This window comes from Notolepis coatsorum (assembly GCF_963971535.1).
Source record: "Notolepis coatsorum genome assembly, chromosome: 2".
Taxonomy (NCBI): domain Eukaryota; kingdom Metazoa; phylum Chordata; class Actinopteri; order Aulopiformes; family Paralepididae; genus Notolepis; species Notolepis coatsorum.
The window spans coordinates 121135046-121279224 of NC_140166.1; the positions used below are offsets into that span (position 1 = coordinate 121135046).

General features: G+C 43.9%; 4 protein-coding genes across 4 annotated transcripts in view; 2 read left to right on the top strand and 2 right to left on the bottom strand.

Moving 5' to 3' along the window:
* Positions 1–475: 475 nt before the first annotated feature.
* LOC311224381 (uncharacterized protein F13E9.13, mitochondrial) lies at positions 476–54344 on the top strand (the record flags this gene model as incomplete). The annotated part of the gene is made up of 6 exons (XM_084309350.1): positions 476–548; positions 627–709; positions 1738–1918; positions 2696–2846; positions 8627–8754; positions 54154–54344. The coding sequence occupies 6 exons, from the start codon at positions 476–478 to the stop codon at positions 54342–54344; spliced, it is 807 nt and encodes a 268-aa protein (XP_084165476.1).
* Positions 54345–57175: 2831 nt separating this feature from the next.
* Positions 57176–66503, bottom strand: LOC311222835 (tumor protein p53-inducible nuclear protein 1). Its single transcript, XM_084307470.1, has 4 exons — positions 66390–66503; positions 62250–62413; positions 61080–61218; positions 57176–60549 (listed from the first exon to the last, which is right to left on the bottom strand). Exons 2-4 carry the CDS (start codon positions 62371–62373, stop codon positions 60324–60326), a joined length of 489 nt encoding a protein of 162 aa, XP_084163596.1. The 5' UTR covers positions 62374–62413; positions 66390–66503; the 3' UTR covers positions 57176–60323.
* A 13521-nt stretch (positions 66504–80024) lies between these two features.
* mthfs (5,10-methenyltetrahydrofolate synthetase (5-formyltetrahydrofolate cyclo-ligase)) lies at positions 80025–119890 on the top strand. Its single transcript, XM_084307942.1, has 3 exons — positions 80025–80404; positions 82549–82813; positions 119215–119890. The coding sequence occupies exons 1-3, from the start codon at positions 80294–80296 to the stop codon at positions 119439–119441; spliced, it is 603 nt and encodes a 200-aa protein (XP_084164068.1). The 5' UTR covers positions 80025–80293; the 3' UTR covers positions 119442–119890.
* A 7642-nt stretch (positions 119891–127532) lies between these two features.
* grtp1a (growth hormone regulated TBC protein 1a) overlaps positions 127533–144179 on the bottom strand; it is a 66009-nt gene continuing 49362 nt past the window's right edge. The window contains exons 5-8 of the mRNA XM_084309304.1: positions 139337–139433; positions 133400–133572; positions 130107–130292; positions 127533–129935 (exon numbers count right to left, since the gene is read on the bottom strand). Coding sequence (XP_084165430.1) covers positions 129843–129935; positions 130107–130292; positions 133400–133572; positions 139337–139433 — 549 coding nt within the window. The 3' untranslated portion in view covers positions 127533–129842. The remainder of the gene's footprint in view (positions 129936–130106; positions 130293–133399; positions 133573–139336; positions 139434–144179) is intronic.

Genomic DNA, 144179 nt, shown 5'->3' on the forward strand with positions numbered 1-144179 from the left:
GGCGGGTAGCTCTGCTGGGGCGCCCTGTTTAATTCAACTACACGTGACATGGGCTGTTGCCACCCCAGATAAGTGCTACTCGAATATACAAACACAGACCTGTTGCATTGAAAATGAGGGTCCCTGATGTAAACAAGACAAACGCCTTTCTCTGGTCTGCATCCCCTTAACAATTGTATGTATTGAGCCGTACTGTATTGTACCCATTCTGCAATCTGTTAAATAAAGTTTTCATTCATTCATTCATTCATTCATTCATTCATTCATTCACCTGTTGCATTGCCCAGGACATTTTCAAAGCGGATGTTGGACTAATGCAATACAAACGGGTATTCATTACATACATGACACACCATTGTTTGGATAATTCCTTTAGAACAGTTCAAACAAACTTGGACCTTGACCAATCACGTGACAGCAAGCTAGGGCGAAAGGGACATTTTCTGCTGCGTGGTTACTTGTGGACAACAGGACAATGAAGTTTCTAGATCTCTTTGGGCGTCTTAAATCTGTGGTGATCGGAATGATTCATGTCCAAGCCTTACCAGGTAAACACTCTTGTCATTGAGTTAAAACCGCATCGTCAAATAAGCTTGTTTTAATTGTGTTGATATGTTCCAATCCAGGCACACCTTTAGGCTGTATGAAAATCCCACAGATCATCGAAGCAGCTTGTAGAGAAGCAGAGATCTATCAGAACGCAGGGATTGTAAGTACACTCCTGTACTATCAGAGGTTCCCAAACCTGTTCCTGTCAGTCACGGACCCCCAACGGATAAGACTCACAGGGACCCCTTAAAATATTGTTGGACATGATCTAGCTCAGAATTGCATATAATTTGAGGTAATAATGGGGAGAGGGAAAGGTACGATCAAAATAGTCATTCTTATTTTCTATCATTGTGATAACTAGTCAACTAAAACAGTGGAAGTAGCTTAAATGTTTCCTCTTTTTGCCAGAGACTACCGTTAAGATCCATGATCCCAGACCCAACATTGGCAACTATTCATCTAGATTGATTGATTCATGGTTAGATGATTAGATCTACCAAAATATACTAATGTTTGCATTTAAATCAACATAATATTGATGTTGACTCAATGTCAGATTTCAGTGTTATTTCAGTTTAATAGTCAGTTTGCTGAGACATCTAAGATCACTGATGATACCTTAGGAGTAATAAATAACTGTATAACTGTCTGTCTGTCTGTCTGTCTGTCTGTCTGTCTGTCTGTCTGCCTGCCTGTCTGTCTGTCTGTCTGTCTGCCTGCCTGCCTGCCTGTCTCTGTCTGTCTGTCTGTCTGTCTGTCTGCCTGCCTGTCTCTGTCTGTCTGTCTGTCTGTCTGTCTGTCTGTCTGTCTGTCTGTCTGTCTGTCTGTCTGTCTGTCTGTCTGCCTGCCTGTCTCTGTCTGTCTGTCTGTCTGTATGTCTGTCTGTCTGCCTGCCTGCCTGTCTCTGTCTGTCTGTCTGTCTGTCTGTCTGTCTGCCTGCCTGTCTCTGTCTGTCTGTCTGTCTGTCTGTCTGTCTGCCTGCCTGTCTCTGTCTGTCTGTCTGTCTGTCTGTCTGTCTGTATGTCTGTCTGTCTGTCTGCCTGCCTGCCTGCCTGTCTCTGTCTGTCTGTCTGTCTGTCTGTCTGTCTGTCTGTATGTCTGTCTGTCTGTCTGTCTGTCTGCCTGTCTGTCTACCTGTGCCTGCCTGTCTCTGTCTGCCTGTGCCTGCCTGTCTCTGTCTCTCAGGATGGGCTGATCATCGAGAACATGCATGACGTCCCCTACTCCTTCTCGCTGGGGCCAGAGGTGTGTGCGTCTATGACAGCGGTGTGTTCTGCAGTGAGAGGCCTCTGTCCATCCCTTCCTCTGGGAGTCCAAATACTGTCTGCTGCTAACCAGCCTGCGCTGGCCGTCGCTCTGGCCTCAGGTTCATATTCACCCTGCATGCCCCGCCCACTTCCAGTGCTGTCTGTTTAATAAATAAATTGGTTGGAGAAAATTGTGACAAATGGCAATCTAGAGTGACGTTAAGGTCACATGAAAGACTGTTCAGACTGAGGTCGCATTGCAAAAAAAGACATGTGTCTGATTTAGGACCACATATGAAAGTGGCCCAAATCAGAATTTAAAAGATCAGATTCCATGTGATTTGTGCTGTTCACACTGTTGTGAAAGATCCCCACATCTGAGTCACATATGAACCAAAAAAATAATCAGATTTGGGCCACTTTCACCTGTAGTGTGAACGTAGCCTAAGACACACATTGTTTTCTTTCCTATTGATTTGTCACTCATTCATTTAGATTACGATTATTTTATTGTCACAGTTTTTTAAATCTACATACATTCAGAAAAACGTGAGATGCTTGTTTTTTCCGTGTGTGTATGTGTGTGTGTGTGTGTGTGTGTGTGTGTGTGTGTGTGTGTGTGTGTGTGTGTGTGTGTGTGTGTGTGTGTGATAAGTGTGCTTGTGTGGTGTGTTTGAGAGTCTGTTTGTCAGTAGTCTGTTTGCCCCCTGGTGGAAGTACCTGTCCAGTGTTCTCTTGCTTGTGGACCTGAGACTGTGGTACCATCAGCCAGACGGCATGAGCTCAGACAGTTTGTGGTTCGGTGGCTGGGGTCTTCCAGGATCCCTTGCTGACGCACCGCTCGGTCAGAAATGATAATGTTCCCCAGGTATCAGTATGTTGTGTTTGTGTTGAAGGTCTGGATTTCATCAGAGCCGAGGGCTTCGTCTTCTCCCACGTGGCTGACGAGGGCCTCCTGGACGCCTGCGCCGGCGACCTGCTCAGGTACCGCAAGCAGATAGGTGCTGAGCACGTGCAGATCTTCACTGATATCAAGAAGAAACACAGGTGAGACCACAGTCAGAAGGTTACAGATTCATCTGTCACTAATACGTACGATTTTAAAGGGGCACTTAACCTAATCTGCACAATGCAGATTTATGGGGCGCCCCGGTGGCGCACCACGTATATATGCTCAGCGTAACCGCAGCGTCCTGGGTTCGAATACGCATCATCTCACACATGTCCAAAAACTCTAAACAGTGGCTCAGATGGTAGAGCAGTCGTCTGGTAATCAGAAGGTTCCCGGTTCGATTCGAGGTGTCCTTGAGCAACACGTAACCCCTAACTGCTCCCGATGAGCAGGCTGGCACCTTGCATGGTTGCCTCCGGCATCGGTGTGTGAATGTGTGAGTGGTGAATGGTTGAATGTGAGGCATAAGTTGTAAAGCGCTTTGGATAAAAGCGCTATATAAATGCAGTACACATTTTGCACACATTAATTTCGTTTGACAGTTATTGAGAGTAAATTAGTTTGAATATATATATTATTGTTGTGTTAATTAGAGCACCATAAAATGGTGTAGATAAAGAAAATACCAATACCTTGTCTTGTAGGGACTGCTACCTTATCATTTCATTGAGCTGTAATTAACACAACACAAGGATTCAATGTCCCCGATGACATCATCTAGTGGCTCAATGTTGTCTATAGCACCTTTAAAGATCCCCTCCATTCAGGAACATGTGTTTTTCTTCTGGTTAACTGCTCTTGGAGGAATGACTTTGACTGTTACCAGTCAAACAAGTTACAAATGATGACAGTGACAAGGAATTGTTGACGAGAGGTGGGTCTCTGGCGTGTCGCCTGTACATTTACATTTTACATTTAGTCATTTAACTGAGCGCTTTTATCCAAAGCAACTTACAAGTTGTGTGCAACAAGTCAGCAGGAAGGGTACAACTTTGGCAGCTAAGGGTAATTAAGATTGTTTGTCAAACAGTGTAGAACTTGAGTGCTACAGTCTTGAGTGCATAGTAGTATAGATATATTAGCATAGTAGTTAGTATAGGCACAGTAGATTACTTAGTAGAAAAGTGCATAATATTAATAGTAAAAATAATTATAAAATACTTTTCTTTTAAAATTGAAGAAGTGTTTTTAGTCAACGGCAGAGAAATGGGGACGTTTCCATTTCCATTCTACATTTAGTCATTTAGCTGACGCTTTTATCCAAAGCGACTTACAAGTTTTGTACGACAAGTCAGCAGGAAGGGTACAACTCTGAGTAACAATATTCATCAAAGTGCTGAGTGCTACAATGTAGGTTTAGTATATTAACCCTTTCACTGCCACACAACAGCCGGTTAACCCTTTCACTGTGACAATACAGAAGGTTAGCCCTTTACTATCACACAACCGGTCCGCGGAGCTAATGATGCTAATGATGGAGCATCGCCGTCGGTTGTGTGATAGTAAAGGGTTAACCTTCTGTCGTGTGGCAGTGAAAGGGTTAAGTGCATGACAGAATGGTTAGTTAGGGTTCGTTTTTTTTTTTTTTTAGGTATTGATAGAAGAAGTGTGTCTTTAGTCGACGGCGAAAGATTGGTCGGCTTTCTGCTGTCCTAACTGTGGTGGTAAGTTCGTTCCACCATTGTGGGGCAAGGACTGAGAACTTGCGAGAAGAGGTTTGGTGGCAGTGGTCGGGAGGCCAGCAAGCAGTGCATTGCAGTAGTTGAGGCGGGAGATGACTGTTGATTGGACGAGGAGTTGGGTGGCTTCTTTTGTCAGGAAGGGGCGGATCCTTCTGACGTTGCTCAGGAGGAATCTGCAGGTTCTGGTTGTCGCTGCAATGTGAGCGGAGAAGTTCAGCTGGTCATGAAGGACAACACCAAGGTTCTTGGCGGTCAGGGATGCGGCCACAGCTACATTCTCCATCTCCACTGTGATGGAAAGGTCAGTCAGGGGGGAGGATTTGGCCGGCAGGTGAAACAATTCTGTTTTGCTTAGGTTCAGTTTGAGGTGGTTGGACGTCATCCAGGCGGAGATGTCGGACAGACAGGCCGAGATCCGCTCAGCAACGTGGATATCCGAGGGAGGAGAAGAAGAGTTGAGTATCATCGGCATAGCAATGATACGAGAAGGCATGAGACGTGATAATGTTACCCAGAGATTTGGTGTAGAGGGAGAAGAGGAGGAGTCCAAGGACGGAGCCCTGAGGGACACCCATCTGCAGGGGGCGGGGGGCCGACAGGGACCCTCTCCATGACACTTGGTAGGAGCGGTCGCTGAGGTATGATGTCAGCCATGTCAGCGCAGAGCCAGCCACTCCCATTCCTGCGAGGGACGCAGTTTCAGCTGTCCAGAATGTGGTGGGGAAGTCCATTCCACTATTGTGGAGCGAGGATCGAGAATAGAGGGACTGAGAGACCCATGTTACTGACCAAACACTCTATACTAGTGATGGCTGTCGGAATGTAGAGCTATTTAAGAAAATACCACTCATAGCACCTTTAATAATCGACTTGTAAAAAAAAAACTAAGCAAAAACAACATACATTCAGATTCGATTCCCCTCAACTTCCCACGTGGGCCTGAATGCGCTGCATGATGTACAGGAGACACGCTGCGTCACTTTCAGCCAAGTGAAAATAAAAATAAAGAAATCACTTATTTTTAACCAAAACATACCACTTACAGCACCTTTTAATTTGAATATAGAATATTCATTGACAGCCCTAATACACACACACAAGCAGAGGGAGAGAACAGAGAAAACAACATACCAATAATGACTCAGGGTCCTAACACTATTCAGATTGTTATTTGTGAACCTGTCAAGGGCAAACCTCTCATGGTAAAATATGTGGTAACTTGACACCTTTAGCTTCAGCAGACGCAGAACGCTGAGGAGGTACTGACATGTCATGAAAACATTTATAAACATCATCGTCAAACATCGTCAAACTCTAGGCAAAAGAGCCGTGCTTGGTATTGCACTTTGTTTACAGTTTTTGTTTTGTGGGTTGGAGTTGAGTAGGGATAGGGGGAGGGGCTGCTACTGCTGGCCACACCTCAGGCTCTGCCAAGAGAGGTCTGGAGAATATATATATATATATATATATATATATATATATATATATATATATATATATATATATATTGTTTATGTCTGTCTGTCTGTCTCTGTCTGTCTGTCTGGATAATCTATCTATCTATCTATCTATCTATCTATCTATCTATCTATCTATCTATCTATCTATCTATCTATCTATCTATCTAAGCTATTCAGATTTTGGCCATCATTTAAAGATAGTATTCCTGAATCAATTTCATAGGTTCAATAGCTTGTTTAAACTTTTTTCCTTGCTAAAAGTAACCTATGCAATATCCTGAAAAACGCCAGGGGAACAGCTAGGCAACCGCCTACCCTCAGCCCCATTTGCAAATGAAACAGAACAACACCGATGACAATACCAGAGCCAATGCGCTGGGCATGAGGTAATAAGCATTTGTATAGCAAGTGGGATGCAGTGGTCACATCCACCTCCTCCTCAGCCATTTGCAGTTGAAAAGCCAATTTGCATGTCCCTGACCGCCCCACTCAGCCGCTGGCCTGCCTCTTCTTTTGATGATCGTGCACCATCTCAAAAATGGTGTCACACACGCTGCTTACCTTTTTACGTGCGTGCACGAGTAGGTCACAGGATCTGCTCTGCCTTTCAGCTGTGCTGTGAAGCTTTTAACTGGGGCCATGGTATAAACGTTATCTCCTGTACAGCAAAGAAGATATTCTTTCCATCACTGCAAATGTTCTGTATGTTCTATTTCTATTATTACTGCATATTGTGACACTTCTCAGATTCTATTTTTGACCTTCGCCTCTACTGCATTTGTACACCACTTCTTTTATCATTTCTATTTTTTATTTCTATATTTATTTGTATGTGTTGTTTTTGTCGTCTTTGTGTGAGCAAGCACCCATCCAAATTCCTAGTAGTGGAAAGAACTGTGTACTAATACCTGAACCCCGATGAAGGCACCTTGCTGAAATGCATTGTTTTTTATGTACTTGTATCAATAAATACTTATTGGTTTTTATATACTTTTATCAATACATATGTGTTGGTTTTTATGTTATTTTATCAATACATACTTACTTAATAATAATAATAAACTTTATTTGTATAGCACCTTTCATACAAGAATTGCTTCACAGCAGCAAAAAAATACATATTTTGTTTATTTAAAACTAATCTTTCTATTCTAAGATATTCTTTTTTGTCTGCAACATAAAATACTACTGTTATTATGCTACTGTACCACCATTCTAGAGAATCAATTTGTGGTGGGCCTGTCTGACGATGTGGTCGGCCACCACAAATATATCTATGTAGGAAACACTGGTATGTGTGTACACTTGTTTACCTTGTTTTACAACGATTCCACGCTGCTAGTGCTAATGCTAATGTCCATACAGTACATGTATGCCTGTATTGTCTACTATCTATCACATGGCTCGCATTAGGGTGACCAGGTGTCCCCCTTTTGGTTGTACTGTCCCACCATTTGACCGAATGTCCCGCGTCCCACATATTGAGAGGATGTCCCTCTTTTCGAAGCAAAAAAAAAACATTGGTCTAAAAGCCCCTCCCTACAGTAAACGTAGCAACCCGCCTCTTGTCCACACATATTGCTCTGCTCGTGACGCTACCTCATATCACAGATCTGATTGGTTAGGTAGTAATTTAGCGCTCTGCTCGTGAGAGTCGTGATGCTACCTCATATCGCAGATCTGATTGGTTATAGTAATTTAGCGCGCTAAATTGTCGCGCACTGTCAACGTTTAGCTAGCTGTCAAAAAAGAAAACACAACAACATTACAAGCGAACTATGAATCAAGATGGAAAGCAGTAAAAAGAAACGGACCTGCAGTTACAACCAAGACTGGCAAACGACACATGCCTGGGTGAGGCCGATGTCACGCAATCCTCAGGGGAGCTTTCTGTGTTTTGTGTCATAGTTCGTTTTCAATTGCTCATGGAGGAGAATACGACTTGAAGCGCCACAGTGGACGTGAGTCTCACATGAAAGTGGCTCACCAAAAAGAAACATCCAGATCTATGGATATGTTTCTTCTTAAACCAAAAAATTATAGCCAGACGGACAAGGTCACTGCAGCGGAGATAACAAGCGTCTATCACACTGTACAACACTCCCATTCATACAGGTCAGCCGACTGTGGTAGCAAGCTAGCTCCTGTCATTTGGCCAGACTCAGATATTGCAAAAAAATAAATGGTGTGGTCGTACAAAAGCTACATCCATAGTTATTCTAATAGAGAAACACAATTTATTTGTATTATTATTTTTGTTCCCTAGTGTTCCCTAGTTCTGTGTTAACAGGGAATATCGAACACAAGACATTCCTGTCAAGTGATAAAGTTTGAATATTTAAAACAGATGTTAGGTGGTAACAAGCCGGCTGCCAGTGCCAAAATTAATGTGGAGAGATATAATTTTGTATTTAATTTGTATTTATTTTGATTTAACCTTTATCTATTCGGTGAAGACGAGTTATGCTAATAAAATTTTTTACATTATCTATCTGTCCCACTTTGTCCCACCAAAATCTTACTGTTGTCCTGCTTTTGGACTTTTTGCATCTGGTCACCCTAGGCTCGCTGTACCTGTAAAATGTAAATGTACCTGTGCCCCGTTGTCCTCGTGCCTACGGTATGTGTTTGGTCGTACTGTGGAACTTTTGTGAGTTTTGTCTCGGCACCGTTCCTCTACATTCATTGTGTTTTGTTGAAGTGTTCCTGATTGAGCTCGTTGTTTGTCTCCAGTTCCCACGCCCTGACGTCGGACGTGAGCGTCGAGGAGACGGCCAGAGCCGCCGAGTTCTTCCTCTCAGACGGCCTCATCATCACGGGGACCGCCACCGGGGTGCAGGCCGACCCGCAGGAGCTCAGAGGTACTGCAGGAACACTTCTCAGTGGTTCCCAAACTGTGGTGCGCGCGAGCGCCCTCTAGGTGGTGCATGACATGAAAAGGCTAATGGCGGTGCTATGGTGTTATTTTACTAATAAATATGACTAATATACATTATTTCAAAATGGGGATTTTCACTGTGTAAATCATGAAATTCAAGAAACGTTTTAACCTGTTCCACCCCCCAGGTACCGACCCCTAAATGACATTATGATCATAGATCCATATTTTTCAGTGATGCAAAAAAATGTGCGATTTTAAAATCAAACGTTTTCAAGTATTAACATCACTAACATGTCACAAAAGCATGTAGAATGTATATTCTCATCAATACGTTAGTTTAGCAAAATGTTAAAAGTGCCAAAAGATAGTTTTAAGTTTTCGATTTGCGATCGTCTGGCCAAGCCGAAACCGGAAATGGATATTTTGAACTATGGGAATTGTAGTCTTTTTGCAGCCATTTTGCAGAGGACATACATAGCTGTCGACCAGCGAATTTTTCCGAACTACACTTCCTGTCACATACTGTAGTGGTTCAAAGTTCAGCGTTCTGAATGAATCATATCAATAATTGTTATGATTCGCGATAATAAGCCACAAAAGGTAACGTTTTTGACAAATATTGAAACGCAGTTAGTTTCTCCTCCCTATTGTTAGCATGTAGGAACAATTAGATCTGAAATTAGTTTCAAAACGGTTGCACTGTGGGGAAAATAAAAAAGTACAGTAGATTACAGTAGATATCATTATTTGTTCTTATGCATGCCTGGTGATACTAAATCCAAATTGAACTCTGCATTTGAAAGATAATATATGTATATATATATAAATGTGCGAATTGGCTATAATAATGTAATGTATAAGCATCTATTCTATATTCTATAATAATATTTCAAATTGCATTGGTCCGGATGGGAGAATTCAGTACTGTATCTACAGAACCTTCGGTTTTATCATCTTCCCTTTATTAATTTCCTTAGATTTTTTGTACACATGATCTCAAGAGGGTACTGACCAAGATTAGTGGCAGTTTTTTAAGTTTGGTCATTATTATCATGGTGTTATTCACTGTCAAAGATGCAAAGAAAAATCATAATTCATATTCTCCTTTGTTTCATCACAATTTAAGCAAGCCTAGTAATAGACACAATATTTCTGACACTGTGAATACATTCCCTGAGGTCCATAGATGTACCTAGATACAAAGAATATGCAAATAGCCCTTGTAGAAGTGGAGCAATATTCCATTTACCTAGGTATATATTTTATGCAGATTTTCACATTGTGTGGAACAGGTTAATAAAAAACGTACGTTTTAATAATAATAATAAACAATAATGTCTCGGGCGTGTCTGACACAGGTGTGCTTCATCTGTGCACGGAGACCGGCAACAATTTTTTCTAACGGAAACCCATTGGGGGGTGGTCAGCTAGGTCGGGAGGTGACAGGGGGTGCACGGCCAAAAAAGTTTGGGAACCGCTAACCTAGAACATAGAGGAGCTCAGAGGTACTGCAGGAATACTTCACCTAGAACATAGAGGAGCTCAGAGGTACTGCTTGATTGATTGATTGAAAACTTTATTAACAGATTGCAGAATGGGTACAATACAGTACAGCTCAATATACACAATTGTTAAGGGGATGGAGACCAGAGAAAGACTTTTAGTTTACATCAGGGTCCCCCATTTTCAATTCATCATAACATATATGACATACATGACATACAGATAGACAGTACTGCTACATCTATACATTTATGACATACCAGATGCAAATACAGTACTGTTTGTGATACAAAAAGAGTCCAGAAAAGGGAGTGTATACATTTGACGTAAAAACTGTACATTGGAGGAGGTTGGGTGGGGTTGTGTGGGGGGGGGTTGGGTAGGGAGGGGTTGGGGGGGAAACACTGTACAACTGTACAAGCAAAACTGTACATTGGGATATTGACAACCATACTAATTTACATTGGAGGGGGTTGGGGGGGGGGGGGGGGAAACACTGTACAAACAAGCAAAACTGTACATTGGAATTTTGACAAAACCATACTAGGTAAATTACTGTACATTGGAGGGGGTTGGGTTAGGACATTTACAGGGGCCAGTTTCGAATTGCAGTCTCCCTTAGGTGTTCCTTGAGAGTGGTTTTGAAAGTGGGTAGAGATTCACATTCCTTTACAGCTTTGGGTAGGGCGTTCCACATTGATGTGGCATAATTGCGAAACGTGTTTAGTCCCTTGTTTGAGCCGAATCTGGGTTTAACATGATTTGTGGAGCTCCCTCTGGTGTTGTGATCGTGGTATTCACTGACCTTTGGGAAGTATTTTGACATGTACATGGGTACCTTGGTTGTGTAGTGTATCTTGTAGACCAGGCCCATTGCAAGTTGCTGTACTCTGTCGTCTACTCTAAGCCATCCTAGGTTGTCAAAGTGGGCAGGGGTGAGGTGGGTTCTAGGAGTAAGGTCAAGCAGTAGTCTGACCAGTTTGTTTTGAGATGTTTGTAATTTTGTTTTTAGCGCCTTTGAGGTGCTTTGGTACCATGAGGTTTGTTTGTTTGTTTGTTTGTTTATTTACACATATAAAAACAATTACATATATAATACAATATAATCCACAAGGATCTTGCATGTGGCATTCACCCCCCCCCCCAAACAAACAAACACACACAAGCAGGCCTACATAGACACCGAAGCAGGCACCCATGCCATACGATTTCTGGTATAGAGAAAACAATTAATGACAGGAAGAATATATAATAAAACGAAAATACAATAACAAAATACAACAAGCCATCAGACCACAGTTTGTAAAGGAAGTCCATATGGGAAATATTGGTGATCTAGGAGATGAGATTTCAGTGCTTTTTTGAATTTCAGAAAAGAAAATTCCAAAATATGTGGAGGCAAAGAGTTCCACAACTTTGACCCTCGGTAGAGCAAACGAAACTGAGATTGGGAAGTGCTTTGGTACCATGAGGTGCAAGCATAGTCGTAGTACCCTTGAATGAGTGCTCCTGCCAGAGTCTTCAGGGTATTCTTGTTTACCAGAGAGGAGATCCGGTACAAGAATCGAGTTCGTTGGTTGACTTTTTTTATTACATTGGATGCCATTTTGTCACAGGAGAGATTAGCCTCTAGGATGGAACCCAGGTAGGTAATTTCATCTTTCCTTGTGAAAATATTGTCACCCACTGTAACTGTCTTGCTGAGTTTGTTATTTGAACCGAAGAGAATGGACTCCGTTTTACCCAGGTGTAATGATAGTTTGTTATCAGCGAGCCATATGCAGATTTCGCCTAGTTCCGAGCTGAGGGTTTTTTCAACCTGTAACTTGTTCTTGTCAGAGACCAGCAGGGCTGAGTCGTCCGCAAACAGGAACAAGTTGCAGTCACAAGCTGACGACATGTCATTTGCATAAATTAGGAACAGTAGCGGTCCTAGTATGCTTCCTGCAGGAATACTTCACCTAGAACATAGAGGAGCTCAGAGGTACTGACTGCAGGAACACTTCACCTAGAACATAGAGGAGCTCAGAGGTACTGACTGCAGGAACACTTCACCTAGAACATAGAGGAGCTCAGAGGTACTGACTGCAGGAATACTTCACCTAGAACATAGAGGAGCTCAGAGGTACCGACTGCAGGAACACTTCACCTAGAACATAGAGGAGCTCAGAGGTACTGACTGCAGGAACACTTCACCTAGAACATAGAGGAGCTCAGAGGTACTGACTGCAGGAACACTTCACCTAGAACATAGAGGAGCTCAGAGGTACCGACTGCAGGAACACTTCACCTAGAACATAGAGGAGCTCAGAGGTACCGACTGCAGGAACACTTCACCTAGAACATAGAGGAGCTCAGAGGTACCGACTGCAGGAACACTTCACCTAGAACATAGAGGAGCTCAGAGGTACTGCAGGCAACATGACACCTAGCTCTACTAGAGCAGTCTGACTGTTGGTCACCGGGCAGCTCTACTAGAGCAGTTGGGCATTCGGTGCCTTGCTCAAGGGGAGAGTGACGCTCATTCTCTCTCCCCACACAGATTTCTTTCAGTCAAGCCTGCTTCTCTGACCTCTAGGTACCGTCACCTCAGAGATTTAAAAATGTTAAACATAACGAATAAAAAGGTTGTTGTATCCAGTCCAGGTTCAAGGTTTCTTTATTAGTACTAGTGCTGTCAGGCGATTTTTTTTTTATCTAATTAATTACAGGATTTGTAATTAATTAATCTAATTAATCGCATTTTAATCGCATAACCATTTTATGCCTGATATTCTATATTCTATAATCATATTTCAAATTGCATGTGTCCGGATGGCAGAATTCAGTACTGTATCTACAAAACCTTCTGTTTAATCATCTTCCATCTATTAATTTGCTTAGATTTTTCAGGTCTGGGGCCCTATTCCCCGTACCTGGTTCAACTAAGTCGATCAAGAGTCCCATTATCCAGATTCAGTTAACCCGATGTTTGAAGCCGGGATTTTCCTGTTCCTCGAAGGTGGATTCAGTCTCGTTAACTCGAACCAGACTTGAGACCCAGGATAAGTGCGCGCGGCCGCTTCAGTTGAAAAGCCAGCACGTATCGATAGCAGAGATCCTGATTTTCTAACGGCATTGATTGATTAATTGATTTAAAACTTTATTAACAGATTGCAGTACGGCTCAATAGCCTCGCCGACAAGTTAAATGCATGATCTATAGGCTAATTTTAAGTCCCTCATTACCCCAATCAATCAGATTATATTTCTTTAAACTTGCCTGCTGGCAGTAGGTTTATGGATTGAATAATCAAATGAGATCTTGCTAGCGAAAATAATTAGTTTAACTGTTATACAGAATAAGGATACGGCTCTCTTACCCATTGATTGATGTATGGTGGATCTTTTACTTATCTGCACTGTGGTGTAACGGTTTGTGGTTTTGACTTTCACGCAGACGGCCCGGGTTCGAATCCTAGTCTTTTCCTTCTTTTTGCAATGTAGGAATAATTCAATTTGGTGCACGTTGAGAGCTATATAAAGAATGACATCCTCAATGCATGTAGATTTATAATATTTTAACTTAAAACTAGGCTACTTTTGCGTATAATCATTAATATTATATTCCAAAAAAATTATATTGGAAACGCGGGGTTTCGAACACCGGTCGCCCGGTTGCCAGGATTCAGCACTAGCCGCTGCGCCACTGTGGCAGACAGGATAAATTCATTGTTTATCCATTAATGGACGAGAGACCCGTGTTTAGAATATTTTACTTTTGAATGAAGTTTTATCTCTTTATTCTCAAATGCATTAATGTGACGTCAACGGCTCATTCAATTTCTCAAATCCGTCAAACAGCGCATCTCATCAGACATTTTAATCCCAGTTACAATATCACACAAAAACCACAATCCCCGCATAGACACTTCAATTTTATGCTTGAATGAAACACAATCCGGGCGCTCCGTTAAGCAAATCTACAGCGGAGAATATATGAAACTAATCAGAGCCAAACGGCCGATAGGTTTCATTCATTAAAAATATCCCAGCGGGATTCACATTTGCAATGCGCCGTTATTAAAATAACCACATGCAGCGTGTATCGCGACTCCGAGCGCCGTATATGACGTGCATTATTTTATTTAGGACAAAGTAAATCTATAGGCTCAATATGATTTATTATCAGCATTTAGTTCTATTATTATACATTTCAAAAGCCCCCTCTAGGAAAACGAAGCACAGAAACATAATTCAGAATGGTATAATGCAGATCCTAGACTGTGAGAATCATTTCAGGAAACGAGCTGTCACTTCTTTGCGGGGGCGTGGCCATGGTTCATCCGGCTAACTGAAGTTAACCCTGCTCCCGACCAGGCTCAAACTTTTTGATCTGTTGTCATGGTGATTTAGACAATCGAGCGTCGGGGAATGGGAAGGTCCGGCTTAAGTCAGGCTTGACTGGAAATTATCCGGCTAACTCAGTTATCCAGGTACGGGGAACGGGGCACTGGTCAATTTGAGCATGGTGTTATTCACAGTCAAAGATAAATAAAAAAAAATGTATTGATATTCTCATTTGGTTCATTACAATTTACTCAAGCCTGGTAACAGACACAGTATTTCTGACACTGGGAATACATTCCCTGAGATCCATAAATGTCCCTAGAATCAGATACCAAGAACATGCAAATGGACCATATTAAAAAAAAGTCTATAAATGTGTATTCTACGTTCTTATGGAATGAATGAGATAAAAAGAAATTCTAAAAATTAAAATTAAAATTAAATATTATTTTTTTGTAATAAATTTTGAGGTAATTTTCATAACGCGTTAATTTGCTGTGTAATTAATTAATCTAATTAACGCGATAAACTGACAGCCCTAATTAGTACCCACAGGTAAATGTGTTGTGCAAACGGGATTCAGCATTCCAAAGTCAAAAACAAGACATCACAGCAAAACAAATTCAAATAAATTGTTTAAAATTGATGTTTATCATGAGTGAAAAGTAGAATAGTAGATCCAAGTTGTACTTTGAATTGATTGAATCAAACCTGCTCCGTTTAGGTTTAAACCACAACATTCTCTCCTCCCATGAGTCAGTCCCCTGTCGGGCCACCAGAGGGCTCCCTACTCCCAATCAAGACAGGGAAAATGGGTGGATGACCAGGTTAGGAAGGTTACTCTAAAATGTGGCATTTTATTACAGATTACCTCTTTATTGTAATCAGTGTGAGTGGTTCTCAACCTGTGGTCCAGGGACCCCCAGGGGTCCTTGGGAATGTTCCAGAAAAATGGGGGATAGCTTTGCACTATTTCATCCACTAGAAATGAGATAATCCACTAGAAGTGGGATAATAATCTACAGTGTAAGAGTGACTATTCTGACTATTAGACTGATCACACTGTAGGCCTCACTTTCTCCACTGTTATCTCAACTACAGTAGACAGATGGTTTTAGTATTCTGGACTGGATTATATCAAACAACCAAAATCACCTTAGGGACATATTCTCTGAGACACAGTCTTATCAAAAGGAGACATGCCTAACACGTATAGATTTGAGGACACTGGTATTAATCCATTACTCTAATAAATTAATTGAATTACTTTCAGAGTGACTTTCCCTTTGATATCTATAGAATATGAAGTAGCCCAAATAGAATTTACTTCACTTTTAAAGAAATATATATTTTTACAGTAATTCCAACGGTGTTATTGTCCTCTGACATCATTATTATGGTTTCAAATTATGTTAATATAAAAACTAAAAGGGCACTCCCAGAGATGCTTACACTTGTGTGTAGGCGTCACTCCCCCCATCTGGGCAACATCAGCTATATTAAACTACCACAGTGTTACCATCTCCTCATTATATAAACTGTCTCTGGTTAAACTACCACAGTGTTACCATCTCCTCATTATATACAGTCTCTGGTTAAACTACCACATTGATCCATCTCCTCATTATATAGACTGTCTCTGGTTAAACTACCACAGTGTTACCATCTCCTCATTATATAGACTGTCTCTGGTTAAACTACCACAGTGTTACCATCTCCTCATTATATAGACTGTCTCTGGTTAAACTACCACAGTGTTACCATCTCCTCATTATATAGACTGTCTCTGGTTAAACTACCACAGTGTTACCATCTCCTCATTATATAGACTGTCTCTGGTTAAACTACCACAGTGTTACCATCTCCTCATTATATATACAGTCTCTGGTTAAACTACCACAGTGTTACCATCTCCTCATTATATATACAGTATCTGGTTAAACTACCACATTGATCCATCTCCTCATTATATAGACTGTCTCTGGTTAAACTACCACAGTTACCATCTCCTCATTATATATACAGTCTCTGGTTAAACTACCACAGTGTTACCATCTCCTCATTATATAGACTGTCTCTGGTTAAACTACCACAGTGTTACCATCTCCTCATTATATATACAGTCTCTGGTTAAACTACCACAGTGTTACCATCTCCTCATTATATAGACTGTCTCTGGTTAAACTACCACAGTGTTACCATCTCCTCATTATATAGACAGTCTCTGGTTAAACTACCACATTGATCCATCTCCTCATTATATAGACTGTCTCTGGTTAAACTACCACATTGATCCATCTCCTCATTATATAAACTGTCTCTGGTTAAACTACCACAGTGTTACCATCTCCTCATTATATATACAGTCTCTGGTTAAACTACCACAGTGTTACCATCTCCTCATTATATAGACTGTCTGGTTAAACTACCACATTGATCCATCTCCTCATTATATAGACTGTCTCTGGTTAAACTACAACAGTGTTACCATCTCCTCATTATATATACAGTCTCTGGTTAAACTACCACAGTGTTACCATCTCCTCATTATATAGACTGTCTCTGGTTAAACTACCACAGTGTTACCATCTCCTCATTATATAGACAGTCTCTGGTTAAACTACCACATTGATCCATCTCCTCATTATATAGACTGTCTCTGGTTAAACTACCACATTGATCCATCTCCTCATTATATAAACTGTCTCTGGTTAAACTACCACAGTGTTACCATCTCCTCATTATATATACAGTCTCTGGTTAAACTACCACAGTGTTACCATCTCCTCATTATATAGACTGTCTGGTTAAACTACCACATTGATCCATCTCCTCATTATATAGACTGTCTCTGGTTAAACTACAACAGTGTTACCATCTCCTCATTATATAGACTGTCTCTGGTTAAACTACCACATTGATCCATCTCCTCATTATATAGACTGTCTCTGGTTAAACTACCACAATGTTACCATCTCCTCATTATATAGACTGTCTCTGGTTAAACTATCACAGTGCTGATTGATTGATTGATTGATTGATTGAAACCTGTATTAACAGATTGCAGAATGGGTACAATACAGTACAGCTCAATACACACAATTGTTAAGGGGATGCAGACCAGAGAAAGACTTTCGTCTTGTTTACATCAGGTATTAAAGGAGCTCCCGTCTATACGGAGCTACTGAGCAGTTTGATCCCGTAGATAGACTGGCTGACGCGTCGTTCTACTTGTCTGGTCTGATACCAAACAGTCCTTTGTCCCAATGATACATGCAGGCAGCTTTACTGGGAAAATGGTATTTATTTTCCCACACCGTGCAAACAGAATGTCTTCTTAAACTGATTAAATAATAATGAATACAATAACTAATTACATACAAACATTTCGACCTGTGACCTGCGTGCGGTCAAAAACCATTGCCCTTTCCGGGTCAAAACTCCTCCTCATACAGGTGTACCTGACGCTTAAAGGGGAACTCCAACATTTTGGGAAATTAGCTTATTTAACATCTTCCCTGGAGTTAGACAAGAAGATACATACCTTTTTTGTCTCTGTGCGTGCATTTTAGCTTTGGGAATAGACGCTCCGTTAGCATAGCTTAGCTTCATCACTGGAAATGAGGCAGGACAGTAGCCTTACAGTGCCTTACAGTGTATTGCAAGGTCTGACATTGACCAAACTTGATATGCATGACCTTGGTGGGCTCTAGGTCAACTCCTGAAAAGGGGGTCAATGTCAGACTTTGCAATCAAAAGTTAGGGGGCTAATAACCCTTGCCATAATTTCAGTGCGCCCCCTAACTTTTGATTGCAAGGTCTGACATTGACCCCCTTTTCAGGAGTTGACCTAGAGACCACCAAGGTCATGCATATCAAATTCGGTCAATGTCAGACCTTGCAATACACTGTAAGGCACTGTAAGGCTACTGTCCTGCCTCACTTCCAGTGATGAAGCTAAGCTATGCTAACGGAGCGTCTATTCCCAAAGCTAAAATGCACGCACAGAGACAAAAAAGGTACCGGTATGTATCTTCTTGTCTAACTCCAGGGAAGATGTTAAATAAGCTAATTTCCCAAAATGTTGGAGTTCCCCTTTAAATAAAAGAAGCGCCACCCCCTGGTCACATAAATCCACTGCACATTAAATCCATTATGGCCGTTACATCAGGGTCCCCCATTTTTAATTCATCATAACATATATGACATACACGACATACAGATAGACAGTACTGCTACATCTATACATTCATGACATACCAGATTTACAAATACAGTACTGTTTGTGATACAAAAAGAGTCTAAAAAAGAGAGTATATACATTTGACGTAGAAACTGTACATTGGAGGAGGTTGGGTGGGGGGGGAGGGGGTGGTTCGGTAGGTTGGGTGGGGGGGTGGAACTGTATATTGGAGATGGTTGGTTGGGTGGGGGGGGGGTTTGGTAGGCGGGGTGGGGGAAACTGTACAACTGTACAAGCAAAACTGTACATTGGAATATCGACGAAACCATACTTGGTTCCAAGAAGAGGGTCTTGTGTATTATTGGGTTAGGACATTTACTGTACATTGGAGGGGGTTGGGTTAGGACATTCACAGGGGCCAGTTTTGAATTGCAGTCTCCCGTAGGTGCTCTTTGAGAGTGGTTTTGAAAGTGGGTAGTGATTCACATTCCCTTGTTTGAGCCGAATCTGGGTTTAACATGATTTGTGGAGCTCCCTCTGGTGTTGTGGTTGTGGTATTCACTGACCTTTGGGAAGTATTTTGACATGTACATGGGTACCTTAGTCGTGTAGTGTATCTTGTAGACCAGGCCCATTGCAAGTTGCTGTACTCTGTCGTCTACTCTAAGCCATCCTAGGTAGTCAAAGTGGGCAGGGGTGAGGTGGGTTCTAGGAGTAAGGTCAAGTAGTAGTCTGACCAGTTTGATTTTTGATGTTTGTAATCTTGTTTTTAGCGCCTTTGAGGTGCTTTGGTACCATGAGGTGCAAGCATAGTTGTAGTACCCTTGACTGAGTGCTCCTGCCAGAGTCTTCAGGGTATTCTTGTTTACCAGAGAGGAGATCCGGTACAAGAATCTAGTTCGTTGGTTGACTTTTTTGATTACATTGGATGCCATTTTGTCACAGGAAAGATTTGCCTCTAGGATGGAACCTAGGTATGTAATTTCATCTTTCCTTGTGACAATATTGTCACCCACTGTAACTGAGAAGCCGTCGGTTTTGCTGAGTTTGTTATTTGATCCGAAGAGAATGGACTCTGTTTTACCCAGGTGTAATAATGATAGTTTGTTATCAGCGAGCCAGGTGCAGATTCTGCCGAGTTCTGAGCTGAGGGTTTTTTCAACCTGTAACTTGTTCTTGTCAGAGACCAGCAGGGCTGAGTCGTCCGCAAACAAGAACAAGTTGCAGTCACAAGCTGACGACATGTCATTTGCATAAATTAGAAACAGTAGCGGTCCTAGTATGCTTCCTTGTGGAACACCACAGCTCACTGTGAGGGGGGGGGGGGGATAGGGTACCGTTTACCTCCACCATCTGTTCTCACCCCTCAAGGTAGGATTGCATCCAGCTCACTGATCTACTATCAAAAACAATTGCTTTTAGCTTGTCAATCAGAATGGAGTGATTGACAGTGTCAAAGGCCTTTTGTAGGTCCAGCATGACCATGCTGCAGTATTTGCCCGCGTCCAACTCTTGTTTGATGTGGTCGTTCAAATAGAGAAGGCATGTGCTTCATCTCATTATATAGACTGGCTCTGGTTAAACTACCACAGTGCTTCATCTCCTCATTATATAGACTGTCTCTGGTTAAACTACCACAGTGTTACCATCTCCTCATTATATAGACGGTCTCTGCAACTACCACAGTGCTCCATCTCATTATATACTAGAGTGTAGACTGTCTCTGGTTAAACTACCACAGTGCTCCATGTCATTATATAGACTGTCTCTGGTTAAACTACCACCGTGTCTGCTTCAGTTCCCCACCCTGGTCACATGGAATCTGTTCCCTCTATCCAAGCCTTGTTGGTTGGAATATTTCACATTCATTCCGTGAGTCAGGGGAACCCAATATGACCCACAGCTGAGTACCCGGTACTCTGTGTGTAGGAATTTATATCATGCGCTTTAGACATGGATACACACACAAACAAAACCCTCCATTCCTGCATTCACATTCACACGCATTCACATTCACACACACACACACACACACACACACACACACACACACACACACACACACACACACACACACACACACACACAGAGCTACACACTAACTCACTCACTTACTTACTTACTTACTTACAAACACACACAAACTCAGCAGCTCCCAAACTTTTTGCCTATTTCTCTACTATTTATTGTATTTGGGTTTCAACCATAACCATAATCTAACCCAACAATAACCATAACCAGGGCCGCCTGGGAGAAATGCGAGGCCCTGTGCGAGATTTAAATGCTAGCCAACATAACGTTAGCCTTAGCCACAATAGCTAGCCGGCCCGAGAGAGAGAGAGAGAGAGAGATATATCCACGGCAGGAATAGAATAGAGTGCATTAAAAACTCACCAAACGTCCAAGAGGATGGAGACAACCGCGTGGAGTTGACGAAGTTCATATGCCGAATGACCGTCCTCTTCATCTTGGCATAACAATGCTGCACGCGCTCTCTCTAGGTTAGCTAACGCTAGTTAGCCTTTAGCTAAGCTAGCTACTAGCCGACATCATCATGGCTATCCCGACTGAACCACACGTTAGCACTCGATATTATAACGTAGCTAAAGCTAACTAGCTGTCCCTGCCTTTAGCTAAGCCGACATGGCTAGCCTGACTGAACTGTCTAACATGCAACAACTTTCATCTTCAGTCCATCTGCCGAATGACCGTCCTCTTCGTCTTGGCTGGCATAACTAAGCATAACCTCAATGCTGCACGCGCGAAATAGTCAAACGCAGCTGACGCACACCGGCCGACTGTACACATGTAAGTAACCCCTCCCTTCGTTGAAACCAATAGTATGTCTGCTGCAGAGCCCCAAAGCTCCAATAGTGAGTATGTCTGCTGCAGAGCCGCAGAGCCAGGAACAAGTCAGACACATTCTACAAACGTGTCTAATGTGAAATATATAAGCATATAAGCAAAACTAGATTTTAGGTCTGTGATGAAAAAGGGCGCCGCGGGAAGGGGGGCCTCGCAAAAAAAAAAAAAAAAAAACAATAAATAAAAAATATTTATTTTTTATTTTTTTTTGTGCGAGGCCCCCCTTCCCGCGAGGCCCTGTGCGACCGCACTGCTCGCACACCCCCTGAGGCGGCCCTGACCATAACCTAACTATTAAAGGAGCTCCCGTCTTATACGGAGCTACTGATAAATGAGATGGACCTGGCTCACGCGCCGTTCTATTTGTTTGGTCTGATACCAACCCGTCAGTTCGCTGTGTGTCAGTGTTCCAATGATACGATCGGGTCCGGGCTGCTCTTCTTGGAAAACGATATATTTATTTTGCTTCACTGTGCAAACAGGATATATTGGGCTCCATAAACAGATAAATAATAATTAATACAATAACTTACTTGCCTACAAACATTTTGCCCTGCGGCATGTTCAAACAGCTGTAACCTGCGGTCAAAAACCATTGCCCTTTCCGGGTCAAAACTCCTAACTTCACCCAGTGTACCTGGCGCTTATATAACAGAGGCGCCACCCCGGGCCCATGGTCACATACATCCATTACACATTTACACATCTATTTGGCCCTTACACTAACCATAGAATAGAATCTGTATTGTCATTGTTGGTACAACGAAATTGAGTTTGGAGCATCACCACTGGCGTACAAACATACTGAATATAGCATGTGCAAAATAATAATGTCAATAATAATAATATAATATCAATGTCCCAATGTCCTCAATAATAATAATATAACATCAATGTCCCAAGTGCAATAGTGCTAGTGCAAATAAATAGTACAGTGACAGTCCAATTGAGTTAATGGATGGAGGGGGGGGGGGGGGGCATTGGCTTGCAATGGATGGAATAGTGTATAGTGCAGCAATGCAAGTCCGGTTCACAGTTATTGTTGTAATGTAGAAGTGGGAGTTATGTCACCGGGGGGGGGGGGGTTGGGGGCGGCAAGTTGATGGTGATCGTTGAGCAGCCTGACAGCCCGTGGATAGAGGCTGTTGGTCAGTCTGCTAGTTCCGGACTGGATGGATCTATACCTTCAACCAGAGGGCAGCAGTTGAAAAAGATGGTGTGCTGGGTGGTACTGGTCCTGTAAGATGTTATTCACATGACGTAGGCAGCGGGAGGTGAAGACTGTGGAGATATCTGGGAGGCTAGCTCCAGTGATCCTCCTCGCAGCCTTGACCACTCTGTGGAGGGCCTCCTTCTCTGCCCTGGTGCAGCTGGAGAACCACACCAGTAGTCCGTACGTGAGCACACTCTCTACTGCGCAGTGGTAGAAGTTGGCCATCAGTCCCTGTGGGAGTTTAGCCCATTTAAGCTTCTGCAGATAGAAGAGGCGTTGCTGTGCTTTCCCCACAGCAGAGGTACTGTTGATTCCCCAGGACAGGTCATCAGACATAGTCACACCCAGAAACTTAAATTTTGAAACCCTCTCCACCTCCTCATTTCCAATGAGGAGTGGAGAGTGGCTGAGGTCACCAGTCCTGCGGAAATCAATGATAATTTCCTTGGTCTTCGTGGGGTTGAGAGCAAGGAAGGTTGACCATGACCATCGCACCACTCCACTAGTCGCTCAAGCTCCCTCCTGTATGAGGTCTCATCGTTTCCTTTGATGAGGCCAAGTACTGTTGTGTCGTCTGCAAATTTGACTATGAGGTTAGATGGAGAGGAGGAACAACAGTCGTGGGTGAAAAGTGTATAGAGAAGTGGGCTGAGTACACACCCCTGAGGGGCCCCGGTGCTAATGGGCAGGGTGATTGATTGATTGATTGATTGAAAAGTTTATTAACAGATTGCAGAATGGGTACAGTACAGTACAGCTCAATACATACAATTGTTAAGGGGATGCAGACCAGAGAAAGACTTTCGTCTTGTTTACATCAGGGTCCCCCATTTTCAATTCATCATATGTGTGGATGTGTGCTTGCCAATCCTAACATGTTGTGTGCGATTTGTAAGAAAGTCCAAGATCCAATTGCATAGTGTGGTGTTCAGTCCGAGTTTGTGTAGTTTACTGTGAAGCTTGTTGGGTAGAATAGTATTGAAGGCTGAACTAAAGTCAACAAAAAGGAGTCTTCCATATGTGTGCCTGTGCTCTAGATGTTCCAGCAGAGTCTGCAACACAATGGTAATAGCATCCTCTGTTGACCTGTTCTTCTGGTAGGCAAACTGGTTGTGGTCTAATAACCATAGCCTAACCATAACCATAGCCTAACCATAACATAACCTAACAATAACCATAAACTAACCATAACCTCTTGATGCCAAATGACCCAGTTGTTATCTTGCTGTAACTGACAAGGTGTCAGTCAAGTTAGCACAGTGTTGGTATTTCACAGCTAAGAATGAATTTGCCTTCTAGGGGTTGTACAGTATACACACTACTGATGTATGGTCCTATTTACACATTACTGATGTATGGTCCTATTTATACACATTACTGATCTATGGTCCTATTTATACACACTACTGATGTATGGTCCTATTTATACACATTACTGATGTATGGTCCTATTTATACACATTACTGATGTATGGTCCTATTTATACACATTACTGATGTATGGTCCTATTTATACACATTACTGATGTATGGTCCTATTTATACACACTACTGATGTATGGTCCTATTTATACACACTACTGATCTATGGTCCTATTTATACACACTACTGATGTATGGTCCTATTTATACACACTACTGATCTATGGTCCTATTTATACACACTACTTATGTATGGTCTATGTATACACACTACTGATGTATGGTCTATGTATACACACTACTGATGTTTGATTGAATTGATTGAAAACTTTATTAACAGATTGCAGAATGGGTACAGTACAGTGGAGGCTGCTGACCAAATTTTTAGGTGAAGCACAAATTATTATATTATATATTAAATTATATTTTTTAAACATCCCCAACGCTGCAACACCCCCATTTCTCCCAGGTGTCAGGCTCCTCATTCGCTTCCATTCATTTTGGGGACCATGTTTAAATATCATCCTTCTGAAGTATAAACAAACTATACTGCTGTGATGATTTCAATAAAACAGACCTTTCTGAGTCAATGGTATGCAGTGGTGTTGCGCAATATGTCAGGGCCCCCCCGCAGGGCAGACCACTCCCCTAAATCAAACCAAGCAGACCATGGCTCGGCGGCCCGATCAAACCAAGCAGACAATGGCTCGGCGGCCCGATCAAACCAAGCAGACCATGGCTCGGCGGCCCGATCAAACCAAGCAGACAATGGCTCGGCGGCCCGATCAAACCAAGCAGACCATGGCTCGGCGGCCCGATCAAACCAAGCAGACCATGTACAGTATACAGTGGCTAATATACTATCAATACTACTATTGAATATACATACACTATTTGTAACTGAGGGGTACAATTCCCTGACTGTATTGATAAGTATGGTATCATTAAACCACTACCGCTTTATGTACTTTAATTACTGGCCATACAGTACACGATATATGAATATGATGAACACTTCCCACAATGAAATCGGTTCCAGTCAAAGGTATTAATCAAGTATTTAATGGAGCAAAAGGTACATAGGATACTTTACATTATTCTTTGAATGCACTTGTAAGGCAAAGGAGTATGCGTAGGCAAATCAATAACGAATGTCCATTCTCTGGTTACGCAGGAGGTAATTATACAACCTGAATCTTAGGGAATTATATCTATGGTACACTAGTAATAGCGGGAGATACTGGAAGGGGTTCCCACTGGTTGTAAGCCAGCAAGGGGGTAGAAGATCTGTCGGTAGTAGGACGTCTGGTCAACGATGACTAGGGAGACTTCAGGTACAGAAGCCGGTGCAGTAGTCTCTTGATCCACAGACGAATACAGCTTGGTTCTCTTGTAGACTGTAGCTCTACAGTGAAGAAAGCTAGGCGGCCTCAGGCTCTCTGAGCGCCGACTCGACTTGACTCCTCTCGGGGTAAATCCAACACGTGCAGGCGTCGGCGATTATCCGCTCCATAAATCATAGGACTAAAGCAAATATATTCCAGCCGCAAAGGGCTATGTAGTCGTCGGGTAGATTAATCCAGTGTACATGTCCATACGGTTCTCGCCTAGGTCTCCTCGGGTGAAAGCGCCATGCGGTCGGCCCAGCCTGGATAAGAACTCTAGCTAATACGAGAAAGCGTTGGAGATGCTGGTCACTATAGAATTCTAACCGCACGATACACTATACACAAATAGACTATTAAAGACTCAATAGAAATATGTCGCACTCGACGGTATAGCGCCAAACTCTGACAATTCAGTTACTAATTCGCACGCGGTCTCGATGCTCTATTCTGAGGCCAAACAGGCCATACTTCACCGCACGTTGTATCGTGGGTGAGGCTTCAACTTATCGGTAACATACTAAATGGACGAAGGGTACGGAGGTAAGGGGCTAAGGGGCTTCTACATTCACCTGCGCCGTATTTATACGCACGGTGAACAAATAGTGCCACTCTCATTTCTGTCGCCGTATCCCTGGGCAGGGCCGGGCAAGTACAGACATGTCGTGTCGGTGACTTTGAGCTTGGCTCCGGGGGCCGGTCCCTGGCGCCGGTGGACCACTGTCCAATAGGAGAATGAAATATTATGGGCTGGACTAAAGGGATATTCCGTGTATATGTACAAGGAATATACAAGGGATATCAAACGATATACAAATACTATGCAATATATATCAATAAATAAATATATATATTCGGTTTAATCTGATCCTTTGTAACAGCCGCCCCCTAATTAGTCCCACCTAATTAGCTAAGCAGAGACAGATTAACCGCACTGTCCACTACTCAATGTCTGCTGTGAGGGTCAGTCAGTTCACAAAGTCATGGGGTCATGGTCGTCATCGATAGTATCGGGGAGCCTTGGCAGTTCTATTAGCCTCGCCATGGGTCGGGTGTAGGTCCGCCCTTGGACGAGCACTTCAGCTGCTCGGACCTTTCCGTCGGCACCGGTGATCACTTTGCTTACGCGGCCAGCCGGCCACATAGCTCGGGGTAGTGACTGGTCGATAATCATGACGACTGTTCCTTCTGTCAAATTGTCTCTCTCTTTTACCCATTTCTGGCGGGTCTGTAGAGACGGTAGGTAGTGGAGTAGGAAGCTGTTCCAAAACTTGTCAGCCAATACTTGACTGTACCTCCACATTCTTCGGCCGTTCGCTTCTTCAGGCCTGTACATTGTCTGGGGTAGCGCGGGGTCCAGCCGCCCCATCAAGAGTGTGTTGGGGGTGACTGGGTCGACATCTGCTACATCACTTGAGACGTAACCGAGGGGCTTTGAGTTCAATACTCCCTCGATCTCCGTGAGGACTGTCATTAGGACTTCTTCCGCCACGGTCTGGGCCCCAAGCACGGCGTACAGGGCTGTCTTTATTGAACGTACTTCTCGTTCCCAAGTTCCACCGAAGTGAGGTGCGTTTGGGGGATTAAACTGGAAGTCAATCTGGGATGGAGCGAGGTGGGTCTTAAGTTCTGGGCCCATAGCTTGGAAGCTCTCTCTCAGCTCTCTTTCTCCGCCTTTGAAGTTTGTCCCGTGATCAGACAACAATATAGACGGTTTGCCTTTCGGCGATGTGAATCTTCGGAAGGCCATAAGGAATGAGTCTGTGCTCATGGTTGGAAGGAGTTCTATATGTATCGCTCGGGTGGTCATGCATTTGAATACAATACCCCACCGCTTCTCGGTGCCTCTTCCTTTCTTTATATACAGCGGGCCGAAACAGTCCATACCGGTGGAGTGAAAAGGCTTGTCGCCGAGTCGGAGGCGACAGGGAGGTAGGTCAGCCATCCGGGGTATACTGGGCTGCGCTCGCCACTTACGACAGTCTAGACAGGTTCGCTGGAAGCGCCGCACTGCTTCTCTCCCTTGCAGTATCCAATAACGACGTCTGATCTCCGCGAAGACTCTCTCTGCCCCTGCGTGGTGCACATCCTCGTCGTATTTCTTTATGATCAGCTCTGTGACCTTGTGTCGGCTGTTCAAGACTATCGGGTACTTGACGTCATCCGGTAAGTCTGGGGCTCTCCGCAGACGACCACCCACTCTGATGAGACTATGGGCGTCGCTCTCGGGTGCTAGGTGGAGCAGTCTGCTGTCTGATGGGACGGGCTTTGCTCCCTGTAGACAGTCTAGCTCATCGGGGAACGAGTCTCTCTGGGCTCGTTGTAGTAGAAGAAGTTCTGCTTCTTCGTAGTCAGCTGCTGAAATGTCAGTAGTGGGCTGAACCTCTGGGTGGTGCCACAGAAATGTCTTTAGCTGCGCACTCTCTAGGGTGAGGCAATCGTCTATGTCGGGGTCTGTGGAGACGAGTGTGTTCAATCCACAGAACATAGATTTCTTGTGGTCGGCCTCCTCTTTACTCGCCTCCCGTGGGGTGGGTGTAGGCCACTCTTCTTCCGGGAGCTTGAGAAACTCTGGTCCGTCACTGTATGGGTTGTGACGGGTGAGGTCATCCAGGGACATTCCCCGGGTGATGACGTCAGCTGGGTTGTATTTTGTGTCCACATACCTCCAGCTTGCTACTTCTGTTAAATCTTGAATCTCTGTGACTCTGACTCCCACGAAGACCTTGTATCTGCACGAATCAGACCGGATCCATGTGAGTACTGTCGTGGAGTCTGACCACAAGATTGTTCTTTGCACCGGAATGGTGAGTTCACGTTGGATTAACGTGGCGAGGTGCGCTCCTGCTAGGGCTGCGCAGAGCTCTAGACGCGGGATAGATTGTTGCTTTCGTGGGGCTATTCTTGAGCGAGCCAGGATGAAAGCAGTATGTATTTCTCCTCCCTCCTCTCGGGCACGCAAGTAGGCCACCGAGCCGTAGGCTACTTCGGAGGCGTCGCTGAAGACGTGCAGGTCCATCTGGCACGTCTCCGGCCTCACTGTGGGTGGGAAGTAGCTGCGGCGTATGTTAACACCTGGGAGTGAGCTGAGTTCCGTCTCCCACTCTCTCCATGTGGATGCAAGGTGCTCGGGTATGGGGTCGTCCCAGCCCTGGTCCTTGTCCCATAACGCTCTTACAATCATCTTTGCCCTGGTGGTGTAAGGTAGAATACATCCCAACGGGTCATATTGTCTGGCGAGTGTTCTGTATACACTCCGTCTGGTGGTCGGTAGTGCAGTCGACCTTCCCTGCTCCTTGGTCAGGGGTGTGTGTTTATAATGGAGCGAGTCTGTTTTGAAGCGCCAGACTAGTCCTAATGTCATTTCTTGGGCTTCTCCTGGGATGGTCGCCATCCAGGTCTCGCTGCTTGCTGCCTTGTCCTCGGGGGAGAGGCTGCGCAGTACTTGCGGGTCGCTGCTGGCCCACTGCCTGAGATCAAAGCCGCCTTTGATCAGGGAGGCGCGGAGCTTGAGTAGAAGGGCCTCGGCTTCTTCTGGCGTCGAGACGCTTTGCAGACAGTTGTCCACGTAGAAACTATTTTCTACACTTTTTCGGACCTCTTCATCAGCTGCTGGGTCCTCTGCGACGTGTTTTTGCAGTGCAAACGTAGCACAGCATGGGCTGCATGTGGTTCCGAAAGGGAGGACTTCCCATTGATAGATGGCTGGTTGCTCATCCCCGATCCTCTCTCTCCATAGGAACCGCAGCAGGGGCTTGTCCTCTGGGTTGAGGCTGCGCAATACTGGGGGGTCGCTGCTGGCCCGCTGCCGGAGATCAAAGCCGTCTTTGATCAGGGAGGCGCGGAGCAGCGCACGACGTCGCCAGTCAATTTTCTTTATGTGTCCCGCTGTGATTCGCTTGTTAATCTCAGCGCGGTACACAGTCTCTTGAGCGGGGTCTCTGGCTAGGCGCTGCTCTGTGTTCAATAGATACCGCTCCGTCGCTTCTTTTGGGGCGTGGAAGGTGGGCATACCCTCTCGCCTCAAGAGTGGAGTTGCGTATCTCATCACTCCGTTGACTTTGACTCTCTTTGTCCCTTGCTCGAGGAGTGCTATGGCGTAAATGTCTTCCTTGGAACGAATGTCTTTCTTTTCGTTCTTAAAGGGCATTGTCTCTAGTGTCCATAGCCTCTCGACATGCTGTAGGAGGGTGGTGTCTTCTTCTGTCACTCTGGAGTGGAGGCAGCTAGTGGCTGCTGTTCGGTTAAGAGACTTAGCGAGGGGGCCTTGTAATGTCCATCCTAGGCGGGTCTCGACTGCTGCAGGACAGCCTCTGGGCCCTGTGTGGACCCGGTCTATCGGGACTATGAGGTCTGCATGGTCGGAGCCTATCAGCAGGGTCGGGGTGGCACCGTCTATGAGCGGGATAGGTAGTTGACGCAGGTGCACATATTTATCCATCAGCTTGGCGATGGGGTAGGTGTACTGCGACAGGCCTATTTCTTGGCTGGTGAAAGCATTAGTAATCCTATACCGTCTCTCTGGCTGCCTGCTTGCTGCGATAGTGAAGGAGACATTCTCGCCCTTTATCGTCTTTAGATCTCTTCTTATTGTCCGAATCGTCATCTGGTTTTCGCTCCCCCGCAGCCCCAGCTGGGCCGCAGCGGATGCGAGGAGAAGGGTCTTCTCTGACCCGTCGTCAAGGACGGCGTAAGTGTCCATGACCTTGTCTTGGTAACTCAGTGTTACGCGGACCACCTTTAAGAGCACTCGGGCGCCCCCGCTGCTGGCGGGGTCAATGTACATAACACTTGCCTTTGTGCTGCTTGAGGTGCGGGCTTTCTTCTGTTACTGTCGTGTAGGACATCTAGGTGGGCTCCGTCACACCGACTACACCTCTTCTTTAAGCGGCACTCGGCTGCCATGTGACTGCGCGCACATCGGTAACAGCGTCGGTTGGACTTTATCCATTGACCCACTTCGTCGGCGGTCATCTTCTTGAATGTGTCACATTGTGACAACCAGTGTTCTTTCTCGCAGTACGGGCACACCATCTTCCACTTCTCTTTCATCGAGGGGGTACTGTGGTTCTTGCTGCTCGGTACTGGTTCTGATTGGTGCATGACAGTCACCAATCTTCGGCCATCGTTTGCTCTCCTAGGTCCCTCTCTGGAGCTTGGTGTGCTCCGCACGAACGTATCCAATCGCAGGCTGCTGACTTCTCTCGCCAGGAAATCGGCTAGGTCTAGGAGGGATGGCTCGGGACAGTTAGGATCACGGTGGTCTCTTTGCCGCCTGAAGCGCTCTTGTCGGGCGGGCGGAAGCTTCTCTAAAATACTCTCGACATTAGAGTTTGCGTATAGTTTGTGCATACCCTTTTCTCGTTGCGCCCCCAGCATCCCTACCAGGGATTGTACCTTGATAGACAGGTCGTCTAGTGAGCGATTGTCTGTTGCTGGGGGTAGGCGGTCAATATGCCTTATCTCTTGTATTACGTAGTCCCATATGCGTCCATATCTTTGGTCGAGTGCGGCTAGAGCCGCTGTGTATGGGGTAGTAGAGGTGGCATAGGCCAGCGCTATATTGTGCGCTCGGGGCACCTTGAGGTGCTTCAATAGGATAGCATACTTGTGGCGTTCATCAGCTACATCAGCCATCATTGTCTCTAAGCACATCCGTAGCTCCGTGTACTGTGCTCTGTTCTCATGGGTGAAGTCTGGAAACGTCGGTGTGCCAATGTATGATGCCGTAGATGGCTGGCACATCGGTGAGCGTTGGAAGAGAGGCCTCCTAGGCGAGTCTCCTCTTACGCCTCTCGGTGGGCTGGTACCGGCAGGGTACCATGGCCCGCGTATCCAGGTGCTATTCCTCGGGACTGGTCGTGCGTCAATCTCACCCGTGAATTGAGTCGGGGGTCTGTAGCGCAGAGCCGCGGGGGTAGAGCCTGGGCTGTACTGGACCTCCTGGTCCTGTGGAGTACTGTGCTGCTGTCGGGCTTGACTCTCCTCCTCTCCCTCTTCTTCTTCCTCTGTCAGGTCCTCTAGATCCTGTAGTCGTCTATTTAGCCTCTCCGCGGTGTATACCGTTCCTTCCTTGTAGCTGGGTCTCACTGGGACCGGTCGGGGAAGGAGTTCGGAGGGGGGTATAGGCTCTCTCTGGTGGTCGGGCTCAGGGTCGCTTGATCGGTTAGGGGAGGGTGCCCTTGACCCGTGTCTTGACGAGGCCCTGGAACCCCGTGCGGAGGGAGGGGGTGTTGCCCTGGCGATCAGCTGCTCCATTAGCTGCGCTTGTAATCGGTCGCGCTCGGCTTCGCGCTTGGTGAGAGCGATGTCGCGCTCTGCTTCTCTTTGGGCACCGGCAGCGGCGCGCTGGGCTTTGGCGGCGGCGCGCTGGGCTTCGGCGTGGTCTCTTACCATATTCTCTTCCGTCTGAAGGCGTCTAATCTCTAGACGTATACGATCTTCGTCGCTCCGTTGCTGCGCTTTGAGGCGTTCTCTTTCCATGGAAGAATGTTCGCGCTCACTAAGCGTCTGTGCTTGGAGTCGATCGCGCTCTGTTGAGGCTGCTAGGCTGGCGAGGAACGCCTGTGCCAGCATCTTGTCCGCCTCGCTGGGGGAAGACGCTGGTTGAGGTGATCCGCTCCTGGCAGTACTCGTTGGAGATGCGTTCTCCTGCGGGGAGTCCTGGAGCTCTATCTCCTGGGCGCTCTCCTCTTCTTGTACCGGGCAGAGTTCCATCTCTGGAGGGTTGTCTTTCTCCTGGAGCTCTCCGGGGACTACTTCTTCGGTCTTGGCGGGGGGTAAAGTCGTGTCAGTTCCCTCCTGGTCCCTACCGTGAGCTTGGTCAGTTACATTAGAACCCACTAGGGCCTCTGTTGGCGGGGTAGCCTGGTTGATAGGGTCGGACATAATTTTACTTTCTACTTTTTCCGCGTTTACCGTCTGTAGAAGGCTAGGTAGTATACTGGCAACGTAATCCTCTAAGTACTGAGGTGGCTGCCGTCTACTGCCGTGTTCATCATAGGCCATTTCAATATTAATACCACTATATTAATATTACACTAGTTACCCTCCGGCTCGAAGGACCAATTGTAACTGAGGGGTACAATTCCCTGACTGTATTGATAAGTATGGTATCATTAAACCACTACCGCTTTATGTACTTTAATTACTGGCCATACAGTACACGATATATGAATATGATGAACACTTCCCACAATGAAATCGGTTCCAGTCAAAGGTATTAATCAAGTATTTAATGGAGCAAAAGGTACATAGGATACTTTACATTATTCTTTGAATGCACTTGTAAGGCAAAGGAGTATGCGTAGGCAAATCAATAACGAATGTCCATTCTCTGGTTACGCAGGAGGTAATTATACAACCTGAATCTTAGGGAATTATATCTATGGTACACTAGTAATAGCGGGAGATACTGGAAGGGGTTCCCACTGGTTGTAAGCCAGCAAGGGGGTAGAAGATCTGTCGGTAGTAGGACGTCTGGTCAACGATGACTAGGGAGACTTCAGGTACAGAAGCCGGTGCAGTAGTCTCTTGATCCACAGACGAATACAGCTTGGTTCTCTTGTAGACTGTAGCTCTACAGTGAAGAAAGCTAGGCGGCCTCAGGCTCTCTGAGCGCCGACTCGACTTGACTCCTCTCGGGGTAAATCCAACACGTGCAGGCGTCGGCGATTATCCGCTCCATAAATCATAGGACCAAAGCAAATATATTCCAGCCGCAAAGGGCTATGTAGTCGTCGGGTAGATTAATCCAGTGTACATGTCCATACGGTTCTCGCCTAGGTCTCCTCGGGTGAAAGCGCCATGCGATCGGCCCAGCCTGGATAAGAACTCTAGCTAATACAAGAAAGCGTTGGAGATGCTGGTCACTATAGAATTCTAACCGCACGATACACTATACACAAATAGACTATTAAAGACTCAATAGAAATATGTCGCACTCGACGGTATAGCGCCAAACTCTGACAATTCAGTTACTAATTCGCACGCGGTCTCGATGCTCTATTCTGAGGCCAAACAGGCCATACTTCACCGCACGTTGTATCGTGGGTGAGGCTTCAACTTATCGGTAACATACTAAATGGACGAAGGGTACGGAGGTAAGGGGCTAAGGGGCTTCTACATTCACCTGCGCCGTATTTATACGCACTGTGAACAAATAGTGCCACTCTCATTTCTGTCGCCGTATCCCTGGGCAGGGCCGGGCAAGTACAGACATGTCGTGTCGGTGACTTTGAACTTGGCTCCGGGGGCCGGTCCCTGGCGCCGGTGGACCACTGTCCAATAGGAGAATGAAATATTATGGGCTGGACTAAAGGGATATTCCGTGTATATGTACAAGGAATATACAAGGGATATCAAACGATATACAAATACTATGCAATATATATCAATAAATAAATATATATATTCGGTTTAATCTGATCCTTTGTAACACTATTCATTTCATTTACACTATACATTTCATCAAACCAGCATGTCATGTCTCCCTTAACTGTCGGTGAAAAGAGGGAGAACTACAATGACCAGAATTGCCTGGCAATGTTTACTTCCTCCTCCACAGAGGCACTAGTCACTAGATCTGATCAGTGCAACGTACGCTTGCCTAGCCACAAGCTAGCGGCAAACATTCATTCATTTAGGCAGCACCACTAACACAATGCACATAAATATTATCTGCAGGCTGCATTAGCAGCCAGCAGCCAACGTGATACATTACATTGTGTTTATAATGTGACATAGCCAAGTTAACAACGTTGCAATCCCTTAATTAAGTCTCTAAACAATTCGACTAGCTAACGTTAGCCATTAGCAAAGAACGCTAGCATAGCCACAAGCTGGCGGCAACATTCATTCATTTACACTAACACAATGCACATAAATATTATCTGCAGGCTGCATTAGCAGCCAGCAGCCAACGTGATACATTACATTGTGTTTATAATGTGACATAGCCAAGTTAACAACGTTGCAATCCCTTAATTAAGTCTCTAAACAATTCGGCTAGCTAACGTTAGCCATTAGCAAAGAACGCGAGCATAGCCACAAGCTAGCGGCAACATTAATTCATTTACACTAACACAATGCACATAAATATTATCTGCAGGCTGCATTAGCAGCCAGCAGCCAACGTGATACATTACATTGTGTTTATAATGTGACATAGCCAAGTTAACAACGTTGCAATCCCTTAATTAAGTCTCTAAACAATTCGACTAGCTAACGTTAGCCATTAGCAAAGAACGCTAGCATAGCCACAAGCTAGCGGCAACATTCATTCATTTACACTAACACAATGCACATAAATATTATCTGCAGGCTGCATTAGCAGCCAGCAGCCAACGTGATACATTACATTGTGTTTATAATGTGACATTATAAGCCAAGTTAACAACGTTGCAATACCTTAATTAAGTCTCTAAACAATTCGGCTAGCTAACGTTAGCCATTATGATAGATTTAGTTCATTGATGCCTGGTAATATCCTATATCTGTGCTTAGGCTGCACCCTGCTCTCTGTGTCTCTCTCCCCCTGCATGTGGCGTGACCTGATGACCTCTGGCTGTAGGCTTTTTCCACACACACCCACACACACAGGACCCCTCTCCCCACACAAGACCCACACATGCACCCAGAAGCAGATCTCCTATTGATGCTTGTGTCTGACGACTGGCCGGCGCACAAGCACGCATGCACACTCACGTGCACACGCACACACACTCACGTACACACGCGCACAAGCTGTCACGCCCCTTTGAGTTATGGAGATGTTATTCTCGAGAATAGGGGCTCCCTGAGTACATCTGGAACCAATTAGCCCCCCTTCTTCTGACCAAGCACACACACACACACACAAGCACACACCACACAAACACCCATACATACACACACAGAGACATACACACACACCCCCCTCCCCTTTCTCAAGAGTGTATAAAATGACATGTAATATGGACATTCTGCCTCCTTCTTCTGGTGATGTGCCCGCGCGGGGTAACTGTCTTCTTCTCTAATGAATAAAAGCTCCGTTTGAGAAATACTCTGTCTCCGCTTCGTCTTTCGGCCGACTGGTCCACTGGCAAATCAATTAAGAATTCACGAGGGATAGGAAATCCCTAACAAATGGAGGTTCCAGTGAGAATTGATGTGGGCCAGCCCCGAGGACGGAGGAATGGAGACGCGGAGGAGGAGGAGACGTGCAGAGGATCCAGACTTTCACTACCAGCTGTCTGCAGTGCGTCTGACTCAGGGGTGAGCTACCAACGGCAGCCCCTCAGACGTCCGTGACCAGACCACCAGACGACCGGATGACAGGCAGGAGGAGACGAAGGACAGACGGGCCAGGCAGACCGGAGGAGATGGCAGCTGTGCGAGAGGCCGGAGAGGAACACCGCAGCCAGGCACCGCAGAGACCGCAGATCAATCACCGCTGATCGTCGTCTACGACAGGGGTTCCCAAACTTTTCAGGCCGGGGCCCAGAAAATAAGCCGTCAGAGAGCCGCGGCCCAATGCACATCGTCTGGCTTTTTTTTTTTTTTTTTTTTGCCAGGTGACCGATTTTTTAAGCCAAATATCACTTCAATCCTATTAAGTTAGTTCATGTTAGTTATTCATTTATATGTGCTATTTATGAGAGGGCTAACTTGTTGCAAAATAATAATGATAATAATAATAGCCTCATTAAAATACTATTGTTGCTTCGGTTGTTTTCAGCGTTTTATGTGCATAATCTGTTATTTAGTTTGAAATGTAGAAGTAGATTTTTCGTTTTTGTTTATTTATTAAGTTAATATAAAACCATATAGTCACATTTTAGAATACAATAGAATAGAATTTTAGAATACAACTAGAAACACTGTCCTGGCCTGCTTCTAAGTTCAGTGGCCTGACAAAAAAAATTAATTAAAAAAAAAAAAAAAAAAAAAAAAAAATTTTTTTTTTTTTTTAAATCATCTAGCGGCCCACCCGTGGCTGCTCGCGGCCCACATTTGGGTCGCGACCCCGACTTTGGGAACCACTGGTCTACGACACGCAGTTCATCCACGACTAGAACGGGGGAAGCGACAGCAGGAGTGACACTGAGCTGAGTTGGAGTGATGGTGGGGCCGGCCGGCGAGAGGGGGAGGGGACAGTCTGAGACACTGGGAAGGCAGCGGACCGGAGGAGGCACGTTTGCCTAGGGGACCGCACCCTGGAACGGGAACCAGCTCAGGAGGAGACCCACATCCCCTAGAAGACGGGACCAGGGGTGCACTGTAAATAGAGGGGGGGTTCCTCTGGGTTAGGTGAATGAGTAAGGGGGGTCCGACGGGGTTACGTGCTATCTTCTGTTGGGTTGCAAATTCTGTGTTTCTCTCTTTCTTCTCTCTCTCTCTCCCGCTCTCTCCCTCTATCTCTCTCTCTGCTCTCCTGATGTTGATTATCCCGTCTGGTATTGGATGTGATGCATGTAATGAGGTGACAATCGACGGATACAGATCAATGAACTGTTGTGTTTGACGTATATATTTAACGTCAAAAAGGGGGAATTGATAGATTTAGTTCATTGATGCCTGGTAATATCCTATATCTGTGCTTAGGCTGCACCCTGCTCTCTGTGTCTCTCTCCCCCTGCATGTGGCGTGACCTGATGACCTCTGGCTGTAGGCTTTTTCCACACACACAGGACCCCTCTCCCCACACAACACAAGACCCACACATGCACCCAGAAGCAGATCTCCTATTGATGCTTGCGTCTGACGACTGGCCGGCGCACAAGCACGCACGCACACTCACGTGCACACGCACACACACTCACGTACACACGCGCACAAGCTGTCATGCCCCTTTGAGTTATGGAGATGTTATTCTCGAGAATAGGGGCTCCCTGAGTACATCTGGAACCAATTAGCCCCCCTTCTTCTGACCAAGCACACACACACACACACACACACAAGCACACACCACACAAACACCCATACATACACACACAGAGACATACACACACACCCCCCTCCCCTTTCTCAAGAGTGTATAAAATGACATGTAATATGGACATTCTGCCTCCTTCTTCTGGTGATGTGCCCGCGCGGGGTAACTGTCTTCTTCTCTAATGAATAAAAGCTCCGTTTGAGAAATACTCTGTCTCCGCTTCGTCTTTCGGCCGACTGGTCCACTGGCAAATCAATTAAGAATTCACGAGGGATAGGAAATCCCTAACAATTAGCAAAGAACGCTAGCATAGCCACAAGCTAGCGGCAATATTAATTCATTTACACTAACACAATGCACATAAATATTATCTGCAGGCTGCATTAGCAGCCAGCAGCCAACGTGATACATTACATTGTGTTTATAATGTGACATAGCCAAGTTAACAACGTTGCAATCCCTTAATCAAGTCTACTGTTACGACCCTGGCTCAAGGCCCGCAACCTATGTGCAAAACCGACACCAAAACCTGTGTATTAACTCAAAGTGTTACTATATTAAGGAATTACTAGTGTAAGCTAAAGGATAAGGACTGGAAGAACGTGACTATCTGTTTGGTAACCCACACTCTTCTAAACACAGACCCTGCATGTGTGTTTCCCTGGCTGGTTTTAAACCTCCCAGCAGGTAACCAATCAGCACTAATTAACTAATTGGCAGCCCTCACCTACATGCCCCGTGACACAGGAGTGATCAGGCCTCTAGTACATAACATCTACTACAAGTATGTATTGTTCTCTAAACAGTTAGCTAACGTTAGCATCCAGGCTAATCAGGCTTTCGTTTTACAAACACTACAACTTACTTTTTTCTGATCCAGGTGCATAAGTCCACTTCTTCATGTTGCTCAGTTGCTGGTTTATACTTTGGTCCTAATGTTGGCGCAAAGTTTAATTTAGCCTACTGTGTGTTGTTACAGCTGTACTGTAAACTACTAGCTACAAGTTAGCTTGCCTTCACTGTCCAAGATGGCACGTTCACGTCAACTACAACTACACTAGTCTTCAACTGAGATAAAAAAAATATATATATCATCCAGTGCACAACAATAAGTGAACAAGTGAATAAAGATCTTAAAATATGAATTATTATATTAGGCAAATTAATGTTCTTCTTCAGGCAAAATGCACACATGAGATGATGGAACACAACTTTGACTAGAACACTGACGCCAGCCCAGCTGCAGTTCTGCATGTATTTTACCAGGCAGACTCTGATTGGATTTGCAAGGCTGCCAATCATTCAACCTCCGTGTATTGGATGTCAAGGGCTGTCAATCATTAAATCCTCCATTCAATGGCAAGAGTTTAACTGCACAGTCCGTGCTTAGATGAAGTTAATAGCCTATTTTGATTGGCTGTTATTTATTATTTATTTAACAATGGGTCAACCTGTGAAGTATTCTGCACGAATAATTACTGCAGGCAATACTGCAGTGCAGGCCTGCTCAGAGCTGTCAATTTTGGCCATTTTTGAAAAAAAAAAATTCACTGGCATTTTTTACAGAGGAAAACATTTATAATAAAAAAATAATAATAATAATAAAAAAAAATATATATATATATAGGTATATGTAAATTAATAATAATTATGAATTATGAGTGAATTTGTATTTCACGTGTTGTCATAGAGAAACCTCCACTGGTACAGTACAGTACAGCTCAATACAATTGTTAAGGGGATGCAGACCAGAGAAATACTTTTGTCTTGTTTACATCAGGGTCCCCTATGTATGGTCTATGTATACACACTACTGATGTATGGTCTATGTATACACATTACCAAAGGGGGGCAACTGTGATTTAAAAAAATATTCACAGGGGTAGATCTCGGTCAGTTCTACAACTTCCCAATGCCCTTCCATCAGCGAAAATGTCGGGGGAAAAGTTTTGCGCGATGTGGAAGGATTTGGGTGATTTTGCGCAAGCTCCCACGTGCACGCCTGTGCTTGGATCGACGCAAGATTTCTCCCGTGGGTAGAACTCGGTAGGGGGCACGATTTCCCATTGCACTTCCATCAGCAAAAAGGTCGGGGCGTGACGTGGAAAAATCTTACCGACGCCACTGCCCAATTCTACCCACATTTGGCAGGTGGCAGGTGTTAATGTCAAGCCCTGGTCCTATGTATACACACTACACTACTGATCTACAGTATGGTCCTATTTATACACTACTGATCTACAGTATGGTCCTATTTATACACTACTGATCTATGGTCCTATTTATACACACTACTGATCTATGGTCCTATTTATACACACTACTGATCTATGTTATATGTATACACGTTACTAATGGTCCTATTTAGATACATTACTGACGGTCCTAATTAGATACATTACTGATGGTCCTATTTAGACACATTACTGATGGTCCTATTTAGACCATGATTCACATTATTGATGGTCCTATTTAGGAACATAATTGATGGTCCTATTTAGACACATTACGGATGGTCCTATTTAGACACATTACTGATGGTCCTATTTAAGGCTGAGACAATATGCCATTTGGAAGAATTGATAAATCGGGACAAAATTATCGATAAATATAGATTTTTGTATTATTATGATTTGTTTATAGCGCTCAGCACGACTCGCTGTCGTGGGCCAACTACAGCATCGCAAAAACTACAGTGAGTGCACGTGACACACACACGAACTGACATTAAATAATAAAAAAGAATTCGTTTTATTTTAACAAAAAATTATTTAAAACTTTTTTTTAATTTATTATAATTTAAAAAGATTTACACATGCAAAAAAAATCCACTATAGATTTCACGCAGTTATCGATAATTATCGATAAATCGATAAGTGGTCTCAGCCTTAGTCCTATTTAGACACATTACTGATGGTCCTATTTAGACCATGATTCACATTACGAATGGTCCTATTTAGACACATTACGAATGGTCCTATTTAGACACATTACTGATGGTCCTATTTAGACCATGATTCACATTACGAATGGTCCTATTTAGACACATTACGGATGGTCCTATTTAGACCATGATTCACATTACGAATGGTCCTATTTAGACACATTACGAATGGTCCTATTTAGACACATTACTGATGGTCCTATTTAGACCATGATTCACATTACGAATGGTCCTATTTAGACACATTACGGATGGTCCTATTTAGACCATGATTCACATTACGAATGGTCCTATTTAGACACATTACGGATGGTCCTATTTAGACACATTACGGATGGTCCTATTTAGACACATTACGGATGATCCAATTTAAACATTATTGATGGTCCTATTTCGACCATGATTCACATGGCATTGCGGTGGCAATGTTGATAAGATATATTGTTCAGGCCTAGTTACTAGTTAGTGACCTTGGAGCCTGTGCGTTGGCTGGCTCCATCCCCAGTAAAGATCAACCTTTCTTGGGCAACAGATTCCTCCTGGCCACCCTGACTGGAGAGAAGTCGGCTGCATCCTGGAACTGCCCCTGCCAGCCAGCCGAAGTGATATAAATACCAACTCTGTTATTCTAAAAGCACAGTCTCAAAATGGACTTAGATTGTAAACATTGTCAGCTAAACTGGGGTCATGACTTGCTCATGTCTCGTGCAAATAAACACACACGTGCAGTCAAATATACATTTGCTTACATTCATAAACAAACATACAGGACACATACACAACACACTCCCCCTCTCTCTCTCCCTCTCACTTTCTCACTCTCCCTCTCTATCGCTCCAGATGGCATGAGACCCAATCCCTTGACATATCTGATGACCCAAGTCAGTCTTAAGTTGGCAGCTAGGAGATTTAGGAAATTTACAACGCAACTGGAAAATGTAGATGTATATAGCAAGTCTGACTAAAAGGTGGCCTTCGGTCTCATGTCTCTTCATGCAACTGGCCCCAGGTTAACCTCTATAGTGTCCAGGACAGAGTCACGACTGGCCCCAGGTTAACCTCTATAGTGTCCAGGACAGAGCCACGACTGGCCCCAGGTTAACCTCTATAGTGTCCAGGACAGAGCCACGACTGGCCCCAGGTTAACCTCTATAGTGTCCAGGACAGAGTCACGACTGGCCCCAGGTTAACCTCTATAGTGTCCAGGACAGAGTCACGACTGGCCCCAGGTTAACCTCTATAGTGTCCAGGACAGAGTCACGACTGGCCCCAGGTTAACCTCTATAGTGTCCAGGACAGAGTCACGACTGGCCCCAGGTTAACCTCTATAGTGTCCAGGACAGAGTCACGACTGGCCCCAGGTTAACCTCTATAGTGTCCAGGACAGAGCCACGACTGGCCCCAGGTTAACCTATATAGTGTCCAGGACAGAGTCACGACTGGCCCCAGGTTAACCTCTATAGTGTCCAGGACAGAGTCACGACTGGCCCCAGGTTAACCTCTATAGTGTCCAGGACAGAGTCACGACTGGCCCCAGGTTAACCTCTATAGTGTCCAGGACAGAGTCACGACTGGCCCCAGGTTAACCTATATAGTGTCCAGGACAGAGTCACGACTGGCCCCAGGTTAACCTCTATAGTGTCCAGGACAGAGTCACGACTGGCCCCAGGTTAACCTCTATAGTGTCCAGGACAGAGCCACGACTGGCCCCAGGTTAACCTCTATAGTGTCCAGGACAGAGTCACGACTGGCCCCAGGTTAACCTCTATAGTGTCCAGGACAGAGCCACGACTGGCCCCAGGTTAACCTCTATAGTGTCCAGGACAGAGCCACGACTGGCCCCAGGTTAACCTCTATAGTGTCCAGGACAGAGCCACGACTGGCCCCAGGTTAACCTATATAGTGTCCAGGACAGAGTCACGACTGGCCCCAGGTTAACCTCTATAGTGTCCAGGACAGAGTCACGACTGGCCCCAGGTTAACCTCTATAGTGTCCAGGACAGAGTCACGACTGGCCCCAGGTTAACCTCTATAGTGTCCAGGACAGAGTCACGACTGGCCCCAGGTTAACCTATATAGTGTCCAGGACAGAGTCACGACTGGCCCCAGGTTAACCTCTATAGTGTCCAGGACAGAGTCACGACTGGCCCCAGGTTAACCTCTATAGTGTCCAGGACAGAGTCACGACTGGCCCCAGGTTAACCTCTATAGTGTCCCAGGACAGAGTCACGACTGGCCCCAGGTTAACCTCTATAGTGTCCAGGACAGAGTCACGACTGGCCCCAGGTTAACCTCTATAGTGTCCAGGACAGAGTCACGACTGGCCCCAGGTTAACCTCTATAGTGTCCAGGACAGAGCCACGACTGGCCCCAGGTTAACCTCTATAGTGTCCAGGACAGAGTCACGACTGGCCCCAGGTTAACCTCTATAGTGTCCAGGACAGAGTCACGACTGGCCCCAGGTTAACCTCTATAGTGTCTAGGACAGAGCCACGACTGGCCCCAGGTTAACCTCTATAGTGTCCAGGACAGAGTCACGACTGGCCCCAGGTTAACCTCTATAGTGTCCAGGACAGAGTCACGACTGGCCCCAGGTTAACCTCTATAGTGTCCAGGACAGAGTCACGACTGGCCCCAGGTTAACCTCTATAGTGTCCAGGACAGAGTCACGACTGGCCCCAGGTTAACCTCTATAGTGTCCAGGACAGAGTCACGACTGGCCCCAGGTTAACCTCTATAGTGTCCAGGACAGAGTCACGACTGGCCCCAGGTTAACCTCTATAGTGTCCAGGACAGAGTCACGACTGGCCCCAGGTTAACCTCTATAGTGTCCAGGACAGAGTCACGACTGGCCCCAGGTTAACCTCTATAGTGTCCAGGACAGAGTCACGACTGGCCCCAGGTTAACCTCTATAGTGTCCAGGACAGAGTCACGACTGGCCCCAGGTTAACCTCTATAGTGTCCAGGACAGAGTCACGACTGGCCCCAGGTTAACCTCTATAGTGTCCAGGACAGAGTCACGACTGGCCCCAGGTTAACTTCTATAGTGTCCAGGACAGAGTCACGACTGGCCCCAGGTTAACCTCTATAGTGTCCAGGACAGAGTCACGACTGGCCCCAGGTTAACCTCTATAGTGTCCAGGACAGAGTCACGACTGGCCCCAGGTTAACCTCTATAGTGTCCAGGACAGAGTCACGACTGGCCCCAGGTTAACCTCTATAGTGTCCAGGACAGAGTCACGACTGGCCCCAGGTTAACCTCTATAGTGTCCAGGACAGAGTCACGACTGGCCCCAGGTTAACCTCTATAGTGTCCAGGACAGAGTCACGACTGGCCCCAGGTTAACCTCTATAGTGTCCAGGACAGAGTCACGACTGGCCCCAGGTTAACCTCTATAGTGTCCAGGACAGAGTCACGACTGGCCCCAGGTTAACCTCTATAGTGTCCAGGACAGAGTCACGACTGGCCCCAGGTTAACCTCTATAGTGTCCAGGACAGAGTCACGACTGGCCCCAGGTTAACCTCTATAGTGTCCAGGACAGAGTCACGACTGGCCCCAGGTTAACCTCTATAGTGTCCAGGACAGAGTCACGACTGGCCCCAGGTTAACCTCTATAGTGTCCAGGACAGAGTCACGACTGGCCCCAGGTTAACCTCTATAGTGTCCAGGACAGAGTCACGACTGGCCCCAGGTTAACCTCTATAGTGTCCAGGACAGAGTCACGACTGGCCCCAGGTTAACCTCTATAGTGTCCAGGACAGAGCCACGACTGGCCCCAGGTTAACCTCTATAGTGTCCAGGACAGAGCCACGACTGGCCCCAGGTTAACCTCTATAGTGTCCAGGACAGAGTCACGACTGGCCCCAGGTTAACCTCTATAGTGTCCAGGACAGAGCCACGACTGGCCCCAGGTTAACCTCTATAGTGTCCAGGACAGAGCCACGACTGGCCCCAGGTTAACCTCTATAGTGTCCAGGACAGAGTCACGACTGGCCCCAGGTTAACCTCTATAGTGTCCAGGACAGAGTCACGACTGGCCCCAGGTTAACCTCTATAGTGTCCAGGACAGAGTCACGACTGGCCCCAGGTTAACCTCTATAGTGTCCAGGACAGAGTCACGACTGGCCCCAGGTTAACCTCTATAGTGTCCAGGACAGAGTCACGACTGGCCCCAGGTTAACCTCTATAGTGTCCAGGACAGAGTCACGACTGGCCCCAGGTTAACCTCTATAGTGTCCAGGACAGAGTCACGACTGGCCCCAGGTTAACCTCTATAGTGTCCAGGACAGAGTCACGACTGGCCCCAGGTTAACCTCTATAGTGTCCAGGACAGAGTCACGACTGGCCCCAGGTTAACCTCTATAGTGTCCAGGACAGAGTCACGACTGGCCCCAGGTTAACCTCTATAGTGTCCAGGACAGAGTCACGACTGGCCCCAGGTTAACCTCTATAGTGTCCAGGACAGAGTCACGACTGGCCCCAGGTTAACCTCTATAGTGTCCAGGACAGAGCCACGACTGGCCCCAGGTTAACCTCTATAGTGTCCAGGACAGAGTCACGACTGGCCCCAGGTTAACCTCTATAGTGTCCAGGACAGAGCCACAACTGGCCCCAGGTTAACCTCTATAGTGTCCAGGACAGAGTCACGACTGGCCCCAGGTTAACCTCTATAGTGTCCAGGACAGAGTCACGACTGGCCCCAGGTTAACCTCTATAGTGTCCAGGACAGAGTCACGACTGGCCCCAGGTTAACCTCTATAGTGTCCAGGACAGAGTCACGACTGGCCCCAGGTTAACCTCTATAGTGTCCAGGACAGAGTCCACGACTGGCCCCAGGTTAACCTCTATAGTGTCCAGGACAGAGTCACGACTGGCCCCAGGTTAACCTCTATAGTGTCCAGGACAGAGTCACGACTGGCCCCAGGTTAACCTCTATAGTGTCCAGGACAGAGTCACGACTGGCCCCAGGTTAACCTCTATAGTGTCCAGGACAGAGTCACGACTGGCCCCAGGTTAACCTCTATAGTGTCCAGGACAGAGCCACGACTGGCCCCAGGTTAACCTCTATAGTGTCCAGGACAGAGCCACGACTGGCCCCAGGTTAACCTCTATAGTGTCCAGGACAGAGTCACGACTGGCCCCAGGTTAACCTCTATAGTGTCCAGGACAGAGTCACGACTGGCCCCAGGTTAACCTCTATAGTGTCCAGGACAGAGTCACGACTGGCCCCAGGTTAACCTCTATAGTGTCCAGGACAGAGTCACGACTGGCCCCAGGTTAACCTCTATAGTGTCCAGGACAGAGTCACGACTGGCCCCAGGTTAACCTCTATAGTGTCCAGGACAGAGTCACGACTGGCCCCAGGTTAACCTCTATAGTGTCCAGGACAGAGCCACGACTGGCCCCAGGTTAACCTCTATAGTGTCCAGGACAGAGTCACGACTGGCCCCAGGTTAACCTCTATAGTGTCCAGGACAGAGTCACGACTGGCCCCAGGTTAACCTCTATAGTGTCCAGGACAGAGTCACGACTGGCCCCAGGTTAACCTCTATAGTGTCCAGGACAGAGTCACGACTGGCCCCAGGTTAACCTCTATAGTGTCCAGGACAGAGTCACGAGTGGCCCCAGGTTAACCTCTATAGTGTCCAGGACAGAGTCACGACTGGCCCCAGGTTAACCTCTATAGTGTCCAGGACAGAGTCACGACTGGCCCCAGGTTAACCTCTATAGTGTCCAGGACAGAGTCACGACTGGCCCCAGGTTAACCTCTATAGTGTCCAGGACAGAGTCACGACTGGCCCCAGGTTAACCTCTATAGTGTCCAGGACAGAGTCACGACTGGCCCCAGGTTAACCTCTATAGTGTCCAGGACAGAGTCACGACTGGCCCCAGGTTAACCTCTATAGTGTCCAGGACAGAGTCACGACTGGCCCCAGGTTAACCTCTATAGTGTCTAGGACAGAGCCACGACTGGCCCCAGGTTAACCTCTATAGTGTCCAGGACAGAGTCACGACTGGCCCCAGGTTAACCTCTATAGTGTCCAGGACAGAGCCACGACTGGCCCCAGGTTAACCTCTATAGTGTCCTGGACAGAGTCACGACTGGCCCCAGGTTAACCTCTATAGTGTCCAGGACAGAGCCACGACTGGCCCCAGGTTAACCTCTATAGTGTCTAGGACAGAGTCACGACTGGCCCCAGGTTAACCTCTATAGTGTCCAGGACAGAGCCACGACTGGCCCCAGGTTAACCTCTATAGTGTCCAGGACAGAGTCACGACTGGCCCCAGGTTAACCTCTATAGTGTCCAGGACAGAGTCACGACTGGCCCCAGGTTAACCTCTATAGTGTCCAGGACAGAGTCACGACTGGCCCCAGGTTAACCTCTATAGTGTCCAGGACAGAGTCACGACTGGCCCCAGGTTAGCCTCTATAGTGTCCAGGACAGAGTCACGACTGGCCCCAGGTTAACCTCTATAGTGTCCAGGACAGAGCCACGACTGGCCCCAGGTTAACCTCTATAGTGTCCAGGACAGAGCCACGACTGGCCCCAGGTTAACCTCTTTAGTGTCCAGGACAGAGTCACGACTGGCCCCAGGTTAACCTCTATAGTGTCCAGGACAGAGTCACGACTGGCCCCAGGTTAACCTCTATAGTGTCCAGGACAGAGTCACGACTGGCCCCAGGTTAACCTCTATAGTGTCCAGGACAGAGTCACGACTGGCCCCAGGTTAACCTCTATAGTGTCCAGGACAGAGTCACGACTGGCCCCAGGTTAACCTCTATAGTGTCCAGGACAGAGTCACGACTGGCCCCAGGTTAACCTCTATAGTGTCCAGGACAGAGTCACGACTGGCCCCAGGTTAACCTCTATAGTGTCCTGGACAGAGTCACGACTGGCCCCAGGTTAACCTCTATAGTGTCCAGGACAGAGTCACGACTGGCCCCAGGTTAACCTCTATAGTGTCCAGGACAGAGTCACGACTGGCCCCAGGTTAACCTCTATAGTGTCCAGGACAGAGTCACGACTGGCCCCAGGTTAACCTCTATAGTGTCCAGGACAGAGTCACGACTGGCCCCAGGTTAACCTCTATAGTGTCCAGGACAGAGTCACGACTGGCCCCAGGTTAACCTCTATAGTGTCCAGGACAGAGTCACGACTGGCCCCAGGTTAACCTCTATAGTGTCCAGGACAGAGTCACGACTGGCCCCAGGTTAACCTCTATAGTGTCCAGGACAGAGTCACGACTGGCCCCAGGTTAACCTCTATAGTGTCCAGGACAGAGTCACGACTGGCCCCAGGTTAACCTCTATAGTGTCCAGGACAGAGTCACGACTGGCCCCAGGTTAACCTATATAGTGTCCAGGACAGAGCCACGACTGGCCCCAGGTTAACCTCTATAGTGTCCAGGACAGAGTCACGACTGGCCCCAGGTTAACCTCTATAGTGTCCAGGACAGAGTCACGACTGGCCCCAGGTTAACCTCTATAGTGTCCAGGACAGAGTCACGACTGGCCCCAGGTTAACCTCTATAGTGTCCAGGACAGAGTCACGACTGGCCCCAGGTTAACCTCTATAGTGTCCAGGACAGAGTCACGACTGGCCCCAGGTTAACCTCTATAGTGTCCAGGACAGAGTCACGACTGGCCCCAGGTTAACCTCTATAGTGTCCAGGACAGAGTCACGACTGGCCCCAGGTTAACCTCTATAGTGTCCAGGACAGAGTCACGACTGGCCCCAGGTTAACCTCTATAGTGTCCAGGACAGAGTCACGACTGGCCCCAGGTTAACCTCTATAGTGTCCAGGACAGAGTCACGACTGGCCCCAGGTTAACCTCTATAGTGTCCAGGACAGAGTCACGACTGGCCCCAGGTTAACCTCTATAGTGTCCAGGACAGAGTCACGACTGGCCCCAGGTTAACCTCTATAGTGTCCAGGACAGAGCCACGACTGGCCCCAGGTTAACCTCTATAGTGTCCAGGACAGAGTCACGACTGGCCCCAGGTTAACCTCTATAGTGTCCAGGACAGAGTCACGACTGGCCCCAGGTTAACCTCTATAGTGTCCAGGACAGAGTCACGACTGGCCCCAGGTTAACCTCTATAGTGTCCAGGACAGAGTCACGACTGGCCCCAGGTTAACCTCTATAGTGTCCAGGACAGAGTCACGACTGGCCCCAGGTTAACCTCTATAGTGTCCAGGACAGAGTCACGACTGGCCCCAGGTTAACCTCTATAGTGTCCAGGACAGAGTCACGACTGGCCCCAGGTTAACCTCTATAGTGTCCAGGACAGAGTCACGACTGGCCCCAGGTTAACCTCTATAGTGTCCAGGACAGAGTCACGACTGGCCCCAGGTTAACCTCTATAGTGTCCAGGACAGAGTCACGACTGGCCCCAGGTTAACCTCTATAGTGTCCAGGACAGAGTCACGACTGGCCCCAGGTTAACCTCTATAGTGTCCAGGACAGAGTCACGACTGGCCCCAGGTTAACCTCTATAGTGTCTAGGACAGAGTCACGACTGGCCCCAGGTTAACCTCTATAGTGTCCAGGACAGAGTCACGACTGGCCCCAGGTTAACCTCTATAGTGTCTAGGACAGAGCCACGACTGGCCCCAGGTTAACCTCTATAGTGTCCAGGACAGAGTCACAACTGGCCCCAGGTTAACCTCTATAGTGTCCAGGACAGAGTCACGACTGGCCCCAGGTTAACCTCTATAGTGTCCTGGACGCGTGTATGCTTTCTACAACGCAGTTGGGTTTCCGGGTTCCTCTGATTGGCCACTAAGCCCACGTGACCTTAAGCTATTACGCCCCCCTTATCGCCGCCAGTTATCGCTTACGCCCGTGCATGAGCCGCAAAAAGCCCCTCAGCCAGCCAGCAATACTAAGCTCCAGTTAACCTAATTTATACCGTAACGAATCATTAAAAAATTATACCGTTAACTGGAATATGTTGTTTCTTTACACATATGTTGGATTATGTAATTGGTTTGTCATGACAAACCAATAAAAAATCGCTACTTTACATCAGGGTGAACGCTGTTGCGTGCCACCACCCACTTCAATGACAGAGCTCTCATATTTGCGAATGCATAAACTATATCTTAAATTATGGCTATGTGTCTAATATGGCCGTCGCTTATCAATGACTTGTTTTGTTTACATCAGGGTGAACGCTGTTGCGTGCCACCACCCACTTCAATGACAGAGCTCTCATATTTGCGAATGCATAAACGATATCTTAAATTATGGCTATGTGTCTAATATGGCCGTCGCTTATCAATGACTTGTTTGCAGTCAACATTTCCAGAAAAAAATGCACAGCGTGCTACACGCGTACAGTACGCGTGTATGCTTTCTACAACAGCGTTCACCCTGATGTAAACAAAACAAGTCATTGATAAGCGACGGCCATATTAGACACATAGCCATCATTTAAGATATAGTTTATGCATTCGCAAATATGAGAGCTCTGTCATTGAAGTGGGTAGTGGCACGCAACAGCATTCACCCTGATGTAAAGTAGCGATTTTTTATTGGTTTGTCATGACAAACCAATTACATAATCCAACATATGTGTAAAGAAACAACATATTCCAGTTAACAGTATATTTTTTGAATGATTCGTTACGGTATAAATTAGGTTAACTGGAGCTTAGTGTTGCTGGCTGGGCTCTGCAGATATACCCTACTCGGCAGAGGGGCTTTTTGCGGCTCATGCACGGGCGTAAGCGATAACTGGCGGCGATAAGGGGGGCGTAATAGCGTAGGTCACGTGGGCTTAGTGGCCAATCAGAGGAACCCGGAAACCCAACTGCGTTGTAGAAAGCATACACGCGTCCAGGACAGAGCCATGAGTGGATCCTGTGGTGAAGCTGCCTGAAGTCAAATCTTATAATCAAATAATTTTATTAATATAATTTAGGAGTCCTAAAATAAGTTAAACATTATAACGGATGAATTAAATGTGACTGACAGCAGCAGCCTGTTTCACCGCTGCCGTCTCCTTTCATGCATCTATTTGAATGTATTGCTAATTATAGAACTCATCTCCGAATAAGAATGTATATTTATACATATCGGTGTAAACCGTTAGTTCTGCAGTGTTAAAGGAACACGCCTCTTTGTGCGTTCAGTAGAAAGCTATCCGGCTGCAAGCTAGCCTAGCTTAAAACTCAGGGAGAGGTGTTTTTGACCAACAGTTAGGCTAGCTGCTCTGTATCCGCTTCCATTCATTAGTGCTAAGCTAGGCTAACTTTCAGCCGGATAGCTTTCCACTGAACGCACAGAGAGGAAATTGGTATCTATCTTCTTGTCTGACTGGAGAAGATGGTAAGTACATTTACCATGATGTTGGCATGTTCCTTTAAGTTGTTTCCCTGGACACAGAGACAGATGAAGTATTGTTTATGGATAAAGTCTTACTGTCCTCTTTAATGAACTTACTGTCCAGGAGACCAGGGCCCTCATTTATCAATACTGCGTACGGACAGATATGTGCGTAAACCGTGCGTACGATCATTTCTATGCAAAGTGTGGGATTTATAAAAATGTACGTGTGCTTGATATTGTGCGTATATCTACGCACAGCTCAGACCGTGCGTAAATGTCACCAAGCGGTAGAATATGAATACTGCAACATGAGACGGACTTTCATGCATTAGTTTCAACACTGACGTGTTCTGTATGACCCGTAATTCATTATAGTTAATTGTAAAATAGCGACAGTAGTGTAATTATTGTCAAACCCTATAAATAGCATTTGGAATAGGTATTTCTTTCCGAATTATCTCTATATAGCGTTATCGGAATACTACGGGGTGTGCTGACTGCGCTCCGCGGGGAGCTGTTTTCAGAGATAGGGCAGTCTATTTGCCGAGAGAACATAATATTAACTAGAGTCCGCTACCCGAGACACATTCTCCTTGATTGCCATCCCCATGCACATTCAAGTCCTCTCCACCCTCTTGTCTTTGGCCACCGGCACAGTCCATCGTGATATATTGGAGATAGATTGAGCAATAGACTGTTACTGTACCACCCATGTAGCTGTCAAAGCTCCATCACAAATTCAGTTATGTGAATATAAAGGCATTCCACTCAGTCAATGTTGCGATGCGCATTTGGCTGATACATGTCGTTGCTGGTGACCGGGAGGAAGGCACGCATTGTAATTAAATTGTAATGTTATTACTGGGGTATCTGTAATTAAAATATCGCTTAAATGCAGGTGATCCGGGTTATCCACTGAAGCCATAGTTAATGACTCTGACCAACCCAACGAAGTGAACGAACGACCCAACAGGAGTGCAATTAAATAACGGGCTCACGCGCGAACAAGAGCCCTTTAGAGCACAGTTGGCCTGCTTGTTTGGCACAGGGGGGGGCAGACGCAGAACACCTACCTCCAAACACGATTAAATATTGTTTAAAAGTGAAATACTATTATTTTGTGTGTCATGTTTCCAAATAAGATTGGTCACAACGAAATGCTTTCTAGCTTCAATTTGTTGGTTAGAATAGATGACCTCCGTTGAAACTTCACTGAGAGCGAGATTGATCACGGAGGACTCACTCTCAGTGAAGTTTCAAGTCCGCTTAGTCCATTATTCTACATTCCATGGGGGTGTTTCATGACCATATATGGTTAATTAGGGGCGGTTCAGTATGCAAACGCTTACAATCATGCACAAGCATAGACGGTAAGAACATTGGCATTTATCAACACGGAGTGTGCATACGACCTGTGCACACACGGTTGATAAATCCCAATTTTTCTGTGCGTAGCGACATTCTAAATTCCGTACTTAGGAATGAAAATAGAACACTTTCTACGCATTATTGATAAATGAGGGCCCAGGGATGTATTCATATTAAGATTTGTTTCCAAATGAGTTAAATACCTTCTATGCAAGGTTTGAGGCTGTGAATAACAACATCAGCCTACAGACCACTGAAATAGAGAGGGAGCCACTGCCGGTGGAGACTCAGGGCGGGATCCACAAAGAATGGATTGCACGGTGCTAATTGCACCCTTACTTACAATTCATTATGAATTGAAAATGGGGGACCCTGATGTAAACAAGACGAAAGTGTTTCTCTGGTCTGCATCCACTTAACAATTGTGTGTATTGAGCCGTACTGTATTGTACCCATTCTGCAATCTGTTAATACAATTTTCAATCAATCAATCAACTTGTAGGTGTCCACCATCTCCACATCCTCCCCTCAGATTCGCCGGTAGTCCACCACCAGCTTCTTGGTCTTGCTGATGTTGAGTTGGATGTGGTTGTGTTCACACCTCAGTGTCACACACGGTTGTTTACAGTGATGGGACTCCTGACTGGGCATTGTGGTGCTTTACTGGGCCCATTGTGTTTGTGTGACCTCCCAGTGGCAATATTTACATTTACATTTATTCATTCAGCTGACGCTTTTAAAGAAAGTGACTTACAGTTGTATACAACAAAGCCAGCAAAGGGAGACAGTCAATAATAACAGGTGTAGTTTGTTTAATTTAAGACTCTGTATGTTCCAACATTACTGATGTCGTCTGTACTGTGTCCTGCTTGTGGTTTGTTCTGTGTAGGAACCATGTCGTCTGTACTGTGTCCTGCTTGTGGTTTCTGTGTAGGAACCATGTCGTCTGTACTGTGTCCTGCTTGTGGTTTGTTCTGTGTAGGAACCATGTCGTCTGTACTGTGTCCTGCTTGTGGTTTGTTCTGTGTAGGAACCATGTCGTCTGTACTGTGTCCTGCTTGTGGTTTGTTCTGTGTAGGAACCATGTCGTCTGTACTGTGTCCTGCTTGTGGTTTGTTCTGTGTAGGAACCATGTCGTCTGTACTGTGTCCTGCTTGTGGTTTGTTCTGTGTAGGAACCATGTCGTCTGTACTGTGTCCTGCTTGTGGTTTGTTCTGTGTAGGAACCATGTCGTCTGTACTGTGTCCTGCTTGTGGTTTGTTCTGTGTAGGAACCATGTCGTCTGTACTGTGTCCTGCTTGTGGTTTGTTCTGTGTAGGAACCATGTCGTCTGTACTGTGTCCTGCTTGTGGTTTGTTCTGTGTAGGAACCATGTCGTCTGTACTGTGTCCTGCTTGTGGTTTGTTCTGTGTAGGAACCATGTCGTCTGTACTGTGTCCTGCTTGTGGTTTGTTCTGTGTAGGAACCCTTCTCACACGTGTTAGAACAGGGTAAACAGTTGTTGTTTTTTGTGATGGGTCTGCTTGCTTTAGGTTTGCTAGCGTTGACAATACTATTGATAGATTGATTATTAATGTCCATATGTGAAAACGCTCCATTGTCTAACTGCTGGCATTTCAGTGATAAAGTAATTGAAGTACTACTACTGCTTCAAGATTCAATAGTTTTATTTCAAACCACAGTGTTAGTTTGGCTACATTTACCATTGTCCGGCAAAACAACATTTGAAAAATAAATGAAATGGGAAAAGAGGAACCCCCCCCCCCCATTTTTTTAAAAAATAAAACAGCCAGAAACTATACACTGTACACTATACACTTCTACTAATGCTTTACATTTAATTCTTTATATTTTAATACTTTACATTTTAATGCTTAACATTTTCACATTTTCTCTTGTTACTCTCTATATGCAGAAGTTGCCCAGTCCGTAAGAATACCGGTTCTGATTGGCTCAGGAGTGACCCATGACAACGTGAACCACTACCTTGGCGCGAGCGCCATGATCATTGGCTCTCACTTCAAGAGGGGCGGGTACTGGGCCAATGCGGTCGACCCGGAGCGAGTGACGAGATTCATGGGGAAGATGCAGGAACTTCGAAAATGAGACGAGTGGCACATGGCTGTAATGAACTAGAACAGGGTATATGCAGGGTATTAAAAAGTCTTAAAGTCTTAAATTCATAATTCTCAATTTAAGGCCTATAAGGTATTAAGAAGAACTTGGAACATGCAATAATTTTAATTGGAGTGCAAGTGCAGCTGCCAGTATGGTCGTGGAATTGGTATTAAAGTGATGTTAAAAAGTCTGAACTTGTTGAAACCTTCAGATACCATATAATGTGTTACAGTATTTTGTGAACCATTAGAAACTTTTACAATGACATACATGAAGACTCGTACCATTATTGTCATGGATCATAATGTATAATAGTAGTTTATAACATCCTCTTATCCACAGTACCACCAGTATGCACATCTCTAACATGGATGTCCCCAGTGGGAACCAAACCCAGCCTCTTGACAATGTTAAAGGGGCACTTCACCAAACAACAATGCTGATTTATTTTGCACATAATCTCACACATCCAAAAACTCTTAAATGAGTTTGCACATATGCATCTAGTGAGACAATAGTGAGGTTATTGAGAGTAAATTAGTTTGAATATGGCCACCAGTGATGTCATCTGGGACATTTTATATTTGTTTTGTGTTAATTACAGCTCCATGAAATGATAAGGTAGCAGGTCCCTATAAGACAGGTGTTGCTATTCTTTCATCTACATAATTTCATGGAGCTGTAATTAACACAAACATAAGGATTCAATGTCCCCTATGACATCACTGGTGGTCATATTCAAACGCATTTACTCTCAATAACTGTTTTTGGATGCGTGAGATGAGATTATGTGCAAGATAAATCAGCATTGTTTTTTTGGTGAAGTGCCCCTTTAACACATCCACCGCCATCCACGCATTAAAGCGTTATTGCCCGCCATGCTTTGACCGCCAGATCTCGCTGTACAGCGTTATTGAGATCAATATTTAATTTTTTCGCCATGGCATTCATAATTCATATATACACCTCCGACGCTGCAGCTGGACCCTAAAAGTGAAGGCAACGGCGGCTCAATACCGCCGCCTGGTGGATGGTCGGGCGAGTTACACTCGGAACAACAGGAAGTGGCCGATGTGCGTCGATTAAATTCATCCGGCCGTCAGACATTGTTGCAAGGCTCCCGACAGACACAATGTACATAATGGATCGCTTTATAAACAATATGATTTTGGCGTTTATTGCGACATACAAACCGGAAATGGACCTAGGCGATCGACGTCCTATACTTGGGATATTTCACCGCCAGTCTCTTTGACACACGGTAAGAGGACACTAACATTATTTTCAGCCCAATTGTTTATTCATTTCACTGCAAACCATCTGATCAATATATCACCCATACTACATAAAGCCATTACTGATGATCAGGGAATTATAAACGACCCCCCCCCCCCTTTCCTCCACACATGATGAAGCATAACGTATACGATCATATACAGTTGAATTTTTTAATATAGCGTGTCTAGGGAATAAACGGCAATCGATAATCTATATATGTGTTTAGGCCTATAACTCACGTTCTAGGAATTACTGCAGAAAACGATAAAAACATACTTATATTTTAGAAGGTATTTTTGTATGATAGATAATCGATGTTGAATGGGCCATAGTAATGTCAATTTAGCAATACAATTTAAAAAGTTATAGCCCTGCAAAGAAGGTAAACATCTCCATAGGCTTACAGTGGTGGCAGACTACGTGTATTGATGGGTATAACCAATGGCAGGGAATGTGTTAATGGCATGCTCTTCAGGACCACGTGTTTATCAGCTAGTAGATGTTATAACAGGCTTATAACATAGTATGTCTCTTCTAGAAACACATTAGAAATCGCCCCATCATGCCAGTGATTTTTTTTTTTTTATTATTGGTACAGTCCACTGTGAGTTAGAATGTGTTAATTGATACATTGCTAGTTTGGTTATTGGTACAGTCCACTATGAGTTAGTATGTGTAATTGATACATTGCTAGTTTGGTTATTGGTATAGGCCACTGTGAGTTAGTATGTGTAATTGATATTGTTTGCCATTGCCACCCTTTACTTTAAGGTATACTACTTCCTCGTATTGCTCAAGGAAACTATAAAAAGGATGGGTCATCACATCACCGTGAAGCGCATGAACACACATTGGTGCCAAGTGTGGAAAACGTTCAGTTCGGCCGACATTGATTTGAATGGGAGAATCATCTGCATTTGTTACTTTGTTAACAAGCTAACATTTAATATATTGGTTGATGTATATTTCCTCAGATTAGATAGCTGGTATATTTAGAATTTTAATACAGGCTTCAATAGAACTGGCACCAAGCAGAGCATAGAACACCGGTATTCTAACATGACCCTTCCTTCTTTTATAGTTTCAGTGTTATGCTCAGTCGATGCCTTCATTAGGGTCTTGATGAGTTGTTTTGTTGTATTACTATTAGTCATTACAGGAAAATGATGATTACATCTCTGGCATCAGAAATGTTGTGCTTTGGTTTTGAATAAACTAACCTTAAAAGGTCCTTCTGCATGATCGTATTAATTCACAGAGCAACAGCAATATGGTTCATAGAATCTCAGATTTGCTGATTAAATAAGACTATTCAATTTGTCACAATGCTATGACTATTGTTTTGATTAACTGTTTCTTCATATGAAGACAGTTTTGACTCAACAGTTTGATCTCGAGAAGAAACAAATGTTGAGTGACTTGAAGCATCCTGTCACACTTGTGTTATAGGAATCTTTTTTAACATGTAGACAATAGAATGTCTTTTACAAATAGATGTCATAGCTTGTGTTGTCCAATAAAAACCGATGCAGCCAACAGAATAAAAATTAAAAAGATTTTATTTGCCATTTTTTTTGTACATTTTATAAATACACAGATACAAAAAAAACATAGTATTCAAAAATATTCACAAAATGAACAATTTGTGTCTCGTGGAAAAAGTGAGTATCCACTGACAAGTACATACCTGCCAACATCAGACTGAAAAGGAGATTTTCTGGGGCTTCAAATTTGCCAGCAATAACCCCCATCATATATCCCTTACCCTAACACTACAGACACAAACCCTAAGCATAAAGAAAATACAATGACTTTAACAATTCCTTTCACGCCATAGCTCACAATAAATTTCATAAGACATAGCTAAATGTGCCATAATAAAATATTCACCTGCACCATGACTCGTAGCAAATAATCCTACTTAATATGTAAACGAAATCCATCATTGTTTCTTACAAGAGCGAGAGACAATCAAATGCATGGTGTATGCTATTGTGGCTTTTAGTCTTATAAGGGGAAATATTTCACTACTCAACTGCACTCACTCCAAGGCTTTTGGCAGAGATCATGATTCATTTTAAACATCTTTAAAACTCACATTTCACCTCAGTATTTCACTCAACAAAAAATTTATTATTATTATCACTTATCATTTAATATTTTTATCTGAATGTTTGTTTTGTAGCAAGTAGTTTTGTGTTGCCACCATAGTGTTATGGATCTCTCCATCCAGAACTACCACAGTTATCCATCTCATTGCATAGACCGTCTCTGGTTTAAATTCACTCTCGGTTGCCAGGTTTTGCTGAAATAATTTAGCGAAGCATATGAAGGAGATTAGGCAGTCTCTCAATCAAATCTGGCAACACATATCCCCCATAGAAAGCCTGATTTAGCCTAGTTTACAGCACTGTTTTGTATTGACAAGGGTCTCAACCACCCGTAGGTCTAATTTCAAGTCTAGGGGGGGGGGGGGGGGTGCTTTTGCGGTCGCAGCCCCTGACCTCTGGAACAGCATCCCCATGTCCATTAAATATGCCCCCTCCATCGAGTCTTTTAAATCGAAACTCAAAACCCACCTATACCGCCTGGCCTTCCCTGACTCTTGTCTTGCTTGTTGACGTGTTGTTTTGTTTCCTTGTCTATCCGTTGGTTGTTTCTTTTTCTGTTTATTCTATACTTGTCTTTGTTCTTAGCTGTGTGAAGCACTTTGGTTGACACGTGTCATGTCTAAATGTGCTATATAAATCAATTTGATTGATTGACTGTGGTATAGGCTACTCTGAATGGAAGAATGGAAACACAGCGAGAGAAAGCATCAGAAAACTGAATAAACCCTGTGAAAATGCGAGTGTTGGCAGGTATGCAAGTATAAAAGCCTATATACTCTATACAAAACATAAACAAAAGTGGTTTTGTAGCTCTCTGGTTGTAGAATGGCACAATGAGCTGTACAGGTGGTGTTGGCAGTAGATAAGCTAGTCACAACAACACCTAAATCTGAGGCACAGAAATAATACGACTTAAAATAATGTACTATAAAAACCAATTGCACCCTTATTAAGAACATTATTATATAACAAGTATTGAGACATTGTTGAAAGTAACATTACAGTTTTAACACACACACCACACACAATCTAGACCTGTCCTTAATCACAACTACTGAAATAACACATTATGTTAACTGGGAACAGCTTAACTGTTGTCTTGTGATCCTGTACAAAGGCAACCAGTATCTAGAACCTGAGGATACGATGGCTTAATTCAAGATGTCAAAGGATCACGGGTCCTTGGGGTTCATTCAAGATGTCAAAAGATCAAGGGTCCTTGGGGTTCATTCAAGATGTCAAAAGATCAAGGGTCCTCAGGGTTCATTCAAGATGTCAAAAGATCAGTGGCTTCAGACATACTGTACAAAAGCTGTACCTAAAAGCCTGTACTGCATATTATCTACTAAAAAGTATGCAGTAGTAACACACACACTACCTACTGTAAAGTATGTGGTAGTAATACACAAACACACACACACCCTACTGTAAAGTATGTGGTAGTAATACACAAACACACACACACCCTACTATAAAGTATGCAGTAGTACTGAACACACTGCCTACTTTAAAGTAATATGCCAATATTGACATATTAATCTCAATCCATATTTCAATGACACTCAAGTATGGTTTGTTCAGTGGTAAGTTCATATTTGGGGGGTTTGCTGGTATTAAACATATAATTGCAGTTTTCCAATTGAAATTCAGATTGAAGCTAGTAAGCTCAAAATATTATAAGTATTTAGACAGCCAAAGAGTCAGCTGTCAGCAGACTAAGACGGTCGTAATGGTTGTAATTCTAGCTAGTAATGCTAAGAGGCATAAAGACAGTCTGGTAGTAATTCTAGCTAGTAATGCTAAGAGGCATAAAGACAGTCTGGTAGTAATTCTAGCTAGTGATGCTAAGAGGCATAAAGACAGTCTGGTAGTAATTCTAGCTAGTAATGCTAAGAGGCATAAAGACAGTCTGGTAGTAATTCTAGCTAGTAATGCTAAGAGGCATAAAGACAGTCTGGTAGTAATTCTAGCTAGTGATGCTAAGAGGCATAAAGACAGTCTGGTAGTAATTCTAGCTAGTAATGCTAAGAGGCATAAAGACAGTCTGGTAGTAATTCTAGCTAGTGATGCTAAGAGGCATAAAGACAGTCTGGTAGTAATTCTAGCTAGTAATGCTAAGAGGCATAAAGACAGTCTGGTAGTAATTCTAGCTAGTGATGCTAAGAGGCATAAAGACAGTCTGGTAGTAATTCTAGCTAGTGATGCTAAGAGGCATAAAGACAGACCGGTAGTAATGCTAACTAGTGATGCTAAGAGGCATAAAGACAGTCTGGTAGTAATGCTAACTAGTGATGCTAAGAGGCATGAAGACAGATGGGTAGTAATGCTAGCTAGTGATGCTAAGAGGCATAAAGACAGATGGGTAGTAATGCTAACTAGTGATGCTAAGAGGCATGAAGACAGACCGGTAGTAATGCTAACTAGTGATGCTAAGAGGCATGAAGACAGATGGGTAGTAATGCTAGCTAGTGATTGCTGGAGGTATAAAGAAAGACTGGTAGTAATGCTAGCGAGTTAGCTATGTGTGTATCTATGGAGGCGACCTGCAACTCGCCCACAACACCAGTCATCCGCCCTGCTAGTAGTTGTACAGGCGCTGGCAGGGCTGGTTGAAATGGCCATAGCGTCTCTCTGGAGAGAAGCGCGTCTTGGCCAGGTTCTGCCTGTGGAGGGCGCCGCGGGTCAGCTTCTTGCGCTCAGCCTGGGCTCTCACCCTCTGGACAGCCGTCAGGTGGAGGTGGCAGGGCAGGGGACTGCCCCAGGCCGCCAGGCGCCACGAGAGGTACCGTCTCACTGCCTCTGGCCTGAACAAACAGGGAGGAGTCAATTGTCTATTTGTACGTGTACACTAGTGTGTGTGTTTGAGATGGAGTGTGTGTGTGTATGTATGTATGTATGTATGTATGTATGTATGTATGTATGTATGTATGTATGTATGTATGTATGTATGTATGTATGTATGTATGTATGTATGTATGCATGTATGTATGTATGTATGTGTGTATGTATGCATGTATGTATGTATGTATGTATGTATGTGTGTATGTATGTATGTATGTATGTATGTATGTATGTATGTATGTATGTATGCATGTATGTATGTATGTATGTGTGTATGTATGTATGTATGTATGTATGTATGTATGTATGTATGTATGTATGTATGTATGTATGTATGTATGTATGTATGTATGCATGTATGTATGTATGTATGTGTGTATGTATGTATGTATGTATGTATGTATGTATGTATGTATGTATGTATGTATGTATGTATGTATGTATGTATGTATGTATGTATGTGTGTGTATGTGTACACGGCATGCAAACTGACCTAGGAGATTCCTCCTCATCTTCATCAGAGCCCAGCTCCTCCTCCTCCTCCACCCTAATTTGGTACACGGACATGGTGGGATGTTCAATCAGCAGATTCTCCTGGGGATCGGCCTCGGGAAGCGAGAGTGGCATGTCATCTGCAAAGGATATCCCAGTACAGTTGGTTACCTGTGTTCCCCTGCATAGAAATGTTATCTATAGCACCTTTTATTAACACATTGAGTGCCAACGACGAGATTAGTCATGTTAACTCGCCATGCGTTGAGTGTCAATGACGAGTTCTCATCTTTTTCTCGTTTTTGCTTTTATTAGCAATATCCATTCATTTTTCATCCATCCAGCCTGACGTTATCATTGGGAATGGGTCTGAGCTCGAAAAGGGCAAATACTGCCGCCTATCGTCTCCCGGATGGTATGGCACATCATTGGATTGGATTGGGTGGGCATGTGCATCAGAAAAAAAGAAAGCAGTATCTGTTACCACATTCACTGGGGAGGCTGGGAGCAGCTTTCGATTATGTGTTTTGGACTATAACGTTGGATCAATAAACGCAATCAATATTTGGAATGGCGATCAGGAATTGGATTCATCTTTTTACAGAACATCTGATAAGGTAAGGACTCTATTTTACCAGTATTTGGTTAATCAGATGTTTTTTTCTCAGCCATCGCAGCGTGTCTGTGTGTGTATGACGTTAGCGCTGACCAGGTCATGGATAATAGATTTTTCAGCCCGCTTCTCTAGCGTGCATAAGTACACATATACTATCGATCGTTTATTTGAAAACTATTCATAAATCAGCCGAAAAATGACAACGTGTTTTGTGGATTCCACTAAAGAGCTATTATCGCGGAATTTCTCGGGAATTACTAGAACTCTCCAAGTATTCAAAACGGTATAAAACGGAAATGTACCAATGAAAAAACAATCTGTTTCGTACATGTTGACTGCAAGCAAGTCATTGATAAGCGAGGGGTGTTTTAGACCCATAGCCATAATTTAAGATATAGTTTAAGCCTTCGCAAATTTCCCCGGCCTCCCATTGACTTCCTTACTGGCACTCTAGCCCATATATGGTCAAAGGGGCGTGGCACTCAATGTGTTAAGAGAGAAATGACACCTTGTGGTTTCAAGGGTGCATCTATAGCCTATGGGGCTTTTTCTCACCCTGGATATCAACGATGACCCACTCTCCCTCCTCAAACTCCAGCAGCTGCTCGTAGCCGTCGTCCACTGCTTCCAGGTCGTCCCCGGCGGTGCCCAGCAGCTGGGACAGGATCCTTCCAATCATCTTTCTGCTTCTGTGGTTGCTCCAAACACAAATCTGAAAACTAAAAGAGTGGATGTTGATCAGGTGCAGATGAAACCTTTTAACCGGGTTTGGGACAGATCCGTTTGAATGTAATCAATTAAAGTAAAGGGATATCCATTCTTAAAGGTGCTATAGATAAACATATTTATGCAAAGTAATCATTCTTTAAAGAATTATACATCCACATAGCTTTTATAAAGGTGTGGAATAAAAATATTGCTTCTCCCCCCAAAAATATTGATTCCTGAATTTAAATTTGTATTTTATTTGGCGGGTCCAAAATGAATGTCGTTGTTTACATGTTGCATGCATGTATCCCCTCCCTACTTCCCATTTTCCCATGTGGAATGCACCTGATTGGATACATGCTGGTGCTCTAGTGTGACATCTAGTGGCTGAATGTTCATGAAATAATTTTTCAAATGTTGTTAATTATGAAAGATCATGGCTTCATCTCTCTTCATCCAGAAGGATGTTGGTTGTGATCTTGAAGGGATCCTATTCACTTGTAGGGCCCATAATTCATCTTAATTTTCTGCTAAAAACTGGTCTTATCGACCTGTCCTTTAATGCTAACCATTCCCGCTACCTTCAAATTAAAGGGCCAGTTCACAAAAAAAGTATACATATTTTTTCCTCCTTACTTAGCTTAGTTTTGGAGATATCTGCGATTCATTATTATTTTTATATTTATTTGATGCTTTGAGCGCCAGAAACTGAGTGCCATTCAGATCCATTGTATTGGAGTGAAAGTATGAATGAATGAACTTTATTTAACAGATTGCAGAATGTGTACAATACAGTACGGCTCAATACACACAATTGTTAAGGGGATGCAGACCAGAGAAAGACGTTTGTCTTGTTTACATCAGGGTCCCCCATTTTCAATTCATATTGACATTTATGACATACACAACATACATGACATTTATGGCATAGGGACATACAGGTATTTAGTACTGATACATTTGTGACATAAACGGTATTCAAATATACAGTACTGTTACCCATAGATCCTGACAGAGTATATACATATGATGGGGGGGGGGCTGTACATTAGAAGGGGGTGGGTGGGTGGGAGAGAAATATACATACGGTGGGGAGGAGACTGTACATTTGGAGGGGGTGGGTGGGTGGGAGAGAAATATACATACGGCGGGGAGAGAATATATACATGCGGTGGGGAGGAGACTGTCTATTAGGAGGGGGTGGGGGGTTTGGACATTTACGGTGGCCAGTTTCGAATTGCAGCCTCCCGTAGGTGCTCTTTAATAGCAATTTTGGATGTGGGTAGGGATTCACATTCCTTTACAGCTTTGGGTAGGGCGTTCCACATTGATGTGGCATAATTGCGAAACGTGTTTAGTCCCTTGTTTGAGCCGAATCTGGGTTTAACATGATTTGTTGAGCTTCCTCTGGTGTTGTGATCGTGGTATTCACTGACCTTTGGGAAGAATTTTGACATGTACATGGGCACCTTAGTCGTATAGTGTATCTTGTAGACCAGGCCCATTGCAAGTTGCTGTACTCTGTCGTCTACTCTAAGCCATCCTAGGTTGTCAAAGTGGGCAGGGGTGAGGTGGGTTCTAGGGGTAAGGTCAAGTAGTAGTCCGACCAGTTTGTTTTGTGATGTTTGTAATCTTGTTTTTAGCGCCTTTGAGGTGCTTTGGTACCATGAGGTGCAAGCATAGTCGTAGTACCCTTGAATGAGTGCTCCTGCCAGAGTCTTCAGGGTATTCTTGTTTACCAGAGAGGAGAGAATCCAGTTCGTTGGTTGACTTTTTTATTACATTGGATGCCATTTTATCACAGGAATGATTTGCCTCTAGGATGGAACCCAAGCATCTCTACAGCAGAGATCTCCAAAACTAAGCGAATAACAACGTGGAGAGATATTACTCCGGGTAAGGGGGAAAATATGTTTCTTTGAATTTTGGATGAACTGCCCCTTTAAAATTCGAATCCCTTCCTGGCTATGGGATCTAAACATGAGCAGTTTTAAAATACCCCACTGGTTAAATGTGCAAAGAGCTCCCTCTTGTGGTTATCCCTGGTACATACAACAACAGCTTGTAACAAGTTATTTTGTCCTTTGGCATCGATCCTAGAATCGTTCAAACCCCTCCCAGGCAGCACCAGAAGGTTTAAGTTGAGACAACAAAGACAAACCTGTCCTAATACACGGAGACACTTCCTCCACACAGCAGTTAGGAAACCAATTCGAAACTGGCCCCTACAAATGTCCTAACCTAGTTGTACAGTAAATGACCAAGTAAGGCTTTGTCAATATTCCAATGTACAGTGTAAAATGTGTGTGTGTCCCCTACCCAACCCCCCCCCCCCCCCCCCACCTCCAATGTACAGCCCTCACCCAACCCACCCAACCCCACCCCACCCAACCAACCTCCTCCAATGTACAGTTTCTACGCCAAATGTATATACACTCCTTTTCTGGACACTTTTGTATCACAAACAGTACTGTATTTGCAAATCTGATATGTCATAAATGTATAGATGTAGCAGTACTGTCTATCTGTATGTCATGTATGTCATATATGTTATGATGAATTGAAAATGGGGGACCCTGATGTAAACAAGACGAAAGTCTTTCTCTGGTCTGCATCCCCTTAACAATTGTATGTATTGAGATGTACTGTACTGTACCCATTCTGCAATCTGTTAATAAACTTTTCAATCAATCAATCAATCATATAGGTTGTCAAACACAGTGATCTGGCTCTGGCCACTAGAGGCTCCTCAGCAGCGTTATGTAATCTGTGAATGTGGTTTATGGCTACTGTTTTTTGGAAGGGGTTGACTACTTCATCTGCCTCTGTTTTTTGTCCACAGGGGCCATAATCAAGTGAAATATGAGAACTGCTGGGTGACCTTTTGTCCCAGTATAACCAGTACACCCTCAGGAAGTCAGGATAACCAGTAGTACACCCTCAGAAAGTCCTCAGTTGGAGAGCCAAAAACCCTGTGAAAGCAAGCTATATTTGCACTTCAGGCTATGTTTGTACTCTATGTTTATCAATTTGTCACATCGAACTATGAATGTGTGAAGCATCTAGCGTCCTGTATGCATCCTGTATGGGTAAATCTAAATCCACAATCAAAAGGTTAATAACCATTTCCATCAATCGTGTAACAGTTACACTAACCAAGCAAGACATAACATTTATATATCAACTTTGATCAAAGTCAAGGCACAGACAGGGCTGTTCAGGTGGAAGACATCTGACAATTCAAATAACATTTATTATACAACTGCTGGTATTGTACAGTTGGTACCATGGTAAACTGGTTAAAAGTTGCTGTCAAACTACCATGATACTTTTGTAACGGTAAACTCCGTTTCAATCTAGTTATTCATAACAAATCTACCACAGGTCGAAAAATAGTTTGTCTATTTATCATCAAATCCTTCCATGGATTGTTTTGAGTGTAAACCCCTAACAGGTATTCCTTCCTACCACCAGTCTGTCTGTGTCATTATGGCCTGACGTACTCTGGTTGAAGGCTGCTGTCAAAACAGCTCAGGCTGCCAACAGGGACACTAATAGTCATCAACCGAATTACTGTAATAAGCCATGCATGCAATAATATTCGAATTGCATAACCCGGTAGTTTGCTTTTGACAATTATTGCTTCACATTATTTAACCACACATATTTACATTGTAGGATTAACTGGCCATTTAAATACATGTATCTGACCATTTAAATACATTTACATTAGTGGGAAACGTTTGCATGTAGTATGCATAAGCATACTATTACAAATAGACTAGTAGTCTAATAATGACGTTAAAAGGTTAACGCTCCAATCGCAAGCTTCGAAGTGCATCAAATACTATTTGTATTTAGTATTAGTAGGCTAAACAGACTGGGGCAGGATAGAGAACAATAGGCATAGAGGATCTCGTCTAAACAAAGAACCTACCGAGCATCGCTTCATGTCACATAAATAAAGCGAATAGATTTGTATCTTACCTGGAGAGAGAACAAATATATAAATGTTTTTTCCTCGGGTGTGTCCGCTTTCTAAACGGTATCCTGCTATGTCACCGTTCTGGGATTGTTTTTGATACTCAAACTTGTTTATCAGATAAAGAGTCCTTCCCCTGAAAGACGACGTCACCACCAGATCCCACCCAGGGGGCGGGGCTTCCCCGCTCCTCACACGGCTGTTCTGGAGCATAGATATCTATATCTATGTTCTGGAGGACTAGTAGTCTGACAGGTGACAAGACTTGAATAACATGTGTCTTGTTGGAACACATAGTCCTTTGGCTTTCCATAATAGACTGTGACTTGCATTGGCATCTGTTTCTGTATAAAGCCATTATTGTTGATCTCCCATCTCCATCCTACATCACTTCATTACTGGATTGGAGCACTGGACCTGTTATCATACTCACTGGTGATTTTCTCTGGTCTGCATCCCCTTAACAACTGTGTGTATTGAGCTACAGTATTGTACCAATTCTGCAATCTGTTAATAAAGTTTTCAATCATCAATCAATCAAACTTGTGCTTAACCCTTTCACTGCAGGCACTACCAAGCGGTTAACCCTTTCACTGCCATACGACAGCCGGTTAACCCTTTCACTGCCACACTAACCGTTAACCGTCGGTAGTGTGATAGTAAAGGGTTAACGGAGGGTTATGGATATAACCCAGTTCTATGAGTTATGGTGCGCTCAGCACCTGTCTGCATATATCTCGCTTCAGCGTATATACACTGAATAAAAAATTCCACCATGTACCTTTACATGCCAGCATTCATCTGGCCACACCCCCATCCTCTGCATAACAGGGGATGAGCGGGAGCCATAGCCCGACAAATGTACCCCGCTGAGGCCCCCCACAACCATCAGACCGGGGAGGACCGAGCCCCCCTGACCCTCCCTAATGGAGGATACCCCCCCTATTGGAGGTTCACGGGAGGGCGACGGATCCGACCGTGCGAAGAGGCACTCAAGCAATTCAATGCACAGGGTGAGCAGACCGTGGCTTGACCCCACGACTACACACACGCACAACCCGCATGCCACCCGGGAACGAACGGAAGGAACAACCTCGTTACTGCCCCCAGAAATCACGGGGTCAAGAGCAAACCCAACCCTGTGGCAAGGCCGTAGCAGCGGAGCGCGAAGGAAGACCCAGACCCACTGAAGGGACTGGATCCCCTGGAAAACGGGGGCCCGGAGAGGTTAATGACGCCAGGCATCAAGACCCCACCAGGTGGTCACTTAGTGACACCGCCCCCCACATCGCCAGCGTATTCGGATAAGGCCCCTCCAAGAGCGGGCCCTTTCCCCCCAATAGCACACCGCCTGGCACACTGACCCTGCAGAACAGGCAGTCAGCATGGCCGTAAGCACACAAAAAGGTTAACCAACGGAAGCAGGCAGCGCACCGGGGAAACCAGGCAACAGGCTGTAACCTGAGCCTGGAGCACTGCGGACGAGACAGGCGCCAAAGGAGTCAGCTGAAAACAGCCGCCCCGGCGGAAGGGGCGTATGCTGGCGTTGTTGATCACCATGACAAAGCCTCCATTAAAAAAAAACCACCCAGAGGGGTTGAGGCAGAGAAGGCTGACATGATTGGCAGACGTCATGAACGTGCAGGGGCACACTCAACCGGGTAACCCGGGAGTTGACTCTGCTCCAACACACCAGGGAATCAACCACCCGCTCGGTACAGACGGTGGTTGTTCCTATAACCCTTCAAGAAAAAACTCCAAAACACACCTGCGGGTATACACTGGCTATACCGCAGTACAAGTGTTTCAGTTTTCAAACAAGGGTTATCCCAGGCCTACGGTATCAACGAAACTTTACTTCGGACCGGGTCCGGCGGCACGGGAAGCACAGGATTACCAGAGGAGGTCCAAGACCACCCCAACAGCCCTCTCTTCGCCACGCGTGAGAGAGGAGCAAAAAGAATGGAGAACCAGCCCTAAGCACACCGCACTTGGTATTCCCAGGCGGTCTCCCAACCGAGTACTAACCAGGACCGAACCTGCTTTAGCTACCGAGATCGGACGAGATCGGGCGTGTACAGGTTGGTATGGCCGTAAGCCATTACGATAGTGCAGAGTACAACATGTACCCAACAAAGGGTCTCCATAACGCCTAACCCTGTGACACCCGGACCGACCCGGCATTTTTCCCCCCGAAAAAAGCACAAGTCCCTCAGGGTACCAGAACAGCAGATCTGCATCCCCGGCGGACAACGGGTTAACTGACCTGGACCAGCGTGACCAGACCAGTCCCGTGTCCTAACCACGCCGACATGCCCACTCCAGGAGAGGGGGTAGGTATGCGTGTCGATCTAAAACATGAAAAGAGGGCGCCACCCAGACGGTCCCATTTGGACCGTGCTCAGTGGCCCACCCCAAGGGCGTGAGACCCCTCTACCTATGTTCTGATCTATTCCGTTAACATCCCCCAGATATGAACGAGAATTCATCGAGACAACCTAGTAAACTGGCGCTCGGAAGAGACAAAACTCCATCCCAGTTGCCCCATAAAAACGCTGTTATAACAAGCAACCAAGGCGCACTTAGCCCCTGTGTAATTCTTTAACAGAAACACACCGAGCCAGCACTATGTATGCGTCGAGACCCAAACATATCAATGGATAGTCTAGCAAGACACCAAACATTGTTCCTCCAAGTCGCCTGGGAGAACGACATGGAGCCGTCGTGCTTCATGTACCTTCCTCTTTTTATTCAAAAAAGAAAGAACACAGACTGACATGAATCCCTCGTGACGCAGCTGAGGGTAATTTTTTTTACATTTTTACATCCCACCACCCTCCCATAGGGAGGAGACGGAAATCCCCAGAGAGACTTCCCACGCGAGCTGTATAGATTGAAAAGAATATATTGCAACATTGAGCTATGTAAAATTTGGGTTAGGGCTCTCCGAGGAGGAGGCACTGAACCAATACACACTCAATAATCGAATTGAATCGAATACACACACAATAGAGCAGGACTCCTTTTTGAAGTTCTACTCACCTTGACAATGTGAGGAGGAGGCTCTGAACTCTGAGGAGGCTCCCTCACAGGGAAGGAGAGTCCTAACTCACAGAAGGCCCGAGTAGGAGCTTCGTGAGGAGGAGCTCTGACAACTCCCTGAAACAGATCCATCATATGGACCTGAACAACTCACGGAAGTCTTACCAACAGAGACGCGCACAGTGACGTACTCTATGGCGGGGGAATTTCTGTGGTGCACACACCCAATCTTCCAGGGCGTGGGACCAGGAAACGCCTCCCCCCCTTCTTACCCTGTAACGTGCCGAACAGCAACATGACAGGAACCTTGAAGGACAGGAAGTTTTAACCCCTGCCCATCAAAAAGGGGAGGAAAGGATTACCAGTGCACCCCTTTACGACCCCACACCCATGATACGATGTAATGACAAAAAAGAGCATGACACAGTCACAGTCAGCTACATGAAGTGTCTAACAGCTTCACACAGCTCATGTGCTAACCTGCTATCTGATTTTTACTAAGGGAAAAACACAGAATAGAGAGGGCCCCCTTAAGAGCCCCGGTACCAGACTTACACATGTCCTAACCCAACCCCCTCCAATGTACAGTCATTTACCTAGTATGGTTTTGTCAATAGTTCAATGTACAATTGTGTTTGTTTGTACAGTGTCTCCTCCCCCCCCCCCTCAATGTACAGTGTTACTTGTTTATACAGTGTGCCCCCCGGCCCCCCCCCCCCCCCCCCCCAACCACCTCCAATGTAAATTACCCAGTATGGTTGTCAATATCCCAATGTACCCAACCCCCCCCCACCCAACCTCCTCCAATGTACAGTTTCTACGTCAAATGTATATACTCCCTTTTCTTGACTCCTTCTGTATCACAAACAGTACTGTATTTGCAAATCTGGTATGTCATAAATGTATAGATGTAGCAGTACTGACTATCTGTATGTCATGTATGTCATATATGTCTATATGAATTGAAAATGGGGGACCCTGATGGAAACAAGACAAACGTCTTTCTCAGGTCTGCATCCCCTTAACAATTGTATGTATTGAGCCGTACTGTATTGTACCCATTCTGCAATCTGTTAAATAAAGTTTTCATTCATTCATTCATTCTTCTGTGGCCAACCTAACCCAGTTGTAGATCACAAGACACACACAACCCTTTATCACCACAAAAAATGGCAAGTACACTCTTGCTACAGAGGAACGCCGTTTTTCATAACGAGAGAATACCGAATCCTCGATTATGTATCGGCCACAGGCCTTGCTAAGCACACACGATAAGCGACCAAACAATCTTTTCTTTAGGAAAATATAGTTTCTCAAGCGGTTAGCACAACCCCAGCAATTAAGCTGAGGGTTACATCGTATCCCCACAAACACAGTGACACAATATATTGTAAACAACATGTCTGAAAGGAGGGTGGGGAAGCCCCAGGGAAACCCTTGATACGGCCAAGTTGAACAGATAACCCTGTTAATATGTGAACACACTGTTCATTGTCATTACAGGCTGAGAAAAGAATGTGTCATATGTCACTAAGCATAGCTTCATAGGTTAATTAACCCCCTTAGTTGTGAGTTCACGGTACCTGAACACACATGATGTTCTCAACACAACTAACCAGATCATTTTTACACATGTAAAACAACAACCCAATTTGTATGGAGAGAGAAGCTATACCAGTGACAAGACAATTCACACACAACACGCGTCGTATCCTAAATGTATTGCAGCAACACCCGTTTTGGAAACATTTAGAAGGGAAAGAAGAAGAAGTGTTTAAGGTCCGGTCGGGACCTTTCCTACCCTGAGCGCAGGCCAAGCGAACTGCAATCTGGCTAACAGGGCACCGACGTTGAACACAGCATTCCTGTGTTGACGACGAGGGCAGCGTTGCTGCGCCACCCAGCCGCTACGGGTCTCCATGTTGATGCAGTCCTCGCTGGCAGGGCTCCCGGTGTAGGTTCGACTAAAATCCTCTGTCAAAGATGACGTCGTAGTCAGAGTGTTTTAAGGCATGTTATAGTCATAGCAATGTTCAACAGTGTAACCAAGCTAACGTTTCCTAGCCTAGTGACACAACGGGCTAGTGCCGCAGCTAACAGCTGACTGGCTAACAGGTAGGCCACAACTAGCACGCAAGCTAAGCATCTATCACCTGAACTGTACAAACGACATAACAAGCCACACTTCAGACAGGCCGCCGTCTGAAACCCTCCTCATCCTTTAAGAGAGAAGAGAAAAAGAGATGTCAACACAGTTTACAACGGTGATTTTACCAGACATCCGGTGGAGCCAGCACAAGTCCCATCTGGGCTGCAGCCGACTTGAACATGGATCTTCCGATAACGAACATCCATGCCCACATTTCCTCGTTAGGGTATACTCTCATTTGTATATGAAAGATGGGGCCTACACGGTGACAGAGAAGCATCCGCTCGTCCAGAGAATCCTGGGATCACCAGTTCCTGGTTGCGGCCCACTAGTTGACTATAATGGGCTTCAGACCAAGATCCCCCGCCGTCGCCTAAGAGGCTGAACAGAGGACCCTAATCTGGGGCTGGCTTTCGTAAAAATTGTCAGCTAGCCCCCATAGCACTAACAGACAAGTGGTGCTCGCAAGCAAACATTACTCACCCAGGCTTGAAAACCAACCAGTCCCTCACAACAGACTTCCACAGTCCAGCTGCATAGCAGGATGGTCAAACCCATCCAGCCGCAGCAAAGGAGGACTGCAGTTTGGGGAGTATATTAGCGACGCGAGCCCCTAATACGAAAAAAACGGTGGAGGTTTAGAATGATCATCATCTTCCAGACACTCCAGTGACGAAGACAATATCGCCGTATTTTCTCGAAAATAGTAAGAGAGAAAATAAAGATATAATGTCAACGTATCTCCTTGTTCTTCCTTTCCTCAGACTAAATATTTTTCTCCATGTCAAGTGGGCATGTGAGCAGCACTAGCTTGTGGATGAAATTTGAGAAGGAGATGAGTGTGTGGCCCCACCCCTGCTTATGTAGGTAAGCGGATGGGGGTGTGGCCAGATGAATGCTGGCATGTAAAGGTACATGGTGGCATTTTTTATTCAGTGTATATACGCTGAAGCGAGATATATGCAGACAGCTGCTGAGCGAAGCCATAACGCTATAGAACCTTCTGTAGTGTGGCAGTTTGTGGATCCAATATAATTCTTTGCTTTAGATCCTTATTTCTACCACAAACATTTCAAGAAGTGACCACTAGCTTTATCCTCTCTTGACATGGATGCTTAAGTCTCACCCACCATTAATAGCCTAGTGACAATGCCCCCAAAATGTTGAGATACCCCTACCGGAGGTAGAACAAAACACAACCATGTTTTTCCTCATCTCTAAGGTCTCCCATATATGAAATGGATTCTTGTATACAAATATTTTACTGCAAAACTTGTTAAATTGATAGATATTGTTATACACCCCCAAAGGAAAAAAGAACCAAAATATAGCCTGGCCGTATGGGAGTTGAGACATATAAACTCATGTAGATTAATAATACAAGCTCCAAGAGCTTTCAAACTTGACATGCTAGCAGTCAGACAGTTGCTTAACATAATAGAAAAAACTGGATGTGAATATCTTTATGCATGTAGGAAATATATACCTATGTACACATACTTAAAATAAGCGGAAATGTAAAAAATTAATATCTATGCAGAATGTTCTCATTTACTTTGTAGTAGCTCTGCCATGGATTGTCATAGAAACACAGATGAGGGCTTTTTCGGAAAGGTGTGGTTGTGCTGAATCCAGCAATACCACATGTGTAAATATAGCATGCATGGTCAGGGAGTTACATCAGTAAATGTATGAGGTGTCCTAAATGAAAGAAAATTAAACATTGACATAATGAAGTCTTCAGTCCAAAGCCCATTATCAGTGGTGAGAAGCATGTTGACAAATTCAATGTTACTGCAAAGTAAAGTCACTTGAGGTAATGTTCTGGTCTATAATGTTAATATATTTATGATATATTTAATAAATGATACATTTCATATGATACATTTTAAGATACTTCATATGGAAACAAAGATCCAATTGAATCAGATATTGAGATAGAAATAGAACACCTTTATTTCAATCTACTGCGTTCTGAGCCCCCTGCTGTATTCACTGTACACACATGACTGTGTGGCCAGGTTCAGCTCCAACTCCATGGTGAAGTTTGCGGACGACACGGTGGTGGTGGGGCTGATCTCTAATAATGACAAGAAGGCCTATCGGGAGGAGGTTGATGAACTGGCACGCTGGTGCCGGGATAACAGCCTACTCCTGAACATTGGTAAAACCAAAGAGCTGATCGTGGATTTTAGGAGAATACAGCAGGTGACACACACGCCACTGCGGATAAATGGGGCTATCGTGGACAGGGTGAGCAGTTTCAATTACCTGGGAGTCCACATCACAGAGGACATGACATGGTCAACACACATAGATTCTGTGGTGAAAAAGGCGAAACAGCGCATCTATCACCTGAGACAGTTAAGAAAGTTCAGGTGCAAATCCAGAGCCTGCAGAATAATGAAAGACCCCCACCACCCCAACAACAGCCTGTTCAAGCTGTGGTCAGGCAAGCGCCTACGTACACACGCTACGAGCACAGAGAGACTCCGGCTCAGCTTCCTTCCCCAGGCCATCGGAACACTGAACACTGAACTCTCACACACACACACACACACACACACACACACACACACACACACACACACACACACACACACACACACACACACACACACACACACACACACACACACACACACACACACACACACACACACGCTGCAACCGCTTTAAACAATCACTTTAAACTAAATGGAAAAGTCACTTTAAAGGAATGAAGAATATAAAAGTCACTTTAAGGAAAGAACAGATGTGGTTCTTGTATAATAATAATAATAATACATCTATTTTATATAGCGCTTTTCCAGGTGCTCAAAGACGCTTTACATGGGCAGGAGAGACAAACTATGGCAAAACAAAAAACAGAACAAAACAGAACAAAATAATACATGACAAAATAAAATAAAATAAAACCGACAGAATTAGAGGTCAAAAGCAAGATTGAAAAGGTGAGTTTTGAGGGCTGATTTAAAAGATGTCAGGGTGTTTGCATCACGGATATGGCTGGGGAGGGCATTCCAGAGGGAGGGGGCAGCAGCAGCAAAGGCCCTGTCGCCCCAGGTCCGGAGCTTGGTCGTGGGAGGTGTTAAGAGGTTGGCATCTGCAGACCTAAGGCGACGGGTGGGCGTGTGACGGTGGAGGAGGTCGGACAGGTAGGGAGGGGCAAGGTTGTTGAGGGCTTTAAATGTGATGAGTAGTATTTTAAAATGTATCCTGTATTTGATTGGAAGCCAGTGGAGGTCGTGGAGGACAGGGGTGATGTGATCAGAGCGACGGGTGGAGGTGAGCATGCGGGCAGCAGAGTTTTGGACATATTGGAGTTTATTGAGAATAGTGTTTGGTGAGCCGTAGAGGATGCTGTTGCAGTAATCTAGTCTTGATGATATGAATGCATGAACCAGTGTTTCAGCAGCGGAGAGTGATAGGGAGGGGCGAAGACGAGCAATGTTCCGGAGGTGATAGAAGGCCGATTTGGTTATGTGGTTCACATGGGGGAGGAAAGAAAGGGTGGAGTCCAGGATGATGCCAAGGTTACGGACGTGAGTGGAGGGGGTGACAATGGTACCATCAATATTTAGGGTGAAATCCTGGGTGTGGCTGGTGAGGGATTTTGGACCGATAATGATGATTTCTGATTTATTGCAGTTTAATTTGAGAAAGTTATTTTGCATCCATGTTTTGATGTCTGTGAGGCAGGTGCTGAGGGTGGAGAGAGTGGCTGGAGTGATAGTGGTGTTGTTGGTGGAGAGGTAGAGCTGAGTGTCATCTGCATAACAGTGAAAACGCAGGCCATGTTGGCGGAGAATCAGACCAAGTGGAAGGATGTAGAGGATGAAGAGCAGGGGACCAAGTACTGAGCCTTGGGGGACACCATGAGTGATGGGGGCAGTGGGGGATTTGCAGTTGTTGATAGAGATGAATTGGTGCCTGTGTGAGAGGTATGATTGGAGCAAGGTGAGGGGGATTCCGGAGATGCCAACGGAGAACTGGAGACGAGTGATGAGGATGGGGTGACTGATGGTGTCAAAAGCAGCGCTGAGGTCTAGGAGAATGAGGATGGAGAGGGAACCAGAGTCGGCAGAGAGGAGTATGTCGTTGGTGACCTTTAGAAGAGCAGTTTCGGTGCTGTGTTTGGTGCGGAATCCGGATTGAAATGTATCATAAAGGTTATAGTATAGTTTAGTTTAGATATAGTAAGTAAAACATAATAACAGAGTTAAAATTGTATATTGTATAGTAGTGTACATAGGAACCAGTGCCTTCTCAGGAATTTAGCATGTCTATTTTTATCATGCACATCTTATGTCTTACCTATTTTTTTTCTATGTCTATTTTATTATTGTATTATTGCACAATCGATGCAGGCATGACCACCCGCATTTCACTGTATGCCCTGGTATGTATGTGACAAATAAACCTCTTGATTCTTGATTCTAGCAACACATCAACGTCACTCATCCACATTATCATCAGTGACTAAATGGATCATATTTGGGCAGTCAGGGAAAGAGCAAGAGCAAAACTCAGTGCAAGTCAAGCCCACTGAAAGACATTGGGATTTGCTGGCATCATTGTCTATCTGTATGTCATGTATGTCATATATGTCCTGATGAATTGAAAATGGGGGACCTTGATATAAACAAGACAAAAGTCTTTCTCTGGTCTGCATCCCCTTAACAATTGTGTGTATTGAGCTGTACTGTATTGTACCCATTCTGCAATCTGTTAATAAAGTTTTCAATCAATCAATCAATCAATCAATTGCAGTTTCCATCTCTATAGTACAGGTGGGTGATGTCTCAAACTTCCTTAGGTGCCGGTGCTTTCTGGAACATCACAGGTTCAATGGTCCCATCTTCTCTGAGCCTCCACCCTCTACCAACTGGGTTCCAGAGAAGAGGCTTGGCCAGATGGCTGTTTGGTACAAGGCTCTCAACGCATGTTGCTGGAAGGCATCTTCTGTTGGGGGTAGATTTGCAGCTGATGAATCTGTGGTAGATGCTAGTGTGTACCTCAGCTCATCCAGGTTGGTGAAAGGACGTCCATTCTCCATTTTCTTTTGGCCATACAGGAGGAGGGCATACTTTCTTGCCACAGGAAAAGTCTCCTCTAGGCTTTCAAACAGTCTAAAATTGGCCATTTCTATTAACTCACTCAGATGGGTCTTCAGTCTTGTGAATGCAGTGGTCTTCCCAATTCTGTACAAGCTGCTTGTGGTAACGCAACCTGTGAGGGCGTGGCATGCAGGTAAACACTCACAAAGTGCTGCTCCAAGCTTCTGATCGATGGATCTTTCCTTTGGGCCATGTCCAGAGTGCATGAACACTGTTGAGGATCCAAACATCCCTTTGCTTGAATAGTACACAAGCAAAACCAGTACATCTGTATCATCACATTTGACAATGAGACAAGAATGTGACTGTGCAAAGTGTATTGCATGTAACACCAATCTTGTGTCAGCCTCCTCCTGGTCACTATAAAGATCTGTCAAGCTGTCAAGGCCTGACTTGCTAATCGTCTTAACCTCCTCACCATTTTCAAAGCCACCTGCCAAGATGACTGTGTTCTCTGAAGAGATCCTCTGTGACCCTTTCAGACATACAATGATCTGGGTGAGTGTGTCCCATTAGCAACGTTAATGGGAAAGGAAGGCATCAACTGCGTTTTTTATAGTGTTTGACAGATATGACCATCAACACTCAATCAAAGACAAAAGGCAAAGAAGAGGCACCATCCAAACCAGCAGACCAAGACATATGATCACAGGACAATCTAGTGTTCCTAACTACAGGAAATACCTGAGGATCAGTGGGAACAAGGCTGCTCTATGTAGCTTTGTCGTCAGCAACTACATAACCAATACAGGGCCACAGAGAATCTCTTCAGAGAACACAGTATGCCCTGCTCCTGTATGGCCAAAAGAAAATGGAGAATGGACGTCCTTGCACCAACCTGGATGAGCAGAGGTACACACTAGCATCTACCACAGATTAATCAGATGCAAATCTACCCCCAACAGAAGATGCCTTACAGCAACATGTGTTGAGAGCCTTGTACCAAACAGCAGTGTGGTGTCACAGCCATCTGGCCAAGCCTCTTCTCTGGAACCCAGTTGGTAGAGGGTGGAGGCTCAGAGAAGATGGGACCATTGAACCTGTGATGTTCCAGAAAGCACCGGCACCTAAGTAAGTTTGAGACATCACCCACCTGTACTGTAAAGATGGAAACTGCAATGATGTCAGCAAATGCCAATGTCTTTCAGTGGGCTTGACTTGCACTGAGTTTTGCTCTTGCTCTTTCCCTGACTGCCCAAATATGATCCATTTAGTCACTGATGATAATGTGGATGAGTGACGGTGATGTGTTGCTAGAATAAAAAATCAAGAGGTTTATTTGTCACATACATACCAGGGCATACAGTGACATGTGGGTGGTCATGCCCACATAGATTGTGCAATAATACAATAATAAAATAGACATAGAAAAAAAACAGGTAAGGCATAAGATGTGCATGATAAAAATAGACATGCTAAATTCCTGAGAAGGCACTGGTTCCTATGTACACTACTATACAATATACAATTTTAACTCTGTCATTATGTATTACTTACTATATCTAAACTATACAAGAACCACATCTGTTCTTTCCTTTTTTGCGTGTGTGTGTGTGAATGTGTGTGTGTTCATGTGTACTTGTGAGTGGAGAGTTCAGTGTTCTGATGGCCTGGGGGAAGAAGCTGAGCCGGAGTCTCTCTGTGCTCATAGCGTGTGTACGTAGGCACTTGCCTGACCGCAGCAGCTTGAACAGGCTGTTGTTGGGGTGGTTGGGGTCTTTCATTATTCTGCAGGCTCGGGATTTGTACCTCCTGTTATAAGTCCTGCAGGGGTGGTAGTGCAATACCCGTAGTACGCTCTGCTGAGCGCACCACTCTCTGAAGGGTCTTCCTGTCCTGTCCCGTGCTGTTTCCAAACCAAACAGTGATGTTTCCAGTCAGAATGCTCTCTACAGCCCCGGAATAGAAGGAGTGGAGTATCTTCCCCGATACTCTGAACTTCATTAACTGTCTCAGGTGATAGAGGCACTGTGTCGCCTTTTTCACCACAGAATCTATGTGTGTTGACCATGTCAGGTCCTCTGTGATGTGGACTCCCAGGTACTTGAAACTGCTCACCCTGTCCACAATAGCCCCATTTATCTGCAGTGACGTGTGTGTCACCTGCTGTATTCTCCTAAAATCCACGATCAGCTCTTTGGTTTTACCAATGTTCAGGAGTAGGCTGTTATCCCGGCACCAGCGTGCCAGTTCATCAACCTCCTCCCGATAGGCCTTCTCGTCATTGTTAGAGATCAGCCCCACCACCACCGTGTTGTCCGCAAACTTCACCATGGAGTTGGAGCTGAACCTGGCCACACAGTCATGTGTGTACAGTGAATATAGCAGGGGGCTCAGAATGCAGTAGATTGAAATAAAGGTGTTCTATTTTAATTTCAACCTGATTCAATTGGATCTTTGTTTCCATATGAAGTATCATAAAATGTATCATATGAAATGTATAATTTATTAAATGTATCATAAATATATTAACATTATAGACCAGAACATTACCTCAAGTGACTTTACTTTGCAGTAACATTGAATTTGTCAACATGCTTCTCACCACTGATAATGGGCTTTGGACTGAAGACTTCATTGTCAATGTTTAATTTTCTTTCATTTAGGACACCTCATACATTTACTGATGTAACTCCCTGACCATGCATGCTATATTTACACATGTGGTATTGCTGGATTCGGCACAACCACACCTTTCCGAAAAAGCCCTCATATGTGTTTCTATGACAATCCATGACAGAGCTACTACAAAGTAAATGAGAACATTCTGCATAGATATACATTTTTTACATTTCCGCTTATTTTAAGTATGTGTACATAGGTATATATTTCCTACATGCATAAAGATATTCAATCCAGGTTTTTCTATTATGTTAAGCAACTGTCTGACTGCTAGCATGTCAAATTTGAAAGCTCTTGGAGCTTGTATTATTAATCTACATGAGTTTATATGTCTCAACTCCCATACGGCCAGGCTATATTTTGGTTCTTTTTTCCTTTGGGGGTGTATAACAATATCTATCAATTTAACAAGTTTTGCAGTAAAATATTTTTATACAAGAATCCATTTCATATATGGGAGACCTTAGAGATGAGGAAAAACATGGTTGTGTTTTGTTCTACCTCCGGTAGGGGTATCTCAAAAACTAAAGCCCTTTTTGACAGTTTGTCACAGCACTATAAATAAAAGGTATGACCAGAGAGTTCCACTTCCTATTGTTTTAGGATGGCCTCAGTAGGCTAACGTAGTAAACCAAATATGACAGCAGGGGGCGATAGCGCTGCTACTTTGAAGCAGGCAAAACTACCGTTTTTAACCGAGAGAAGAAGTGCGTGCAAGTGTGTTTGTTTTGGTCTGTTCCAGATATTGATTCCATGCTGCAAATAATTAACTGCAGCAACCCGCTGCTTGTCTGCTAACCAGGTCCAGTCCAGCTGTTCATCTGGCTGCGTGTTCCCGAACTGATATATTGTGTAATCTGCGTCTTCCGAACTGACATATTGTGTCATCATCTGCGTGTTCCCGAACTGACATATTCTGTCATTTGTTTTTTCTTAGTTTTTGCTCAGGTGAAACACGAGTTTTCTAGCCATCAGCATGGCCGCTCTGCGTGCAGCTAAACAAGCGCTGAGAAAAGAAATTAAGAGGCGAGTTGGAACACTAAGCGACCAAGAGAAACTGCGACAGTCACAAGTAGTCTCGCAAAAGGTATGTAGCTGAACGTGTAACATGATTGATTGATTGATTGAAAACTTTATTAACAGATTGCAGAATGGGTACAGTACAATACAGCTCAATACACATGACGTGTTCAATAGTGACACTTTTATGTGAAGTACCTACACCAGTGCCTTGCTCTACTCGTTGAGCTACACAGGCAATGGAACCCCTAACCCTGGCACTGGCAGTGTTGGTGGCATGCTCTACCCATTGAACCTGCATAGTACTACTAGGGCTGAAAAATAATTGGCTAATCTAAATTGTATTGAAATTGCAATACGATAACATATGTATTGATCCCCTTGGGGAAATGTGAGCAGCATGGGGGAGGGGAGGTTCAGGTATGGGCAGGGTAATTGTAGAAAGACATAAATATAGGCAATAAAATATAAATATAATTTTTTTTAAAAATAAACAAGGTGCAATAGTCTGAGTCTGTGGCTGAACGTGCTCCCCCCCCCCCCCCAACCACCTCCAATGTAAATTACCCAGTATGGTTGTCAATATCCCAGTGTACCCAACCCCCCCCCCACCCAACCTCCTCCAATGTACAGTTTCTACGTCAAATGTATATACTCCCTTTTCTTGACTCCTTCTGTATCACAAACAGTACTGTATTTGCAAATCTGGTATGTCATAAATGTATAGATGTAGCAGTACTGACTATCTGTATGTCATGTATGTCATATATGTCCTGATGAATTGAAAATGGGGGACCCTGGTGGAAACAAGACGAAAGTCTTTCTCTGGTCTGCATCCCCTTAACAATTGTGTGTATTGAGCTGTACTGTATTGTACCCATTCTGCAATCTGTTAATAAAGTTTTCAATCAATCAATCAATCTCCTCATCTTGGCTAGCTCATAGAGGGGGTGGGAGGGGTTCTCCAGGATAGCAGCTTGTTCAGTTATTGGTGTATCGGTCAAAATAGATGAATGAATGAATGAATGAAAAACTTTATTTAACAGATTGCAGAATGGGTACAATACAGTACGGCTCAATACACATTGTTAACTCAATGGACGCCACGGGGGCGCTCTTTACCTTCTGGTTAGAACGCCATCGCTGTAATGCAATGGGGAGAATGCCGTGTTTTGCGAGTGCTAAAACTATATGAAATATTATACCTATGGATCTAATAAACACGTCGATTGTCAGTGAGTTTCTTCCAGTCAACATGCAAAAAACAGATACTTTTTTCATACATACATTTCCGTTTTATACCGTGATGAATATAGTTCCAGAGCGATTCTGTCTAATCTCAAGAAACTCGAGCAAACCGCGCTTCAATGTATTTCCTTAGAAATCGTGCCATTTGTCACTTGATTTATGAATCGTTCTGAAAATAACGCTAGATTATCGGTATTATATGTGTCCTCATGCACGAACAGAAGCGGGGGCTGAAAAATCGCTTCTCCGTGCCTTGGTCGCAGCCAACCGCACGCACGTTACGAAAGAAACATCTGATTAACCCAAGATTGGTAACATAGATTCCTTACCTCACATCTGATGTACTGCAAAAAGATTAATCCAATTCCTGATCGCCATTCCAAATATTGATCGCGTTTATTGATACAACGTTATATGTCCCAAAACGCATAATCCACGCTTCTCACAGTCTCCCGTCTCCCCAGTCAATGCGTTATAACGATGCTGCATGCCCGAGAAGGAAAACCTGGACTGGACTTGTTAGATCAGCGTACAGCCCAAGGGGGAGGGATTTCAATGATGTGCAATACCGTCCGGAAGGAGTTAGGCGGCGGTATTGGCATTTTGCGAGCTCAGACCCATTCCCAATGATAACATCAGGCTGGATGGATGAAAAATGAATGGATATAGCGAATAAAAGAAGTAACGATTAAAACCCGACTTTTCTTGTCATTGGTGCTCAACACATGGCGAGTTAACCCGACTTTTCTCGTGAATGGCGCTGAATGAGTTAAGGGGATGCAGACCAGAGAAAGACGTTTGTCTTGTTTACATCAGGGTCCCCCATTTTCAATTCATAGTAGATCACAATTAGCATATAATGTATCATTCAGCATAGGACCAACCATAGGACCACAAACCATGTGGTCATTCTGTTGTCTGATTCCTTTAACTGACTACATCCTCCTCTCCCCATCTCTCAAGCTGTTCAGACACACCAGGTACACGAGCTGCGAGCGGATAGCGGTGTTCCTCAGCATGCACGACGAGGTGCGCACCGAGGACATCATCCAGGACGCTTTAAAGCGGGGGAAGACCTGCTTCATCCCCAAGTACCTGACCAACAGCAGCCACATGGACATGCTGAGACTGAGTAGCTGGGAGGACATGGAGTCTCTCCCGCTGACGTCCTGGAACATCAGACAGCCCGCCGACCACGACCACAGCAGAGAGGAAGCACTGGAGACCGGTGAGAACGCACACACACACACACACACACACACACACACACACACATACACACATACACACATACATACACACATACATACACACATACATACACACATACATACACACATAAACACATACACACATACATACACACATACATACACACATACATACACACATACATACACACATAAACACATACATACACACACACACAAACATAAACACACGTAAATACACGCATAAACACACACACACATTCCCGCCCGGCCACCGACATGTCCGTGTTTCGAATCCAACGGTAGAGGGCCAACCACGGACATGTCCGTGGCAAGGTTGTTTTGGCTTTTATTCCATTTTAATAACCTACTCAATGTCACCGAGCGGCACTGCAGATTTACCCCACTCTTGGAATTCTGAAAAGGGCATTACCGGCCAGATCCTCGTAGGGGCGCTGTCTCGATAATGCAGTGTTCCCTGTGGCACAACGGTGCTTTCTTTTTTTTTTAACTTTGAATTTACTGTTAGCTGGAATCTATACATGTAGCCTGTAGCTTGGAATACCTTTTGCGACGCCAAATTCACTATGCAGTAAAGGAATATATCATCAGCCAATGGACATATCGATCTACCAGATGGCGATCGATAACTGGGAAATCCTTTTGGGGATCTAACCGGCCCACGGTAAGATCTTTTTCACGTAAATTACATGCTGATCAGGCCTTGTTATCATAGCCAACCAGGCGATCAGCGAATGTGGCTACTGAGGCTAACGCAGTTATTGGTAATTGGTAACGCTTATATTCACGAGGCTATAAAATGAGAACGTATTGATGAAAAAACTATTTCTTTAAGCCATTTTGAAGGGACGGTTTATGGTCTCAATTGACAATGAGAATGGACAGATAGCAATACTATAAAGTATAGATTTAGCTCTACAAACAGCCTCACGCACAATGCAAGTCTGTTTTGAAATGCTGGCCTTAGAGTGAGATTAGACGGCCCCCAATGGCCGGGAATGTGTTAATCTCTTAACTAATTCAGCGCCAGCTATGGTTGTCACAATACCAAATTTTCTTTTCCGATACTATACCAATATGAATTTAGATACTTTTCCTCAAAATCAAAGAAACACTCTCAGATGTCATTATTGTTCTTTATTTTAAAACACAACAATGAACAATGACAAGAATAAACAAATTAAATTAAAAGCAATGGCATTCAAAATGCTGGAGAACCTTTTGTGCACTCAAAACAGTAGCTGTACAAGGTTTCTGAACCCAGCTTTCTCAACTGTATATATTGGCACTTGGTCCATATAACTCTGCGACTGCCCTGTTGAGCCTTTTAGCATAATTTGGACTCATTTGTGTACTGTTTTATATTAGCTTTAATGTCCTTCTATTTTTCTGTTTATTTTCTGGCTTAAACATCTAGCCCAGTGGTTCCCAAAGTGGGGGTCGCCGCGGGGGGGTCGCCAGATGATAATAAAAAAAATTATAAATAAAAAAAAGATTTCCAAAAAAAATTAAATATCTTTTTTTCTATAATTTTTTTTATTGTAGTCAGGCCACTGAACTTAGAAGCAGACCAGGTCAGTGTTTCTAGTTGCAGCGGCGCAATAGTTAGATAACCTAGGTGTGGAACAACCAGGAGATCACTGCAACTCACACAAGTTGGAGAACTATCTCTCTCTCTCTTTCTCTCTTGCTCACACACACACACACAAAGGTGATTGGTACATGTTTGGCATGTGATTGGTGGAGGCGGGACCCTTACAAAAAACAAAAAGTCCATCAAAATCAGTGTTGTTGCTAATAATTTACACATGCTAGCCTGTAATAACCCCCCCCCCCCCCAGAAAAATCTACTTTGCATTTGATATATTGCAAATATATGCCATCACACACACTGGCATTTAAAGGGTTAGAATTAGAAAGAATTTATGAAAGAAAAAGTGGTAAATTATTTCAACATATAGTAATATTTTTATGGCGTTTTTGAAGAGGACAATTTAGTCCCTTATGGTAAGAGTGAGTATTTTTTTCAATCTGACATTACAAAAAAACTGAAAATCCATCAAAATCAGTGTTGTTGCTATTTGCTAATCATACATATGCTAACCTGTTTTTTTAACAATAATTTGTGATGCCATCACAAACACTGGCATTTAAAGGGTACAAAAATGCATGGTTCGTGGCGTCTGTGTAATGTACGGTTCAGATGATGCGCAAATAAAAAATAAAATAAAAAACTTAAAGGAAAACTCCAACATTTTGGGAAATTTGCTTATTTGCCATCTTCCCTGGAGTTAGACAAGAAGATACATACCTTTTGTTGTCTCTGTGCGTGCAGTAGGCTTAGGGAACGCCCGCTCCGTTAGCTTAGCTTAGCTTCATCACTGGAAGTGGGTCAGACTTGTACCCTCAAGTTCCCTACAGTTCCCTACAGACACGAAATACACTCTAAATACAACTCCAAAACGTTCCTGTAAACATGTTGTGACTTGTGTATTTACCACCTGGAGAAATAAAAAATTATTGAATTCGACATTTACATTTTATAAGCAAATATACTCTGAACTATTGTTTGCTGAACCACTCGTCTCTGGGCTCAGTGATTTCAGTGCTACTTTCTAACGTGACGCCGTGTTTGTTTACATTCTCATTTCATTCAAAGGATCCGAACCGATTGAAGTTTATGGATACCATGACTTAAAATCCTCTTACCTTGACGATTAAAAGCCTCCCCAATTTAGAAAACAGTATTCCCATGGCTGGTGTTGATATGCTGCACGCTAACGGAGCTAACCAACAACCGGACACTAAAGCAGATAACTAGGCTAACTTCCGGTCGGGGGGGTTCCAAAATAAAAGAGCTATAGTGCTATGGAATGAAAATGGGAGACCCTGATGTAAACAAGACAAACGTCTTTCTTTGGTCTGCATCCCCTTAACAATTGTGTGTATTGAGCCGTACTGTATTGTACTCATTCTGCAATCTGTTAAATAAAGTTTTCATTCATTCATTCATTCTATAGACGTCGCTCTTTTATTTTGGAACCCCCCGACCGGAAGTCAAAATGTACCCTCGTTATTTGCTTGAGTGTCCGGTTGTTGGTTAGCTCCGTTAGCGTGCAGCATATCAACACCAGCCATGGGAATACTGTTTTCTAAATTGTGATTAGAGAGTGTCCCACATACTCCATGTTCAAGACCCATCTTAAACTGCATCTTAAGGCAAACCAGAACTGTGATCATTTTTTATCTGATTTAGTTTATGTAACTTGTTTCTTGTTTTTATTGTTTTTTAATCATTGATTGTCACCATGCTTTTACCCTAAGCAGGCTATTTATTTATTGAAAGAGTTTTGCTGTCTCCTGGTGTAAATTAGATCTTGCTACAACCCTGCATGTTTACATTTTGTATTTTGTACTTGATGTTCATTAACATGTGCTGTCCCTATCAAATAAACTATCAAACTACTGCTACAAAAGTAACAGTCACTTAACTTTAGCTTTTGCCCCTTTTATACATACAATGCCTATGTTTTGGCTAGTGTTGCTCTTCTAGAAGAATAATCCTTTCAGGGTTGCCTTTGATTGACAGTCGATTCTGCCAATTACGTCACACCGCTTGCACTCCGGCCGTCCGGTGCTGCAGCTGGACCCTATTGCCCACCTCTGCTGTTGATAACGCTAGCCAAGTTAGCATTACACACATATACACACACGCTCAGTGGGCCAGTCACTTTGGTGTAGGGGTGTAACAATGCATCGCAATGCATCGATCCTAAGGGGAAAATTCAACTGCATCGATTTGGAAATGTTAGAATCGATTATCGCAATTTTAATGTGTACACAGTGTTGCTGTACTCATGTCAGTTACAGCCAACACAACGACATACGCTACTGCATCAACGTTATGATTAACAAAGCAAGGCATTCGTTTTGTTGCATTAACGTTATATTACTATTGCTATCGCTAAATCTAGGTGTTCTCAAATCTATTGCTATTGGTAAGACTAGAATAAGTTACATTAACTTAATGTTACTTGTGTCTCGGAAAACGCTCGCATATCGCAATGGCGGACTTTCAGGAAGTAAACAAGCTAAATGAGAGCTTCCGATTGGTAATTTGCTTTCTTTCCCATGAAACCAGTCACGTCACTCTACTGTGATTGGACCGTTGGCTTGAGTGCAATGTGGGACTTGTAGTTTTTTAACGATTTATCAGCGGAGAAAAAAAGCACGATAGGACCACCGCAACACTTCCGTGATTCTGAAATCGGGGAGGAGATTGCGGGGGGAGCATATGAATGAATGTGGATCAGAGCCGTGATGTAAGTGGTTGCCGATACGGCTGTGGGGGTGCTAGAGACATGATCAAATAGACGTTTATGCGCCTCAATCTCCTGAACACGGCGTGACCCATTCCTAATCGATCAGAACTAAATCGGCAGAGAAAAAGCCCATTTTAAAGCACCTATTCCGCATGCACATGCGCAGAGTGCCCATGGAGTCTGGACGACGCGAGATGACGCACGAATGAATGTGGACTGTTCCATCAGAGGGCGGAGCTTCGGTGGTAATGTGAGTGGCTACAGACCGCTGCACTTAAATATAAACATTAGTCTACCTGGAGACTCAATGAGGTAATTATAGATGTCGCCATAAGACGCGTCTGGCCATTTAGTGGGATCATTTTTTTTATTATCCTGTTCGGCTGAAAGGACACTGGCCACCGAAGCTCCCCCCTCTGATGGTCTATAGGGGCTGTAATCTTCACTCGCACACCGTGCGAGTAATTGATTTTTCCGGTTCGCACACACATATTTCTAGGGGCATATGCGAGCAATATGGTCGCACTGTAGAGCCCTGCTTGATTGATTGGCGTTCACGTCATACCACATTGTGTTGACAACCTTCAAATCCAATCAGAGATTGGCCCCAGCTAAACCTACGGAAGTGCAGCTGGACCCTATTGTTGACTGTGTGCAATGTCAGCCTTGAAAGCTGACATAGAAAAGAAGAGATTCATTTGCCCAATATAATAATTCATATTTTAAGATCTTTATTCAATTGTTGAACTTCATGAATTTATTGTGCACTGCATCGTTTGATGATATATATATATATATTTGTATCTCAGTTGAAGTAGTGTAGTTGACGTGAACGTGCCGTCTTGGACTGTGTAAGCTAACTTGTAGCTAGCTACTAGCTTAGCAAGCTAGTAGTTTAATAAGCTCCTGTCCTGTCTTTCTCAATTTTTGTTCCCAAAGTCATCGAAACGTTCGCCCAGAGTAGGCCTGCCACGATAACACATTTTGCTGGGCGATTAATTGCCCCCGAAAATATCGCGATAAGCGATATTATTGCGACCGGTTAGAGAATTTTTTTTGGAGAGATTTATTTCCCAAAAGTTCTCAATTTTCTTTTAAAAATTCACTAATATAATGATAATAGCATAATAATGCAAGGACACCGTTTCAAAGTGCAATAAACTTTTATTTAACATTGGAAGACATTTTAAATATCGTAAATAAAAAATGCTCAGTTTGATTGTTTATTATAAAACAAACTGAAACTGAAAACAAGCCCTCTGTCTGGCTTTTTGTGTCATCCTTTTAACATGTACATGTATTATTAATGTACCTTGCGCCGCGGTACCATGTACAAAATGTTAATAAAGTGTGAGGAAAAAACTGGAAACGTAATAAATAAAAAGGCAGTGAAACAATAATCAAATAAACACCAAAATATATACTATCTCTATTGGAATGGAGACTTCAGCACAAGATAAACTAGGGATGGGCAAAAATAATCCAGATCGATTGATCACATGACAGATGCACTCGTGGAAGAAAACGCTGTACAAAATAAACGTATTTTCCAGTGTTTTAGACTTCTATTTTGAAGCCCACCGCTCCGTCTTTTCCGGTGTTTTAGACTTTTATTTTGAAGCCCACCGACCGGAGCGGAAGTATTGTTGTTATTATCCTAGCAGCTAGGCCTGCCACGATAACACATTTTGCTGGGCGATTAATTGCCCCCGAAAATCTCGCGATAAGCGATATTATTGCGACGGGTTAGAGAATTTTTTTTGATAAATTTATTTCCCAAAACTTTTATTTTGAAGCCCACCGCTCCGTCTTTTCCGGTGTTTGACTTTTATTTTGAAGCCCACCGACCGGACCGGAAGTATTGTTGTTATTATCCTAAGCAGAAACTATGAGCCGACAACATGCCTCGTCCGGTTCTGTTTTTGAGCTAATGATAAAACAAATTGTTGGTGAACAACTACCTTTCGGTTAGTTTTAACGTTAGCTACTAACGTTAGATGCAGCTACTACAGGCAATCAACGATGAGGAGGAAGCGTCAAAGCAGTAATAGAATAGCTGTGGTGCGTAAGCACTGCAGCACGACTCGAAACTACCGGAGTGTTATAATAAATTAATTCATGTTTAACTTGTCCCCGTGTCCAGTCCTTTGACTAGCCCCACCCGTTCATTGTAAACAATGATGCATGTAATTGTATTAACGTTATTCTGTGTTGTACTTGTAGCTATGCTATACGTTGTATTTCGTTTGTTAGATATTTAGCTAATGTTGTTAGCATGGAATGAGAATCAAAGCTCTATCGTTCATCTTTATTTAGCAGTCCAGTTTCTCCGGGCAGTAGCGAGTAACTACTTGGGTCTAAAAATAGCTAACGTTACACTACAAATAATGCTACTTGGTTAAAAGGAGCAACACTATTGAGAAATGTCTATGTGGCGTTGCCCCACGGAACTCCCGTGCTGTACTCTAGTAACGTCAGCGGCCCGCCTCCCAACACGGACAGTGACTGAAGGGGCACTGGTTCCGCCTCATTAAAACAAACGCGCAAATAGCAATTAATCGCGCCCGTCAAAATCATTGCATTCATTTTAATTATCGCAGCAATTAATCGATTTATTGCTTATCGCGGCAGGCCTACTAGCAGCCAACTTGTCTCGTCCGGTTCTGTGTTTTTGAGCTAATGATAAAACAAATGTTGAGATTGTTGGTGAACAACTAACTTTAGGTTAGTTTTAAACGTTAGCTACTAACGTTAGATGCAGCTACTACAGGCAATCAACGATGAGGAGGAAGCGTCAAAGCCGTATATAATAGAATAGCCGTGGTGTGTAGGCACGAGAGCGCAACTCGATTACCTGTTATAATAAATTAATTCATGTTTAACTTGTCCCCGTGTCCAGTAGGGGTGGGACAATACATCGATCCAGATCGATATATCGATCTATTATCAATTATCAAATAGGATCGATGCAACGTAAAAAGATCGATTCATATTGCGATACTCTTATTTTGAAAATCCCCTCGTGAGCATATCCGCCCGGCTGGCTGCAACAACAACAGTAGCTCAGCGCAGCTCAGCGTGTGTAGACGTTAGACAACATTGCTTCAGAGTCCGCCTATTTTGTCCGAAATAAGTGCCTGTTTTTTTCCCCCACAAGGGGTCAAATGCATCTAACATGCTTTCCATCCTCGCCATTCCTTTATGCCCACGTCGCGTTAAATACCGAAATTAACGTTGCGTTAGCGTGAGCTAACTAAGCTGATAGAGAGAGCAGCAGAGGTCCACTAGGGACTGGGAAGGAGGGGGGGTTACTGCATTCTCGAGATAGCCCCACTAACAGGATCTGGCCGGTACTGCACCTTCTGACTCCCAATATGCCTTTTCCAGCCAAAATACAGCGCTGTGATAGGATATTAATATATATATAAAAAAAAATAAAAAAAACAGGAGGTCTATTTGTATTAAAAACAATAGATTGTTTTTCATTTAAATGTCTGGAAGAGATCAAAAATAAAAATGTCATGATATTTCCTTTGCCTTTTTTTTGTTGATTTAAATGTTACTGATTGTGTTAAATGGGCATATAATATCGTCTCATATCGATCGCAGGCACCTGAATCGAATCGTATCGTATCGTGGCAGACTTTGTGATATCGGAAAATATCGTATCGTTGTCCAAAGAATCGATATCGTATCGTGATGAAACTGGTGATTCCCACCCCTAGTGTCCAGTCCTTTGACCACCCGTTCATTGTAAACAATGATGCATGTAATTGTATTAACGTTATTCTGTGTTGTAGCTATGCTATACGTTGTATTTCGTTTGTTAGCTATTTAGCTAATGTTGTTAGCATTGAATGAGCATCAACGAACGCTAGATCTTTAATCTTTATTTAGCAGTCCAGTTTCTCCGGGCAGTAGCGAGTAACTACTTGGGTCTAAAAATAGCTAACGTTACACTACAAATAACGCTACTTGGTTAAAAGGAGCAACACTGGGCGGTTAGGTGGTCGAGCGGAGATTGCGTTCGTCACCAGCCCCGGAGCTGAGTTGGATTTGCCTGTTCGAATCCAGCTCACAGCTCCGGGGTTGTCACCAGCTTGGCTGGCCGTCTGCACTGATACGATTGGCTGTATCAGAGGGTGGGAGAAGCTGGCGGGGTGGGTCCGGGTCGTTGTAAACAGCGACTCCTACAGTTCGGTCGGGGCGCCTGCTAAGCGCGGATTGGACGTGAGGGGGATAGTGTGGTCCTCCCACACGCTACGCCCTCTCAGTGAGAATCCGCGCTGCCAGGTGAAAAGAAGCGGTGATTGGCTGGACGTGTGTCGGAGGAAGCACGTGGTAGCCTCCACTCTCCCAAATGATCTGACTGTGGGGGGTAAAGCGCAGCGACCAGGAAGGGACTGGGAATTGGCATATGACTAACATTGGGATGGGGAGAAAGAAAATCGGAGGAAAATGGAGGGGGAAAAAGACCAATAAAAAAAAAAAAAAAAAAAGGAGCAACACTATTGAGAAATGTAGTTAAGCTATGTGGCGTTGCCCCACGGAGCTCCCGTGCTGTGCTCTGTAGTAAGGCCAGCGGCCCCCCACACGGAGAGTGACTTACGAGGGGTACTGGTTCCGCCTCATTAAAACAAACGCGCAAATAGCAATTAATCGTGCCCGTCAAAATCATTGCATTCATTTTAATTATTGCGCCGATTAATCGATTTATTGCTTATCGCGGCAGGCCTAGCCCAGAGGAAGAACCGCTGTGCTGCCTTCCTCTTCATGTGAGCAGCTACTGCTTTCTGCGGACATTTCGAGACAATCTTAGTTGGCAACTTGGTCCATATATGCGAGTGCGTGACGCGAGGGATTCCCCTCTGCAGTCTGCAAGCATCCAGTTTACGGAGGAGACCAGCGCGTGTGAGTAACGAGCTATTTGTTTTGGTCCGCTGTGGTTTGTGTTTGTGTGTGTGTGTGTGTGTGTGTGTGTGTGTGTGTGTGTGTGTGTGTGTGTGTGTGTGTGTGTGTGTGTGTGTGTGTGTGTGTGTGTGTGTGTGTGTGTGTGTGTGTGTGTGTGTGTGTGTGTGTGTGTGTGTGTGTGTGTGTGTGTGTGTGTGTGTGTGTGTGTGTGTGTGTGTGTGTGTGTGTGTGTGTGTGTGTGTGTGTGTGTGTGTGTGTGTGTGTGTACGCGCGTGTGTGTGTCGTTCATTTCCTATAGTGATGTGCATGTGAGATTGATCTGGTGATGCGTTCTGTACATCCAGGCGAAATGACAACAAGTCCCAAGCTGTCGCGCGCAACAGGTGCAAGGGATAAACGTGCAAAACAATCCCAAACGGTTTAGATTTAAAACGAATAATAACAATAAGTGTGTGTGTGTGTTAGTGTTGTCAAAAATATCGAAATATCGATACATATCGATACTGAATATTTAAAATAGTTTCGATACTCATTTCCCGAAGTATCGATACTTTCTGCAGTACCGATACCAGCTGGCTTGCCCTTCCGCCTCCTCCTCCTCCTCAGAGACCGGCAACAGACACAAGCTGCTGCAGCCTCCTCCCCCTCACAGCCGGGCAGCCCTGTCTTCAGTTTGTAAACAAAGCTATTATTAGCTAACGTTAGCTGTCGTTCCTCCGTTAGCTTATGCTAGCTAGCTGGCCACCTTTATAATTACTTCATGGAAACAGAGTAACGTCAAGCCGAGCCCACCCACACTACACCAGTACATGCATGAACTCGACACAACTACCCCGTTTCCATGAAGTGTCCAATTAGCAGCAATGTTGTTGAAAATGTAACGTTAATAAATGCTCCGAGCATAGCTCCGGAGAAATCTCCCTCGCTCTCTCTCTCTCAAGTACCCTCGTTTTCGGGTCATAACTAGAAAGGTGCGCTCAGTAGACCTCAAATCTCCAGCAGCCACTCTCTCTTCTCTCTCTCTCTCTCTCTCTCTCTCTCTCTCTCTCTCTCTCTCTCTCTCTCTCTCTCTCTCTCTCTCTGATCTAAAGATAAACAAAGGATTTTAAAAGTGTATTTATCTTCTCGTATAGTACCAGAGAGAAGCTGAGGAGAATCAACCAGCAACAAAAGCAAAATTTGTTAAAAAAAATAAAAAAATTATTTTAATTTTTTTTTGTATCGAAATGGTATCGATACTTTTTCAAGGTATCGTATCGAAGTCGAAATTCCAGTATCGTGACAACACTAGTGTGTGTGTGTGTGTGTGTGTGTGTGTGTGGGCCTGTTTGAAGTGTGAGATGGAGGTTATTGCTCTGATGTGGAATGGGATCTCGTTCCAGATTTTGCTGTTTGTGTGGAAGAATGATCTTAGTCCATAATTATTTGTGTAAGCCGGTACTGGAATGAGTGCATGTGGGATTGATGTGGTGATACTTCTTGACTTGTAGCCTATTGTGTCTTGGCAGTAAAGCTGTGAGTGTTGGGGAAGTCTTATTTCTGAGCATAAAATAGAACTTAGTGCAGGGTTGTACGTTAACTTTTTTTGCACATGGCACTGGTGCTACAGAGGTTGATAGTTTTGTAGCACAGGCCAAAATCTTGTAGCACAAGTATAAAACGTGTTATATTTGTAACAGTCACAAATGTGCCTATTGTATTTGTGTTATTTAGTTGCAGTGCCATGTTTGGCTGTCATTTAGTATATCGCCATGTGTTATTATTACTATAATACTCTCGTATGCTATTTTCAATTAATATCATAAACAACATAAGGAATATTAGCATAATTTTGAGTGGACTGAAGGAATGAGTCGGCGTTAATAGTTTTAAATGCAAATAATTTATTGAAACATAGAAGTGGGGTCGGTTGGGGGACACACACACACACACACACACAATGGGGGACCCTGATGTAAACAAGACAAACGTCTTTCTCTGGTCTGCATACCCTTAACAATTGTGTGTATTGAGCCGTACTGTACCCATTCTGCAATCTGTTAAATAAAGTTTTCATTCATTCATTCACACACACTGTTTCAACTCACCACCCCCGCATCATATTGTAGTCTAGTCTGTCTTCAAACTTCCACTCCTCTCGAAACTTTTTTATATTTGAATATCAACATTATCTGTCTATCCTCAGTAATCCTCAGTTTACTATAATATACTCCTGTCCTGAGTCCTCCTGACTAGTGACTTCATCGTCTTTCCAAACGCACGCACGCACACACACAGGGAAGGGGAGAGAGTGCCCCCCCATTTCCCTTTCCCCAGTCCACACTGTGTCTGCTGGCTCTGCGCCTCTGCCTCTGATCAGGATTAGCTTGTTAGCTTGCTAACGTTGTAGTGATTGTAATGGTACATAAACGTTAATTTCGGGCGATGTGCGCATAAAGGAATGGCGACGGTGCAAAGCATGTAGATGCATTTGACCCGTTGCGAGAGAAAAAAAACACCACAGACTTATTTCGGGACGTGTAGGCGCACTGCTGTGTTAACGCAGCAGTGCGCACCAACCGACCAACGCGCTGCTCTGCTTGCAGAAGCACGGATAGGGCGGATATGACTCGTCGAGTTGTCATGGAGTTTTTTCAAAATAAGAGTATCATATGCACCTGAACGTTGCTAGCTGTCGGAGCCTAGTTATTATAGCTGGAGCTGCGCGTGGGCAGAAATGAGACCCGCTACAGGATTTTCAAGTGAGGTGTGTGTCAAGAGTTACTCCAAGGTATTTATTACTAGTGCCTGTTGTCTTTAACTGTAGTGTCTGTCTGCTGTCTTCATAACCACACTCTCTGTACTAATTTATTAATTCTTTTTTAATCTCTCCCGTCCTCCCCAATTTTTGAACTCACCAGCCACTACTGACACACACATTGGGGGATGTTTTATAAATATAATATAATAATTTGTGCTTCACCAAAAAATTTGGTCAGCAGCCGCCACTGCGCGGTACTATACTAATATCGGTATACCGTGCAACCCTAGATAGGCATTTTCACTGTGTTTCAAGTTTCAAGTTTCTTTAATAGTTGTCATACAGAAGTACAGAATACTTTTATACAAAATGCTTCTTACTGTTGCGCTCCAGAGACTGTGCAAGACAAGATAAGTATGAAATAAAATAACATAGTAAAATTAGAAGTAAAAAAAATGAGGTCACAGTGTTCAGTTTAGACATATGTACAATGTTCGATGCAGAATAGACGTAGTTACCATACAATATACAATACTGTGCAGTGTACTAATATACAATACTATATAGTGCAAGGCAGAAATGGAGAAATGGGACGAGGTGCAATTTAGGTACAATTCACAGTAGGTGTACGAGTTGTAGTGCAAATCCTTTATCAATAAATATAAAGTGTAAGTGTGTTTGTGTGATCTAAAGTGTGGAGAGTGGGTGCTGCAGTGTGTTGTTTGTTTGAGTGAGTGTGTGCGTGTGGGTGTGTGTGCTGTGTGCATTTGATGGTTGTTGCATAGTGATTATTGTTCGTTTAGCAGCCTGATGGCCTGGGGATAGAAGCTTCTTCTGAGTCTTTCTGTGCTCGCCTTAAGACTCCGGTATTGCTTGCCTGACCGCAGCAGTTCAAAGAGGCAGTTGTTCGGGTGGCTCGAGTCCTTAATAATTCTCTTAGCCTTCCCCTTGCACCGCTTGTTGTAAATGTTCTGGAGGGTGGGAAGCCCCCCTCCAATTGTGCGTTCGGCTGAACGTGTCACTCTTTGTAGTCTGCTACGGTCTTGTGCAGTGCTATTCCCAAACCAGGAGGTGATGTTGCCGGTCAGGATGCTCTCTATTGTACATGAGTAGAAGTTCCTAAGGATCTTCTGACTGACTTGGAACTTCCTTAGGCGCCTGAGGAAGTAGAGGCGTTGTCGTGCCTTCTTCACAACACTGTCAATGTGTGTGGTCCATGTCAAGTCCTCGGATATGTGGGCTCCGAGGTACTTGAAACTGTTCACTCTCTCAACCGGTGCCCCGTCGATGCTGAGGGGGCTGTAGTCCTTGACCCCCGACCTCCTGAAGTCCACAATCATCTCTTTTGTTTCGCTGACGTTCAGGGAGAGGCAGTTCTCCTGACACCACTGTGACAGGTTCTCTACCTCTTCCAGGTAGGCCCTTTCGTCGTTGGCAGAAAGGGCGTCGTCTGCGTCACCATGTTTGCAGAGCTATATCTATATTCTATATTATAGCTATGGAGACAATATTATGGCTCATTTGACAGTCACTATCTCTCGTCCAACATGTAAAAAAGAGTAAATTTTTTCATGTATACGTTCGCGAGTTATCCCGTGGTGAATATTGTATAGTTTATTCAGAGTGATCCGGGCTAATTCCTGGAAGCTGCGTTATGGAGCGTTATGTGAATTTTGCTGAAGGCGTTCGCGTCGCTCGCCTGGACACGTTACTATTTCCAAATCAAAGGTATATAATGGGTATTATGTTTCATCATGAATGCATCAAAGGGGGGGGGGGTCGTTTTTTGATGCTCTGATCATCAGCAACAGCATACGTTTTGAATACTACATACGTTGATCGTTGCGATCAATGTGAAATCATTGTTGGATCAAAGTAGGATTAATGTCATATAGTCCTTACCTTTACTAGGAGGTATCCCAAAATGAATATTCCAATTGTCTGATCGCGATATCCAGTATTGATGTCCATCGGGTCCCTGACATGAAATGGCACAAAATATGCATCAAGTGTGCTAAACGCTTTCCAAGTTGCTCGAATAAACCGTTTAACTTGCCGGGGTCCAAATTCTCTGCCCGGATCATATAAAATGTAACACACAGTGTGAAATAAGGTTTCAAAGGACAGGCGATTCGGCCGGCATTGCACTTTTGGGGTCTCGGAATGAGTTCCAATGATAACACCGAGGTCCGTGAGAGTGTATAGAATATTAAAGTAAAAAAAAGTATACTCGTTATTGGCACTCAAGAGATGGCGGGCAATAACGAGTATATATACGTTATTGGCGCAGAAAGTGTTAAGCCCGGAACCCTTTTTTCTGAATGAAGAACAGAGAATGAAATCTACTGTATGTACAGTAGGTTCTTTATTCTTGCGACAGCTCCGCCATTTTGAAACTGATTTCAACACGGATGGTTGCTAAATGTTAGAAATAGGGGAGACAAACTAACTCCGCTCCAATATATGCCAACAACGTTCAGTTTTGTGGTATATAATCCTGAGAAATAAGAGAAATTCCAAAAATTCATACACAAGTAATTTGCTTGCAGTAAGCTAGAATCTGTTGGGCAGGGAACAAACTTAACTTTTTGACTTACCAGCCATTTGGCTGGTAGATTTGAAAAACTACCAGCCGGGCAGATTTTTTACCAGCCAAAAATCCAATTAGTATTTATATTGTAACGTTTGGCCACTTTAAATCATTGAACAGAGAGAGAGAGAGGTAGATAGATAGATGGAGAGAGAATGCAGGCCTGAAAACCAGCCTGTTCTAAAAAGCCTTTGACTGTTAGCTTTTTATTTTAATTTGATTGCGCCTTTGTTTTTAAATTGTCTGTTTATACTATGTTTTTAATTAACTATGTTCTATTTTTATCTTATTTTTATTCTGTATTTTATTTTATTTGTTTTACTAATAACTATTTTATTTCTATTTTTTAACTGTTTTAACCATGTAGTGTAGCACTTTGGGATCCCAGTGAACAAAAAGTGCATTACAAATCCAATCTATTATTATTATTATTATGTGTGGCTGCCGCCCTGGCGGACATCTGTGCTCTACTGAGTGCACCTTTCTAGTCTAGAGAGAGCGCTGATTCTCCGTAGCTGAGCAAGGTTGCATTTTGTCAACACAAGTTGGAACCCTGGAGGAAGCGATATAAGGAAACGAATTGCCAATAAATGTGAAGTTATCTTTGAACCTGTTGCAGGGAATATGCCTCCACATATTTGGTCAAATCAAATGCGAAATAGTAAAATATCAGAGCACAATCAAAAACGCGATTGCAGGGTTTTCTTGTAGGCTAAAGAACGGGTGATGTAAGACCTTATGTGCGTCTCATGTTACAAACTTGACCTTGTGAGCAGAGCGCATCTCATTTACATTTAAAGGTTCATTGTTTGTAAACATTAGAACGGACACGTGACACACACACACACACACACACACACACACACACAGTTTCAACTCACCACCGCCGCATCATATTGACGCCGAGCACAGACGACCCATTACCTGCCAGCCGAGGTAGATGCATGCAGTGAATTTTGTTAGCCGCCAGGTGGCGGGCAGACCTTAAATTCTAATCGCCAAACAATAAATCTACAAGCCAATGGCGCTGGGCGTCGAACTATTTTGTACCCTGAGGTTGGGTAGTGTAGTTTTTCGAAATTCCAATGCTCATTGAGAGCTCTGGATGTCCTTTTCTCAAAATGACTACAATCGTCATCATTCAGCGATGGCCACTAATTCAAAATGGCGGATCTCCTCGAAAAATACAACACATTTCAAAAACTAAAATGTCACTAATAACACGTTAACCTATTGGTATTTGGTAAACAAACGTATTGCTGAAAATATACACTGACTGCTGTTGTGACATGGTTAGGATGTTTACTCTAGAATATGTTTGAAAGAAAAAAAGTTAATTATGGCAGACAGTCTAGAGAGAATGATTTATGACGTGATGTCATTTGCGGTCCGGTACTGGACAGTAAGTCAGACCTTGTCTAACACTTCATTATCCATAAACAATACTTCATCTGTCTCTGTGTCCAGGAAAACAACTTAAAGGAACACTGTGACAAGCTGAAGATGGTAATGCTGCCCTTTACAGGCAAGCATTAGCTCTTCATTTTTCATGTGCAATATTATTTTTGTATTTATTTATTCATGATGTCTTTTTTGGATAATTGTAATAAGTTAGGTTGTAGTATTGTGTATATATCCTGGAGTCATTAGTAAACAACCAACTTAAAGTATTTATCACAAAGCACTATATTAAACCCACACCAATATGGTTTTAGAGAAAAACACAGTACAATCTCGGCGGCTACTGTAGTTATAAATGACATTGCATCAGCCAAAGGAAAGCATTGTGCTGCCCTGTTTATAGATTTGTCGAAGGCGTTTGATACTAGGGATGCACGATATTGATTTTTTGACACCGATATCGATACCGATAACTTTATGCTCCTCAAGCCGATAACCGATACCGAAAACCGATATTTATTGTATTATAATTTTTTTTTTAATGTATATATATATTTTTTTTTTATCAAATTTTTTCTTTTTTTTTGTATTTATAAGCTCCGACGTCATCGGTACTGCTATCGGTACTCGAGAAATTATGTTTTTTTTTTTTGAGGAATTTAAACGTCGCAAACTAATCTTGTTGGCCGTTGTCTATATCTCTCCTGCCTCTGTGTCTCTGCCTGCGCGGGGAGCGGGCTGTGCTGTGCTCTCTCCTCTCTTCCCCTCCCACACACACACACACACTCACTCACTCACTCACTCACTCACTCACTCACTCACACACACACACACACACACACACACACAGGTGCTGCGCTGCCGAGTACAGACAGCTCTGCTCTCATAATGGCGGACAGAACGAAACGTTCAAAAGTCTGGGTCTATTTTACTAAAGTCGATGCTGACAACGCTCGTTGCCACAAGTGCAACAAGACATTTGCCAGTAATGTATAAGCTTGTCAATGTGGCTGGCGGGTGGATAACCTTAGCTCCGAGTAGAGTAATGGCTGACAATCCGGAGGTAAATAAACGAACGAGAGCTTCTGATTGGTGGTAAGAAGAAGAGGTGGGTGCAAGCGGTGGGACGTAATTGGCAGATCGACTGTCTCTCTCCGAATGTAACGTGACTACGTCACAGCCAAGAAAGGGAGCGCTGGATTTGTGAAAAACTCCCTGTTCCTAAACCACACGCTATCAGTTTTACCACAGTACTGGCAAAACGGGAGGAGGCTATAATAAAAACAAGCACCCTTCATCCAAATCCACCCACACCAGATTTCTTTTAACCAAAAAATCTATTATATGTTATCGGAGCTATCAATAACTTTATCGGGATGACGTCATAATTGCTGATCGGCCCGATAATTATCGTGCATCCCTATTTGATACTGTTGACCACCTTTTCCTATTACAAAGATTACAGTATTGGCTTTGATACAGGTGCTTGCAGTTGTATCAGACCTTCTACCATCACAAAAGGTGTTCCACAGGGATCAATCCTGGGCCCTGTCTTTAGTGTCTTATTTACCATTTACATTAATAATATTGTCTCATCTCTGAGCATCTGTCAAAACCACCTTTACGTGGATGACACAGTTCTCTATTGTACTGCTGATTTTGTGCAACTGGCCACTAAATATTTACAACTTTCCTTTGATGCACTTATTAGTCTAAAATTGGTGTTCAAAACTAAATTCATGTTGTTTTCCAAAGCCAAAAATATAGTTTATAGTGACTTGCATTACGGATGCCCCGATCGATCGGCCAGCGATCGGTATCGGCCGATATTCAGTATAAATATGAGATCGGTGAATTCCGATAATGCTTTATTTTCGCAGATCGTGAAAACCGATCGAAAAACATGATCCAATTCTTAGCGGAGATCTCACTCGCTGACTTCTCTCTCAGACACACAGAGCTGCAGCGCACGGCCCCTCCTCCTCCTCCCCTGCCCCTCCCGCACCCGTGTCAACAAATGCTCCGGCAATAGTCTGCTCTAGTGCATGCAACCTCTGTGAGCTAACGTTAGCTACCTAGCTATCGTTACTGTTTAAACAAAATTACCCAGTCAACAATTCACTTTTAGTTTAATACATGAGGCATTGTCTAACGGTATCTAGCCGGCTAGCTACTGATAGCTCCTGATATCAACCAATGCTCCAGCAATAGTCTAGTAGTGCATGATACCTCCGTTAGCTCACGTTAGCTTATGTTAGCTCACTGTTCAAAACGAAATGTCCCATTAAACTAAATAGTTCACTGAGGCGTTGTCTTAACGTTATCTAGCCGGCTAGCAGTAGCTACAGATAGCTCCTGAGGACCTGATATCAATGTCTTATAACATTGATTCGATGCAAGCCAGGGGCTAGCTGAGGGAGTAGGGTATATCTGCAGAGCCGCAGATATACCCTGCTGAGGGCATGCTGAATGTGATTTGACTAAAGCAGAGTATACACACAGACAGTGGAGATAGCGAGCATTTTGACTTGTTGCGTGGTGGCGATGTCTCGCAGATAATACAACTACAAGTATAATTATATAATATATATATTTTATAATAATAAAAAAAAAAGTATATATATATATTTTTTTTTTATAAAACCAAAAACTGAACGGTTCTGATATCGAGAGTTTCAGAATACAAATACCTTGGTATTTGGATTGATGAAGGATTTACAATTTAAATATCATGTGGGCGTTCTCGCCAGTAAATTACGGAAAAAGATTGGCATTTTGTATAGAAATAGAGCCAGCTTCCCTATGATTAGCAGACAGAGAGTTGTTGAAGCAGTGTTCCTATCTGTTTTGGATTATGGAGATGTGATTTATAGACATGCAGCGGCTTCCACTCTTAAATCAAATCAAATCAAATTTATTTGTAAGGCCCAACAACACACGTTAATGTCCCCATGGGCCGGACACATCTTCTTTAAACAAGTCAAGAAGAAACATAACAATAAGTCAAGAACAAAACAAGAACACCATAAGGTCCAACCAATTTAAAATAAATTCAAAATAAATGAATGAATGCAAACACTCCCAGACATACCCCACGCGAAGGTAAGGAAAAACTCACTAAAACCTAACAATAGGGGGAAAAATGCACCACAGGCAGTGTGGAGGAGAGAAACCTTAAAAGGGCCATTCAAGCGGGGATCTCCCTTCTTAGATGTCGGTGATAGTAGTGTTGCAGACTGACAGTTGGTCAGTCTGAGGTACTCAAAAAATTTTGCGCCCTCCAACCTAACAAGGCCACTGGCCATGACAACATCCCCTCCAAATTCCTCAGAGACGCAGCAGCCGCCATCACCCCAGTCATCACACACATAATAAACCTCTCTATAAAACAGGGAAACGTCCCCAAGGACTTCAAAATTGCGAGAGTGACCCCTCTGCACAAAAAGGGCAGCAAATTAGACCCAGGCAACTACCGCCCTGTTTCTATTTTTTTTTTTTTTTACTTTATTTTTTAGCGTTTATCGCTTTCCTGGTCAAGCATGACCGACAGTTGTAGGGTGAAACGGGAGAGAGAGCAGGGGGAGACATTCGGCAAATGACGGCGAGTCCGGGAATCGAACTCGGAGTCAACCAGATCCGTGACGCAGCACGGAGTTCCGCGACGCAGCGCGGTAACATGGTGTGCTACTGGAGCACCCCTGTTTCTATTCTTACCTCCATCTCGAAAGTCATGGAGAAAATAGTCTACGAACAGGTCGAAAAGTACCTGGCGGAAAAAAATCGAATCTACGAATTCCAATCTGGCTTCAGAACGTCCCACTCCACTGACACATGCCTCCTCTATTTGAACGACCACATCAAACAAGAGGTGGACGCGGGCAAATACTGCGGCATGGTCATGCTGGACCTACAAAAGGCCTTCGACACTGTCAATCACTCCATTCTGATTGACAAGCTAAAAGCAATTGGTTTTGATAGCTTATCAGTGAGCTGGATGCAATCCTACCTGGAGGGGAGAGAACAGATGGTAGAGGTAAACGGTACTCTATCCCCCCCCCTCACAGTGAGCTGTGGTGTTCCACAAGGAAGCATACTAGGACCGCTACTCTTCCTAATTTATGCAAATGACATGTCGTCGGCATCTGACTGCAACTTGTTCCTGTTTGCGGACGACTCAGCCCTGCTGGTCTCTGACAAGAACAAGTTGCAGGTTGAAAAAACCCTCAGCTCGGAACTAGGCAAAATCTGCATATGGCTCGCTGATAACAAACTATCATTACACATGGGCAAAACAGAGTCCATTCTCTTCGGTTCAAATAACAAACTCAGCAAGACCGACGGCTTCTCAGTTGCAGTGGGTGACAATATTGTCACAAGGAAAGACGAAATTACCTACCTGGGTTCCATCCTAGAGGCAAATCTTTCCTGTGACAAAATGGCATCCAATGTAATAAAAAAAGTCAACCAACGAACTAGATTCTTGTACCGGATCTCCTCTCTGGTAAACAAGAATACCCTGAAGACTCTGGCAGGAGCACTCATTCAAGGGTACTATGACTATGCGTGCACCTCATGGTACCAAAGCACCTCAAAGGCGCTTAAAACAAAATTACAAACATCACAAAACAAACTGGTCAGACTACTACTTGACCTTACCCCCAGAACCCACCTCACCCCTGCCCACTTTGACAACCTAGGATGGCTTAGAGTAGACGACAGAGTACAGCAACTTGCAATGGGCCTGGTCTACAAGATACACTATACGACTAAGGTACCCATGTACATGTCAAAATACTTCCCAAAGGTCAGTGAATACCACAACCACTACACCAGAGGAAGCTCAACAAATCATGTTAAACCCAGATTCGGCTCAAACAAGGGGCTAAACACGTTTCGCAATTATGCCACATCAATGTGGAACGCCCTACCCAAAGCTGTAAAGGAATGTGAATCCCTACCCACATTCAAAACTGCTCTTAAAGAGCACCTACGGGAGGCTGCAATTCGAAACTGGCCAACGTAAATGCCCAAAACCCCCACCACCTCCTAATAGACAGTCTCCTCCCCACCGCATGTATATATTCCCTCCCCGCCGTATGGATATTTCTCTCCCACCCACCCACCCCCTCCTAATGTACAGTCCCCTCCCCATCATATGTATATACTCTGTCAGGATCTAGGGGTAACAGTACTGTATATTTGAATACCGTTTATGTCACAAATGTATCAGTACTAAATACCTATATGTCCCTATGCCATAAATGTCATGTATGTTGTGTATGTCATAAATGTCTATATGAATTGAAAATGGGGGACCCTGATGGAAACAAGACAAACGTCTTTTTCAGGTCTGCATTCCCTTAACAATTGTATGTATTGAGCCGTACTGTATTGTACCCATTCTGCAATCTGTTAAATAAAGTTTTCATTCATTCATTCATTCATTCAGCATGCACTCATGTGTGTAGTGAAACACAGATGAGTGCATGCAATAGCAACTGAACATTTTGAAAAATTAAAGATGGAGCTGATAGCGATGGCAACTGAACATTTTGAAAGATTAAAGATACAGCTGATAGCGAATCTATTTGAGGCACATGGGCGGCGCAAAGAGGGTCGCGTCCTCCCCGTCTTAATCACGGGACGTTCAACACTCCGGTCATCGCTCCGAGACAGCCGGAGACAGGGAGATAGGGGGCGGCGCAGAGAGGGTCGCAACCTCCCCGACATCATCGCGGGACGTCCAGCACTCCGGTCACCACTACGAGACAGCCGGAGTCTTAAACCCTTAGACTCTGTTTACCATTCAGCCATTAGATTTATCACCGGTGATAGTTATGGTACTCACCATTGTATCCTATATAATATAGTCGTGTGGGCCTCTCTAGCAGAGAGACGTAAATTGCATTGGAATCTTTTTCTTTATAAAGCCATAATTAGAGATTGTCCAAATTATATTAGTTCTTTATTGGAATGGACCACTGGACCCTGTCGTACACAATCCAGTTTTTGGCTTACACTTGTTTGGTCCTCACAATAGTTTGGTTTGTGTTCACACCTCTCCAAATGAAACAGACTATTGATTTAAAGGGACCATGGTTCACTTAAAACGGACCAAACAGGGTAGGTGTGAACGTGACCTTAGAGTGCCTAGAGTTTGTACTGAACTTGGTAGATCTGCTTTTGGCTTTTCTGCCCCTACATCATGAAATACCCTGCAGGAAACTCTGAAACACTCTAGTGTCTATGGGTCCGTTTAGATTTAGAACCTTAATGACTAATCAGGTCACCACAATAATTGTTTTTAAATTATTACCTCTGTTTAAATCTTTTGCTATTTTATTTATTTTCAATCTTTTTTTTTAAATGTATTTAAAAATGTTAATTATTCTGATTGTCTGATGTCTTTATATTTATGAACACACTGTGACACTTGTGAATGTAACATCTCGTCGGCACTGTAAATGAGTTTAACTATTCAGTGTATTTATCGAGTATAAATAAAGATTTAATGAATATATACCGAATATATGTGTGTGAGTATATGTATGTAGTGTGTGTATATATATATATATACCGGTATATGTTTGTATGTGTATGCATATATATGTATGTGTATAACGGTTGTGACATCGTCGGATTCGTCACCTTAAACTTCGATGCCCCGAGGGAGTTTCGAACCTGTGGTCTCCCACACCGCGGGCAACAGCACAGATCGCTATACCAAGAAGTGAACTCACTGCTTTGTAACGTGTCTGTGTCTTTTGAGGATGAGAGTTAACCCATAGTACCGCTACTCACCCCAGTTACTTCACAACATCTGAAGTCCTTCGTGACTGCGCTTCGCGGTGCCATCCGTTACATGTGTATATATATACTTAGGACCCCAGAAAGACTAGCTGGTGCCATTGGCATCAGCTAATGGGGATCCTTTTAATAAACAATAAACATGCCATCATTATGGGAAATGTGCTTACTGTCTTCTCCATGGTCAGCCAAGAAGATGGATACCAATTTATTCTGTGTTCAGTAGAAAGGTATCCTTCCATTCATTTGTGCTAAGCTAGGCTAGCTTGCAGCCAGATAGCTTTCTACTGAATGCAAAGAAACTGACAATTGAACATTTACATTTAGTTTATTTTTCCTATGAATGCACAGTTTGCACACTGAAAACAGGCAATTTATAGTGCTTCTGTGTGAAATTCTTCTTCTTTTGTGTTTCCATCAGACTTAAGGACATTTAACTGCCACCAATGAAATATTCGCAGCAGTGATTTTTTATTGATAATTATTTTGTAATTGATTTATTCGATTCAGCTGATTAATCGTGATGCCCCTTTTGTCTACGTTCACACTGCAGGCAAAAGTAGCCAAAATCTGAGCTTATATGTGACTCAGTTCAGGTTTTTTCATGACACTGAACAGCACAAATCACATGGAATCTGATTATTTCAATTCTGATTTGGGACACTTTCACATTGGTCCTAAATCAGATACAGATCAGATTGTTTGCATATGTGACTGTGACCTCAGTCTGAACACACACAACTTTTACGTCACTCTAGATTGACATTTGTCATAATACTTATGTCCATCTTTTTTTATTGTTCATCTGCGCATGCGGGTCAGTTCAGGAGCGTGACCGGTTCACACTGGAATCTGATATTGGCCCCCAAAATATTATTATTATTATTGGCTGCATTTATATAGCGCTTTTATCCAAAGCGCTTTACAATTTGTTCCTCACACATTTTACCCATTCACTCACACACCGACGGTGGAGGCGACCATACAAGGTGCCAACCTGCTCATCGGGAGCAATTAGGGGTTAAGTGTCTTGCTCAAGGACACTTCGACACGCTGCCCGGGAGGAGCGGGAATTATAATGTTAATAGCAAAAAAATCAGATCAGAGCAATGAATCAGAATGGAGCACTAAGGCTTGCTGTGCGGACGTAGCCTTAGGGAGGTCTGGCTCGTAGGACTGCTCCTCCCACCATCTCATCAAAGGCCATGTTCAGAGTTTCACCAGCAGATGGAGCTGTTGCACTTTTAGCGAAGCTCAGAAAGAGGTTGAAGTGGGGATTAAAGCTTGGTCAGACTTCTCCACTGTTGGATAACTATTTTAATCCCATCCTCAAGATCGGACTTTATAAAACATCTCCATAGCTATAAAACAGCCAAAAGCTCAAACGGTGATCTCCAAGCCCACATGGTTGAACTCAAACAACAAAGAAACAGGCTAAGAAACGATGTAAACACCATGATCAAATCTGCAAAAAACTGAACTTTGGGAATTACTCAACAACCAACTAGGCTGCAGTCAAAAACTAAACCAGATTTACAAACATCAACATGAAGACAGAAAACACTCATCACAGACAAGCTGGATGTGGCCAAGTACTTAAACATTTTCTTTACGAACAGCCACAACACTGGTTAATAAACTACCCTCCCACTCTGGACATTTTGGGGTTGAACACATCCTAGCCTTCTACAAAAACGTAGGGGTCCGCAAAGACGACTTCAAACTAGAAATGGTAACGACAGATGAGGTGCTCAAAAAACTGAGCGCCCTCCAACCTAACAAGGCCACTGGCCGTGACAATATCCCCTCCAAATTCCTTAGAGACTCAGCAGCCACCATCACCCCAGTCATCACCCACATAATAAACCTCTCCATAAAACGGATAAGTCCCCAAAGACTTCAAAATTGTGAGTGACCCCCCTGCACAAAAAAGGCAGCAAATTAGACCCAGGCAACTACCGCCCTGTTTCTATTCTTACCTCCATCTCGAAAGTTATGGAAAACAAATTCTACGAACAGGTCGAAAAGTACCTTGCGGGAAAAAAAAGCTAATCTACGAATTCCAATCTGGCAATTCAGAACACCCCACTCCACGCCACTGACGCATGCCTTCTCTATTTGAACAACCACATCAAACAAGAGGTGGACGTGGGCAAATACTGCAGCATGGTCATGCTGGACCTACAAAAAGCTTTTGACACTGTCAATCACTCCATTCTGATTGCCAAGCTAAAAGCAATTGGTTTTGATAGTTCATCAGTGAGCTGGATGCAATCCTACCTGGAAGGGAGAGAACCGATGGTGGAGGTAAACGGTACACTGCCCCCCCCCCCTTCCCAGTGAGCTGTGGTGTTCCACAAGGAAGCATACTAGGACCGTTAACTGTTCCTAATTTATGCAAATGACATGTCATCAGCTTGTGACTGCAACTTGTTCCTGTTCGTGGACGACTCAGCCCTGCTGGTCTCTGACAGGAACAGTTGCTGGTTGAAAAAGCCCTCAGCTCGGAACTCGGGAGAATCTGCACCTGGCTCGCTGATAACAAACTATCATTACTCCTGTGTAAAACGGAGTCCATTCTCTTTGGATCAAATAAGAAACTCAGCAAGGCCAACGGCTTCTCTGTTACAGTGGGTGACAATATTGTCACAAGGAAAGATGAAATTACCTACCTGGGTTCCATCCTAGAGGCAAATCTTTCCTGTGACAAAATGGCAACCAATGTAATCAAAAAAGTCAACCAACGAACAAGATTCTTGTACCGGATCTCCTCTCTGGTAAACAAGAATACCTTGAAGACTAACAGGAGCACTCATACAAGGGTGCTACGACTATGCTTGCACCTCATGGTACCAAAACACCTCAAAGACCCTAAAAACAAGACTACAAACATCACAAAACAAACTGGTCAGACTACTGCTTGACCTTACTCCTAAAACCCACCTCACCCCTGCCCATTTTGACAACCTAGGATGGCTTAGAGTAGACGACAGAGTACAGCAACTTGCAATGGGCCTGGTCTACAAGATACACTACACCACTAAGATACCATGTACATGTCGAAATACTTCCCAAAGGTCAGTGAATTCCACGACCACAACACCAGAGGGAGTTCCACAAATCATGTTCAACCCAGATTCGGCTCAACACGTTTTGCAATTATGCCACAACAATGTGAAACGCCCTACCGACAGCCGTAAAATAATGTGAATCCCTACCCTCCTTCAAAACCGCTCTCAAAGAGCACCTACGGGTGGCTGCAATTCTAAACTGGCCCCGGTAAATGTCCAAACCCCGACCCACCCAACCCCCTCCAATGTACAGTTTCTTCCCCCTCGAATGTATATATATATATATATATTTTTTTTATGATCTCTTTCTCTTAAACAGTACTGTACTATTATTGTATATCTAGTTGTATGTCATAAATGTCACGACGAAAGTTTTTTCTGGTCTGCATCCCCTTAACAATTGTTTGTATTGAGCCGTACTGTATTGTACCCATTCTGCAATCTGTTAATAAAGTTTTCAATCAATCAATCCATGCCGGTAGAAACCTTCTGATCATCAACCACCTGATTCCCTTAATTCACTGTATTCACTTCGCCGCCATATTGGTCAAGTCTGATGGCATTGTGAAGTACGGATGTTGAAACTTTGCTATAAAAATACCACTTCGAGGACGGAAATAGTCAAAACAACAATACACAGAATTACACACTCATGATTACCTGACATAGTTTTTGTGCTTTTAAAGGCATAGAAGTGAATTAGTCATCAGCTCGTTGAAATGCATTCATAGCGATATACGAAAGTAGAAATGGTGACGAGGTGAAAAATCACGGAGGCGGAGGCAACCATGCAAGGTGCCAACCTTCTCATCGGGAGCAATTAGGGGTTAAGTGTCTTGCTCAAGGACACTTCGACACGCTACCTGGAAGGAGCGGGAATCGAACCAGGAACCTTCCAAATACCAGACAACTGCTCTACCTCCTGAGCCACTGTCATGAGCCTGTGGTGGAACGTTGGATAACCAGATACTCACTGTCAGTGACATTTAAGTTCTTATTGAGTCAGTCTTTATTGTTGCTGAGGGGCAGCATACCAACATTAAGTAACATTTATACAATGAAATTAAGCTACATCAAATAACCTTTGGACTAAAATAAAATGTAAAAAAGATTGTACTGTTATTGACAACATTTAAAGAGTAAAACATATACAATATAATAAAATACAATACAGTCAAATAATAGATGGCTTGTATTGCATGGGTACCTACTGAGCTGTTTTGGTTGAAGGGTACCTACTGAGCTGTTGTTTTGGTTGAAGGGTACTTACTGAGCTGTTGTTTTGGTTGAAGGGTACCTACTGGGCTGTTGTTTTGGTTGAAGGGTACTTACTGAGCTGTTGTTTTGGTTGAAGGGTACCTACTGAGCTGTTTTGGTTGAAGGGTACTTACTGAGCTGTTGTTTTGGTTGAAGGGTACCTACTGAGCTGTTGTTTTGGTTGAAGGGTACCTACTGAGCTGTTGTTTTGGTTGAAGGGTATTTACTGAGCTGTTTTGGTTGAAGGGTATTTACTGAGCTGTTGTTTTGGTTGAAGGGTACCTGCTGAGCTGTTGTTTTGGTTGAAGGGTACCTACTGAGCTGTTTTGGTTGAAGGGTATTTACTGAACTGTTGTTTTGGTTGAAGGGTATCTACTGAGCTGTTTTGGTTGAAGGGTACCTACTGAGCTGTTGTTTTGGTTGAAGGGTACTTACTGAGCTGTTTTGGTTGAAGGGTATTTACTGAGCTGTTGTTTTGGTTGAAGGGTACTTACTGAGCTGTTGTTTTGGTTGAAGGGTATTTACTGAGCTGTTTTGGTTGAAGGGTACCTGCTGAGCTGTTGTTTTGGTTGAAGGGTACCTACTGAGCTGTTTTGGTTGAAGGGTATTTACTGAACTGTTGTTTTGGTTGAAGGGTACTTACTGAGCTGTTGTTTTGGTTGAAGGGTACCTACTGAGCTGTTGTTTTGGTTGAAGGGTATTTACTGAGCTGTTGTTTTGGTTGAAGGGTATTTACTGAGCTGTTGTTTTGGTTGAAGGGTACCTACTGAGCTGTTGTTTTGGTTGAAGGGTATTTACTGAGCTGTTTTGATTGAAGGGTACCTACTGAGCTGTTGTTTTGGTTGAAGGGTATTTACTGAGCTGTTGTTTTGGTTGAAGGGTACCTACTGAGCTGTTGTTTTGGTTGAAGGGTATTTACTGAGCTGTTTTGATTGAAGGGTACTTACTGAGCTGTTGTTTTGGTTGAAGGGTACCTACTGAGCTGTTGTTTTGGTTGAAGGGTATTTACTGAGCTGTTGTTTTGATTGAAGGGTACTTACTGAGCTGTTGTTTTGATTGAAGGGTACTTACTGAGCTGTTGTTTTGGTTGAAGGGTACTTACTGAGCTGTTGTTTTGGTTGAAGGGTATTTACTGAACTGTTAATCCACAGCTGTTGAAACTAGGGATATTGGCTTTTTTACCGATACCGATATACCGATATTGTCCAACTCTTAATTTCCGATACCGATATCAACCGATACCGATATATGCAGGGTTTCCCCCCCCAAAAAACTTAATCATTTCAGGTAATTAACATTACATATCTCTTGTCGTGTAATTAACACAACATTATGCATACTTTGACAATAAATAAAAATAAAAATTTGTTGTTACTTGCTTGCCTGGGTAAATAAAGGTTAAATAAATGTAAAAAAAAAAAAAATTGAATACCGATATTTTCCGATATCAACATTTTTATGCCAATATCGGCCGATAATATCAGACATCCCTAGTTGAAACAGAAAACAAACTGAAAAACGTGGCTGTGATGAGGGCTTCATTCCTTGTGCGTGTGCTGGCAGGTTGGCACACTAGTGTCTATAGACGTGTCTGCATTACCAACATGTGATTTATAGTAATTTACCAATCTGAAAAGTACTGCTGAAAGGCATGATCTGACCTGCTGCTATGTTGACGTTGTGTAATGTATGCTCAATGTTACCTCTTTACAGGCGTGCGTTCCTGATTTCAACTGGGGTTGCACGCACCTAATGGCGCCACGTGCACGCGCGCTCCCGCGCATGCGCATAAATGTCCCCTCGCTTGAGCACAGACTACAGACGGTGCCTAATTGCCTCTACGAATGGAATGTAACGCATATCATTCACAACAAGTTAGGTGTGAATGTATCTGAGAACGTATTTAACACACCTGACGACCGGCGCTATTGATATGCAAAGTAGCCCAGGTGGGTACTTATAGCGAGTTGGCGAGTGCAGCGCATTCCTGTGTGCGTGCACGCACTTTGGCTCAAATCTGACCCTGCACGGAGTGCAACCCCGTCCCAAGAGCAACGCATGCCTGCCTCTTTAATCCACATCAATCATTATTAATATGTAGAGAGTTTGATAAGAAAGAAAGGGAGTGGGTTTTTAATATTTGGTAACTCTCAGGAGAGGACGGTGTGGTTCAAATATAATTTAAGATGTTCTTGGAAAGCCATGAATAAATCCAACCCATTAGTCTTCTGAATTTCTCCAGACTAGGGAGTGTAGAAATGGCTGACATAACGCACAAAACTCACCAGGCACGGACGGGCGTAAGCACGCACGGGTTTCGTGCGAGAACAGCGAACGTGGCCATCCACACCGAGTCCGACTTCAGAGTGGGTGGAAGTGCACGGAGGAAGGCACGTTTACATTGGAACAGCTGTAAAGGCCTAGTCTATATGCGAAGTCAGTCCCCTTTTGAAGATTTTTTAAAGATTTCCAGTTCCAGTGTTCTATTGTCCATTTCGCATGTATAACCAGTTATCTAATTAATTAGAATGTTAGAATTCATTTTAGAATGATGAAATCAGTGTGACTGTACTCCTGAAAAAGTATAGTATGGTTTATTTGTATTGGGAAAGATGGACACATTAGCTGGTTGAACAAGATCTATATGTGTGGTAATAATGCAGATATTGAGTGTATTTCTGTGAAAATGCGCATGGCGCACGCCTCTGAATCCAACCAAAGCGATTAAATTCGTCCCCCTCCTGCGAGTCGCCCGGTGTGAACAGAAACGCCTGTTACCATGGGAGCGAAAGTGAAACTCTCACGCCAGCGTCTCAGACGCGCCTCCTGGTGGGTTTCGTGCGTCGTTCTGGTCCGTTCCCAGATCTGATACGAACTCCCCCCCCCCTCTCCCCCCTCTAGTTTGTGTACACACTCAGTCTTGGTGCGCTCTGGGTTTTGTTTACGGTTTGCGTTTTGAGCTTAAAGCTTGCCGTAGGCGATGATGTCACGCTCGAAAATGTAAACTGGAAGAGACGGAGAGACACGGTGGAGACTGGAGGCTGATATAAAATAAAACCAATAAATATGAAGTTATATTTGAACCTCTGTTGTCAAGCCTTGTCAATATAACCCACCCCCTTTTCTCACGAATGGATGGTGTTGTAGAGTTTCCCAGGGCTAACGCTAAGCTAACGGCTAACGCTAGTTAGCTTAGCCTAGTACTAGTCTCTGTAGCACTTATTTTTCAGCAAAGAACGTGCAATAAACAAAACGGATACATTCACTGTGTGTTCTGCCTCTCATTTGTTGATGAAACAAAACTAACATCAACACAATTGAACACCAAAAGCGGAGTTTAGTCTCATAGGCGCTTATTTTGTTAGCTTACATGCTAACGTGAATGGAATATGCCAGTATAATAGTATAGCATTGTGGCAAACGCTAAGCTAACGCCAGAATGCGAGCCAGAAGTGCTGTGCTTTGTAACATGGCTTCATGTTTTCATCCACTGAGCTGTGAGGCTCCACACGCTTGTTTTTGGTTGAGGTCTGAACTCTCAAATTGCCCATAAATATCGTTTTTGTGGGTATTGTCCAGTTGTTGCTGTGTGGTTTTATCTGCCCAAAATTCAAGCAAGCATGAAAAGCATTACAGTAACGACGTTGTGTGTGTCACGCCCCCCGTTCCCACTGGCCCGCACCCGAGACCACCTATTTCAAGCGTCCCAGGTTCAGCGGGGGGGTAATACGAATCAGCGCCGCTTCGCACCCAAAAGGGGTGTGTCCGTCTGAGTGAGAACACTCCTCCCCGTCCCCGGGGGCGCTGATTCAACCCCGATTGGTGAGTGAGAAAGGCCCCTTAGTGGAAAGAGTGGCCTGTCTGAAATCCCTCAGTACCTACACAATCACAGAAGCTACTAACCCTACTACCCTCAGTACCTACACAATCACAGAAGCTTAACTGAGGGTAGTAGGAGTAGGGTTAGTAGCTTCTGTCTGATTGTGTAGGTACTGAGGATAGGGTTAGTAACTTCTGTCTGATTGTGTAGGTACTGAGGGTAGCAGGGTTAGTAGCTTCTGTCTGATTGTGTAGGTACTGAGGGTAGTAGGGTTAGTAGCTTCTGTCTTATTGTGTAGGTACTGAGGGTAGTAGGGTTAGTAGCTTCTGTCTGATTGTGTAGGTACTGAGGGTAGTAGGGTTAGTAGCTTCTGTCTTATTGTGTAGGTACTGAGGGTAGTAGGGTTAGTAGCTTCTGTCTTATTGTGTAGGTACTGAGGGTAGTAGGGTTAGTAGCTTCTGTCTGATTGTGTAGGTACTGAGGGTAGTAGGGTTAGTAGCTTCTGTCTTATTGTGTAGGTACTGAGGGTAGTAGGGTTAGTAGCTTCTGTCTGATTGTGTAGGTACTGAGGGTAGTAGGGTTAGTAGCTTCTGTCTGATTGTGTAGGTACTGAGGGTAGTAGGGTTAGTAGCTTCTGTGATTGTGTAGGTACTGAGGGTAGAAAAGCTGCTGGCCCAGATGCCTAAATATTAAAAGCAACCAACTTGTGTCTAACCACGCCCAACTTGCGTCTAGCCACGCCCCCACGGCGACGTGGCAGCAGCAGAGCTCTGCCGCGGAGCTCCGTCGCGGCAGCATTATGTAGCAGTAATCCCCCCTTTTTTACTATCCAGAACTAGCTCAATTGGCAGCGCTGCATTGCTGTGGATCCTACGGCCCGTTGCTGGCAAGTTCGATTCCCTTCAATTTTTCTTTTTTTACTTTTTTAACGTGCATTTGCATTCTTTCGCCGTTAAGTTTAGGCATAACTTTAAGCATTGTTTCGGAGTTGGTTAAGGTTAGGCATTGTTTCGGAGTTGCTTAAGGTTAGAAGGGTTAAGTTTAGGCGCTGTTAAGGAGCTGGTTAAGGTTAGAGTTTGTCTTAGAGAATGGCAATATTTTTTAACGTGCTTTCTTTCGCCGGTTAAGTTTAGGCATTGTTTCGGAGTTGGTTAAGGTTAGGCATTGTTTCGGAGTTGCTTAATGTTAGAAGGGTTAAGTTTAGGCGCTGTTAAGGAGCTGGTTAAGGTTAGAGTTTGTCTTAGAGAATGGCAATAGACAGCCTATTTCCGCGCTGCAGCGCGAGGCAATAGACAGCCTATTTCTGCGCTGCAGCTCTCTCGTGCTGCCGTGGTCACATGGGCGTATTGGCCAATCAGAGAAATGCTAAACACAAGTTGGTTGCCTAAAATATTCACGCGGCCCAGATGGTATAACAGGACGCATACTTAAGTCCTGTGCCAACCGGCTAGCCCCTGTGTTCACCGCCATATTTAATCAATCCCTGGCGGAGTCAGTGGTCCCTGCCTGCTTCAAGATGTCTGCCATCATCCCTGTACCGAAGAAACCCTCCCCAACATGTCTCAATGACTACAGACCGGTGGCACTCACCTCTGTGGCCATGAAATGTTTCGAGAGGCTGGTCAAGGATCACATTTGTGCCTCCCTCTCCAGTGATATGGACCCTATGCAATTTGCATACAGGCCAAACAGGTCCACTGATGATGCGGTCTCCCAAGTACTGCACAGCACCCTCTCTCACCTGGACCGCCAGAAGGGGGGCTATGTGAGACTGTTGTTCATTGACTACAGCTCAGCGTTCAACACCATAGTCCCCACCAGACTGGTGGACAAGCTGATCGAGCTGGGTCTGAGCTCCGCTCTGAGCGCCTGGATACTGAACTTTCTGAGTGAAAGACCCCAGGCGGTCAGGGTGGGGGGTCAGACCTCCAACACCATCACCCTGAGCATCGGGTCCCCCCAGGGCTGTGTTCTGAGCCCCCTGCTGTACTCACTCTACACACACGACTGTGTGGCCAAGTTCAGCTCCAACTTCATAGTGAAGTTTGCAGACGACACGGTGGTGGTGGGGCTGATCTCGGACAACGACGAGAAGGCCGACCGGGAGGAGGTTGAGGTACTGGAACGCTGGTGCCAGGACAACAGCCTGCTCCTGAACATTGGTAAAACCAAGGAGCTGATCATGGATTATAGGAGAGGACAGCAGGAGACACACACACCACTGAGGATAAACGGGGCTACCGTGGACAGGGTGAGCAGCTTCAAGTACCTGGGGGTCCACATCTCAGAGGACCTGACATGGACAACACACATAGACTCAGTCGTAAAAAAGGCGAAGCAGCGCCTCTACCACCTGAGACAGTTAAGGAAGTTCAGAGTATCGGGGAAGATACTCCAGTCCTTCTACTCCGGAGCTGTAGAGAGCATCTTGACTGGAAACATCACTGCCTGGTATGGCAACAGCACGGCACAGGACAAGAAGGCCCTACAGAGAGTGGTGCGCTCAGCCGAGCGTACCACAGGTATTGCACTACCAACCCTGCAGGTCCTATACAACAAGAGGTGCAAATCCAGAGCCTGCAGGATAATGAAAGGCCCTCACCACCCCAACAACAGCCTGTTCATGCTGCTGCGGTCAGGCAAATGCCTGCGAGCACCAGCTACTAGGACAGAGAGACTTCGGCTCAGCTTCTTCCCCCAGGCCATCAGAGCCTTGAACACTGAACTCTCCACACACAAGCACACATGAGCACACACACAACACACACACTGTACACGCTCACACACTAGCAGCCACTTTAACATGAGCACACACACACTCATGCCGCACACGCTCACACTATGGACACTTTACAGAAGGAAAGATCACTTTAAGAATAGTATAGCTTGAGATCGTAAATAGCTCTGTAAATATCTCATGTACAGATACCGATATGCCTACTTTGTTTACTTGTTTATTGCACTATGTTGCACTATTGGTTGGACTCTTATATTATTACTTGTATTTGCACATCGTTGCGGGCGAGACCCCCCGCATTTCACTGTATACCTGTATGCCGTGACAAATAAAACTCTTGTATCTTGTATCTAGTATGGTTAGTAGTAGCTTCTGTCTTATTGTGTAGGTACTGAGGGTAGTATGGTTAGTAGCTTCGGTGATTGTGTAGGTACTGAGTGTAGTATGGTTAAGTAGTGATGCACCGATGTGAAAATTGTGGCCGATACCGATAACATTGCTGTTCTGGCCGATACCGGTATTTACCGATGTCGATATCTCTGTATAGAAAACACTTTTTTATGATAATCAAATAAAGAGCTATTTTCCAAAACGCTTTTTTTTTTTTTTTTTTTTTTTGTAAGTTATTTTCAGAAATTACTGATATTTTGAAACTATTTAAGGCCAAAACATGTAAAAAGAAAAAAACATTATAAAATTTTATATATTTTTTTAATATCGGCCCCATCTTGATATCGGACCGATACCGATGTGTAAAAAAACGGCCATATCGGCCGATATATCGTGCATCACTACTACTAACCATACTACCCTCAGTGATTTTTCACCTCGTCACCATTTCTACTTTCATATTATCGCTATGAATGCATTTCAATGAGCTGATGACTAATTCACTTCTATGCCTTTAAAATCACAAAAAACTGTCAGGTAATCATGAGTGTGTAATTCTGTGTATTGTTGTTTTGACTATTTCCGTCCTCGAAGTGGTATTTTTATAGCAAAGTTTCAACATCCGTACTTCACATTGCCATCAGACTTGACCAATATGGCGGTGAAGTGAATACAGTGAATTAAGGGGATCAGGTGGTTGATGATCAGAAGGTTTTTGTACAAATATATTGTTGTGGAATATTCAAATGAGCCAAACAGTAAGCTGTAGAAATTAAGACTCAGTCAATTTGTATATATAAAAATAATATAGAACATAGTTTATAGCCATAGAAAAAGTGATCAGTTTATGTACACACAAAGCGTCTGACCAGAAAGTGACCAAGAGGTCTTGGTTAGACGTACATTAAATACAAAATGTACATGACGTACGTAAAATACCAGATATGACAATAAAGATGAGAAGAATCATAACAAGAATGGGTCTATGGCTTCAGTGACGCGGGAACTCATTCTGACTTGGGGGTATTTGTATTTTGTATTTATTGGTTTAAAATACAGAGACGGTGCATATTAAGGAACATTTGACTGTAAATATGCCAGTGTAGCCAAGTTGGCTAATTTTCAACTGTAGTCTCTGGGGCAGGTGACATGAGCACAACAATAATTAAAACATAGTACAATAATTAAAACACAGTAGGAATCAGTATAGGTTACAATACACTAAAATACATACAAATAAATACATTAAAATACAACCCCTCAGTTAAAATGGTCGCACACTTGACCATCTCTCAACCATGATTTTAAGTGGGGTGCGGTCGAGTCAGAGATAAATAATAATAATACAGTCATATTAAATGCATGCGCGAAGCAGAAGACGATTTATTGCAAGCGGCAACAACAAGCATACATCACCAGCCTACCCCACCTGTTGCGCCCCCGTACCAGAACGCTACGACGGACGGGGACGTCTCTAAATGTCGTGCCTTTATTTTTCAATGTTCACTATTCGGACAACAGCCGCACACTTCCAAAGTGATTATACATCTAAAATCGCTTACCTGCTCAAGGGTCCTGCGTTAGAATGGGCGACAGGCAGCTCTCCACTTCAGTCAGTCCTTTATCCATTTTGTCCAGTCTTCTGCCTTGAAGGTGAATTTCTCTGGCGGGGGAACTTTAAACTGACTCATACTTTCGCTTTCACGCCGTTAGTGCTAGCTACCCTGCTGTCTCTCAAACTCAAACTAGTACTAACGTTACTGTAGCAGCCTACTCTAAAGTCTATACCAACGGGCTTCCAGGCCGCGTCTATTCGAATCCCAACCGGTTCATGCGTCGGCTACACGCTGTTAATAACACTGCATTATCGAGACAGCGCCCCTATGAAGATCTGGCAATGAAGTAGGGTAAATCTGCAGTGCCGCTTCGCTCTTTGACATTGAGTAGCCTCGGTTACAATGGAATAAATGCCAAAACAACCTTGCAGTTGCAGTTACACTCCCATCCAGCAGGGGGTGCTGCAGCCCCTGCCGCACCCCCCCTTCCCGCGTCCTTGTATGGCTTTGTTATGTCTCTCACTAGAACTGGAGAAAAGGCCATGTCATATCTCCTCAACCTTGGTCGTTGTTAACAAACACTGTCAGACTGTTGTCCTATTGTCTGAGCTGTAGCTGGTATACTAGTTGATCATATTAACTAGTAAAAAGCTGTACAGAGATTTAACACAGATGGACATAGATAACATTTCCCTTACAATATATATATATAAAGAAAAGATAAGACATCTTATATTCTCTTATCTTTAAAGTCAACCCGCCAATCAAGCGATACTTCTCTCTGCTCTCATCCAGGAGGCCTGGATCTGATCCTCATGCCCGGCCTGGGCTTCGATGGGGCGGGGAACCGTCTGGGCCGAGGGAAGGGCTTCTACGACACCTACCTGGAGCGCTGCATGAAACACCCCAGAGGGAAGCCCTACACCATCGCCCTGGCCTTCAAAGAGCAGCTGTGTCAGGACATCCCCGTGGACGACAACGATGTTCTCATAGATGAAATTCTGTACGAGGGTCAGGAGTAGCTAGCTAGCCCATAGGACCTGACGGGGTATCTGTGGGGTATTAAAAAGTATTCAATTCATAACTCAATTTGAGGCCTTAGTTCATTGATGGCCACCAGCTATCGCCATCTGCACTGTTTGGCGCCAGCGTTAATGACCATTTTAGCTATGTTTGCAGACCTATTGTGTGTTCTGTATTATAGCTATGGAGACAATAGTATGGCTCATTTTACAGGCTCATTTTACAGGCATTGTTCAGAGTCCATTACTGACTAATTCGTTCATTTCTACACACTGTAGTTTGTTACATGCTACATGCTAAACATCGCCCCATTTCCAAAATAATCCAGTCTTTTTCCATAGATCGTGAGATATGACACATTATATGCAATACGCCCAAATCGTTCTGGTTGCTGGCCTGAAGCTCAAAATAGTCCCAAATCAAAGGTATATACCATGTACATATCTGTTTTCACAAAATCATCAAGGGGGGGGGGGGGGGGGGGGGGGGTCGTTTCAACTAGAAACTGCGATCGTGTTTGTCGAGCATGTTTTACGTCCGGTAAAACACAAAACTGTGATCGTTTCGGTAAAATAGACATTGAATATACCTTACCTTAGCCAGAATGTATTCCAAAAAGAATAATTCCAAGTGATCGCATCGCCATCACGATTATTACCCGTGTATATGTCTATACTCGTTTATATGGGAAATATGCTTCAGACAACAAAATCTTGAGGCGATCGCTGTGTCTATCTGTCCAGGCAGGAGGAGGAGCCCTACGATACTGCCACCTGGTGAAATTCGATAGTCATTGCAATTCCAACGTAGGTAGATGAATCATAGACACCTAGATGGCTCCGGCTGACCGTATAGAAAGGGGATCAAAGGAAAATATCAAAGATATACTCAGGTTTTGGCACTCAACACATGGCGAGATAACCCGATTATACTCGGGTATGGCCGTGAAAGAGTTAAAAGGTATTAAAAAGTGTTACATAAAAAATGCCGGGGGGCAAGCCCGGCTGTCAGGAGATAAATATATTAAATGTTTTTGTATTCAAGTCGTTTGCGGGCCTACCAGGAGCTTGATGTGTCTGCTTGAATGGAACGCACAAGAATTTTAATTGGCAGCCGCCAGTTCATTGTTGTGTTTTTTTTTATAGCACGGTTGTGAAATTGGTATTAAAAAGGTCTTAAATGTAACTTTTTGAAACCTGCAGGTACCCTGTCCGAGATGCTGATAAGAACCCAATAATTGTATCAGGGATGTACAGATACTGCTATCAGATATCAGGCAGGCCGATACTAGGCTCGATTATGGTGCAGGTATCATACTACAGTCTGCTAAGAGCCATGTCATGTCAAATATCGAAGAAAGGTGACTTGATTTTCTGCCTTTTTCACACATTGAAGGATATGGAATCTCTAATGGAGAGAAATGGATTTAATCTATAATTTATTCCACAGTATACTGTTAAGTATAAAGTAATGGATCAGATCAGTGCTCTGCATCAGCCTGGTCTCTGCAGTGAACTGTGGTCATGATACCAGAATATTTCTGACCTAGAAATATGGGTCCTAATCTGGGCTAGGAAATATTAAAATGTGCCTTTTTTAAATGTTGCAGGGTGAACATACCTGATAATATGATCATTTACATAATTTACATGTCAATGTTCCTCCAAAGTTGTGAAATGGATATATTTTTTTCTGTAGAATTTTTTTTATTATTTTTGCCAAGATGACTTCTTCCACAGTAAGCTGCCGCCTTTGTGTATACATGTTTTCACATATCATAAATGGAATGATAATTCACCTACTGTACGTGTGTCCATGTGATTTATGTTCTTCACGACATGACTCCACTGTATACAGTCTGTGTTTTACAAACTCTGGTATGGGGACAAAATTAAGTACCTGGGATGTTTCTCCAGTTTCTGGGTTGGTTACTTACATTTCTACTATTGGCTATTACCACCAGCAAGCCACTTCCAACTCATACAGAATGCAGTGGCCCATCTGATCTCCAACCTACCAAAGTCAGCCCACATTACTCCACTTCTTAGAGAGCTGCACTGGCTTCCCATTGCCGCACAAATCCACTTCAAGGTTTTTGACCTGGCATACCATGCAGCGAGGGAAACGGCTACCTCCTACCTCCGGTCAATGGTCTCTTAACTACACACCCTCAAGAGCCCTATGCTCTGGCCACCTGAGACCCACTCCTATCCGAGTTCCTGGGGGGGTCATCCAAGAGAAGCTATTCTGTCCTCACTCCACAATGATGGAACGAACTTCCCACCAGTCAGGACAGCTGAAACCATCCTAATTTTCTGCCATAGACTAAAAACACACCTCTTCAATATCTGAAATGAAGAAGAAAAAAACTACTAACCTTCATGCTGTCCTTTACTATTATGCACTAAGGAATCTACATTGCCTATATTACGACCTACTATGCTAATATTATGCTACTATGCACTCAAGACTAGCACTAAAGTTCAACACTGTTTGACAAGCAATGTTACTGACCCAGAGTTGTACCCATCCTGCTGACTTGTAAGTCGGCTAAATGTAAATATAAATCAGTATAGTTTTATATAACTAGTCTAATGGTCATACCTTTACAGACATTTAAGATAAGTTCCAGTGCCATGCAGGGGCTACATATGTGTTGCCTTGTCGATACTAACATGTGTGCAAAATAAAACACATGAAAGGAATTATCAGTACTATTATTATAAAATTACAAAACATGATGATGGGACCGATTAGTATAGATACTGTAATATAGGTGTGTTTAGACACCTTGCATGGTTGCCTCCGCTGTCGGTGAGTGAATGGGTGAATGTGAGGCTTAAGTTGTTAAGCGCTTTGGATAAAAGCTGTTGTATAAATGCAGTCCATTTACCATTTAGACAAATCACTAGTTATTGCTACCTTTGGTAGTACAGTTAGTCTTGACGGTATGGTTCCACCCTTAAGGGTGCGCCGTGCTGCGAGAGGTTAAAGCATAGTGACTTACACAGAAGATAAAGCATAATAGCAAACAAACTTAACAGCAGGGAGCACTGTGAACAAATCCCCCTTAGGGAATGTAAACACTAGGGTATTTGCATACAATACAGAGTAGAACCAAAGCAGTTGGTGGTGATTAAAAGTGTACTGTACTTGCCAGTACAGTGTACACATCTTATATGAGTTGTAACAACAGACTGTTGGCTCATGTCTGTGTGCCGAGCAGAGCGTGGCCACCGACCACATCAACACTGAGCCCAGAGAGTCCAGTCCACATGTTGAAGGATATCATGGTAGTTTGAGGGTCATTTCAGTTTTACCAGATGGATACTATTGTATAAAATAATTGTATCAATCATCAACTTTTCCAATTGAATTAACAATTAGGTAAATGTACACCCGTCGTTATGGCTCCGTACACACTGCAACTCTAGACTACACTCACCACCAGTCACATGAGAAGAGGTCACTTTAAAGGAAAGGAAAAAGGTCACTTTAAAGAAAAGGAAAAAAAAACATAACTGGATGTTTTTGTATAGTATAGTTAGGGTTAGCGATGAAAGAATGTATACAAGCTCCACACAAGCGTGTGGTATTCCTCCTTACGATCCCATTTAAACCATGCATATTACAAATAGTGATATCACAGCATGTCCATTTTTGGTCACTACCCTCATAGTATTTATTGATGGAAATACCGTGATACTATTTCCATCTCTCATAACACACGTTGTCGCTCTTGGCAGCGGTGGTGCGTTCACTAGTCGAGTCAGGGAGCAGCTTGCCATAAATGGTTGTGAGAAGCTTCAAGGAGAAATCCACGGCGCTCTCACACTCCCAGCCCCCTTCATACTCCATTACATCAGTTTACCACTCTGCCCTGAGGTTTATTACCAGTGATAGTGACCAGTTCCTTTACTTACTTTTTTTTACTGTATGAAGCACACGCTCAGGGGCTCATACAGAACCAAGCATTTCACATGTGTATTTTATTGTGACAATTAATAAACAAACTTGAACTTGATAGCTACATCACTCACCCACTGTGTTTAGTATGATAAGGTCTGTTGGTCTTTACTAACTGACAAGACGTGATAATTATTGTGACTTGGTTACTGTACATTTATAAAACTCTACCATCCAATATCTCACTTATGTTGCACTGGAATACTGGTCATAACACAGCAGCAGCATCATGGAATCGCTGGCAACTTCACCTAAAATGGAGTTCCCTTGTCTCTCTTGGACGTTTTAGATTTTTGATTAATGGCCATCCTGTCGACCTGTAGTTGTTTTGCTTGATTCTGTTCTATTGCACAATGCTGCTACTACTGTATTTATATTTTCCTATAACATCTCCCTTTTAAACAGTTTATACTGTAATAGTATTTATTACAATGTGACAATGACACTATGTAACAACCCATCATCTACACTCACTGCACACATCTACATGTACACACTCACTTTAAACAAACACTCACCTTACCACAAACTGTATTCACTTTAGACACTTTAACACACTTGTATGTATCTATGAGATTTGCACATTCATACCTCATTTGTACCCTACCCTAAGTTTTGTACCTCATCTCATTCTGCATTGTACCTCACTCTTACTCATTTTACTCTGTATTGTATATTGTATATATACAGTATGTATATTGACTGAACATTCCTTTTAATTATTCTTTTGAAAAAAAAATTACTCATTACTTACTTACTTTTTTTTTTTTTTTTTTACTGTATGTAGCACTCTCAGGGGCTCATACAGAAACAAGCATTTAATCAAATTATTCTTTATTTTGTTGTGACAAATAAACGAACTTGAACTATTATTATTATTGTACTTTTTTTTTACATTTGTTTGTGTGTTTGGATTGATGTAAACTCCCCTCAATTGACTCCCGAGTTTAAATAAAGTACAAATAAAAAATTAAATAAGAAAATCTGCCCCATCTCTGCGGAGGTAGGCGGCACCTCCAGACACTTCAGTTTCGGAGAGTGACTTCTCCAAACCGTATCGCCCCTCCTCAACCAAGGGGCCCGTCAGAAGCCAGAGTCCAGGTCGGGAGTTCTGGCCGGGTTCCGAGCTAACCACAAAGCTTCAGACTTTGTCAGACAAGTTTTAATCCGCACCACAACATGCCAACAAAGGTTTTAACCGACCCAAATTAGACCCGGGTAACTACCGCCCTGTTTCTATCCTTACATCCATCTCGAAAGTCATGGAAAAAATAGTATACGAACAGATCGAAAAGTACCTCGCGGAAAAAAATCTAATCTACGAATTCCAATCTGGCTTCAGAACATCCCACTCCACTGACACATGCCTTCTCTACTTGAACGACCACATCAAACAAGAGGTGGACGCGGGCAAATACTGCGGCATGGTCATGCTGGACCTACAAAAGGCCTTCGACACTGTCAATCACACCATTCTGATTGACAAGCTAAAAGCAATTGGTTTTGATAGTTTATCAGTGAGCTGGATGCAATCCTACCTGGAGGGGAGGGAACAGATGGTGGAGGTAAACGGTACCCTATCCACCCCCCTCACAGTGAGCTGTGGTGTTCCACAAGGAAGCATACTAGGACCGCTACTATTCCTAATTTATGCAAATGACATGTCGTCAGCTTGTGACTGCAACTTGTTCCTGTTTGCGGACGACTCAGCCCTGCTGGTCTCTGACAAGAACAAGTTACAGGTTGAAAAAGCCCTCAGCTCGGAACTAGGCAAAATCTGCATATGGCTCGCCGACAACAAACTATCATTACACATGGGCAAAACAGAGTCCATTCTCTTCGGTTCAAATAACAAACTCAGCAAGACCGACGGCTTCTCGGTTACAGTGGGTGACAATATTATCACAAGGAAAGATGAAATTACCTACCTGGGTTCCATCCTAGAGGCTAATCTTTCCTGTGACAAAATGGCATCCAATGTAATAAAAAAAGTCAACCAACGAACGCGATTCTTGTACCGGATCTCCTCTCTGGTAAACAAGAATACCCTGAAGACTCTAGCAGGAGCACTCATTCAAGGGTACTACGACTATGCTTGCACCTCATGGTACCAAAGCACCTCAAAGGCACTAAAAAACAAATTACAAACATCTCAAAACAAGCTAGTCAGACTACTACTTGACCTGACTCCTAGAACCCACCTCACCCCTGCCCACTTTGACAACCTAGGATGGCTTAGAGTAGACGACAGAGTACAGCAACTTGCAATGGGCCTGGTCTACAAGATACACTACGCGACCAAGGTACCCATGTACATGTCAAAATACTTCCCAAAGGTCAGTGAATACCACGATCACAACACCAGAGGGAGCTCCACAAATCATGTAAAACCCAGATTCGGCTCAAACAAGGGACTAAACACGTTTCGCAATTATGCCACATCAATGTGGAACGCCCTGCCTAAAGCTGTAAAGGAATGTGAATCACTACCCACCTTCAAAAACACTCTCAAAAAACACCTACGTGAGACTGCAATTCGAAACTGGCCCCTACAAATGTCCTAACCTAGTTGTACAGTAAATGACCAAGTAAGGCTTTGTCAATATTCCAATGTACAGTGTAAAATGTGTGTGTGTCCCCTTCCCAACCCCCCCCCCCCCCCACCCCCAATGTACAGCCCTCACCCAACCCACCCAACCCCACCCCACCCAACCAACCTCCTCCAATGTACAGTTTCTATGCCAAATGTATATACACTCCTTTTCTGGACACTTTTGTATCACAAACAGTACTGTATTTGCAAATCTGATATGTCATAAATGTATAGATGTAGCAGTACTGTCTATCTGTATGTCATGTATGTCATATATGTTATGATGAATTGAAAATGGGGGACCCTGATGTAAACAAGACGAAAGTCTTTCTCTGGTCTGCATCCCCTTAACAATTGTATGTATTGAGCTGTACTGTACTGTACCCATTCTGCAATCTGTTAATAAACTTTTCAATCAATCAATCAATCACAGCAGAAACCGGCGGTCCTGGCAATTGATGATGCTTCAGACCCACATGATGTCATGTGTGTTGTGACTACATGTGGTGATGTTACACTCCACCACAATTTGTATGATGTGGCTAGGACACACCTTATCTGTGGCAATTTCTTACTACAATAGTACATATACGATTACAATCTGTGTGTACAACTTTCTACAAAATGCGTACATATGTAACGGTTGTGACATCGTCACCTTAAACTTCGATGCCCCGAGGGAGTTTCAAACCCATGGTCGACAGCACAGACCGCTATACCAAGAGGTGAATTCACTGCTTTGTAACGTGTCTGTGTCTTTTGAGGATGAGAGTGAGTTTAACCCATAGCATCGCTACTCACCCCAGTCACTTCACAACATCTGAAGTCCATCGTGACTGCGCTTCGCGGTTCCATCCGTTACACATAAATACATCTATGTATGCTTATCCAGTGCAATAGCTTGAAATGTTGTGCCAAAGGGCAATGTGCAATCTACAATTAATGTGCAATCTATTCCAGCACTTTACAATTCAAGTGCAATAAAATTAGCACATTATCACCCTGGCACAAACACCAGTCACTTGGTACCTAAAGCACTTTAAACTTATAGTCTTCCTATTTCCCGGTTTGTGTGTGTAGTTTTGTAACTTGTACATGAACTGTTGTCTGTTCTTGTGGTTATGAAGTTTATGTACATTTGTCATTTGTCTGCTCTGTTAACCTCAACCTGCAAAGGGACTACAGATGGAAATTAGTCTCTGGCTATAATCTGGCATATTTACATGAAAATGTTCATCAATATGTACTGTCCCTATTTTAAATTAACGAATTAATTAAGTGTATTGGAACTAGCCCCACCCCAGTGTATCGTAACTGCTAGTTCCAAGACATTGTGTCAGTCTGAAGTGTAGGAAATGCTTCAGTTGAGGATGGATGGAACCTTTCTGCTTTTCAAGACCCCGTTTCCCGGTTCCCTCTGAACCCAAGCCAGAACTGCAAACACGTGACTCTGTAAGTAAGCTAATGGTTATGCATTGATTACACTACTGGCAAGGATTTCAGACCACTCAATGTCAAAAAGAATCTGAACTACCCCTTTAATGCAGAAATGTTCCTACCACTTTCCAGTGCATAGGCATTACTTAAAGATGCTAGTGGTATTTCTTTTTGTTAAAATAAGTGATCTACATGTTAAAATAATAGCTCTACATGCCGACAGCCATCACTGGTATAGTGTCTGGTCAGTAACATGGGTCTCCCAGTCCCTCCGCTCTGCAGTAAACAGAATATGTATTTCCTGGTATCCCATTCCCACTTTATCCAATCAGGAGAGAGAACTCCACACAGTGGTTTGACTCAAATAAGAAATAAAAACAAATATGTGCTTGAAACAAGTGAAATAATCTGCCAGAGCAGAAAATCTGGCATGACAAACTTTCTTGAAATAAGTTTAAAAAATTTTAACTGGTAGACCCCGTTACTGACCAGACAATCTATATTAGTGATGGCTGTCGGAATGTAATAATACACTTTATTTGTATAGCACCTTTCATACATAAACTGCAGCTCAAAGTGCTTCACAATGTAGAGCTATTAAACACTTTAACAAAAACAATACCATTTACAGCACCTTTAATGCATACTATACTCATACAGTGTATAAATACATTTATGCTGTACCGTTGGCTCAATGTGTGTTAGAAAAAAAACACGCAATCATAGTGACGGGATCACTAAAGGCAAATTATAAATAAAACATTCATTACAATCTAGAAAGGTGCAAATGAGACATTGGGAGTTTGTCCCCGAAAGTCAGAATCAAGTCTCTCTTTCTTAGGGCGCTTTCACATATAGTTTTGGTGGACTCTGTGCGGTTCTGGGGGTGAAGTTGCAACATTGTTGCATTCTTCATTTGGTTCGTCTGCGTTCACGCTGCAATTTGTCAAGCGCACCAAACTTTCTGAACAATGTCACGCGGTCGAAAAGGGCGCTCGTCTATTGGACACAATAGAGTGGAAATGTGTGTGTGTGTGACTGCGAGCCCTGTCTGACTCCAGATCAGCGGAGGCGTCACAATTTTCAGTCGGTGGCGGTGCTGGTGATGCCGTGATTGCCGTCTGATGGGTCTCATCTTCGAAAGACTCAACGACATGTTTCGGGCTGGATGTGGGTCTTGTGCCAAGTATAACGTCCAGGTCATCATACCAAGGGAACCTGTCTTTCTCGTCCCCCGAACTCCTACTTTTTCGAAGCAAGTCACAGACTTTAAATAGTCTAATTATTTTTTCAGCCTGTTATTCGTTTTAACTTCTTTAATTCACATTTCTTTAGTTTGCAATAATGCAACTGCAAGCCAATGTTCCGAGACATATTTATATATTTGTAATTGTTAGGCTATTTGAATCCACCATTTAGGGCTAACGGTGTATTCAAATAGCCTAACAAATTAAATGTAATATGTCTCGGAACATTGGCTTGCAGTTGCATTATTGCAAACTATAGAAATATGAATTCAAGAAGTTAAAACGAAGTTTAGCCTATTCAATAGTTTTAGAAGGCTATAGCCAAAGTTGCACCGCTTAGCCTATATTTTACGCACTGTGTTTAGCCTATATTAAATTGTCTAATTGTTTTTTCAGCCTGTTATTCATTTTAACTTTCAGCCTGTTAATAAATATGTGTCGTTAAATCAGTATTTAACTTCTTGAATTCATATTTATTTAGGCTATGCTAATTAAAAACACAAATGTTATGGACATCTAATTTAATTCTCTGCTTATTTATTAATATATTGCTGATGCAGTTTTTTTTATTTTGACGTGGCATTGATCCATTGTTCTATTGAAGCCCATTACCACCATCCTCTCGCTAAACAACTTGTACACCGCGTTGTTTTTATGGGTGCCCACAACTAGCTGTTTAATTTGGTCTTCTGCCCATATGTCTATCAGGGCTTTCACCTCGTCATTCGCCCACGTCTGTCCACGAGACATGTTTACCGCATGCTTGTTTTGCAGTGAATGCGCGCCGCGGTGTTTGTTTTTTTCCTTCTACCCAAGATGCACAGTTTATCAGGTCACTTCCTATATTTGGTCCGCGTTTGGTCCGATGAAGCGAACCGAGACCTACGTTTTCAGGCGGACCAGAGTTCGCGTGTTTGGTCCGCACCAGAGTTCGACTGAGCATTCACACCACCCAAAAAAAAGCGGACTATCCGAGCAAACGAACTCTGGTCCGATAGTCCGGACCAAACAGCTCTGGTGTGAAAGCACCCTTAGTCCCCAGCCTCCAGGGCCAGCACTCTGGTCAGGTGGAAACGGACGTGAAGGAGAGGAGATAAAAACAGGGACGCAGCCCCGGAATGTGTAGTGGCTTTGATTGACAGGTCATCCCCCGCAGGTCAGGACTCCTCTGAGATGATGCGGGCGTGGCACGTCGCCCGGAGCTTGGTTACGGTTGCCATGGAGATACTGCCCGGTTCAGTGAAGATTTTCTAGGAAATCCCAACAAACAAAAGGATTATGGGATTAAAGTCAGTAAAAACGCATGGCCTTTTCCACACACAGGTCCCGTTCCAGAGCGATGAAGCTTTATCCTAACTGACGTCAGATCAGTATGGGAACATATGATTTAGGATGTAGGATTTATCTTCTTTTTTTTTTACCTGCATGAAGGTATGGCAGTCATCTACGTGGGGTCCGCGCGTGATCTGTTTGAAGCTCTGGCAGATGTCTGGCAGCGACTGGGCCTGCTGAATCAAAGCCTGATTATGACGGATCAGTGTCACAGCGACGCGGAACAGGATCTTGGAGCCCTCGTAGAACAGGCAGTCCCAGATCCGCAGAACAGTCTGTCGAAGAGGGAGAACAAAGGATCCATCACATCATACCGGCCTGAAGGGAGCTGAGCTGATGAGAACTAAGACTGTAGTCTGTAGTTAGTACATCTGTAGTACACTGAACTAAGTCACTACATCTGTAGTACACTGAACTAAGACACTCCAGTGTTTCCCACAGGATTTTCAGAGACTATGGGGGGTCCGGGGGCATGCGATTTCTTTTTTTTTATAACATTTTGATTAAACTTAACTAGCCCTTTATTAGTTGAATCAAGGTGTGCTGGTGGTGGAATTTAACAAATACATGGAACGGCTGGGGTGTCTCGAGGAGAGGTTTGGGAACCACTGGACCAGAACATAAGTAAATTGAATAGCAAAGTTTGTCTTTCAAATACCACCTGAGAATGCACTACTTAAATATGTGAGCAAAATATTATGATGTTTATAATGATGTCTACAATGTTTTACTGTTTTTAGATTATCATTGTTAATTAAGTGAATTGTGATTGTCATATGTATCTCATGTATTGTTATGTTTTGTGTTTTTTGTTGTCTTTCTGTGTGGACCCCAGGAAGACTAGCTCGCCACTTAGGGGGCAGCTAATGGGGATCCTTTTAAACAATAAACAACAACAACAATACACTGAACTAAGTCACTACATCTGTAGTACACTGAACTAAGACACTACATCTGTAGTACACTGAACTAAGACACTACATCTGTAGTACACTGAACTAAGACAATAATAAATAATAATGCAGGACCTGTCGCAGAGGTCTTTAATTGGCATGCAACGACACTCAATGTTAGCGGCACACACACACCGGAACACACATTGTCTGTAGGATCACACATCCCGTCGTCCTTCCCCCCCAAGGGCAGCCGGGAGCAGACGAGGGCTGTGGCGTGAGCCACGCCCGGGGACCATCCAAGTGCTCCATTGCCCGTCTTCGTCACGGACAGCGTTAGCGATCTGTTGTTTTGCATGTTTTTCCATTGGGTTTCTCTTATCGGGGGGGGGGGGGGACCCTTGCGAGCACGGGGAGAACATGCAAACTCCACACAGAAAGGCCTGGGAGATACCCCACCTGGGTAACTGGCATCATGGAAACCTGGTCCCCAAGCGGGAATCGAACCCTGGACCTTCTTGCTGCGAGGCAACAGTGTTAACCACTACACCACCGTGCCGCTCTGTAGTACACTGAACTAAGTCAAGTCAAGTCAAGTCAAGAGTTTTAATTGTCACGGCATACAGGTATACAATGAAATGCGGGTGGTCTTGCCCGCAACGATGTGCAATACAGTGGTACATATAATAGAATCAAAAGAAGAAACAACATTGTGCAGTAACAGGTAGCAGGTAACATGGAGTGACATCTCGGTATCTGTACATAGTTATTTACAGAGCATGTGTGACATGCTAGTTAGCTTTGGTAGTGCAATACACTGTTCCTGTTATTCTAATTTAAAGTGTCCTTTCCTTTGGCCATAAGTGTGCGTGTGTGCGACATGAGTGTGTGCCCGCTCATGTTAAAGTGTTAAGTGGCTGCTCGTGTGTGAGCGTGCACAGTGTGCGTGTCGTGTGTGTGTTCATGTGTGCTTGTGTGTGGACAGTTCAATGTTCTGAGCACTCAATGTTCATTGTTCATGGCTCTGATGGCCTGGGGGAAGAAGCTGAGCCTAAGCCGCTCTGTCCTAGTAGCTGGGGTTCGCAGGCGTCTGCCTGACCTCAGCAGCTGAAACAGGCTGTTATTGGGGTGGTGAGGGTCTTTCATTATCCTGCAGGCTCTGGATTTGCACCTCTTGTTGTATAGAACCTGCAGGAGGGGTAGTGCAATACCCGTGGTACACTCGGCTGAGCGCACCACTTTCTGTAGGGCCTTCTTGTCCTGTGCCGTGCTGTTTCCATACCAGGCAGTGATGTTTCCGGTCAGGATGCTCTCTACAGCTCCTGAGTAGAAGGACTGGAGTATCTTCCCCGATACTCTGAACTTCCTTAACTGTCTCAGGTGGTAGAGACGCTGTTTCGCCTTCTTTACTACTGTGTCTATGTGTGTTGACCATGTCAGGTCCTCTGAGATGTGGACCCCCAGGTACTTGAAGCTGCTCACCCTGTCCACGGTAGCCCCGTTTATCATCAGTGGTGTGTGTGTCTCCTGCTGTCCTCTCCTATAATCCACGATCAGTTCCTTGGTTTTGCCAATGTTCAGGAGCAGGCTGTTGTCCTGGCACCAGCGTCCAGTACCTCAACCTCCTCCCGGTAGGCCTTCTCGTCGTTGTCCGAGATCAGCCCCACCACCACGTGTCATCTGCGAACTTCACTATGGAGTTGGAGCTGAACTTGGCCACACAGTCGTGTGTGTAGAGTGAGTACAGCAGGGGGCTCAGAACACAGCCCTGGGGGGACCCGATGCTCAGGGTGATGGTGTTGGAGGTCTGACCCCCCACCCTGACCGCCTGGGGTCTTTCGCTCAGAAAGTCCAGTACCCAGGCGCTCAGGGCGGAGCTCAGACCTAGCTCGACCAGCTTGTCCACCAGTCTGGTGGGGACTATGGTGTTGAACGCTGAGCTGTAGTCAATGAACAACAGTCTCACATAGCCCCCCTTCTGACGGTCAAGGTGCGAGAGGGTGCTGTGCAGTACCTGGGAGACCGCGTCGTCGGTGGACCTGTTTGTCCTGTATGCAAATTGCATAGGGTCCATATCACTGGGGAGGGAGGCACAAATGTGGTCCTTGACCAGCCTCTCGAAACATTTCATGACCACAGAGGTGAGTGCCACCGGTCTGTAGTCATTTGGACATGCTGGGGAGGGAACTAAGACACTACATCTGTAGTACACTGAACTATTTTTTTTCAAGAAAACTCAAGTTTTCCGTTATAATTTGCAGTTGAAAAAATGCAATATATAGCAATATCTTGACTCTAGTATGGTGATAATATGGTATAGTGGGGCCTCTGGTGATTCCCACCCCTAATACACTCTGTAGTTCGCTCCGACATCTACCTACCAACCAATGAAAACATCACATCAGAGAAACATGAAGATAACTTAGTCATTACACTACCCTCTCACCACACACACACACACACATCTCCTCCCTCATCTCCCCACTCACCTCTACAGGCAGGACATCTATGAAGAGGCAGATGAACCAGCGAGACACCACCAGGGTCCAGATGACGTTTTGTTCCTGCATGTTCTGCCAGACTCCGGGAGCCTTCACCTTCACCAGCTCCCCCAGCACCTCCTGGTCCATCTTCAGGCCCAGCATGCCTGGGCTGTAGTAGTCTGGAGACAGGAGGACACGTTATTGTAAGAGATCCGTTCAATTTACATCCACAAATGTAGTATATTCTTGCAGAGCTTGGCGCTAAAGCAAATTCACCGTCAAAGTAACTAGTTCCTCTCATAAGTAAACAAGGAGCTTTGGAGAAGAGTGGACATTATGATTCAAGAGATTTATTTGTCACATACATACACAAGACACGTAATGAAATTAAGGTGGCCATGCCCGCCTTGATTGTGCAAAAGAATACAAATAATAATAGAATAAAATAGAATAGATAATAAAATAGACATGATAAAAGGTACTAAGATCAAATACAATACAATACAATGCTAAGCTTATGAGTCCTATATACACTACTATACAATATACAATATACAGTTATGCTATATGTAACTATACTATACTAACTATACTAACTTACACAAAAACAACTGCTGCCTTCCGGAAGGCGTTACCGCAGCCTCAGAGCCAGGTCCAGCAGGCTCAAGGACTCGTACTTTCACCAAGCCATCAGACTCATGAACACTACTTCTTAGTCACTCAGCTTTATTGTATATATTTATGTATTAGTTTTAAGTAGTTTAAGTACCTTACGTTGATTTATTCTACTGTTGCACTTTTTATATTAACTCTCTCAGCACTGTCACTTTTGATCACTATCACTATTATGCTGGTTTTATTGTGTTTTTGTGTATTGTATTGTTCCAGCAAATATTCATAAATGGTAAGGCAAACATACTGTGCTTCTCAGAAACTAAGCTCGACGATTCTGTAAAAGATCCAGAGATAGAGATTGAGAACTACTCAATAATCAGGAATGATAGGAACAAACATGGAGGTGGTGTCTGTATGTACATACACAAGGACACCAAATTCATCAACAGAAATGACCTGAATCATAAATCAATTGAAACTGTATGGGTGGAAATCCTATTCGAAAGGGCGAAATCCCTACTGGTTGGCACAGTCTACAGGCCGCCAGATCATAGTGGCTTTTATGATACAATGGATGGGTGTTTAGCTGGAGTTGAGGATGTAGACAAAATTCTTATTGGAGACTGGAACACGGATATGCAACGAAAAGATGCACCCGTCTTCAAGGCCTTCAGTAGGTTTTGTGATCTGCATGGCCTCAGCCAGCTAATCACCCAACCCACACGTGTATGTGAATCAACTCAGACTACCATTGACCTCATTCTGACCTCCGACAAGTCCAAGATCTCAAATAAAGGGGTTATAGCATGTGGGTTAAGTGATCATTATATGATATTCTGTACCCGAAAAAAACTAAAACAAAAGGCTGGCTGCCACAAAACAGTCACATCTAGAGACCTCAAAACCTACTCTAGCGAGGCCTTCAACCTTGAACTGGAGAGTCTGGACTGGTCAGATGAACTCAATGGTACACTGGTTGACGAAACATGGCTTGGTTTCAAAACCAAATTCTCAGCAATACTAAACGACATGGCCCCCCTAAGAACCACCAGGGTAAAAAATCGCGCTGAGCCGTGGATGCACTCCGAAATACTGGCCGCTATGAAAACCAGAGACAAAAAATGCTCTGAGTTTCGTAAAAGTCAGTCAAAGCTTACTAAAAGCACGAGCAGTGAACTCCAAGCCCACGTGACTGAACTCAAACTAGAAAGAAACAGACTAAGAAACGACGTAAACTCCATGATCAAAACTGCAAAAAAGAATTTCATCAATGACAAAACTGAGGAAAACAAAAACAAACCACGTGAACTTTGGAAATTACTCAATAATCAACTAGGATGCAGTAAAAAACTTAAAACCAGATTCTCAAACATAAACATAAAAACTGACAACACGCTCATCACAGACAAGCTGGATGTAGCCAATTACTTAAACATTTTCTTCACAAACATAGCCACAACACTGGTAAACAAACTACCCTCCCACTCAGGGCTTTATGGGGTAGAACACATAGTAGCTTTCTACAAAAACCTAGGGGTCCGCAAGGACGACTTCAAGCTGGAAATGGTAACAACAGATGAGGTACTCAATAAACTGAGCGCCCTCCAACCTAACAAGGCCACTGGCCATGACAACATCCCCTCCAAATTCCTCAGAGACTCAGCAGCCGCCATCACACCAATCATCACACACATAATAAACCTCTCCATAAAACAGGGACACGTCCCCAAGGACTTCAAAATTGCGAGGGTGACCCCTCTGCACAAAAAGGGCAGCAAATTAGACCCAGGCAACTACCGCCCTGTTTCTATTCTCACCTCCATCTCGAAAGTCATGGAAAAAATAGTCTACGAACAGGTCGAAAAGTACCTAGCGGAAAAAAATCTAATCTACGAATTCCAATCTGGCTTCAGAACATCCCACTCCACTGACACATGCCTTCTCTATTTGAATGACCACATCAAACAAGAGGTGGACGCAGGCAAATACTGCGGCATGGTCATGCTGGACCTACAAAAGGCCTTTGACACGGTCAATCACTCCATTCTGATTGACAAGCTAAAAGCAATTGGTTTTGATAGTCTATCAGTGAGCTGGATGCAATCCTACCTTGAGGGGAGGGAACAGATGGTGGAGGTAAACGGTACCCTATCCCCCCCCCTCACAGTGAGCTGTGGTGTTCCACAAGGAAGCATACTAGGACCGCTACTGTTCCTAATTTATGCAAATGACATGTCGTCAGCTTGTGACTGCAACTTGTTCCTGTTTGCGGACGACTCAGCCCTGCTGGTCTCTGACAAGAACAAGTTACAGGTTGAAAAAACCCTCAGCTCGGAACTAGGCAGAATCTGCATATGGCTCGCTGATAACAAACTATCATTACACATGGGCAAAACAGAGTCCATTCTCTTCGGTTCAAATAACAAACTCAGCAAGACCGACGGCTTCTCAGTTACAGTGGGTGACAATATTGTCACAAGGAAAGATGAAATTACCTACCTGGGGTCCATCCTAGAGGCTAATCTCTCCTGTGACAAAATGGCATCCAATGTAATAAAAAAAGTCAACCAACGAACTCGATTCTTGTACCGGATCTCCTCTCTGGTAAACAAGAACACCCTGAAGACTCTGGCAGGAGCACTCATTCAGGGGTACTACGACTATGCTTGCACCTCATGGTACCAAAGCACCTCAAAGGCGCTAAAAACAAAATTACAAACATCTCAAAACAAACTGGTCAGACTACTGCTTGACCTTACTCCTAGAACCCACCTCACCCCTGCCCACTTCGACAACCTAGGATGGCTTAGAGTAGACGACAGAGTACAACAACTTGCAATGGGCCTGGTCTACAAGATACACTACACGACCAAGGTACCCATGTACATGTCAAAATACTTCCCAAAGGTCAGTGAATACCACGATCACAACACCAGAGGGAGCTCCACAAATCATGTCAAACCCAGATTCGGCTCAAATAAGGGACTAAACACGTTTCGCAATTATGCCACATCAATGTGGAACGCCCTACCCAAAGCTGTAAAGGAATGTGGATCACTACCCACTTTCAAAACCTCTCTCAAGGGACACCTACGGGAGACTGCAATTCAACACTGGCCCCTGTAAATATCCTAACCCAATCATTCCAACCCCCTCCAATGTACAGTCATTTACCTAGTATGGTTTTGTCAATAGTTCAATGTACAATTGTGTTTGTTTGTACAGTGTCTCCTCCCCCCCCCCCCTCAATGTACAGTGTTACTTGTTTATACAGTGTGCCCCCCGCCCCCCCCCCCCCCAACCACCTCCAATGTAAATTACCCAGTATGGTTGTCAATATCCCAATGTACCCGACCCCCCCCACCCAACCTCCAATGTACAGTTTCTACGTCAAATGTATATACTCCCTTTTCTTGACTCCTTCTGTATCACAAACAGTACTGTATTTGCAAATCTGGTATGTCATAAATGTATAGATGTAGCAGTACTGACTATCTGTATGTCATGTATGTCATATATGTCTATATGAATTGAAAATGGGGGACCCTGATGGAAACAAGACAAACGTCTTTCTCAGGTCTGCATCCCCTTAACAATTGTATGTATTGAGCCGTACTGTATTGTACCCATTCTGCAATCTGTTAAATAAAGTTTTCATTCATTCATTCATCCATTGTGTATTTTATTACCATGCTGTAGGTCGAGGGGGCAAGACCCAAGAATCTTACTCTTTTTTGTATGAGAATATGACAAAGATGCAACAATAAAGCTGAATCTGAATCTGAATATAGTTATGTTTTTTAAACCAACCAGTTTTTTTTAACCAACACTGCTCTATTAGAAAACAATACCATGCAGGCTCTCAGCTGTTCATACGTTTAGTGCAAACACCAGCTATGCATTCATTCTGTTTAGATTTTATAGCTTGTTTGGATATTTGGAAAAATAAAATGAATACATTAAAAGCATGTTAACGGACATTGTACTTATTATATTATTAATTATAAAACAGGGTGGGAGGTTAACACCCGTCAGCAGCCAAGTGACGAGGTACATTTAGGCCCAGTCCACACGATCACGGGTATTTTTGACACCGGGTTTTTTATTTATTATAAAAAAAAATAAACTCTGCCCACACGACGTGGGTTAAACCCCACACAGAGTGACGTATATACGTGTAGTACAATGCCAAAGCAGTAGGTGGCGATGTAGTTCAAACATGAAGGCATTTGCAACCAATCAGAAGGGTTTAGAATTAATACCGGAAACTGAACTGAAGCCTGAACACAAACATCCCTCCTTGCTCACAGCCAAATTAGCTACAGCTAGCAACGAATAATTTAAGTGCAATAAACAAAAAATGATACATTCACTGTGTATTCTGCCTCATTTGTTGATGAAACCAAAACCAACATCAACACAATTTACCACCAAGAGCGGAGTTTAGTCTCACAAAAAGATTGGATGAAAACGTTATTTAACACATTGCAGAATGGGTACAATACAATACGGCTCAATACAAACAATTGTTAAGGGGATTTAGACTGTTGTAGTTTTGGACTGGGTTCCTTATAACAATAACTTGACAACACGTGAGCTTAGTTTAGCCGCAGTTACAGGTTTACTCTGGTCAGGTCAGGAATACGACAACAGACATCATCAGTCGATCACAACACTCTTCAACACAGAAGATACGTTTCGAACAAGTTTGTTACAATCATTTTCATACAACGCTACTTGGGACAGCTCTGCTGTAAAGATGTAGCTGGCTCTGCTCTAATCTCTCTACCCCGCGTTCGGTTGCTAACTTGCTATTGTTTGCGACAGTCTGCCGTAAACATGGGAAATAATTGCGACAGCTCTGCCGTAAACACTGGAAATAGCCTCGGTTACTATGCCCACACGCAACCACTGTAACCGGGATGCGCGCAAAACTTCACCCTGCACTCCAGTTTTCAAAGACCGCGGTTGCAGTGTTCCAAAACCCCAGTTGCGTGTGGCCGAGCAGTGCAACCGCGCACATTAATGCTCGGTTATATAACACCCGTGTTCGTGTGGACAGGGCCTTAGTCTGTGGCAGGTAAACCACACCCAGCTCACTGTAATCACATGTTGGCTTGACAGACTGGTGAATCCAGCAGCCGCTGGGAACAAACAGTGGATGAAAAGGTTAATGTCCTGAGTAAATAAAACCTGGGATTTAACAAGCTTAGTTCAGTTTTAGGTCTAACAAGCCGACAGATTAAGACGATGTGACCTGACTGGATTATTCATAGTGGAGGACCACAACACACACACAAACACGCACACACACGCAACTCTCCTTACCTGGTAGTATCCTGCCTATTAGCGCCTCCATCAACCAGAAGGATTTCTCCTCATCTTTAGTGATGAGAAGGAGGTACCCTGCAATGAAGTTCATGCCCTGAACAGGAGGATGAGATCTGGGTTAGAAACACACACACATACAAACACAAACAAACAAATAAACACACTCAGCTGACAGTGTTGCTTTAGCCAAAGGGACGGGATGAAGCAGAACATTACTTAGAATTCATTCATCTCATCCCCCCACATGAGAACAAAACAAAGCAACTATTTCTCTGCTGAATTAGGCCACATGAAAGTCTAAAGATATATATTACATAGTGGTGGGGCTCGATTAAGCATTTTAATCGAATTAATTCGAGACTTTATAGTTAATTAATCACATGAATGAACAGATAAATGGGACACATGAAAGTCTGTCTAAAGATATATATTACATGATGAGTATGAATGAACATAATAGGTCAATAGGCCACATGAAAGTCTGTCTAAAGATATATATTACATGATGAGTATGAATGAACAGAATAGGCAACATGAAAGTCTGTCTAAAGATATATATTACATGATGAGTATGAATTAACAGAATAGGCCACATGAAAGTCTGTCTAAATATATATATTACATGATGAGTATCAATTAACAGAGAATAGGCCACATGAAAGTCTGTCTAAAGATATATATTACATGATAAGTATGAATGAACAGAGAATAAGTCAAATTAAAGTCTGTCTAAAGATATATATTACATGATAAGTATGAATGAACAAAATAGGCCACATGAAAGTGTCTGGCGATATATTACATGATGAGTATGAATGAACAGAATAGGTAAAATGAAAGTATCTCTAAAGATATACATATATTACATAATCTCTGTCTACATGGGGTCCAGAATGATGATGTCATCAGATACAGTCCTGCTGCCCGTTTTACTTGAAAATCAGCTACTTTACTTCTGCTCCAGTGCATAAATGATTAACCTTTCAAACACATGCTAAAACTCTCCTGTACTATACTGTGCTCATAACAGACTGATATGCAGTGCCCTTAAGAACTTCTGCTACTTTAAGTAAATGTGAACAAAAAAGCCTGTGCAAAAACTGCATTGCAAAATATGAGCGATATCCAACCTTGAATTGAGTTCAAATGTTTTAAATTAAGAAATAATAATTTTTCTAAAACATGCATATCACAATAATACAAATTAAAAAAAGCATTAGCGCCTGGAGACATTCTTATGGACAAGATCTAACAGATGTATATTCTGATTAAGATTTTACTTTTGAAAGTTAATTCAGATTCAGATTCCTTTAATAAGCCATTATGTGTAAACACATTGGTAATTGTTTCGGCAATTACAGTATGCATTTTTCCATAAATCTTTTTTTCTTCTTCACATAACCACAGCAACGACACAGGACAAAGACAGTGCAGTGAATGATTAATAAATTGAATAAATATATTATATATATATAGTGTATAAGGAGTAAAGTAAAGTGCAGAGTTCCAGTCAGTCCCAGTGCAGTATTTTTGCCAGTGTCATTGTTATTTGTAATTTGAGTCTTTGGGAACATCATGTGATCATTCATGATATTATTTTGTCTTTCCTGCTTCAAGAAGCAGAGACCAATGCCCCTCAATACATTTGAATGGGAGTTAATGACTTAATCCAACACTATCTTTCTTTCTTTGTCTCGAAAATCAACATTAAAAGATCAAAAAGATCACAATAACACAGTAAAAGATAAAACACCAAACATAAAAGATAAATTAAAGAATCTCAATCATAAAAAACAAAACAGTGGATGTGTTGGAAGAGGAGCAGGAAGAAGCATTGTTGGCTTTCTCCAAAACCATTATTACTGCCAAAGCTGCTTTCCTTCACCATAAGATCGAGGCCCCGGCTAAGAACCTTCGCAAACTGCACGCCACCATGTCCTCCCCCCCCCCCCCCTCTCTCTCTGCCAAAGACAGAGAAAAAAGAGTGGAGAGCATCCGCAACTGCTTCTCCCAACCCCCGCCTGTTCCAAATGCTGAATCGAGAACCTCATCCTTTACCTCCCATTACAGACACTGGTAACGTCGAACCGTCCCACTACATGCCAGCTGGACCTGTGGGATATCGTGGATATCCTGAAGAATGTTCTCAGTCAACCGAGGTTCAGTTAATAACAAGGTTTATTAACCAGACAGATAGAAATGTACACATAGTAGTTAGAGAGAATGGCTGAGGGGCTCGCCCCAGGTGATCAGCTGAATTTACCCAGGTAGAGACCAGGAATGCTGTCGGGAGGAGCCCTATATAGTTAAAAGGGGGGGAGGTGGTCCCATTTGATAGGTCAAATGGGTGGGGGGGGAACACAGGATAGGGGACAAAGGGGAGGGGAGGGGGGGTGTCTTTTGGTTGAAATTTCTTTATTGTTGAAATTTTAAATACCCTTCCCACTCCTCCAGACCATAGCACCAGACATCCTCCCATTCCTAACGGCAACCACCAACTCCTCCCTCAACTCGGGGGTGGTCCCCACCTCCCTAAAACAAGCCAGAGTCACACCGCTCCTAAAAAACCCAACCATGAACCCCACCGTCATAGACAACTATGTCCTGTCTCTCTTCTCTCCTTCCTTTCTAAATTACTTCAATGTGCTGTATCGAGTTATGTGGGGGCCAATGGGGGCTCAGCCCCCATAGATAGAGTCTATGACTATAGATAGTCAACAACATGGGGGTCTCTCAAAGAATTTATATAATTTCTTTTTTTATATATATATTTTTTCAATGTACGAATTTGTATTATTTATGTTACCTAAATAAATTGTTAATATCATATTTTTCTTTTCAGTTTTTAAAAGAACCGAGTAATTAATGTTGTGGAATAGGCTGCATTTCACCTCCAAGCCGCTATGTGTCGCCCATGAGCGTGTCTACTAACGCTACTCCATCCCATTTGGTGAAGAAGCAGCAATGATGCATAACATGATGTAAACAGGAGGCTGCCCATGGTCCTCATGTCCTGCAACTGCGACTCAAGTAAAAAGTAAACAGTACGCCACATGCCGCAGAAAAAAAGGCTTAACCCGCCACAAGGCTGTACAAGGCTGGACAGCTTCGTCTTTATATAAAAAGGCCAAAGACTAACGCTGTTGGCACAGCAGCTAGCAGCGCTACTGAAGTTGACACTGCTAGTAGTGTTAGCTCTGCTCCTGTTAATGTTACCGCGGCTGCCACTGCCAGACCCGAGTCTCCACTAGACCTGGACTGTGCTGCTGCTCAACCACCACAATGCTGGGGACCGAGTCAGTGGACCTTTTGGAAAACGAAATACAGCTGGTTATTTGCCAAGGAGGTAAATGGAGGTAAATGCTGCTGTTAACTCAATCAGCGCCGGAAGCCTAGAGCGGCACGGTGGTGTAGTGGTTAACACTGGCGCCTCACAGCAAGAAGGTCCAGGGTTCGATTCCCGCTTGGGGACCAGGTTTCCATGATGCCAGGTACCCAGGTGGGGTATCTCCCGGGCCTTTCTGTGTGGAGTTTGCATGTTCTCCCCGTGCTCGCAAGGGTTTCCCCCCCGATAAGATAAACCCAATGGAAAAACATGCACAACAACAGATCGCTAACGCTGTGGCGTCCCTGGCGAAGACGGACAGGAGCACTTGGATTGGTCCCCTGGCGCGGCTCACGTTGACGCCTGTCTGCTCCCGGCTGCCCTTGGGGGGGAAGGACGATGGGATGGGTTAATCGCAGATACGAATTGCATGCATGCATCGCATGTGTGCCGATTGATGACCTCTGAGCAGGTCCTAAATTATTATTATTAGAGCATCTTTGTTCCAACGCTCTAAAATATAGGAATAAGTGGCGGTGTTTGCAGGGCTATATATATATTCTATATTATAGCTATGGATACAATACTATGGCCCATTTGACATCACCTATCTATCGTTCAATATGTGAAAAAGAATAATTCTTTTCGTCAATACGTTCGCGTGTTATACCGTGGTGAATATGAGTATAGTCTTAGAGTGATCCTGTCTAATCCCAGAAAACAACGATATGCAGCAAAACGTGAATTTCACTAAAAGCTTTGCCGTTTCTCGCCTGGACACTCCTTTCCTTCCTTTCTCCTTTTTAAATTTTTCTCCCATCCCAATTTCGCTGTGCCAATTCTCCCCTCCCCTGTCTTGAACGTTATCGCATATGCCCCCCACTGGCCGGTTGTAGGGAGGATAGAAGCCTTGCATCACGTGTCCCCTCCGATACACGAGGAGGCAGCCTGTCACATCTCTTCACCTGCCAGCGCGGACTCTCATTGGCGAAGTGTAACGTGTGGGAGGCTCACAATACCCCCGCCATTTCCTGTCTCTGCTGTGCAGGCGTCCCCCAACCGACCTGTAGGAGTCGCTGTCCACAACGTCCAGATTACCACCCATCGACTTCCACCCGCTAACTCTGCCAATTGAGTTAGTATGACGGCCGGCCCAAGCCGGAGGCAACGCCGACAGCCGGATTCGAACCCGGTGTCTCTTGCGTTGGTGACGAGCGCAACGTCCGCTGTGCCACCCAGCCGCCCCTGACACGCTACTATTTCCAAATCAAATATATATAATAGGTAGGGCTGACCTTCGATTTCTTTTTTGGAATTCGAAGCTTCGGGGCCGAGATTAGATTTTAATTCGAAGCTTCGAAATAACAAATAAAAAAATAATTATTAATATTTAAATTAAATTGTTGTGGGACTTGTATAGCACTTTGTTCAACTTTGTCAGTGCTGTAAAGTTTAAACCTTTTTAAATCTTAGACAAACTAAACACTTTGCTTTCATGAAATATTGTAAGCCATC

Coding starts and splice junctions, on each gene's coding strand:
- LOC311222835 (XM_084307470.1), bottom strand. CDS start 62,373: ATGATTGGAAGGATCCTGTCCCAGCTGCTGGGCACCGCCGGGGACGAC. Junction 61,219..62,249: donor GGTCATCGTTGATATCCAGG/GTGAGAAAAAGC, acceptor TATCCTTTGCAG/ATGACATGCCACTCTCGCTT. Junction 60,550..61,079: donor GATGAGGAGGAATCTCCTAG/GTCAGTTTGCAT, acceptor CTGTTTGTTCAG/GCCAGAGGCAGTGAGACGGT.
- mthfs (XM_084307942.1), top strand. CDS start 80,294: ATGGCCGCTCTGCGTGCAGCTAAACAAGCGCTGAGAAAAGAAATTAAG. Junction 80,405..82,548: donor CACAAGTAGTCTCGCAAAAG/GTATGTAGCTGA, acceptor CCATCTCTCAAG/CTGTTCAGACACACCAGGTA. Junction 82,814..119,214: donor AGAGGAAGCACTGGAGACCG/GTGAGAACGCAC, acceptor GCTCTCATCCAG/GAGGCCTGGATCTGATCCTC.